Source organism: Epinephelus moara, chromosome 22 (genome assembly GCF_006386435.1).
Source record: "Epinephelus moara isolate mb chromosome 22, YSFRI_EMoa_1.0, whole genome shotgun sequence".
NCBI classification, from domain to species: Eukaryota; Metazoa; Chordata; class Actinopteri; order Perciformes; family Serranidae; genus Epinephelus; species Epinephelus moara.
In genome coordinates, this window is record NC_065527.1 from 42,500,320 (window position 1) to 42,602,647 (window position 102,328).

The window sequence follows — 102,328 nt, forward strand, 5'->3', positions numbered from 1 at the left end:
AAACTTCACCTGAGCCTCCATCGGCATGAGGGTGAGTAGATAATGGCTGAATTTTCATTTTTGGGTGCACTATCCCTTTAAGTTTTCTGCTCTATTTGAAGACCTTGGTTGTTTTGTTAGCACTCAAACACTACACCTCCCACAATGCCTTGTGAGCTTGATAATGGCTGAGACCGCCTTTGTTGAATGCTGACAATATATATATATTTTTTCATGTTTGAAACTCAACTCATCACAGAGAAATTAAGTAAGAGACACAAGCAGTGTTTTCAGTAATCAAATCTTACTTTATTACTCTTTAAATTTTATTACATTTCTAAGAACAAACACCTTTATGTGAAGGTTTCACTAAACTTTGTGAGGTCTAACATAGATTTATTTTTCTAAGTGATGTCCAGGCACTCACGTGTCTTTCTGTGCATAAACAGTATTGTGTGGCACAGGGTTTGTGCACACTTGCAGGTCAAGACACAGAAATAAGGATTCTAAAATACTTTTAAACAGAACTTTATGGTCTTGTTCCGCAGACAAAAGCGAGCTCTAACTCACAGGGCAGATCGTTCCAGAGGAGGTCCTCTGACAAGGAGACAAAAGAGAAAAGTTACATTTACAATCTGGATTTCACAACAATATGTGGTTTATGTAACACACTGTCAGGAGTAAAAATGACCTTACTGTACCTGAGCGGTTCATCTCAAGGCACTTCTCTTGGCCACCAGCATTGTTGGGCTCTCCTATGCCCCAGTTCTGGAAATTAAATCCTGATCCATCACTCCAGAACCAGGTCCCGTCCTGAAAGACAGTTTCATCAAGTTATCTCAAAGACTGACACAACCTAAAATCATTTACTTTTACACTTACTTTGACTTAAACCCTCTGCTGTAGAATGATTTTGGTAATTTTAAGTTCCTCTTTACCTTAATTCCATCGGTGCCGCCGATCCAGGTTCGAGGGTAACGACCTGTTTTCCCTTTTATCATCTCCTGAATGAACCCATACTCTCCTGGGTTGTGGATGGAGGCCAGGTTGGCACCGTTACGCAAACAATATTTCTATAAAGAGGAGATATAGTTTTGTGTACTTGAATACAGACACCATATAGTATGTATATATATGCAGTATCAGGCTCTACCTCTGCATCTATCCAGGGCATCTCTCTGGGGATGAAGGTAAAACATCTGGATCCATATTTGGACCAACTGGCAGGACAGCTGTGCCTGCTCTGCTTGTCATCATCGGGCATCTTGCTCTCTTCCTGTTTCTCCACCTCCGGCACAGCCTCCACCTTCTCAAACGTTCCTGTTTTTAAAGCCAGAGAACAAAGATATCTATTTAATGGCACTTTAATTTCCCTAAATATATCACACATAGAAAACATCAGCCAGTGTTCTTGGGAAAACAGGATTCTGATAAAATGAATTTTAACCCGTTAAAGGAATATTACACCTTTTTTTTTTTACTCCAATTCATCAAGGATTTTCTGTTTTTTGGATTCTTTGTTCACAACGGAAGCATGCAAGAAAAACACAGTTGTCTTCACAAATTAAATGTGACAGGAGATAAGTAATTGACAGACTCTCACCCTGCTGGATGTTCTGCTGGATGTCCATCATCTCCTCTACTGGACCTGTTAAAGAAGAAGATAATTATCCTTAGGAACTTCTGCAATGTACTTTGCAAGTTGGTTATATATCAGATTTTTTAAGCTTCATCAAAAGTGCACCAGTAATGTAGATGTGGTTTATTTGTTTGTTTTTGAGTAAAGACAGTTCATGTCCATGAGGTCAGTTCACACCTTTGAGTGATATGTGCATATATTTTACATTTCACTATAGTTTTCCATCAGGACCAATCAGTGTAACCTTTTAAAAGATGAAAACGATTTGAAGTTTCATCCTCTCTCTACACCTCACCTGCAGCACTCAGAGCGAAGGCAGCACAGAGAAGAAAAACAAGCCTCATTGTTTACAGCGATGAACTGGACTGCTGCAAGAGATGATTAAAAAGTCACATGTAAAACAAACAAAGCAATGACTTTGTCTTATGAAAGCAGTGGATATACAGATATCTATATAAATTGCATGTAACTTAGCATCTCACCTGCTTGAACAGAATCAAATGTGTCAGTGTCTGCAGGACGTGGCGTGAAGAGAGCTTATATACACCAACAACAGGGAAATAAATATTAATTTGAAATAATGATCCAAAAGTTATCACACTTCCAAAGTTCACTTTATTTATTGACTGCAGCTATCAGTGCAGTTTGATCAAATTATACTGCATCTTCCGGGCAGACGGATCGACTCTTCAGATCAGTTCCCAACTGAGCGTGAGATTTTATGGCGGTATTATGTTCTAACTAACCTGGAAAAAAACTGATTGGTATTGGTATTACTGGGTTAAGTCAAAGATAACTCACAGCTCACACCATTTTTAAAAAAAATCACTCCAAAGTTCAGAATTAAAGTTCCAAAGATATCAGGTTGACAAAGGGTTACAGTGGGAATTTATCATTGGGATGATTATACATTAAGAAAGTGTTAGTAGGTTTAAGAGCTGTTCAGATGAACCATTATTGACAAAGCATTACCAGTAAAGGGGTCACACAAGGACAGATTTATAGGATAGGAAGGGACCTGTTCACAACTTGGAGGTCACAGCTGATGAAAAAAATCTAAATTACCTTCACAAACAAAGGAAGTAATGCATCAATAATACTCTTACATGACAGGTCCTCTATATAAAATGTTGAAAAAGTAAACAAGTATTGGTAGTAAAAGTTTATATTGTGAAGAGTGGATGTTATCAGTGACAACCAAGCAGCAACCTCTGGGGCTGAAAACTGAAGCCAAATGCAGAAGTGCCAAAACCTGCAGTTCCTCTAATGGCCCATAGACCCCCATGTTAAAATGCCCAAATTTACAGCAGAAATAAACATGTTTACAGCCTGATACAAAAAAATGTTTTGGTTTCTACAGCTAATTTACCTCCCCATGACAACTGTTGGGGCAGACTGTGAATCGTTGCTACAGTATATAAGTCATGCCCACCCTATTGTCCAAATATGGTCACCTCTGACTCCAAAAACAAGAGCATGAAGTTAAAAAAACTTGATCTGTGCAGTTTGAATTTAACCGTATTGAGCTGGTTTAGCACTCTGCTCACTTGTATGGGGATAAAACTATTTAATCATGTCACTTTTCTAGACTTAAGAAATGTTATAGGACTGAACGGATCAAATTCAGATTAAATGAATCATTTTGCAGGGGTTGTGACTTTAAGAAAATGTTATCCGCTGATACACAGACATCACTCTCATAATGTAAGTCTATAGGAAAAAGTGTATTTAGGCCCAGTGGCATAACGTGATGGACCTGGATGGTGTAATTCCACATTTGGCCACTATGTAAAATTGGCTTGCTGTTCCAGGGGGCGTGGAGTCCACACACCAATGGATGACGTCATGGTGGCTATGGTGACAGCTCTGCATCTTGTTATGTAGTTTAAACTGTACGCATCTGTTGAATTTGTGGTCAGTGTTTTTTTTCTTACTTTCATTGCTTTAAAGTTTAAGTATATAAGATTATTGGGATTTTAGTGGTGAGGACTGCAGACTGAAACTTCTCCTGGTTAGAATTCTTCGTTCATTATTCAGGAGGTTTTTACCAGGAGTCGAATTATCTGCAGAGGTCTCCTTCTCTCCAAAACAAATGAACCAGGTGATTTAAACTGGTAAAAACACTGAATAAAGCTAGTTCACATTAAGAGAAAATCAGTAAACTACAGTGGCTGACACTAAAATATGAACACGCAAAACTGCGAATGGTCCTGTGTGGAGCCAGTGTTTGGTTTGTCTGCTCTGGCTACTGTAGAAACATGGCAGGACAACATGGCGATCTCTGTAGACCAGGATCCACTCCCTATGTAGATGTAAACAGCTCATTCCAAGATAAAAAAACCCCCCCACAATGATTCTTCTTTTCAGATGATTACAAACTAAAGAAGACATACTTATAATATTATATTGAATTTCTGCCAATATATCCTTGTAAATCTTAGACACTGTACCTTTAAATATTTTCTTTAAGTATATTTTTCGTCGTGAAGCCCATTATATTGTTATATAAATAATTTTGTGTTTATAAAGCGTCATGTTTGATGAGCTTTTTTCTTGTTTTCAAAGTGGAGTATTTCCATTTGATGAGCCTTTACACTTAACTACACATTGTATTTTTTACTTCACTACATGTGTCTGATAACTTAAGCTACTTTTCAGATTCCAGTTTTATATATGGCATAAAATTCTGCCACTACTTAAGCTAAATAAACTCTTTAGAAACCCTCTTGGATCAGCTGGAAAATGCATCGTCGCAAAGCTGAAAACAGGGCAGGGAGAAGTTGACTTTTTAGAAGTATGTGGTTCTCACAGGACAGCCATGCTACAAACATATAATGATCTTATAAAGTATGATGCATTGCTGTAAAATTAAACTACCCAACAGTATATGAACTAGCTCAAATGAGCACAACCTGAAACATCGACAGCGGTAACATGCAACATACACATGAATGCAACAGTAACCCAATAACATCAGTGAGAAGGGTAAAACATTGACAGGGAACATTTTACTGCATGATAAGCTCTTTTACTTTTGATAAGTACATTTTGCTGTTTATAGATGGAACGTGACAGATGTTCAGACAATCATCATAACTAACATCCAGTCCCACAGAAACGGCTGTTATTTTTATAAATACAGCATGTTTGAATGTTATACTTGGTTTTAAGATGGTTTCATGTGATTTCTCATACAGACTGGAACAGACTGCACACACTTGGCTCTAAAATACACAATGATGTTTTTCCTGATTAAGAGCATTGTGGTATATTTAAAACAGTCCACCTGGTCTCGTTCCACACACAAAGGGAAGCATATCTTCACAATACCACTTATTCAGGAGGTCTAAGAAGAAAACAAGACAATAAAGTCACTATTTTTATTGATTTAGAAACAGGTTTACCACATTTCCTGCCCAGAGTCAGCTGATTTAGGAACTGTACCTGACCGACGTATTGCAAGACATTTTTTGCGTCTATCCCAGGTGCTTGCGGCCCAGCTCTCCACATCAGACACTGAACCATCACTCCATAAGCTGTCCATGGGCTGTGAAAAAAAACACAAGACAAAAAGCATGTAAATAACGGCCGTTAAACATTTTAAAGGGAATTCACCTCTAAATCAAAAATACCTAATTGTTCTTCTTACCCGTAGTGCTGTTTATCAGTCTAGACTGTTTTGGTGCAAGTTACTGAGTGTTGGAGATATTTGCTGTAGAGATGGCAGCTTGCTCTCGGATATAATCGAACCACATGGCACTCAGCTTGTGGTGTTCAAAGGACCAAAAAACCCCAAAGCAAAACAAAAACAAACATTTGACTCAACTCAACAGCAATGTTCCTTTCCAGAAATCACGACCCGGTTACTCTGAGCTGTAGTATTAGCTAGCTCAGTGGTGCCATAAATGTATAATAACCAGATACTGGACTCCAAGATAACGGTTATTCTTTCAAAGGTAATTACTTGGCTGGTGCGTACACCAAAACATTTTTAGCTTCTAGGTTTACTTGCTGGGTATGCGGGCCACTGACTATGTGCAGTAGTGTTTTTCTTGCCGGCCCCGCCCACAAGTTCTTGCTCACCTCATAGAATTTACATTGTGATGATGTCAGTGATTTTAAAACCGCTTTTGTTGGCTTGAGGAAAGATTTACAAATATAAAGCCTCCATGGATCAAAAAAAATCATGATAGAAACAGTCAGAATGGACCTTGTTTGCAGTTCAAGGCGTCCTGTCAACAATTTTACAGACATTTGGTTTATAATGGTGGCCTATGGGGAAAATGTTTTTTTGGGCCAAAGGGGATTTTTCTGCGGCAATAGTGGCCCAGTGGCCACTGGGAAAAATTGGAAGCAACACTGAGCGGCATTCCTGGAGGCCTGGGTAGTGATAGGTGAGCTAGCAGTAAATGCACGCTTCCTTGTGCACAGTGATACAGTTGGTGGATGTAGTTCAGTAAAAAGAAAATAGTTCCATGACCTACTCACAACAAGGTCTGTGGATTATCTTGAGTAACCGGGTTGTGATTTTTCTGGCTCTTTGATCACCACAAGCTGAGTGCCACCTAGTTCCATTATACTGGAGAGAAGGCACACATCTGTCCCTTTAAAGGTCCAGCGAAACAATCTAAAATCAGTCAAATTAACTTTAAGACATCTGAATTTACAAAGAGCATTAAAATACAAAAAACAGGGATACATCTCTGTGAACTGATGTTTGCATATTACCCTGACTGCATCAGTGCCACCGATCCAGGCTTGGCCATCGTATCCTTGGTCTATTACAGAGTCCTGGATGAAACTGTACTCCCATTGGTCATGGATGGATGCAAGGTTGGCACCGTAGGGCCAACAATGTTTCTGTAAAGAGAGATTACGAGATCTTACTGTACACAAACATAGTATGGCCTCAGGGCCGTAGCACTGACTTGGAGGTTGAGATAAAAAGTGTATATAATCAGTCTGAGAGTAATGCGCACATTTTCACACATTTTACCTCATTTTTAATTTTTGTGGGAGCAGAGTCAGACATAGCAGGGGAAAGACAAATCATTTGAGTTGTGCTTTTAAACCTAATGTGTTTTAAAGTTACTTTAAGTATCACTTGAAACAAAATATGACATTTGGGAATAATTTGGGGAACACCTGTATGTGAGATGGTGGAACATCAGGCTACCTCAGCATCTACCCAAGCCATTGGGCTGTTGATGAAGACAAAACATCGGGACCCATATCTTTGCCAGCTGGTTGGACAGTCATCCTCCCCACTGTAATAGTCTGGAAACCGGTTAATTCCTCCATACTGCCATTTGGCCATCCTTCCTGCTCCCCGAGGCAGCGGCTCCCCTCGTTTCTCCTCTGGAGGAAAAAGTCATCAACTTCATTCACAAGAAATGATTCTATAGCTTTTTGCAGATAATTCCACATTAGCCCACTGGCCAGAAGAAAATGTTGTTATTGTACGTTCCTGCAAACCACAAATATGTTACATTTACACATTTTATACATATCATATCAACTTTCCAAAGTAAGATAGTGTATGAGCTGACTTTTTTGTCGTGAGGTGGAGGGGATGGTGGATGGTGTGTGTGATGTGATGTGATGTGATGTGTGTGCTGTTAACCACAGCGTTAACATGATCCAGATTCAGTTTTCACAACTAACACTGGTTTTAAATGCTGATAAAACTGAGGTTATGCATTTCTCAAATGCTCGGGGAAAGAGGTAGTCACTTGTTCCCAATATCTCAGTATTTGGCTTGATGACTCCCTGTCTTTTATACCTCAGGCTGGTAATCTTCTGAGACTGAAGTTTTGGTTTTATTTCAGGTCCTGTTTCTCCTGTGAGGCCAGGGAAAGACTGGTTCCTGCTATGTTTCTACTGGTTCTGGATTATGGTGATCTGTTGTACATGAATGCATCTGCACATTGTTTGCCCATGTTAGATACTGCATATAGTGCACTGAGATAAAACCCTCACTCATCACTGTACCTTTTATTCCAGGGCTGGTTGGCCATCTTTGACCTTTCGTAGGCTCAGTCACTGGTATGTGTTCATTTATAAAACCTCACTGGGTAAACTCTCTTTGTACATGTGTACTTTAATTGACCAGAGATCTGACAGTAGCTACAGTCTGAGATCCAAAGACTTAATTTTGTTGTCTGTTTCTCGTGTTCAGACTGAGCTACGTATCGTGAAAGCTCCCATAAGTACAAGGATGAATGAGTCGGTTGGTTCCTGTCATTGTGCATAGGCGTTCTAATATTTTTACATGTCACTGTGTATCTTTCATGTATTAACTGTGTGGTTGTTTGGCTGAAATTTATTGTGTGCTGCTGTCTTGGCCAAGTCTACCTTGTAAAAGAGATGGCTGATCTAAGCGGGACTTTCCTGGTTAAATATGGGTTAAATAAATAAAATGAAACGGCATTGTTGAAATGTGAAGTTTCAACATCACCATTATATTATTACATGCAATTGTAACATATCCGTGATTTGCAGAAAGGTATAATGCCATTATTTTTTCAAGTGATTGGGGTCTAAGTGTTATATCTTATAGATTTTGAGCATGATTTATGGAGAGTTTCGGTCTTAATTTTCACCTCTTCAGCTACATTTCAATTTGTTATTCAAAATCTCTAGCTGAGTCCAAACAACTGCAGACAGGACAAAAAGTTTGAGGCTTCTATGTGTAGGCCAAAATATTCGTTCTCACCTCCAGTCTTATTTTGCTGAACAGGGACAGGTTCCTCCACCGGCTCTGCAGAGGAATAAGATAACAGCAAAATATTATAGAATATAACTGCTTTTTTTTTTTTTTTTAATCTATTTTTGTTCTACTGTCACATTTGTGCAGGTTCAGCAGAACAGGACTCACAGTTTCATCCTGTGTCAAACACATGGCTGTAACAGCTGGACATACCAGCTTAATTACAATAATCCTTTTGTAAAGCTTTTAAAAACAGCTGAAACAGTTAAATGCCACCATTTATACACTATTTTCTCCAGTCTCCATTTTCTTAAATGTAAAGTAAAGCTACAAAACACACAAATAGTTTCAACTATTGCCTTCATTTAGTCTCTGAGCTTACTGTAAACATGAGTAAATAGATCACAGACAAACGTTAAAACATCTGTACTCACCCTGTGCCTCATAAAGGGTGCAGGATGGAATCATTTACTGAGCAGCATCTTTCCCAAAATGTTTTTCAGTACCAAAATCCAAAATACTGCATCATCATGTTTTGTCCAATCACTGTAATTAACTGTAACTATAGCTGGAGGAATAACCTGACTTTAAACTGTGACTATAAACAGTGACAAGATGCATCACCACGTCTTTCCAGTCTTGTTGTCTCCCCTATTATTATTGTTAAATATCTGAAATTACTGTTGGGTATTTCCTTCCATTTTATTTTTAGATAATTTAAATTCATTTTATTTGCCTCATTGCATCCTGGTTTGAGCACTTTGTAACGTAGTTTTGAAAAGTGCTGCATAAATTGAGTTGTTGTTGAGTCTCACCTGGCTTCATCTCCTTCACTGGATCTGCTGTGGACGAAGATTCAAATCACAATTAACCATCTTTGGAAACTAGTTTTAATGACATGCATTTAGTTAGTTGGTAAAAAGATGCACTGCCTCCCTAAAGTTCAAACAAAACTGGAGCTGTGATGTTGTTGATCACGACTTTTCAGTTTTTCCCACTTTTTTTTTTTTTTTTTTAAAGTTGCATCACACTTCATGTTTGGTGTTCAGTGTTCTCACCTGTTGAAATGCTCAAAGTGAAGGTGGCACAGAGAAGAAAAATGACCCTCATTATTTGTGCTGAATAATGGACAGCTGCAGGACAAATCTAATATTCTGAAAATTACAAAAAAATATTCATATTAAAACAGGGTATTGGATATAAATACATCCATGAACTGTAACAGAAAACTCCAGATTAACATACAGTATAATCAATAAATCTAACCTGCGTCAGTAGAGTCAAATCCGTCAGCCAAGTGTCTGCAGCTTCTGATTCACTGCCACTAAAAACACTTAAATACCAAAAAAACAAGGAAATACTCTTTGGATTTGTAACTGATCAACTTTCAGACATTTTTTGAGGTAACGGATTTCTTCTTGTAAGATGAATCACTAACTAACAACTAACTTTTAAAGAATCAAAGACAGGTTTTGGCAAGCACACAAACATCATCAGCATGGTTAGTAATTAACACCAGCTGCTGAGTAAATAAAAGTTTCTGGCCTGTGGTAAACTCTCGACCTGCTGGCCACCGTGACTGGTAAAAGTGTCCTCCATGTGCCACACTATAGCCGATATAGAAATATAGAGAACCAAAGCAAACATTATGTCCTAAGGATTACATAAAATACGTACATATACATGTTGTGGTGCTTGTAAGACAGACTCTCCTCCCTGACCTGCTGCCTCACACTCATGACTTCCACAGACACAGTAAAGATAAAGAAGCAACAAAAATATCAATCAAATGCAATGCTTCTTTTACTCACTCATTCACAGCAGCTGCTCTCAAGTAAACACGTCAGTAAAATCTGCACAATAGTTTTCAAGATTTAAATTCTGTAAAATTGTTCTGGACATTTTGTCATTGTGAGCTGCCAACTCCAATCTGAGTATCAAGGAAGTAGGACACTGATTTTCCTAAATACACTTGCAAATATTGTACCAACATAACTGGTCAGCCTTTAATTGAGGAGACGTGGCGTACAGAGGGAGAGGTCACGACTTTACAGTGATTTATTAAGTCAGACTCTGCCAAAATACATCATGGCACACAGGTTTAGGTCAAATGACCATGATGTTGTTGGATCTGTTCACGGAAATGAACCAACGTGTCTGTGTGAAGAGGAGTCTGTTTGTCTTTTTTTGCATATTCAACCACACAGAAATGCAGTTTCTGCCTCTCAGCCAAAACCGACTTCGTAAAAAGAAGAAGTGCACACAATCTAAACACAGTTTCATCACTTTATTACAGTAAATGAGTCCATATCATACATACACAGAACAGAGACGGACAGGTTTGTGTTTCTTTCTCTCTCTTTCTCAGTCTATCTCTCCATCACACCAACACATCAGCTTGTAGAGATGCAGTAACCTCCCTCAGTCACGAGGAAGGTAATGTTAACACAACTGAGGTTTAGGAGAATTTAAAACCACAAAGTACAATTTCTCAGATTCAGTTTGAAACAGTCTGTCAACATTTCTGCGTATTAACTGGCAACAAACAAACACGCACACACGCACACGAGGTTGATAGGTGGCTCTGTCTGCAGTCACAACACAAATGTCTACTTCTGCCATCTTATAATCATAAGCAGCGATTCTGAATGCCGTGCGGCACATAATGCAAAATGCCCGTGTTGAGTACAACATGAGAACACATCATGATGCGATTTCAACTAAACACTGTTGAGATCAAGTCAGACATGACGCGGCACTTTCTCTAAAAGTGCCAGTGACCTGTAGGCAAAACATTTTGTCTCAATACTGCACAGTAATAATATATTGCAATCTGTCACAACACACAAAGTTCTGTTCCAAGATGAGAAAAGTCAACAATGTGGGAGTAAAACTGAAAAAAAAAAAGTGATTTTAAGTGTCAAAGCTTTTTTTGTGCCTCCAGAGGAGCTGCGTGAAATCTGATAAAACTGCCTTGATGTCAGATGGGATTGAAAACTTTCAATTTGAGAATGAAAAAGACGTCTGCAACCTGCTCCCCATCTCTGCTGTGGGCTTTTCATTTTTATAGCTGCTGTTTTTAAATTAAAATTTATAATTCAAATTTGCAAAAATGGAACACATTTTCAGCAACGAGGTTCACATTGCTCTTAGTGTGTCCTATTTGCTGGACAGGAGGAGGTATTTTTATTGTTCAATAAAAGGGTAGGAGGCCTGAAGAAAAAGTAAGAGCTGTATCTTGAGTATGTTTCACTATAATTAGCATGTGCGGAACATCTCCCTCTTGTGGAGAATCTGCAGTCTATTAAATGTGATTCTGAGTCACTTACAAGCCTCTTCAATTAAAGGGATAGTTCAGACCCTTTGAAGTGTGTGAGGTACTTCTCCTTACTGAAAGTATTACCCACAGTAAATGGCAGTCAGTGCACCCCCAGTTTGCAGATAACAGGCTGGAGTAGTGACACAGAGGATAAGCAATGTACTGCTGTGGACAGGGGCAGCAGCAAAATGTAGACAGCAATTTGTGGAGGGGAGATGACACTGTGATATTGCTTTATATAAAGGCTGACTTTTCCGGTTTATTTGTGTTATTGTGTGTCTTTGGTGTTTTAGAGTGTTGGCTCAGATTCACCAAAGTCACAGGGTTTTTGTATTTTTAATAATCATGCATACTTAAGAGGCCTCTTTGACAAATTCTGCATTTTCTTCTCCTTGACACTTGGTCATTGTTCTGTCCTCAGGATGAGGCAATTTAGCAGAGTAAAGGCTCTGCCACTATAGCAAGTGTTCAGCTCTTTACCTTGTCCTTATCCTGTGAAATGTATTTTAAGTTTACATCTTAAATAATATTATAAACTTTAAGACGAACAATTTTTTACTATTTACCATTTTTTTACAGAAATAAATGAAATACAGAGATGTAGGCCTACACCTCTTAGAATAAAGAAGGACTAACAGCCCCACGCAAAGCTTGGGCGACCCCTAGTGGGGGTTGGGACCTCGTGGTTGGGAGCCACTGCGGTAGACCAGCAGCTCTCGAGTGCAATGAGCCAAAATGAGTCTGGTGGCTTTGATGAGAGCAGAGATGGGGAAACTGAGGTGTTAATGGCTTCCCTCTCAGAAGGAAAGGCAGAGAGGTGATAATATTCTAAATATAGCGCACACTTAAAATGATATTGATTTTTTAGGTGGCTTAAATGCATTTTGCTGCTGAGCCCTCCACAGCAGTACACAGCTTAGCTAGCCTGCTTCTCCAAACTGGAGGCATACTGACTGACATCTACTGTAGGTCAAACAACCTCACTTGAAAAGATCTTATCTCTTTAAGGTGCTTTACAATAATAATAAAAAAATTTTTTTAAAAAAAGTAAAACAAACATAATTTCAAACGTTTTGCATTTATTATACTGTGTGGATCAACAGTAGGTATAGTTGAGAAGGTTGAAGAGAGTGCTGTCATGCATCCTCGGACAGATTCAAACCCAAGATGCTGCTAACATGACCTGATGCCTCCAGCCGTTAGATTTTAGAGAGATCACATACGGAGCATTTTGGAACAGAACCTTTGAAATATTCAGTCAACAGTAACTTTGCTCCACAGAGGACTGAACAGGGAGGACAGCTGATGATGTTAACAGCTACTTTTACAATTTCCACTGGACTACGAGAAAGAGAACGAGAGAGAAAGATCATCAACAAACATGAGGAGTAGGCTGATTTTTTTTCCTTTGCAGTATTTACATTTTGACTTGTGAAAAAAAGAAACTTATTTACAAAAATGCACAAAATAAGACTGCTTCATCAACAGGATGGGAGGGGTGGGGGATAAGATATAAACAACTCTGTAATAAAAAGTAAAAAGAGGAAAAATAAAAATCAGTGATATTTACACGTGCGATAAGAGAAGGAGAGTGAAGGAGGGGGAACAAAATGGCTTCTGAGATTATAGGAAGAGAAGAATCAGCCATGTCTGATTCCTCTTGGCTGGGGTCACACCTTTTCATAGCCGCAGAGAGTCTGACAGCTCTGAGTGTGATGCACCCTGCGGAGTAAATCAAACATGCTGGTTGGACTCTTTGCAGCAAAGAAAGCAGAATGAGAAATGCTCTCCACTCTCCTCGTATAAAATCAATGTAAATGTGCCGAATGTGGTGGATTAAGAAAAAAAAAAAAAAAAAAGCATCTTCACTGATATTTCCAAAAAAAAGAAAACATGGCTGCAGTTTAAAACCAGCAGGTGGAAGCATGGAACGACAGTATCAAATATACTATACTACAAACTTTCAAGTGGTCTGTACTGCTTACAAAGATTCTGTATTGTTGACTGATCTAATCCCTAAAACACTGGCTGTTCAGACTGCAGGTTGGAACATGGTCAGACACACGTTTGCACTTCTACACTTGAGAGGACTACGATAATACATTCTCTAACCCGTGACCCTGAATCCAGCCTCAACCTCAAACGTCTCTTATCTCACGCTTGCATGGGTAAAACTCAAATTGGTCCTCACAAAGATAGAAGCACAAGGGGCACACAAACACACAGTCACCTAACAGGAACTCCCCTGCCTGAAATTCAAATTGAACAACTATTCACATTAAGCCTTTCATTCATCTTCCTTTATGCTTCGCTTCTGTGAACTTTTCACTAGTGATGGCCAAATGAAGCCTCATGAAGCATTTTCTTTATTTTCTGAGCCCACTAGATGGTACTCTTGGTTTAAACAGAGAGGCTCAAAGGATGGCAATTCAGTGTGTTATCAACTTTTTGTTGAACAAAAAGCGCCATTTAGTGGGCTCAGAAAATAAAGAAAATCCTTCATGAGGCTTCATTTGGCCATCACTACTTTTCACTCATTTCCACTTATGAAGTTTCCTAAAGAAGCTTCAACAATTTCAAAGCCCTCTTAAAGTAACGGACATCCAACTCTCATCACAAAAACAAATAAATAAATAAATTTACATGACGTATCCCCCCCCTCCCCCACCACCAAGTTTAATAAAGCATTACATTTTCCTGTCCGCTGCATTTAATCAACAGCAGGACCAACATTCACTCTGCTCTTGGAGTAAAAAAGCATTTTCTTCTACACTAACAACAGGACAAGGAAGATCTTTGAGCTGAAGGGGAACCCCACCCAAAGTGACTTTTTGACTGGACAGCATTTGTGTTGAGTCTGCCAATATTTTTCAGGGGATTTTACAGGTTTTTCTTTTAGAGACATCTGTAAATTATTGTGACATTAAAACAGAGTTTAAGACCACTAAAACCAGCCTACTGTTTCCTGTATGAATACATGTCAACAGACAGTTTGGGGGGATTGTAAAGGGAAGCCATCAAGTAACTATATTTACCACATTTAAATACTTTTCAAAGCTTTAAAATGCATCATTTATCTTAAAACAATTTCAGGCTTTTTTAAAAGCAACAGCATTTGCTCTAATACAAAAGTTTTCACTTCTTATCATTAACCACGTCATGATCGCAATGTAAGGGGTTTTTTTTTCATTTTGAAAGCTCGAAATGAAAAACAGAAGAATAATCTTTTTTATTCATTCATTTTATAAGGGTCAGTTCACCCCAAAGAAAAAAACAAAATATTTTTCCTCTTACCTGTGGTGCTGTTTATCAATCTAGATTGTTTTGGTGTGAGTTGCTGAGTGTTGGGGATATCGGCCATAGAGATGTCTGCCTTCTCTCCAATACAATGGAACTAGTTAGCTGTTAGCTTTGTTAGCTGGCTCAGTGGTGCTAGGTGAGCTACCATTAAATGCTCACTTCTGCACGGTGATATCATTGCCAGGTGTAGTTTGGTAGAAAATATATATTACACTGGAGAGAAGGCAGATATCTCTACACCTGATATCTCCAACACTTTGTAACATGCCAAGCAATCAAGACGTATAAATAGCACTACAGGTAAGAGGAAAGAAAGGTATTATTGATTTTAGGGTAAATTGTCCCTTTAAGTCATTTCTGAATCAGCCGTTTCCACCACTCACTAACACTATTTAGGACAAGTGAAACCTGTGATGGCTTTCAGGTTTCTTTTTCTTTGGGTGTTTGAATAGGGGCGTAAATTTGGTTATTTCGTTCAGGAAAGAAATTATGGTGACAACTTCTTTAAGCGGAATTGATGTCGTCATCTCTAGTTTATTAGAAGAGCTCCAATATCTGTTTTCTATTGTTGCAATGATCTAGGACAGAGGTGTCCAGACCACTGCTGGTTTTCATCTGATCATTAAGTGAATACAATACCTAGTTGGCAGGACAGAGAACAAGCAGCGCAAGGTGCAGCTTCCAGTAACAAACTACTATTTGCACTACTATGGTTCTAATTTGTTTGCTTGATTTCAAAAGGCTCATTTTCTATATCTGCTTTTGCTGAGCAGCACATTCACACTTTCTTTACAACTGGACATTTACAGGTCTACACTAATTTTCCAGGTGACGAACAAGAGCAGGAGTTGAGGATTTTTCTCCTCTGGAAATAACGTCTTTCCAATAAATTAACAGCTCTGCCCTCCTGAATGTGGAAAAGATAAAAAAAATAACCTAAATGCATGAAGGGTTTACCCATATTTATACTACAACAGTGGGCATGTAGGGGAACTGTTTCTTTGAGGATTTTTTCCCTCTTTTTCCAGACAAAACTCTCTAAAACAGGAAACAAATGGATACGAGACGCGGTGACCGGTGGAGTGTGGTTATTTCCAGTCCAGTCTGTATAAATGCAGCAACTGAACAATTCACATAAGGGGCAATCCAGTACACCTCCAACCAAACACTGATAACTGCTACCTGGTGCTGATGAGGTTTTCTACTCTACCCGCCATATAAGCAGGTAAATATCAAGATGAGGAAGTTTAATTTAAACCTAAACATCAGGCTGGATTGGTGAAACAATGTGGCTGGAGGATTTAGGAATTTATCAGTCCCTGCATCCGCTCTCCCGCCCTGAGTTGAATAAAACATCCTTTACCCTGATGGACCAGTTTGAGGCCAGTTCTGATCTTCTGGTCAGGCAGTGTACAGTTCACCCCTCACTAACAGGGATGCAGAAACACTGAAGAATATAAAAAAATAATCTGAAGTGGAAAAAAATCAAAGGACTAAATGTTTTTGTGACCATACAATGCTTTCAATTAGTCAAATAAATAAACACAAATATAAAGAAGAAGAAAAAAAATGTTGATTTAATAAAAAGGTTATATTACAGAGGACCAGCCCCGACTATTGAACCTTCACTGACCACCCGAGCAGCAGCGAGACGACTCTGTGTGTGTGTGTTCAACAATCACCTGCCGTAGTTTCAACCCTGGCAGCTAAAGAACTAATGTTTAGTTTGTTCAACGCATTTGCTGTACAAAAACAGATCATCTAAGAGGAGAGCAAGCAGCATGGAGGAAAGCGGTAGTGTGTGTGTGTGCGTGTGTGTGTGTGTGTGTGTGTCTGAGATAAAGGTGAGGCTGGCAGGCAGGCAGGTGAGAGGCTGCTTCAGATGCTGTTAAGAGATCCTGGTACTGAACTGTGTTGAGATGAATCTGAACCGGTACCATCTGAAGGACACAACAGGAAACAGAAAACAGTCAGTCGTAAATTCAAAGTCCAGCACTTAAAGGTAAAATTATATTAAGTATTACACATTATGAGCCTTAAAGCTGCAGTAGGTAACTTTCATAAGAAATAATCTTCTGTCATATTTGATTAAACTGTTGCTCTATCCTGACAGTGGTACATGAATTGGAGAAAACGCTTCAAATATGAGAACCAACTTATCTTGGGACTAACAGACACTAGAGGTGTTGTCCATCTTTCCAAAAAATAGTTGTTGGAAAAGGGGTCATAATCATAATCAAGGTGTCCTTATTTTCAAGCCAATACAGTTCATATTAAGTACGTTTTTATATTGGACAATGTGGGCACTCTGAAATCTGTCATGTCTGCATAAGAGACTAATATTTCATATCTAATACTGCCATCTTGTGTCAAAATACACCCATTACTCTGGTTACAACAAAAATATGTAGTTACAGTTAAAAATCACTTTAAAATTAAATATGTAAAACCACTCTTTTATGTCAAATAACTTGCTGCATATCTTTGGTCATTTGCTGTGTAATTAGTGGAAGGATGTGTAGGGATCAAATCAGAATTATATATTCAATCCATGAAATTCACAGAAAAGTTTCACACTGCTAAAAAAGGCATTTAAAATTATTTTTCGATACACATGTTCCAAGCCAGAATAATCCTGGAAGTCTGTCAGAACCAAAACTAAAATAAATACAATAGAAATAAAAATAAAATGATGCCATTCACTAGCTAATTAAAAATGAGTACATAATAAAATCTAAATAACTGTGTAAAAACAATTGTTACTCGTGATGTCTTGGATTTTTTTTAGGTACTGATTTTGCACATTACTTAAACACATTTTTTCAGACATCACAAAACCATGGGATTAAAATTTACAATCTATAAAAATGACAATAACATTAACATAAGAGTTTCCTACCGTGGGCGGAAGCAGCTGTATGTGAGCGAGCGTGAGGAGGAATGAGGGTTGAGTTCAGCTGGGGCTGGATGGACAGCTCTGCAGAAAATAAAGAGGAGTTTTTTTCTGAAGATGAGTCATATATCAAGAGGACAGCATCACACAACAATAGGATAGTGTACGCTGAATTAATTGCACCTCCTCTGAGGTTGCAGCGTTGGCCCAAAACAAACCAAGAAACACCACCTGATTGTATTTAGCTGAACAGATGGTGCTGATTTGAACAAACACAACAGATCAATTTGGTGCTGAAATTAACTCAAAACCTTTAAGATAAGTGTGCTTGAACATGTGTGTACCTGTGGTGCTGAAGTTGAAGAGCATCGGCAGTTCTCGGCCGCTGGGCAGTCGTGTGTTCGGCTGTCGAAGCTCGTCGAAGAAGGCGTGCGAACAGGCCTCTAGTGGGGAGAACCGTGAGGCCGGCGTGTACTCCAGCAGCCGGGAGCAAAGAGCAATGGCCTCGGGAGGAGTGCGAGGTTTAAACACCTGAGGAAAACATGATTTTGAGCCAATCTCTTCCACAATAGACAATTTCTACCATCAAAGTAAAGCACTCTGCAGGTTTTGTCAAATTCTACAAGACAAAAACACAAATTATACAACAGTTAGTTCCGGCCCTGCAATCTGATTGGTCGAGAGACAGTAAAACCGTGATGATACTGGAGTACAACATCACGGTTATTTCACTGTGTATGTATCACTCTGCCTCACAGCTGATTACAATCAACAATCAAATCAACACTGACGGTTAGTGTCAGTTAGGTCAGCAGTTGCGTTGTAGGCTAATTAATTCATCCACTGTCAAACAGCCAAAAATATGGATTTATTTCCCAAAATAAGTTTTGAATTGAACTATGAATGGTCATCAGAGGAAGATGAGAGAGAGGAGAAGCTGAATCCATCTGAGCACACATCCAGGTTTGTCAGTGTTTCATCAGCGGAGCTCAATGACTTGGAGAAAAGCAACATACTGTCAGATCAGAAGGCAGAGTCGGATGTGCCTGTGAAGCGACAGTCCACCATGCAGTCACCAGAGACTTATTTCACTGGCTGCACAATTAATGGAAACGTGCAGATAAATGTGTATAAAGAGTAAGTGCCTGGCGCACCATGTCTGCGTTACATAGCAACGGTGACGGCACGAGGCCGCAGAAAAGCGGCCTCGTGCCGATATCACAGTACAACATCACTCCCTCTCGTGTGATATTGCTTAAGTATCATTTATATGAAGGACATTGGCTCACTAAATTTACACTTAATACTGTTTGAGTATTTATTAGTATTTTATTCCAGTCCATGTGGTAAATGTAGGGCCTTAAAAAGAAAGACAACCCATACAGAGGAGTTCTGCATCTAAAAAAAGCCACTGCCCGCAGTTTTTGGAGTAGAAAGCTATCGGCTTTGTAGTAAATGTTAAAGGGCCACTTCTCTTGGTTTTACGTTGTTTCTGTGCTCTTAAGGTGTCACAGGGTTAATCGACTTGCAGAAGGAGGGCACTGAAGCACCTCGACTTGCAGATTTAAATAGACCGTGTGGGCAACGGCACATCCACAGGTATTCTCTTCTTTTCCTCTTGTAAGCTGGATTGGCCCAAACACCTTTGTATGTATATGGATGTCTCACACCATATGTAGAATGTCATAGAAATCAGAAGTAAAATAACAGTAATAAATGACATTTACCTCTCAGCATTTTCTCCATATTTACAGATTTTCTTTCCCAATTCCATTGAGCCTGCTTACACCATGCATCTTGGGTGATATACTCACAAGTGGGCTCGAAGCCTGTCTGTTCATATCTGGCATTACAATACATGTTCATGTGCCTCTCTAATGACAACTAGTGACAACTTTGTTCTATATGCAAATAACACGTACATAAGTACATTCTGCTGCGGGAGAGTGAGCTCAGCGCAGGAATCCGTTGGTGAGAGTCTGCCTGCACACACACACAAGTATTGACAGGGCTAACTGTTAGCATCACATGGTTATTCACAGCTTTAACGAAAGAGTCAAGCCGTTTCAGAGTCCATGTGAGTTCATTGGGACTGCTTCACAACTGCTGGTTTGTTAGCTCATAGAACTGACTTATTACCAGGAGGATAGTGGCTGTATATGGTCCTTCAGCGTGGGTCTAACTTGTGTAAAACCTTGTTTATACTACCACGAGAGATCGTAGCACAGGCCTGTGAAATGGACCGCAAACTGTCCACCTGTGATCTGATCACCTAAAATGCATGTTACAGCAGGTGTAAACAGGGCCAGAGACACATGGATTCATTCTACATGCCTTTCCAGATAGACCTGGTGAATACTGACTGCCCTGCTGGTGTTTACTCACCTTGGTCCATGGATGAGCTTTGATCTGAGGAAACTTGAATTCTGTGTAGTTTGGGTTCATCTCTCGGATTTGTTCCCTTGTTGGGGTTCCTAGCACCTGAGAACAGTTGTAGGAAGAGTATGAGCAGTATTCTGTAGACATGCAGGTCATGTAGGTGTGTGACTGACTGTGAATCTGAGTCTTTTATGATCCCAATACAAAATGATGAATGAGCATCCCCGCATGCACAAACCAAGTTAATGTCCTACAGAGATAACCTCCACTGAAAACAAGAATTACAAGTGGTCCTACCATCAGTGCAGTAGCACACACATGCCTATTAAACACACTCACCTTGATAATCTCTACGAGCTGGTCCACCCCACTGTCGCCAGGGAATATGGGCTGTCCGAGCAGCAGCTCAGCCAGTACGCAGCCTGCTGACCAGATGTCAATGTTTGCCGTGTAGTCTGTGGCACCAAAAATGAGCTCAGGGGCACGATAGTACCGTGAGCAGATATACGACACGTTGGGTTCACCACGGACCAGCTGCTTGGCACTGGGGAAACACAAGAAGTTGAATTTATGTTATAACGATTACTGCAAAGAATGACTCAGCTGAAAGAGGATAAAGAGTGTTAACTGTTGTGGAGGAAATAATTATTAAGAACTGGGGAGTATGGAGTTCCTCAGGGTTCTGTCCTTGGGCCAGTCCTTCGGTCACTAGTTATAATATTAATATAACCTCTTCATTGTACAAGTGTAATTTCCATTTTTTCGCAGATGACACTGTCCTTTATTCCTGCTCAGACTCTATTCATGACGCCACTCTAAATCTACAGCTATCATTTCACCACCTTCAAAAGCACCTCCACAATCTGAAACTGGTCCTAAACTATGCAAAAACAAAATGGATTTTATTTTTGAATGCAAGAAATACTGACCAAGGTAGTTCCGAAATTTGTTCTGCTAGAAATACCATAACAGAAAGAGTGCATCATTGAAAATATCTTGGCATTTGGGTTGATGAAAAACTTACTTTTAAGTCTATACCGACGTGCTGCAGTCAAAGTTGAGAGCAATCATGTTGAAGCGATCTTATCTCTGTATTGGACTATGGGGGTGTTATTTATGGGCGGGCGGGCATCCAGTTCCACTCTCCAACCTTTACATTCAGTACAGGGTTTCTCACAAATTTATTAATTTGTGGCGGCCCGCCCAGTCAAAACATCTGCTGCCACTAATAGATTTCCTATTTTTTTTTAGGATGGACTATTCATTAGGATCGTTGTTGAAATACATGTACTGCTTGGTTATTTATAGCACCGCACTGTCTCAATGCAGAGTGCACTCTTGGCATAGATGGAGCAGCAGAACATCAGGTGCACTGACAGTGAAACTAAATTGTTCATTCTGCTGGGTTCTAACTGGCCTCTGCAGCAGCTGCTCCTCTCCATTGATCTGATCAGATCAGCTCTGAATGGCTCGAAAGATCAGTTATCCATCCCACAAATCATTAAGTGCTGCTGAGGGAAAAAAAAAAACCTCATAGGAGAGTTCTGCCTGCACTGCGTTCACGGACGCAAATTGTCTGTGGGAAATGCTGCAGTATATTACACAGCCTTAAGATTCATCACTGAAGATATTTATGGGACACACCATTGCCCAGTTTAAAAAAACTGGCTTGCCTGCTCCTTCAGTGAGGAGGGATCAGTATTTATTTTCATTATTTATAAAGCTCTTCTACGAAACCTTCACCCCCTATCTCTTAGCCATGCTTTCTTGGAATGCTAGTAGCCACTGTACCCACTTACAGACATGGCTCACCCTGCAGATGATTTCATCTGACTTCACTAACACTGCAGAGATAATTTCAAGGTTTAATTGGTAACCTTATTGACTGTATCTGTTGTTGTTTTTAGTTTTTGTTTGTTTATTTGGTTTTACATTGGAAAAAAAAAAAGTAAGTATATTTCTTGTATTACTATTGGATTTAAGTTGTGTATGTTGTATGTACCTCGGCATCACAGAAAATGAGGGTTCTCCCTCAATGTGTTTTCCGTGGCTTTTAATCAAAATAAATGACAATGGTGAGATTACAGAAAATTTTGTCTGCCAGTGTTAAATGTCCCACCAAACGTGGTCAGGATTAAGAGGTAGGTCTACCACATTGTATACAGTCCCATAATGCCACTGGGCTGCTTATAATTGTTAAATCCAGCCTAAACAGTTACATGTTATCTGGAATGTCACACACTAAATACCCCATGGGAGTTTAGATACAGATCTGTTTAATTCTGTTCTTTCTGCACATAAAAACTTGCTGCATCTCTAAATTTTGCTGATGTTAAAATCCTTCTTCCATCTGTTCACGCAGCTCACCTGCCAAAGTCACACAGCTTGAGGATGGCAGTTTCTGGGTCGACGAGCAGGTTTTGAGGCTTGATGTCTCTGTGACACACGCCCTGGGAATGGATGTAAGCCAGACTGCGAAACAACTGGTACATGTACACCTGAGGAGGGCACAACATTAGAACAGCACACTGTTTAAATGGAGGCAACCAAAAAGATAGTGCGCTTTGAATCATTGTGTAAATAAAGATGCCTTTTTGTGAAATTTCCAAAAACCTTTACGAACATTACAGTAACTAAACAACACAGAAATGTCTCGTGGGAAAAGGATAAAATTACCTTCACATATATAATAGGAATGATGCTCTTGGCCTTGTTAAAATGCCTGGCAACCCTGTAGACCGTCTCAGGGACAAAGTCCAGCACCAGGTTGAGATACACTTCATCTTTCTATACAGCACAGGAAAAAAGAGAGTTCACTTAAGTTTAAAATTTTTATGTTTTGAGTTTGAAACCCCTGCCCAATGTTATAAGTACCAATGTTATAGGAATACATAAATGACAAACTGCCAGCCTAGGCTGTTGATTCACAAGTCAAATATTTTTCTATTATTGTTTAAAAATAAAAGGACCACATAAACAGAATTTACTTCTCAAAAGTGTTCCTATATTTATCAGTCCAAGAAATGGATTGTTTCCCTTTTTAAAGGCTGGGGTATTTCTTTTTAAACAACATCTGAGTAATTTTATGTTTAATGTGCATTTTAAGTGAAACTGTGATGCCGTGAGAGAAGAGTGTGTGACCATGGTGACGTGCCAAATGTTTATGTGACCAGAAAACAGAATTAGATTTTTCTGCAAGAACAAATGAAAAAAGAACATGAGCTGTACCTTCTCTCCACTGGAGTAGAAGAAGTAACGTAGTCTGACAATGTTGCAGTGATCCAGCTTCCTCATAATCTGTAGTTCCCGATTCTGCAAAGACAAGAAAACATGAGTGAAGGTAGGAAAGCTAGAAAACAAACCAGGCATGAGAACTTGAATGTTTTAAATGTATTGTCTGACAAACAAGCAAAACAAAATGCTTGGAAGACAAAGTCTGAAAGGAAATGGAAAGAGAAAAAGAATATGTAGAGAGTTAGTATATTATAGCCCTACCTTGAACCTCTTATCCTGCAGAACTTTCTTAATGGCCACCATCTCCTGGCTGTCGATGAGGCGAGCTTGGTACACCACACCAAACGACCCATTGCCGATCACCTGCGAGGTTTTCACAGAGGAAGAAACAGTGAGATGCTGGACTGAAGAAATCAATGACAGTTCATCAGGTGAGGTGCAAATACAGATATGATTTATGAGGCTGTTGTTTCTGACTGCTGATATAACTAACTGATCTGAGTCAGTCCAGCTACAACTTCCCACTTTATGTTATTTTCAGTGTCTAACGTGGTGCAACCTGTTTAAAACAATGACTATATACAGATGGGCAGGATGACAGCTCCCCATAACACCTTGATCGCTCCCTAGTGGCTGGCGGCACTATAGGTCATTAACACCGCCCCCTTCATGTGAACAGATGGGACATGGGCCAGAATAAAACATCAAAATACACGTCAAATAAATTATTCCCAATGATGGTTTTCATTTTTTTATTTAGTTCTATCACACTGATGTATGTTTTAAGTGTTAATCTTTCTGATAAATTTGGTTTTAATTAGTCATTTGATAATATAACACAGGAGTTTGATGTTATGACATACAACTAGTATGCTCATGATCAGTGGCGCTGCTCGCAATTGGTTGGACAATAGTATGTGTGAGAACTACTACCATGGAGGTCACTATTGTGCAGACTCCGGTTCCAAATGATGTCACCAGCGCAGGATGGCAGTTCTTGTATCCAGGATATTTTGGCTTCACTTTATAAATCCTGAGGAAGTAAAGCTGCATCGTCCATCTTTATATATAGTCTATGGTGTAAAGTAGGTCAGGAACAAATTGTAATATTGGTTTTGGGGGAAGAGTCTGTCCTTCCTGGGTTTTCCTAAGAGCCGTGTTCATCAATGCAAAGCAAAGACAGGTTTATGCTTAATCCTCCTTATTCAGTGAATGCACCAAGAAACCAGATTTACTTTACTTTACAAAAACACACAGCAAACAGGATAAATATCTTAATTTTAAATGTTTATTTTTCACTTATTTGTGGTTTTACTAACACTAGACTTGCATCAAAAAATAATGGGTCCGACCAACAGCAACAGTTACTTTTTTTATTAGCTTGGTTAAACTTTAGAGACCAATAGATCTCATTCAAATCGTATCTAAACATCTGTATATTATAAGTCGTTGTAACTGATAAGTCCTAGGGCTGGGCGATAAATCGATTTTATCGATTAATTCGAATTTGCAGTTTAGGCCAATTTGTTTTAATGAAAATCGAGTTTCTATTTAAAATCCACCACCGCCGCTCCACGCTGGGCTCCGGTAGTTCAGAGTGGGCTCTCCCCTCCCCCCGCGCGCTTGATACACAAACAACATGGCAGCGAGCTGGGAAGAACTCCTTCTCAAGAAAGGGAACGAGTTCTTCAGCGCTTTTGTGTGCACACCTGTGTCTGTAGAGGAGGATTTTAGATGCGCACCGTGTAGGGACATAAATGACATGCCGTTGTGTAAATAAGATGAATAAGTGTTACCAACGCCAAGCTGGCAGACCCCTGAACCGTAGTAAAGGGACCTCAGAAGACCATTAGCTCCTTTAGCTTGTGTTAGCTCGTTGTGGCAACAACACATAAACAACGGGACTTCGTCTGCGTTAAAGAACGGCACTTTATTTTCAGCACTGCAGGGATGATGCACAGCCTCTCTCATCAGTGTCTGACTTTTACATAGAGGGAAATAACTCAAAAACAGCATGCAGAACTGCGTAGGCTTCTTCACTGTGGCTGCTCGATGTAAACAACATAGCACATGCCTCACTTTCTTCCTGGGGCGCATCCGTCTGACGTCACACACCACACCCGGCGCACTAACGTCTCATACCTCCTACATCAACTACACACATACACAGCTCCACACACACACACACACACACACACAAAAGCCACACACATCAGGCTCAGCCTGTAACATAAGGCTATTTAGTTTGTTTAATAAAAGGACAAGGTATAGACCTGTCCTATAGGAAAGGTAACCTTAAATGACTTCTGTTGTGAGCCAATATAATGGTAGGGGAAACACTGCCGTATGATAAGAAAGGGGTCCGGTGGAAAGCGATCACAGATGCAGTCGCATTGTATATTGCAAGAGATGTCCATATATAGGCTACCGTGGAAAAGCTGGGGTTTATTCACATGCTGAAAGCTTTGGACCCCAGGTATGTGCTGCCAGGCCACAAATATATATATATTTTTTAACTAGGAGGGGAAAAAATCGATTTAAATCGTGAATTGGATTTTTTGTGAAAAAATCTGAGATTTTTTTTTAGGCCATATTGCCCAGCCCTAATAAGTCCTAAATGAATTTCAGCTGTAAAATTATAACTAAAATGGCAATTAATGCACAATGATAGATGATCATAATCACAGTTTTATCCTCATAGTTATTAAAACAAATCTTACAGTACAACTGAAATATTTCAGCACAGTTTTATATGACACCTTGATAACCTTTAACTGCTGCGGCAGACATTGAAAAAGTGAAATATTTCTCATAAGCCGGTATAATTAGACCATTAAATTTGAGATATAAAGTGTGACAAATGTACGTTAACACACTATTAAAGAGACATAAAGCAATCTTAGAGGTGATCAAAGGAAACTACCACAAGGACTTGCAAAGGTGCAAACAAAGCTTAACACCAGTCTCATCCCGTGTAATGTCATTAGCCTCAAACCGAAACAATTATGTCACATTTCCAGATCAAAAGACAAGATAGCAGAGGAAAACAGATTACAGAAAGAAGGCTATAAAGTCAGCACTGAGTGCCATAAATATCAGCAACTGGCAAAGTAATTGTGTAGCCACTGGTATTGATCAACTACCTTATCGAGTTCAGCCAGATATACTGCTGTCATTGTGTGTAATGAGGTGATAAAAGTCTTAGTTCCAGTAGTAGAAGGTGATAAAGTTGTACTTTTACATATGAAAGGACGGAGCTTCGTCCGATGTCACTGTGAGGTTTTGGTTTTAGTTGCTTGCTCACCTTTATGTCAGTGTAAGAGACTTCCTGTGGGCGGTCCGGTCCCTGACCTGGTGTGGCCACAACTGTAGTCACCTTCCCGCTGTCTCCTAGGAAACAAGCAGAAACAGGGTAAACATGAGGCCAAGGGGATATGAGAATATAGTGTTATGATTCAGAAGACATAAGAGCAGGTAATCTGTTAATTTGCGTTATTGTGCTAAAACTTTAGGTATGAAAAGGATTAAAATGTGGTCCCTCTGGCTCCTTACTACAAGAGGTAACGATATGAAACCACTTCACAACATAACCACAACAATAGCCCTGACATTCAACCCAGGACACTCGCTGCGGCTTGCCTTCACATCTGGGCCGTCTCTCGGCTGGCCGTCTGAATATTTAGGTTAATGACAGCCTAGTGAATGGATGTCAACTTTACAAAGCCTCCAAGGAAGTAAAAAGGAATGGCAGAGTTCATATTCAAGACACTGTGACTAATTAAACTGGGAATGAACCCAAAAATAGACCGACCACTCTCTCTGTCCTGATAAACTGTTTTAGGTGATAACAGCCTTTTATGTGGGGATTATTTTGTTATACCCAGAGCGTCTCCAGGTTTAAACAAGTTAAATTTAATACTGTTTAAGACCTTTTCACTTTCACTTTAAATGAAATTGAAAGGCCAAACCTGTCATGAAAATACCCACCAAAAGTAAAATATAGTCTTTGTAAATAAACACATTGATGTTTACTGTTCAAAATGAACAGTAAGATACAATGACACTGATAATACTCTCTGTTCTTACTGCTCTAAGCACAGAAAAAATAAACCGACAAGCTGGCAGCCTAACAATGCATTAGTTTAAAAATGCAAACTTATTGCATTACCTAAATGCACAGAGGGGGCAAAAATAGGGGTGCTGCATAGTGCATACACAGAGTTGTTATGTCAAAGTCTGTTCCCTTGTCAAAAAGTGTTTCTCTCCTATAGGATGTTTCCCGCCAACACTGGAATATCTCACCATGATGTGACTTCACGACATTTAAGGCCCATCCAATCTGCATTTAAAACAATTTCATACTTTAAGGCCTTTTATCAGTAAATGCATATTTTAGACATTTTACAAGGTTTCCACACATTTTCATGGACACAATTTCAAAACTTTTCCATGATTTTTCAAGGACCCATGATAACTTTTTTTCCTTGCCCCACTTGCTTGGTGTTTTTCAAACATATCAGATTAGATCATATTAGAGCTATGTTGTATCATTAGCTACAGAGAATAAATATGCTGTTATGGTTTATTACATGGAAGGTTGCACAGAATAATTTCATTACACACAACAAAATTCCATGACTTACTTTTTACTAGTTCCATAATCTCTCAAGACAGATTCTGCAATTTACATTGTAGAAAGGAAGGAAAACAAAGAAAAGTTTTTTTTTGTTTTGTTTTTTTAACCAATGGATTTCCAGATTGCTAGTTCCGTGACTTTTCCAGGTTTCCCATGGTTGTGGGAACCCTGATTTTAAGACTTTTTAACAACCTGGGGCGTCGGTGGCTTAGTGGTAGAGCAGGCGTCCCATATACAAGGCTGTTACCGCAGCGGCCCGGGTTCGAATCCAGCCCGTGGCCCTTTGCTGCATGTCATCCCCCCTCTCTCTTCCCCTTTCACGCTTACCTGTCCTGTCCAATAAAGGCAAAATGCCCTAAAAAAAAAAAAAAGACTTTTTAACAACCTGCAGCCATGCTGATATCATAAACACACAATCAGGTATAAAACCTTTTATTGTGTACCTTTGCAGCATTTTACTCATTTATTTTTACCTCAGAGGATGAGTGAAGAAAAAATGCCACTGAAGCTTTCACAAGTTGACAAATCCTGCCTCAAAGGAGCATAAAACACTTTGTAATGCCTTGGCATTTGATTAAGTCCTTAAAACCAACTTTATGGTTCATATGTTGTCATCTCAAGTGTGGTCAAAACATCTGTGTTACAATAATATCATTGCAATAGAGGAGACTGTCCCAGCGTCTGATTCAAAAGTAGTCCGAGGAGCCGATAGACACAAGTTGCTTAAACTGGCTGACTGACAAAATACGAGTCAACTTCTTCGCGACTGATGACTCAACTCGTCCAGTTTTATGGGGCAGTCGTTGTGTGTTCATCGTCTCATCAATGTTCACTGGAAAAGCCCAAAGCTATAGTGGTATTCTTTTTCTGCATGCCATCGATCAATAAATATGCCTCAGTGCAATATATAAATATACACTATTGTACTGATAAAACACTTTGTACCTCTACTCCAAATCTTCAACAATCTTCTACTTCACTCTTAAAAAATGTCACAACATTTTCAGTCTAATAGCCACATTTAGGTTATTGTAGTTTTTTGTTGTTGTTTTTTTTTTTTTACAAAAAGCTTCATGGGCTGACTAACCAAACATCTTAATAAAAAGAAAAAGATAGTACAGGGTTCTCTGGTTTCCTATGAGTTTAAGGCACAGATTATGAAAAGCAATATCCCCCAGTTGAAGTCTAGCCTTGGATTTAAGTTGCATGTCAGTCCCCGTTGCCATTTCTGGTGGTTCAATACATGACAATTAAACCAGAATGTAGGCCACTGGTCCATCTGTAGCAGGTTTAGAAATTTACAAAGTTCAAATGGTACAATTCTCACTTGAAAAGGCTAAATATTCTGGAATAAAATTCCATACACTTGTCAACACTCAAATTTTGTTGTTTAAGGAACAGTGTGTAAGATTTAGGGGGATTTGGTGGTATGAAGCAGTGAGGCTTGCAGACTGCAACTAGCTGAAAGTTCTCCTGGTTAGAATTCCTTTAGTGTTAATTGTTCTGGAGGTTTTCATCTGGAATCGAACTATCTGCAGAGGTGTCTTCCTCTCCAAAACAAATGGATGATTATGGATGATTTAAACTGGTAAAAACACTGAATAAAGTGCTTTCACGTTAAAAAGATTTGTGTTTTTCTGACACACTCTTTGCGGATGGCCTGTGAGGTATGATGGCTGATGCCAAAACAGCTCTTTCTAGAGCCAGTGTTTGTTTTGTCCATTCTGGGCTGCTGTAGAAACATGGCAGTGCAAGATGGTGATCTCTGTAGAAGAGGACCTGCTCCCTAGATAATAATGGCTCATTCTAAGGTAACAAAAACATAATGATTCTTATTTTCAGGTGATTATACGCTAAAGAAAATACACTTATTACATTATATTCCATTTCTGCAATACATCCCCCTAAATCCTACACACTGGACCTTAAAATATTTAAAACACTGAAACAGTTAAAGCTGAAGTAAAAGTGGCAGTCCAAATACAATTGCCGAGAGGAGTTGAACAAGCAGTTAAACTGGTGATGCTGAAAGAAATTAAGAGAAAATTGCATTGAACAGTGGAAGTTCTGGGAATCAGAGGAGCTTGGAGGTCGACATTTTTGTTGTTGCTGTTGTTTTTAAGTGAAGACCTGAAAGAGTTTGAAGCGTCAGAGTGCAACAATAGATATTTCAGTTGCAGAGAAAGAGATGAATGAAGTTGAAATGTTTGTTTGACTTCAGATGAAAGCATAAACAATCTGGCTAATTAAGCTGTATAGCACAATATAACTTTTCCCATGTGACAAGAGTGCCGGAGAACTACAGGGGCCAAGCCGAAAATGCTAATGACCTTATTCAGAGCCAGTGTTTTGTTTGTCCCTTCTCGGCTACTGTAGTAACAACATAGTGGACTCAGTGGTAGAGGACCTGCTCCCCATGTAAATATAAATGGCTCATTCTAAGGTAAGATAAACACAACTTTTATTTTCAGATGATTATAAACTAATGAAAACATAGTTATGAACATTATACTCTATTTTTGCAAATAGACGGCCCTAAATTCCACACACTGGACCTTTAAATAATGAAGCAGCCTTTTGCCATCTAGCTGTCGTTGTGCTGTATCACTGTAACCCTGACCATGTCCACATACTTAATGCTTTGTTTACCAAACAAGACAATGCACTTATTGATATAGTCTTCTTACAACCAGAGCTGCATGTCCTGGTGCTCTTGTACGTCCATAACTACACACGCACAGTAAACTGTCCTCAGCCACAAAACTGTGGTGGTCATCCAATAGGCAAGCTGGTGATATCTGTTACAGCTGAAAGTGTGAGGCCTGCAGAGTGACCGGGTCACTGGGTTCTCTTAACTCAATGACTGGGTTCTTGAATACACACTCCCATGGGGCTCCAGGTTAAAAGTAGGACAGATGGTTAAAGGATACTTTATGCCAACTGTCCACATTGCTCCTCCTCTTACATTTTTCTTGCTGATGCATCAGTACAGTACACCTCAAGATATCAGAGCTCTCATTATAGTGCCATTCATTTCTTTACAGTATGGAAAAAAACGACTTTCACAGGATTGAAACTTCCCTGGGGTCAATAATCTATCTTAATAAAGACGATGCCTCAGTCTGGCTTCCTCAGTGTGTCTGTTTTATCATTGTTTCATTGTGTCGGAGTTCACTGTTTGTGTCACACTCTGCTTCCTGTCATTCACAGAAGGAAACTCAAGTCCCTAGGAGGAAACAGTCCCTTAAAGACATGCCGTTTTTTTTTTTTAACTTTGTCACATCCATGCCTATATATTTTGTACTCTTAAACCCAGATAAGTCTTGGAGAGATGTTACAACAAGAAGCACATGAATACACACTGTCCACCAAATTCACAAATGAAATATTCAAACGATTCTGATTTATGCATTAAATGGCAGATTTTCTATGTTAATGTCTTCATACACAAAAAACACACTGTACTTACATGAACTCCATATATTAAAGCAAAGTGTCTTCAAAAGAATTAAATTTACCTTATTAATATGCAGTTTAATGCAGCAAGATCTTCCAAAAATCAAACCAGGTCATCTGCTCTATAGGGAGAACCTCTGGTGTAAGTGTGAGGTTTCTATCAATTATCTATTGTTCTGGAGTTACTGTGCTCATGTGACAGTCTGCCACAAAAACAGAGTCAACACAATGACCACTTCCCAGTGGATCATGATCATGCCTCTCAGTAAACAGTAGGTAAAATTTACATAAAGCAATTGTTATTATTGTGCCATTAAAGGGAAAATCCGACCTCACTAACGCCCCCCCCCCCCCCCCACACACACAATATTTTATAGCTTCATTTAATTTGTGAATTTGAACATTTCTCATTAAGCCAGACAGCGGAGAGACAGAATGTGGTGATGATGTCATCCAGAGACAAATCCTGGAGCTGCTCCATGGACAGTGAATAATGGAACAACTGCTTGGACACTGTCAAAGCAGCCGTGGTAATTACACTGAGATGTGGCGAAGTTCTCTGATTTACTGCCTTGAGTCTTATTTTCAAATCCCCTTGGGTGTAATACATTTACAATATACCAAAAACTCTGTGAACACAATGATTCACTGTTAGTGGACCAACACCAGAAGTGTCACCTAAAGGAATTATCAATTGATGACATGACGTTTAGTAAGTGGAATAAAACCAGTGTCTAATTAACTATATCAGGAAAAATGCCATCACATTTCAATAGTTCATTAAGTGTCATTCTGGTACTACACTGCCACCCCTTTATTGGCTCTTTCACTGACACTTCATGTCTGGGCTTGTCAGTTTCTCCTTGTGACATCTGCACCAGCTGCTATATTGTGTCAGACACCGTGTATCTACTGGGTCTGCGCATTACAACCTAATACCTCAACAAATGGGTGGGTAACAAACATATAACCACTCCAGCCCATAAAGTGGCTGATCAGCAGTTAAATATTTTTGTTTAGGTTTACACTGTGTTACCAAAAAAAGAAGTTAACTTCCAGACTATAAGTACCAAGATACCACACTTTAGAGTTACAGCATGAGGAGAATTTATATGTATATGTATATATATATAATACATACATATATATATATATATATATATATATATATATACATATACATATAAAAACAGGACCATTAACATTTCATCATCAAACATCCTCCACTGTTTTTCATAATGACAGACCACTGGTTGGTATGGCAACACAACATCCTTAATGTTCCATGTCCAAGTTTAATTTTACCAGTAATTCAAAGTGTCAAATCACATCATTTTCTCTTACAAGTAACTGGCTAACTGGGTTAATCCTGCCTCTTGAAATAGCCTCCAGGTCTCACAAACCTGACCACAAATCCATCAATCATCCACAAAGAGTATCTTTACCAGCAACATTTGTGGCTTTGACAGCTTCAGACAGTGCTGCAAAAGGAAAAACCAGAAAACAAGGGTCACACCGCTTTGAACTGCAGATGACCCCCTATTTGGGCTCTAATATCAAAGTCACACACCACTGCCTGCTAATGGATGATAAGGTTTGGATTAACACACACAGATCTCAGCTTACGCCTGTCACTATGGTGATAAAGAGGCATACTATAACTCCATCTCAGACAGATGAAACCTACTCCTTGGCATCCCAGCAGACAACCCAGCTCTTGAGCTGGATATGCATCACTTGCATCCTCCAGGCGTCGGCCACCTGCTGCTAAGCCTTTGCCCCACAGGTGACCTTGGTGAAAACGCAACTTTCCGCCCTGACCCCTCTCCAGGCGAGCCAGACTGATAGCTGATGCCACACTCTCAACGACACCCGCAAAAAGATCCTTAAATGCAGCACTCAAGCTTAGGTATTAGGGTCTGGCTTGGCCACAAAGAACAACAGAGCCCCGTTTTACTGCTCGCTCATATTGACCACAGTGAAATCAATCAGATCCTCATCTTGTATTTTAATATCAGTAAATCAAATTACTCGTTAAAAAGCCTAACGTTACACTGGGTTATAGTGATGACCAGGCAGATGCTTAGTTTGATATCAGTAAGGCTAAATACATCTATCGGCCGGACGGGGAACTAGTAACATACAAAACAAGTGGCTAACGTTAGCAGGCTAGCTAGTTAGCATGCTAGCAAGTTGGTTACCGCTACACAGGAGCAATAACGACTTTCCTCCGGGTTGTGATACATAACACTGGTAGACATTTTTGAGGTAAAAGCACAGGATACTATTTATGATATAGACAGACCTCAGCAAAAAGCTGGTGGCTAATTAGAACTTACTGGCAAGCTTGAGGTTCGAGCATCCCGACGAGCTGCTGCCGGAGGCCTGCGGGACCCCGGACTTTCCTGTGCTGCTCCCCACGGCAGCGGCTGATCCGGTGGACGCAGCGGCGGTTCCTGGAACACCTGGCGGCTCAGCAAACGAGCTGGTCCTGGGCCGCCCGCTGCCGCTCATATCTCTGTGCAGGGGTCAGGGTTGTTTTTTCCACTATTTTCAGCCAAGCGACTATTAATTATGAATACCCGGCAGCGAATAATCGTGGAAAGACACACCGAGAAATACCGCTCCCGTTGCCGCCGGCTGTCTGGGCTGATAGCTGTTGCTAGACACCTAGAAACAGACCGCTCGCAATGCCACCTGGGAGATGAAGTTCGGAGTAGCTGTTGCTCAGGTTTGCTGCACAGGCGTTCACAAATCAAAACAACTACAAATTTAAAATGACTTAACAGTGGATGTAGGCCAGAGAAAGAGCAGTATATACTGCAATAAAAATGAAATGCTCAACATTTTCTTAAGATAAAATTCCTAAATAAATCACTGACTTTAACTTGTTAACTGCAGTTTGCACAGAGATCATTTCTATAATACAGATGAGACAGATATTTGAAACCTGCTAATTAGCACTGTTAATTGTAAAATTACAATGGAAAGGAAATACTTGCCTGACACTTGGGAGGTTCATTGTTGTGATATTGTTTAAAACTTCAACAAGATTTGCTTAAAACTAAAGGCTTTTATGTAATCTTTTGAAAAAATAACTAATGAAAAGGGTGATATGTCTTGTTTGGGCAAAAGTATCCACAGATAAATTCATAGGGCTTGTTTGGTTTGAATTGGGCAGGTTGTCATAACTTAAGGCTTCCCACAGAGTGTTTTTGCAGATAAGGAAGGCTCTCTGACAAGGTCCCCTCACCTCAACCCACCTCTCACCCAATATGACCTGAATCTGAAAGGCTACTCTAATCCAATAAGCACTCTTAACACTGAGATGCTTGATAGAGGGCAGCTGGAGAAGTGCATGCTGTGTGTTCAAGGGATTTGGGGAACTTGCCCAGTGGCTGCATCTGTGGATCCTGTTCATTTGTCTACAGCCAAATTTGTTCAAGTGAGGATTAATTTGCGTCAACTTTGCACCCTTTGCTTGTGGACTGATAAAAACTTTACAAACGTGAAAGTGTGTGAAATAAATTCAAGGACATACAACATTGTGTTAGATCTTTAATATTTTCAATATTTAGTTTTTTTTGTTGTTGTTTAGAAATATTGCACATGGTCAACATGCCTGCTTATGAGATAACACTCACCTCGCTCATCCTAAAATTCCTTCTCCAAAGTAAGGACAGTTTATTTTTAAGCACAATCATACAGTGTACACGCATACATGTGTGTGTATGCACATTTGTCTGTGTGGGTGTGTGCACGCCCGCATGTGATTGCACATGCATGCAGATGGACACTTTACAGCCCTAACCCCATAGAGATGTGAATTGACAGTCCTCTATTACCTGTGTGTGTTTATATATATATTTATATATTGTATATCCTGAATATATATTTCATATATATCCTGAATCAACTGGGTTTGATAACAGTCAAGATGGCGGACAAAATAGTCATGGTGACTATAAAAATACTGTCTCTAGAGTAAATATAGAATGTAGAATACAATGAAAAATATACTATTGATAATGTTGCTGTGTGGAGAAAGAACAAGAGGTTAGTTGTGTTAACACACTACCTGCATGTGCCAAAACATACACACACACCCAAACACAGACCTAAATGCACATATATGGAAATACCGGTATATATATTTTTTTTCACACATCCAACTGTATACAGAGAAATAAAAGAGATACCCATACTAATAACTACCCCCACTCTTCACCAAGGAAGCAAAGAGCCAAAAAGTGCTATTCAAAAATTGTCTTTGACTTTTAGTAAGTTATACTCTCTATCTCTTCAACAATAACAATAATTGTGTGATTCTTTTTTGTTTTGTTTTATACCATAGTTAAAGACAGTATCACAACAGCTCATTCCTCTCACTGACTGACTGCACTGGATTTAATATCTATGGCACAGAGCCTTCCCCCCAAAAACAAAATAACCCACCCATTTCCAAAAAAAAATAAATGTCCTATTGCACCATTTGACGGGAAAGGATAAAGTGTCGAGAAGAGAGGGAAGAGGGGAGGGCTCCAGAGACTGCCCTCCAGGGCTGGTCTAGGATCTGCTTTCCCTGAACTAACCCTAACCAAAACCATCCTGAGCTACATAGCGCTTGACCCGGGACCAGTGCTTAAGGGCACTTTCTAACAACACTTGAGGGAGGTCGAGGGGGGTAATGAGGGGAGGACTGAGGAGAGATGGATTGAAAGGAGAGGAAAAGCAGGGAGAGCAAGGGGAGGAATAAGGTGGTTGATAACATACGGAACAAGGTTATTATTTTTTCTACTAAAACAATCTCTAAAAACAATACTTTCCTGATTTAACTTGCGGCGAGAAGGGCCGCACAAATTGTGCAAACACCTGATTTCAACGTTTTTACAAAACGACAAACGCCCCTGCTCCCCCACTTCTGTGTCTGGTGAGAAAACGAAGAGGAGGGAAGGGGGGTGATGGGGTGCGGGAGAGATCCGCCCCAGGTACAATTAAAAGTGGGGGGGCACAGACTGATTTTGTCCCCTTCTTTGTCCAGAGTTTTTTGTTTTTTTTTTGTTGTGATTTTTTTTTTTATGCTGGAGAAGAAACACAATAGAGCCACAAGAGAAAAACAGGCCACGGTAAAACTGGTTATTTCCACGGCAACGATAACGAGAGAAAGCAACATTATATCCACTGGGAGATTCAGAGAAGTTTGGTTAAAATTCTACTTTTTCTCTCTGTTGGTAAGCTTGTCATGTTGTTGTTGTCCTTATTCATTATTATTATCTGTCTTCCTATAGTTGGAATATGAATCTTCCATCCAATGATCATCGTCCAGGTTCTTCTTCTGCCTTTTCTCTGTGCTCTGTCAGGAGCCGGTCAGTGTCGAACTTAACGTTGATTCTTCAAAGCCTCACAACCAATAGTCTCTTTACATAATCTCTTTACGGTGCCTGTTCACACAGGCTTCGGGGCGGGGACCCCAACAGACATACAGACATATATAATCAGCTCCCGCCAATGAGGACTCAGTCTTTCATAATGGCAATAACTGAAGGTGCAAAGATTGGTCACACTACATCCCAACTCCTGCCTTCTTTTTGTTTTCCAGGAGCGAATAGATGTCATGCTTTCAGTTTCTCTTCTCACAACAATCACTAAAAACTGTGCAGGCCAATGGCTTGGTCAGACCAGGGTTGACTATGTTTGTGTACGAGTGCTCACACTGCACAGACATGTCCATGCACTGCGTATGTGTGTGTGTGTGCGTGTACTGTATATATGTGTGTGTGTGCTGTCTGTCTTGCAGCATCGAGGGGCTGTGGAATATCAGTGGAGGTCGTTGGGGTTGTGTTTGTGTCCCGACCACTGTGCTGAGGAGTGGAAGGGCGAGAAGGAGGTCAAGTCAATGGCATCTGAGGGCTGGCTGGCTGGCTGGCTGGCTGGCAACAGCAAACTGCATCTGCACAATAAGTGACAAAGTGCCTTTGTGTGTCATGGTCCTTGGTGGCCGCTCCAGGGGACTGCCAACCAAGAGTAACAGTCTGATTTGGTAAGGGTGTGTGTGTGTGTGTGTGTGTGTGCGTATGTGTGTTTATGTGGGATCATGTGCATGCTGGAGATTACATATGCACCAGGGTTTGTGTGTGTGTGCGCCAGAGAGATAGAGAGTGTGTACCACAGAGTTTGTGTGTCAACCTACAAACTACTGTACAAATGTGCTGAGAGCAGACCTGGGCGAAGTGTTAACTGAAAATATTCTGAATACTTGGAAATAAAAAGGGAAAACAATACTCCAAGACACACTTGACTCATCAGGACTTGCATGGATGCATCCACTCTTGAGTTTTTTTTTTTTTTTTTTTTATTAAGTCTGATTAGATGAATCAAGCGCACCTTGAGTAGTTTGACTATATTCAAATGTATTTCTGCCCAGGTCTGGTGGAAATTAGTGCCAGTAGAACGGATCCTGCTGGAGCCCATCATAGTACTGGTTCAACACATACAAGAACATTCTGCGGGGATGACACACTCCTCTCTCTCTTCTTTTCCTTGATTTTTCCTCTTTGTCATCCTCTCCAGCTTATGATCCTTCGCTTTTCGGCTCCTCAGGGCTCCGGCCTTTGTCTCCTTGATGCTCCGCCCCTCCGTCCTCCCGGGCTGATTGATTGAAAGAGGAGCTGTGTGACGGAGCGGAGCTGGCTTCAGGCTCAAGGGTTCCGGGCGTGGCTGTCTGCATGATCTTCTGGCGGACCTCGCGGATCTTCAGCTGCAGACACACCTTGGTGGGGAAGGTGTCCGAGTAGCGTGCCTGGAAGGCAGCAGTTGCCTGAGCTGGAGAGGATGAGACAAACAGGAGGGAGGAGTGAAAACAGGGATAAAGGAAACAGAGCAGTTATAAACTAATTAAGGCTGCAACTGCTACTGATTGCATGTGTAGGTTTTGTCTTTATTATTTCCACCTAAATGATGTTAAAAAAAAACAACAACAAAAAAAAACAAAACACCCCACTGTGAATCATTATAATGAGAGGCTTTCTCAAGATAATGACTTAGTATGTCAAAACAATGAGAATTTTTCTTAAAAATAGTGGGTTAGTATTTTAAAAATTAGTTAGTATCTCTTACATTAAGGACTCATCTTGAAATAATTACAAAGTATCTTAAAAAATGAGAAAGTTTCTCGAAAAAATAATGAGTTGCTTTCTTGAATTAATCCCTTAGTTTTTCAAAATAATAATAAGCTTTCTCCTAATAATGACTCAGTGTTTCAAAACAATAAAAAAAACTTGCTCTCTAAATAATGACTTATCTCTAACTAATTACTTTGTATTTCAAAAACAATAAGAAGCTTTTTCAAAATAAGGACTTAGTATCTTAAAAAAATGACTTATCTCAAAACATGAAAAAAAAAAGTTTTCTCAAAATAGTGACTTAGTATCTCAAAATAATAATAAGCTTTTTCAAAATAATGGCTCAGTATTTCAAAAATAATAAGAAACTTTCTCTCAATATTAGGACTTCTCTCAATATAAGGACTTAGTATCTCAAAACAATGAGAAATATTCTTAAAAATAGTGAGTGAGTATTTCAAAAATGAGTTGGCATCTCAAAAATAATGAGCGTTTTCTTAAAATAAGGACTTATCTCAAAATAATTACAAACTATCTAAAAATAATGAGTAACTTTCTTGAATTAATTCCTTAGTATTTCAAAATAAGAACAAGCTTTTCCAAAATAAAGACTTAGTATCTTGGAATAATGACTTAACTCAAAACAATAAAAAAATGTTCTCTCAAAATAAGGACTTTGCATCTCAAAATAATGATTCACTCTCAAAAATAATAATAAGCTTTTTCAAAGTAATGAGCCAACATCTCAACATAATGACTTAGTTTCTTAAAAAATAATGAGACACTTTGGCAATATTATAACAGCATCTCAAAATAATGAGTTTGTATCTCAAGATGACAAGTTCCTATTGTTTCTCATTATTTTGAGATACCAATTCAGTCTTATTATAATGACTTAGACAATCTTTTTTTTTATTTTTCACATTGTCAGAAACAGGCCTTTATAACATAGACATAATGATGATTGATTCAGTTTAATGACAAAGTAAACTGAGGGAAAAAAAGAGAATAGATAATGTCACTCTGACAACTCACACAAATCTGTAATTTTTTTACTCATATTTGTGTGATACTGTGCTCTGATTTCAACCTGCAAAGTTCTCAGTTGGAGAGAGTTTGTTTCAAAAGATTAAGGTCTTTTTACATAACGGGAAAATAAATAACAAAAATAACTTGAAATGACAGAAAAATGATTCACATTGTTATGCTGTCCGCTTCCATATCCTCAATAAAGGCTAAAAAGAGGCTGCCAGATAGTATGACATTTCCCAGCAGACACCCTGACAGTAGATCTAATCTCCAAATTAAGATGGTACATGCCTTCTGATCTAAAAACTACATTGTGTGCTATCTTCTGGTGGTTTACCTGAGGGAAAGAATCCATGTTCCTGAAACAGCTGCATGACCAGGGCACGGCGCTGATCCAGAGTTCTACGCAGAGACGAGTAGGGGACCCGGTCCAAATCTCCAAGAAGATCCTCTCCTTCCATACCTGCTTGAATGAGGTTAACACTGTGTCACTTTCAATACACCTTTTGGTGCGATTCTTCCAGCTGCTGCACCTGATGTACCTGTAGTACCTGCTCTGTCGAAGGTGAAGATTTCTCCCTCACACTTGGCGGCGCTCTTGGGGGTGTTGGGCTCCGAGCTGCAGCTGGAGAGACGGCGGGTCTTTCTCCTCGGGGAGCTGGGGTCTTCTGCTGTCACCTCCAGCTCTGGACACATGACATGAAGGATACGGAAGGTGAGTATGGAGGAAAAGGGGGAACATGAAGAACAAGAAGGGCACGTAGGAAGAGAGAACAGGGTAGAGGAGTGGAGGATGGGGTTATGAGGATGGAGAAGAAAGAGAAAAGAAAGAGGAATCGGAATAGGGTAGGGTGCTAAAAACTGGGGTAGGCAGTTTGATTTTGGCTTCATTTGGCAAAAATCCCATAATAAAGTTTGAGCATATTGTAATACAAGTGTACTCAAGTGTATTCAAGAGAAAACTGGACTTCTTTCTGCACCTCCTCTTGGCTGTGTTTTTAGGCTTTAGAAAATATAGTCCATGGTGGGAGAGTCTGGCAAGTCACAGGTCATTCAGAGAGAGGACGTTCCTATTGGCTGTTCTATAAATGCAGATGAGCATGCAAGTCACTTCGGTGAAAGCTTGATTCAATGGTGGAGAATCCTGCAGAGAAAATTGCTACTCCAGCATTGGAAACAACTGCCTATACTGCAAAGCAATCAAAAAAGGAAGACGACCATATCAAAAAAAAGAGTCTGAAAGAGAGTCTGACAATAAACAAATGAAAGGGAAAGGGTTCTGCTAACTTGAGCTAAAGGCTCACAGCTGCAGTTTCAAGGTGACATTTTTGTAGCTAACGATAGCGAGAGCTACGATAGCTTTTTTTTAAAAAACTTATTATTTTATGTAATTTTTCTAGTATTGTCCAGTAACTGTCCAGATTGCCCGTGTTTTCACCTGTGTGAAGGAGGTAAGCAACATTCGGTCGTAAATTCTGTTACAGAGGACAGCAAAAAGTTCAAAAATTTTGACTTTGGACTGTAGTACCGTTATTAGTATGCTCTGCCAGCCTCATCTAATTTTACCGTCCTGCTCTCATGCACTAAAATGATATCTTGTTTGCTGTCTACTGTCTCTCTGATTCTATGTAAATGCAGCATAAATAAATGTATGGAAAACACATGTTTACTGTATAAAGCATGCGCATATTCCCGTGGTCGTCTGGAGGGAAAGGCAGAGAGAGGAGAGCTGCAGGAGGAGGGTGTTTTGCTTTGCCTTTTCCAGATTTCTGCCTACCCCAGCTCAAAGTTACTTATTTGCTTCAAAGACAGTATCTCTCTCTCTCTCTCTGCATCTCACCAGTGGAGTTGCGTCTCTTCCTGCGGTAGCTCCCCAGGATGGCTCTTGGCGAGGTGGCCAGACTCTGCAGAGTGGGCGAAGGGAGGACCTCCTCTGGGTTAAACTCTGGAAGCTCAGCGAAGCGCTCCTCAAAGTACGTCTCCGACAAGACTCTGCACACAGAGAACACAGTGGTCGAGTCACTCCTCAGTCCAGTAATGCAGGTGGTTAGAATATCAAGGGACGGATGCACATTTCTCATGCCTTAGGGCTGAGTTCTGCCAGGGCTTTCTCTTCTCTGTGGCTTCCCCCACCACTCTCCTACTGTCTAAATAAAGAATAGAAATGGTGAGCACTCTGCCCACTCACATTCGGTAAACAAAGAGTTTCCACCATCATTTTATGAAGTTGGAGATTTTGGTCACAAACTAAAAACAGAACTTGATGCCACAATGTGTGAAAATCAGTGTTAAATGAAGTCGACAATTGGAGTCCTGTCCAGGGCGCTGCATCTCATCTTCAAGCTGCTTCACGCTATAATTACAGAAGATAAGCTACTGTTACATGAGCTCTCTCAGCTTGAGGACATGTAAACTGTTAAAATAGAAGGAACATTGTCTTACAGCCACCAGAGAGCCAGAAGGACCAGACAGACTTGTTTTATTTTGCTTTGGCACTGATTCTACCAAAGCCATAACTTAAGTCTGATCAGCAGGAACGGCTCTGGACTTTAATAAAAGCTTGTCTTGTCTTCCATTCAGATGTGTTTGAATAAAGACCCCCTCCAGTGAAAATCAAGTTTTTAGCCTTAACATGTCTTTATGGTGTTTTTATTTGCTACAAGACATTATGACCAAAATTACCAGTCAGTGCCATGACTGAGCATTTTCGCCTTGAAACTGCAGTGTACCAATGACAGTCTCAAAAACATGGATTCTCACTTCCAGGGTTAGCTACGTAACAAAACCTGAGGAACTAATCATGTCAATTTGCTGCGTTAAGCTTTCCATATCATAAGCATAACGAAAATGAGGAGAGCCATGCTTACTTTCGGTATTTTGTAAGTTAAGTTTCATTTTCACTTGAGCTTATCAGAGCTGGCGATTGGGAACATTCCTTCATTCATTCATTTTCCGTAACCACTTATCCTGTTGGGTCCAGGTCACCAGACTATCACAGGGCGACTGGTAACAACTGTTTGATATTAGTCGAGCTGAATGGCATTTTCCTAATAGGTACGATTGATTTTGTACCCTTCCACTCAGCTTTCACATTGATAATATTGTTCCCTAGTACCCGAGTACACTTGTGTCACCATCTACATGCCATTTTTTGTTGTGCTACAATGTAGAAAAAGGTGCTGCAGACAGACACTGGTGCCCCTGGGACTGCTGCACCTCGTCAGAGCAGTGAGGTGAAGCTCTGCTCCTGGAGGAGACACAGAACTCTCTGCTTGCCATTGGAGCTCCAACTGCCCCAACTGAGGCATCAGTATTAAATTTCATAACTTGTTAAAAACTCCTTGTAGTCGTGTTAAATTAACAGCAGTCCAAAATGATGTTTTGGCCCAGTTGGTGTTTACACCTGATGTGTACTGTACCTGAGTACACATGAACTCATGACGACCTTTTCAAGTGCACTCGTGCAGATTGTTCACACTTAACCAAATGAACAGGACTTTGGAGTCACATGTACTCGGTGATGTGAAAGCCCCCTCGGGTTCATGTAATCTAATAGCGTTTACGAGTTTGTGTGTTTGTTGAGCAGAGTCAAAGGTGAGCAGCCTAAGGAGTGAGGCTTATTTGCCTTATTCATCCATCTGCGCATAGCACATGGCGCAAAAGTTGTAGAGTTGCATCTAAGCCATTTTTTCATAGAAAAAAGCTTCTTAATATGTAATTTTGATCAAGAGAGATTTTAGGCATTCAATCAACAGCTTGAGAGGAACTAAAAATACAAGGTGGAAGAACTAATGTGAAGTTTCCCTCAGCTAATGATTCATGCCCCTCTAGTGCCAATACTGTCCCACTTACTTTTCAAGAGAATCAGGGGTCTTTTTGAGCGGTGGGGGTCTGAACTTGGTCTTCTTTGAGGAAGTGGGGGGCTCTCTTTCTGCAGGAGGAGGGGGAGGGGGGTCCAAACCTGAGGATGGAGGAGGAGGGGTGCGAGGTCCGGCCTGGGAAGAGAGCGCGAGAGATCAAAGATAGAGAGTGGTGAAACAGGGGTCGCACAACTTTCCTTAATGTTTCTGCAGTCAATGTCAGAGTCAAACGGCCCTATTCAAATGGTCTATTTAGTAGTATTTAAGGTTTGTTCAACTTTTGCTTATTGTGCGACACATAATCCGGGTGCAAACTAAGAGGCAAGGGGGTTACATTTAGTCCCTTAATTACACATAGGTGTGTTTTGGGCTTAACATGAATTAAACCAATTAGAGCGTCATCGCCCACTCCCTTTAAAAGCCACCTGCACCTGGCGTACTGCTATTTATATGGCAAATTGGAAAAGCGAGCGTTTTTCTGCTGACAATAATGCAGTAAGAGCAGTAATGTCACCGCAGCAAATATCGTGGGACATTTAAGTGACAGAGGAAACAGAACTGAACTTTTAGCATCTGAAATAATCAGTGAAGTTACAGTGCTCCTTGTGCGAAAATGTTCATAGCGTCTCTCTTAATGTGGAGCCAGACAGCAGCTCTGCGGCTGTGCTCTCCTATGTTCACATTTTCTAAAACGTGATTCATATTTTACTCATTAATGATGTATTATTTCACCCACCTGCAACCCATCTGCAAGTCTCTGTGTGTTCGAAGCAAAGTGTACATGAGTTGTGTACCGACTATGTAGGAGCATTTTACCATCTGAATAATGTGTCCTTTAAATAGCAGAACGACACTGTGCCATTCTTACCAGGTTTTTCTTGGTTAATGGTGCACTTGCTTTCTGCTGCCTTGAAATAACAACATGCCAACAATGCGCCTGACAACACCTCATTTTAAGACATACACGCCCATGGGTGCACAGATGGCTGCAAGTGCATCTGCTACTTACACAATGTAGCCGTGGAAATGATAACTGTGTCAGTCTGAAACTAGCAATGACAGCTGCGGCGCTGCGCTGTGTGCTGCTTTGCGCTGGTGTAAGATAGGGCCCAAAGTTTCTCGCATGGATTTTTTGATTCAATTATTTCGACATTTTTTCCTACAAGATACTTTCGTTTTTTTAGGGTGTGGAGAGGTGTTTGTTTTGTCACCTTTAATATTGTTTCCAGCTCAGAAAAGTTCTAAAGGACTGAACAGTCTACTTTTCTGTAGAGAAAAACTGCTGATGTCAGTAATAAAATGCATTGTGGTGTACTCCTGTAAAACTTTCAGATATTCTCTGACTTTCCCAGAGAAGTTTTTAGAGAAGAGGATGAAAAAAAGATCTTTAACCGAAGCTTTAGGAAATGTGTGATCTGATGCAACAAATGACTGAATGAATGGAGCTGATATCGATATATCTTCTCACCTCTTTGCTGCTGTCACCCATGCTGTGGTCCTCTCTGTCTGTCTCTCTGCCTCCTTTTTTGTCACTGGTCTCCTTCATTCCTCTGCCCTGCTCTCTGTCCATGTCGCTGCGTCTCTCTCTGCTGTGTCCATCTCTGAGGTTCTCTTCCTTGATGTACACACCGATGTCCTCCTCTTTTTTGACTGCAACAGATTAAGATCATTTCGAACTTTCATGTTACAACACTGTATCTAAACCTCTTTTATCTCATTTGTTTAAAAGATTCACACTGCAACTGTGGTGACTTCAAAAAATCACCAAAACCCGACTTCTAGCAAGACATAACTTGTTCAATAATTTGGCTGTGTGCTTTCTTAATTAGTGTTCGGAAAAGTGTTCTGCTCCCTCTCACACCTCACCAGGTGTGCCTTTCACAGGTGTCATTAATCGTAGAAAAACTCCCACACACTGTCTAACTTACAGGATTAAAATCGTTATTTTTGCTAGTAAGACAGTGTACGGGAGTTTTTCTTCAAGCTGTTTTCTGCTTGTCTCTCTCCTTATGCAACTGTTTGGAAATAAATGTGCTAAGAATTCTTTTGTAACAAGTGTCATTATTCCCATGATTAAATGTTTGCACTCATCTTACAGCATCAATCTTAATCCTGCAGGATCAGTTTCACTACAAGATTTTAATATGGAAACATTCACTGAAAAACAGACTAATTATACAACAACATGGCCTATTTTTATGAATTAGATAGAAAGAGAAAAGAAAATATCTGATAATTGGGCAACACCAAGTTTTCAATCTAACAATTCAAAAAGACCAATCATATTCAAGAAAGTCTGACCGTAGGGTTCATGTTGATGTCATTATTTGATTTTAGATGTTGAGACAAAAAGGCATTTTAAGGCTTCACACTAGACTAAATGATAACGAAGATAAAATTGACAGCAACACCTAAAATTTAAAACCAAACCAGACAAAACCAGTAGAGAGTTACCTGCTGTGACATTAATCGGACAGGTGGCCAAGGAGGAGCTGGAGGCAGAGCTCGACAACCCCTGTCCTCCGTCCTCAGTCGGACCATCTGGAAAGCTCTCCCTCTTCACCTCCACCTTCAGCTCCACCTCCTCTGCCACATTAGGCTGGGGGGTCATCCCCGCTGAACCCTGCACCCCTGTCGCCAACGGAGAGGAAGGGCTCATCACATCCTGGGCCGGGGCAGCCACTGCGGGTGGCATGGTTGCAACAGAGACCACACCAGTGGGCAGAGCAACAGTTGGTGCAGGGTAGATGGCAGTTAGTACCTGATAGAGGAGATAACAACGCAGACACGTCAGTAAAGAAGAGACTTTGTGTGTTATTTTCAGTCGAAAAGCTGATCTGGCTTTCTTAGTTTGACCAGTGGTGGAAAAAGTTATCAGACATTTAGCAAAAGAACAACAGTAAAGAGAAGAGTAAAATACTCTGTCACAAGTTAAAGTCATGCATTCAAAACTTTACTTAAAATAAAAGTACTAATAATGCAGCATGATCCACTTAAGTTCAATACTTGAGTAAATTTACTTAGTTACATTCCACCACAGGGTGTCTTCTATGTTTGGTTGTAAGAGCAAGAAGAAGAAGAAGAAGAAGGAGGATAGGAGGTGAAACAGCTGTTGAAAATAGTGAACATGTGATGAGAAGGTGAGCTGAAGCAGTGCGAAAAGTATGAGTGAAATTTAGTTTATTTTTCACACCCAGAGAAAATATTGGTTCACTTTTGTTACAAAAAGTCAACTAATATTTGCACTGTAAGTCAACCCAGCTGTTTTCCAAACTAATTCTCTTAATGACCACACACCTTTACACTGCAGTATTAATACTATACAGTTCACTGTTCCTCTTTACCTGACGACCAGCGGCTCCCGACGCCTGACCTGGAGGCGTCTGTGACTGACAGCTCAGGGGCGGAGCTGGAGCCAACAGTGGCGGTTGACCGACGATCGGCTGAACCAGGGTTTGCCCGGCTGGGGCGATGGCGGTGAAGCCCAGGGTTGCCAGGGATGATGGGAGATATGCAGGGCCTGGAGCAGGCGTGGCCTGTTGGGGTGTTGCTGTGGTAACACCTGGGCCGGACTGAACATAGGTGATCCTGACAGGGGAAAAGAGAGTTATTATAGTTTTAAATTTTTCATCAGTTTTTCATTTTTGTTTTCAGTTTAGTTTAGTTTCAGTTGGTTTCCAGAGTGAGTTTAATCGTTTCAATTGCGTTTTAATGTTTAACAATGTTTAGTTTTAGTTTAGATGTTATTAGTTTAATTATTAGTTTGAGTATTTTTTATATTATATGGGAGGTGTTTGTTGGGGGCAAGATTTAAGAAGCTCAGAATAAGTATTACAAACAAACAGGCAGTTGACTCAGAGACATGTACACATCCCAGTCTCAATAAACATATGCTCCAGCGCCTCCCAATGCTTATGTTGACAAATTTGACCAAATTGACTAACACTTATACAAAAGACATTTTCTATATATTTTTATTTTAATTTAGTCCATTTTTTATGCTTGACTACCAGTTATTCTTTATGATTGATCATTCTGCCAATTATGTCCCTGAAAAGTATCAGAAAATAAAGTAATATATCTATCACAATTTTCCAAAGCACTAGCTGGCTTCAGGTTGCCTGTTTTGTTCAACCAACAATCCAAACCTAAAAATATTCAATTTATTGTCACAGAAAACAAACAAACAAACAAAGCAAATACAGCAAAGATGGAACCATTACATTTTGGACATTTTTGTTTAAAAACAACTTAAACAATTATAGAAACCGCTGCTGATTAATTTTCTGCCAATGTATAATTTCAGCTTGAATGAAAACCACCTAAATTTCACTTTTTTTTAAAAGATATTTTTTAGGGCATTTTTTGCCTTTAATTGATAGGATAGTGAAGTGTGAAGGGGGAGAGAGAGAGAGGGAGAGACATGCAGCAAAGGGCCACAGGCTACAGTGGCAACAGCCTTGTACATGGGGCGCCTGCTCTACCACTAAGCCACCGACGCCCCCTAAATTTCACTTTTAACTTTGCAGCCAAATGTAGCTATATTTTCTTTTACCAACGTCTAAACTTTACAGTTTTTACAGCTAGTACCATAGTTCACATCGCCCCATTTACTGCACAAAAAGTATAATTAACTTTATGACCCGTCTAAAATCGAAATCTGACAGTATCTTTATATCTGACAAGTTGAAGCAGTAACTGAGGAAGATAAAAGCGGGTATATGTTGCTGTCTTTCAAGAGTTAGCGACCTGGTGGGTGGAGAGGTCAGAAGAACCGTCTGTGGGGGCGCGGCACCGGGAGCCATCACTGTTGCCACGGAAACAGGAAAGGGGCTCCCAGGATGCACTGCTGCTGCGCCGCTAGGGTGAACGTTGGTCTGGACCACAGGCATGGGAGCGATCTGGATGATCTTTGGGAGGAGAGGAAAACATAAACAAAAGGATTTTCTCATCAACTAATCTAAACATAAACTCTTTTCAGTGAACGCACATCTGATATTTAATCTGTTATTTGTTATCCAGTGAGACAAACTTATAAACGTCAAATGTGGTTTTATAGTCCTCTGAACAATTCTTGCTCTTTGTTAAAGTAAGTGGCACCTTCTGAATGAAATGCTGCACAGCAGCAGGGCTACAGTTACAATTACTTTCAATTGCAATCTCATTTCATTTCACTGGTTTGGTCAATTGAATAATCATTAAGGAGCTGAATGCAACAGCAAATCTTTGACTCAGAGTCTGAGCTGGGACTGCCTGCACTCAGCTCTCAACATGAAAGTCGCTGAGCCTGCGGCTAGCAAAAAGTGCTGACAGTCAACAGTGTTAACCTGAGGGTGCACCAAAAGTGAGCGCTACGTTTCCACGATTATGCTGTTCTGCCATCACTGTCTGTCGGGACAGACTAGCTAGCCAGTGGCATACACACATACAGACTAACACACACTAACATACAGGCATGGCTGAACTGTCTGCTAAAACAAAGAACAGAGAAGCTCAGATAACAACACATGCAGAGGGAACGTGACTTCATCTTCTGCACAAGATGCCATTACTCATCTATAGCTTTACATAGCAAATAGTGTTTTGCTGCTTTATTAATCACCCCCTCCAGGATGTTGCAATTGCAATTAACACAAATTCAGGCAATTCCTGGTAATTCTGCGTGACAGTGCAATTTTGTTCAATCCCCAAAATTTTTTCGCAAATTTCACCAATCTTTGTAGTTTCCCATAAGTTTGCAGTCCCCTGCACAATGTTCCCACACTTACTTTCTTGTTTCTGGTTGTGAAGATACAGACATATGTGACACAAATGTCTTACACTGATCAACAAAAAATTACACTAAAGAACGTGCAAGGCTATGCCTTGGTGTTGCGCACGCAAGTGGGGGTTGAGGGTTTTGCACCACATGCAGGGTTGTGGTGGAACACAAACAACACTGACTGACAAACACTTTTTGCTGCGAAACACACCCAAATGACTGAAACGCGAGGACAACAGATGAGACAAATCACCATGACAGAGGCTGTTACATCCGAATCTATTGCACGTATTGAAAGAATCAAAGTTAGTGGTAGTGTAGTATAAATCACTTAAAACAGTGCCACTGTAGTTTATTGTCACTAAAATAAGTTCTCTTGAATTTTAACTAAATTACACACAAACAAATTGCAACTATTTTTGCAAATTTCACTTACTCCTGCAATTTTGTTGCAAAAAAACATTTAAAACATCCCAACATGCATTGCAATATTTTTACAGCTGCTCTGAAATCAAGCATTTTAGGCCACAACAGAAAAGCTGCAAAATCCTGCTCTGAATGTCACATACAGCAACTTTAAGTTAATGAGGGAAAAACAGTCAAACTAGAAAAACCAATTGAACTGAAAAAGTTCCTCAAGCTCAAGAGATCTTTATTAAATTTTTTTTTATTTTTTTTTTTATCTGACTAATAGTTCAAAACCCCAAAATATTTGATTTAGGATTATATCAAAAAGAGAGAAGCAACAAATCATCATATCTGAAAAGCTGGAATGCAAATATTTTGTATTTTCCTTAATAAATGACTTAAATGATTACTCTACAATGAATGTATTTTCTGCCTCATCACTTAACTTTCAGCACTGCACAGCAGTTTTCATCAAAGTGTGTGAAGGTACTTTTCTGGACTCAAAGAGAGAATTCTTTAAAAATGTTTTAGTTGAAATCAGAACAATCAAAAATGGATATAGACTGCAGCACAGAGCAGAAAAACACGAGCAGAAAGCAGAGTGACTGGCTGTAATCCACTTTGTTCCCATCTGGAACACGTGTTGCATCATGTGTCATGTGTTGTCTCGTCTAGTTTTAATGCTGCTGATGTTGTTGTGGATTTAACCACTTGTCACTTGTCAGCAGACAGGGTGGCGTCTATTTGTCTTTGATGCTGTTGACACTTGTTTTAGTTACTGTTGTTAACATTGTTACCTTGTTTCCTGACGCGGGGCCGTTCTGCACAGGAAGAGGTGGAGCGACCAAGGAAATGGAAGGATGAGGAGGAGTAGACCCTGTTCTCACTGTTGCCATGGGAACCAACATCTTGCTCTGCAAGACCGGTGACTGGGTTTGGACTAATGAGTGAGAAGGAGAGAGAGAGAGAGAAAATTAAAACACTCAGCGTGAGAAACAGATGAATCGAGCCAAAAGAGTGGAGGTGAGGACAGCACAGGAGCGACGGGTGGGTGGAGACACTCTGGGACAGAGAGGACATTTCAGCTACTGATAATAGTGAATTTCCTCTCTGATAACAAGGTGGAACAATGTTCTGTTGCTTCAGACTCTTATGAATAGAGAGTGATTAAGGCATGGGTGGGCGTCGGGCGCTCATACTCATGTCAACAGTGTTTCTCCTGTCAATCATTTATCTCTCCTTTATGTAAGCCAATCAAATCTATTTTCAGAGCTTCCTGTGGAGATGATTAATACGAAATAAGGGAACTATAGCAAAAAGAGAAAAGTAAGAAAGACTTTTTTTTCAGTTTTCAGTGGACCAGTGAAAACACTAGGAGGTATAACTCTGATTTGTTTTTGTTTGTCGGCCAATCGTTGCTCTCTGTCTCACCTCTGGTCCCGGGGCTGACTGATGAAACTCTGATTCCTGCCCCTGAGTGCATGCCATTGGCCAGGGCGGCATTGGCGGGCAGGGACACAATTTGCTGGTGGGTGAGCTGAGGGGAGGAGGGGCTCTCGGTGGGCAGGATGTACTGGACCTGTGCTAGTGGCTTGGGGCCGGCGGGAGGTGTAAGACTGGAGGTGGCAGCAGTGGGGTGGAGCTGGGGCTGGAGGACAGGTAGGGGGGTTTGTGCATGCGGCGGCGGAGTGAGGAGCTGCACTGGTTGGGCGGCAGGCAAGGACCCTCCCAGAACTAGGCTAGTGACCAGGCCGCTGCCCCCCACTGGAGTGACACTGACTGGACCGGGGGAGGAGGATGAGGACAGGTACCCACCCCCTGCGGCGATTGGCAGCTGCTGAGGTCCGCCTCCTCCAATCAGGATAGTGGCTTTCTTGTCCTGAGGCAGGGAGCTGAGGGTGACGGCTCCTTCGACCGGCTTGCTGGCGATGGGGATGGGTGTGCTGGCGATGGGTCGCACCACATTGGTCACCATAGTGGGAGCCATGCGGACGGCGCTGAGGACCTGGGTCAAACCCTGCTGGGCCAATGTGAGGGAAGCCTGGGTGCTGGATGTTGAGCCTGCGATGGACAGAGAGGAGACAACACCTCCTCCACTCCCTTCTCCTCCACCTGCTGCTGTTTCTTCTCTCTTGGATCTTACCTCGCTCCCCTCCTCTCCTCCATCTGTGCCTCTCTTTCTCTTCCTCTCAGACCCCTCTTCACCACCACCACCACCACCACCACCTCCTCCTCCTCCGTTGCCTTTAGCTGAGGTGGAGTCAGAGTGAGGGATGGAGGGAGAGGAAGAAGGGAGAGAGGAGCGAGCCACTGGCTGGAAGCCATGCTGGAGGGAAGAGAGAGATGGAGAGAAGGAGACATCAAAGCTGTTAAGTTCTTCTTCTCGTCATCAACTCAGAAAGTTTCTCAGCTTACAGTAACTCTGGAAAAATCTGTTGGTTTTTAATGCATGGTGGGTCAGGGATACCACATGTACCAGTACCTAACTTATCTGCTGATGAAGACCCAGATTCAGTTTCTAATAAAATAGTTTTTAGCTGTGCAGCTTTTTACTAAATCACGTACCCTATACTCTACCATTCCTTGATGCAGAGACTATAGCCTCCTTTCCACCAGTGTGATTTGTTTTTTTGTTTTTTTCAGCTCAGTACATTACACATTAGAACGGTTATTTTTCAGTCCCTCCAGGATGCTGCAATGTTGCGATCGCATTAATCAATACAAATTCATGCCAGAATTCATAAATTCAATTCAAGTCTGTGACTTCAACAAGAACTTGCAATGTTGTCCAATCAACATAACTTTTCTGCAGATTTGACCAATTGTCACCATTTACCAAACTCAGTCCCTTGTTTCTGATGGTGTAGATACAGTGATGTGCGACATGAACGTCTCAGATTTACCAACATAACCTTGAGACTGTGCAAGGCAATTCCCTGATGTTCTGCATGAAAGTGGGGGAAACTGTTTTGCACTGTGTACAATAATGTAGTGGAACACAAACAATATCAATTGAGAAACACTTTTCCACTACAAAACACACCTGGAGAACAACTGAAACATGTGGACAACAGACAAGACAAATCACCATGACAGAGGCTGTCACATCCAGATCTATTGCACGTGCTGGAAGAATCAAGGCGAGTTCGACTATTAGTATAATATAAATCACAGTGCAGTTTTCTCTTACTGCTGCCTTCGATTTATAATGAGTTATACACACAAAAAAACACAACTAATTTTGCAATTTTCACTTGCTCCTGCAATTTTATTGCAAAAAAACACCTAAAAACATTTTTTAAGTACATTTAAGGCTGCGACAATGCCCAAAAAAGCCAGTGAAATCCTCGAGGGAATGATTTTTGCATTTCCATTGTCAAAACGCGCCATTTCGTTCTGTTTTTTTGTTACCCCTCTGTTGAGTTACCTTGCGCAGATCCAACACTAAAAGGTGGACAGAGAAGCACTGCAGTCCATTGACTGGTCAAGAGAGTATCATCAGTCTCGCTTCACAAAGACTCAAAGTGCAAACCCGCTATTCTTAAATATTCTATTGATTGCTACAGAGACTGTTAACACTCCAGCCTGTTCTTTTTTGTTTTGAAAATATTGGAGCGCTACCTGCTTTCGTGGACTATTAACGAATTGCAGATGTCACGCTACTTACTTGGTTGACATGACCATTGCCATCCGGTAACAACCCCACTTACATCAAGAGTTTAGGTACATGTCCTCATGGGTTACATACAGGTTTCATGGGTACTACTCCTACAGTATTTGGTGGAAATACAGCTAATATATAAATCAAAAACAGGTACTGAGTAGCAAATAAATAAACCTATAAAAATCAGTCAGCACATCCTTTATGTTGGATGCATCCAGTACAAAATGAAGGAAGGGAGACAGATGGCTGCCCAGTAAAATCTAGCTCAAAGTAAAGTCCACTGTGGATAATACGTAAAGATATTTGATGATCACTGCAGCTACCTGTCCGTCTGGTTCGTCCTCATCGCTGTCCGTCACTCTCTCTTTACACTTGAGGTCAATGGAGCCTTCAGGACAAGAATCCTCTGAGGATGAGACATGGATATCAGAAACTAGTGCTTTAACACATTTCAGCAAAGGGTTCTTACATTCTTTTAATTGCTCCCTGTGAGGAGTTTCATTTGCAATCAGTGCCTTCAAACCACCAGTATCACCATCAAACAGTCAATTACGTGCTATTGTTATATTCTAACACTAGCAATTAGCAGTTCAGGGCTGAAACTCACTGGATGACACAGCATCTTTTTCTAGCTTTTAGGCGTTTTGCTGAAATCGTCATTCTGACTAAGAAGGCTGAAGTTCACAGTCTTTTTTAAAGATGCACCAATCGCTGTGGGAACTGAAACTATGACTCTGTGGTTGTGCAACTGTCTTTCTAACCACGACTTGACCACAGTACTCATCATCTAACTCACCCATGACATCATCGTCCCCCTCTTCCTCACAGATGACCATGCGCTCCTCGTCGCTGGTCACGTCCTCGCTGACGCCGCCCTGGTACAGGGACTGAGGCGGGGACCGGTGGCGGAACAAACTCGCCCCGTCCTCCTGACAGAGATGAAAAGAGAAATTTTAGTTTTACAACATTTAAAGGGGACCTATTGTGCTCATTTTCATTTCATACTTGTAATTTAGGTTCCTGCTATGTTTTAATGGTCAAAAACATTTTATTTTCCTCAAACTGTCTGTGCTGGAACACCTGTGTTCACTCTCTGTCTGAAACGCTCCATTTAGAGTTTGTTTCTTTAAGCCTCTCCCGAAAAAGCCCAGTTTGCTCTGATTGGTCGTTTCCTGGTCTTTCATTTCTCAGGGTTTTTTCGCCATCGTTGCAGCCGTGGAATGACTATAACCCCATTTCGACAGTCATGGGCTGGCTTGGTTTGGCTTGGCTTGGTTTGGTTTGGCCTGTCAGCCCAGCGCGGCAGGGGTTTGCATCTCCATTACAACAGGGCTACCCACTTGAAGGGATGTCTTTGACTGATGATGGCTTGTCTTGAGTGATGACGTTTAAAAGCACCAGGCTGATCCATGGCTTAAGTGCTCCGTTATTTTTGCTGCAAGTGTTTTTCCTTCTTCTGGAGGGGAGCTGTTTGCAGAGGTGCAGTAAGAGCCTGCTGCTGGAGGCGGCTTTTTGTTATTGTTTTTTATGAAGATGAAGCTTTTTGCTCACAGTTTTGTGTTGCAACGCGCCTCGTGTTTCTGCGCTCTAGGCGCCTGCCATTTTTGTCAAAGTGTTCTTAACTCCTCGAGTTGAAAAAACTTCAGCTCAAAGTGGAAAAGCACCCCACGTCATCTCTTTTCCCATTGTCCAATTAGATAATTTGAGAGGGAGGCCTTCTGTGGTGGTCATAACAACAAGTTTACAGTTGGTAAACAATGGATAAGAGACTGGTGGTAGCGGTTACTGGATACCCAGAGAGCGGCCTGACGATAGACAGAACGTCGTCAAATGCCTGGCAGTGGCCATCATTGAGGCAAAGCTGGACCAATTGATGGAACTCCCCGCGATCCACCCTCTTTTTTAGGGTCTCACGTACCCACACAGATCTCTGTTTCCCTGTGCCCAACAAACTATTTGCCCACAGCCTCATACCCACACTTGTTTTTAGTGAAGAAAAGCTGCTAACAATGTTGTGCTTATTTAAATACAGGTGTTACATAACAAAATAACGGGGGACTTTTATTGTGAAGCAGCAAAATAAGGAAAAGTTGGGTTTTCAGCTGTAACTTAACAAGACTCATACGGCTGAAAGTAAAGATGAAACAGTAAAATAAAGCAGATTTCTTAAGTAAAAGGAGAGACGAGACACTTAACTTCAACCCACAGAGATTCAGTTAGAAGCTACAAAAGCACTGAGAGCTGAACACACAGAGACTTTATAGAAAGTCTGCACAGACAAAGGTGAGGAGTCTTGCAACACGCTTGTTTCAAAAAGAGAAGGGGGGTCATTGGGGGTTGGCTGCAGTCGGCGAGATGTCAGTGCTTCCCGCTTGTGGGCGGCTTGCCGGCTTTTTGACCCTCTTCGGAGAAGGTCCATCTCTGGCGCGACTTGGCGTGGCACGGCGCCTCTTAACTGATAATTGAAAAGGCCCATAAAATGGAGTATAGCAGCACTCTCCACTATGAAAAATCACCAATAAAGTAAAAAACTAAAGTAAAATCTTCACAACCTGACATGCTCCAGCACGAATATGATTCAAAAGAGAGATATTAACAACACCTGCAAGATGACATGTTTCCAAGATGTTAGCATTTACTAAGCCTGGGAATGACTAAAAGGGGGAGGGGGGGGNTAAGAGGGGGGGGGGGGGGGGGGGGGGTTGTGGCACTTTCTCAAAATAAAAATCCACCAATAAAAGCTTCTAAACATAACTGGACATGCTCCAGAAGGGATATGACCCATAATCAGGGGACAAATTTACAACATAGGCAACTAAGATTGCATGTGTCCTTGATGTTAGCATAAAGCTACATGTAGCAGCTAGAAAATTACTGTATATAGAAATGTCTTTCTCGAAAAATCACCAATAAGAACTTCTAAACACAACATGTTCCAGCAGCAATATGATCCTACATCAGGGACAAATTTTCAACATCAGCAACCAAGATCACATGTTTTCCTGAAATTAACATCCAGCTACATTTACCAGTGTAAGCTACGTAATGTAAACTCTTGCAGTTAGGTGCCTGGAGCAGATGACCATATAAAGAAATGCTCCATGAGCTGATGTTAACTTGTACACGAAGCAGAAAAAAACAAGAAAAAGAGTATTCAAAACAGTCTATAGCCTGAGGTTGTTGCTCATAAGGATTACTTTTACATATGTTTGCCTCATTAGTTGAAATTTCGGCCATGTTGAAAATAAAAATCCGATATTCTGACAGTAGAAAATAAGGAAAAGCATCATAGGTTCCCTTAAAAGAAAATATTTGAGTAGTTCCTGAGTGACACTGCTTCTTAACATTAAAAACTATACAGAAAAACCTTAAGGACTTCAGAACAACACTTCAGACAAGAGTAATATCGCTATTATCAAAGCATGCATACGTACACAGCTTTGCCACCAGCATTAAATAAGTGCCTTCAAAACAAAAGAGCTCACATGCAGGCCTATCCCTCTGTGATTAGGAGAGACGCAACAAACACCACAATGCCTTCAAAGGCACTAAAAAAGTAGAAAGTGAAACCTTTGAAGTTGGAGGCTGAGCTCCCCCAGAGCTTTCAGTCGGGCTTTCAGCAGCAGCAACTCAAGCCCTCACACAAAGAACTGAGAGAGTCCATTTGAACTGCTTTTGAACAGCGTACTTTCAGTTGTAGGGTTCATCCAAAATGCTCTGCAGTGTGAAGGACACACGTCTGCTGTCTATTAATATACACACGTGTTGGTGTGTGGGCGATTTACTTCAGTCTGGTGCTTTTATTTTCTGCATTTTCATTTATTTTCTTATTTGTTCTTTTGAAAGCAACAAATTAGTTTAGAGTGCAAAACTCAACTGAGAGCACATGATTTTAATTTAATCTAGCTTTAAGATTTAAATTAGCTGGTGATCTCGAAACATTTGCTTCACATTCTTAAATCTCCAGAGTCTCTTTGCTGCCTTTGAGCTACAGATTAACAACCACCTACCTTCTCTAGGTCTCTCTCTCTCTCCCTCTGCTCCAGGGTGTGCACCGCACTCTGGGAAAAGGCTCGGGGACGGGGGTGCTGCCCTGAAAACAGCCCCCCTCGACGCTCCGATCCCCCTGGCCAGCCCGAAACCCCTCCTTTCCCCTCTAGCACCTGAGACTCCGGATGGGGATCTGGAGAGGAGAGGAGAAAGACTGATCAAAGATCAAACATCACAGCGTATTATCATGGAACAGATCAATAAAACTGAGAAACAATTCCATAAAATCCACCAACGCTCTGTCTAAGAGCATCAGCAAAAAGGCTGCGATGGGCAACAAAAATCAGTATGTTTCTATAACTATACTGATTTTTTTTAGACAATCATTAAATATGCCTGAATGTTTTTTTTAATTGACTGAAGGATCTAAAACAGAAAAAAGATTCAAAGCAGCTGATGATTCACTGATCTAAGACGTTTTCCCTTCTTAAAGGCATGCTAATCAACACACATACATATACACACACCTATGCTCTCTGACATGCTCCTCTCCCGTGGCTCCTTTGGCGTCCCACGGCCCTCAGACAGTGACTTCCTGCGGTCCTTGTTGCACCACTTCCAGTCTGGGTGGGCTCTGAAATGGGCCTCTTTCACCTGGAGGAGGAGGAGGACAAGGAGGAGGAGAGAGCCTTTAATTTCCTGTTGAGTAGGGCTGTAAAATTGGCCGATAATTATGTTAGATTGTTTGATTATATGTAAGTTCGAACCATTCAAATATCTATTTTCATCAATTATTGTGTGGCTGATTGGCTGGCGTTTCAGACATTAAAGGGAAATTTCGGTTTATTTCAACCCGTCTCCTATCGTCCTAAATTTGTTTCAAGTGACTAGTGACATAGAAATAATAGTTAGCATGTTAGCCGTTAGCCTAGATAGCATAGTAGCGTCAGACCTGTTAAAACTTAAGTGAACGGACGTCCCTTCAAGTGCAAAGTTAGTCCACTAAACAAGCTTTTTTTTTCACAAAGACCGCCTCATATTGTTAGGATAAATGTCAGAGAACATATAGAAAACGACATGTAAACGTGTTGTCTTACCTTACCGGTGTGCTGCCATGTTTGTTTACCATTTAGCTCTGCTTTCCAAAGTGCGGCCGAAATATCGCGAGAACAAGCAGCGATCTCATAGCGTGCCTGAACAAGCAGCAACAGCTGGAGGCAGAACCGGACAGTAGCCTGAAAAGTTCATTCATTTATTTTATTAAAGATTTATAGAATAATGGCTGAGTTTTTGCCAGACTTCAACTTTGTGGAGGAGGAATTTGATTTTGCAGAGTTTGATGGCCGCCCTTATTTATTTGAGCCAGAATACACTGAAGAAGAGCTTTGTGAAATTGAAGAACAGAGGAGGAGAGAGAGAGAGGCGAAACAGGTAGAGGACGAGAGAGGAGGAATGGCTGCTGCAAGGCTGCATAGCTCTGGAGATTGGTGGTGTACCTGTGAAGGCTGTGCCCCAATGCCCACAGAAGAGGAATGCCTCTGTTGCAAGGAATGGGACCGGTTGCAGCCTTATTTTCAAGGTCTGGATGTGACCGAGGACGAGACACCTCCACCTGGAGTAGTATCCAGCTGGGCTTTATCTAGAGCTCGCGAGATTTATTTCGGCTGCGCTTTGGAAAGCAGAGCTAGATGGTAAACAAACATGGCAGCACACCGGTAAGGTAAGACAACACGTTTACATGTCGTTTTCTATATGTTCTCTGACATTTATCCTAACGATATGAGGCGGTCTTTGTGGAAAAAAAGCTTGTTTAGTGGACTAACTTTGCACTTGAAGGTTGCCCGTTCACTTACGTTTTAACAGGTCTGACGCTACTATGCGCCCCGGCTGTATCTAGGCTAACGGCTAACATACTAACTATTATTTCTATGTCACTAGTCACTTGAAACAAATTTAGGACGATAGGAGATAGGCTGAAATAAACCGAAATTTCCCTTTAAGCCATGCTCTTGTGGATCCATATTTTCATGACGTGTCCTCAGGTTGCTCGAGGTGAAATGCAGGGAAAAAATAGATTTTTAAGCACTGGCCCCACAGGCCACCAAGCCCAGGAATTTGGTGGTCAGAGTTCACTGTAGGTGGCCCAAATGTGAACTTCTCTATAAGTAACATAGAAAAGGCAATATGATGCAACTTAACAAAGCTGACACTTAGTACATTTTTCGCACTCTCTCTCACTTGCACCCAGCGTTGTGCCTGGGTCAGTCATATCTGCAATAAAAACATCATGAAAAGAAGTAGAAAACCTAATATACCTTAAACTTCTGCTTCCATTCACTTCTAAATTTTTGTTGCCGTTTTGTTTTTTCATAGTCTTGCTTTTGTGTTTCTGGATCTTCTGTTAGAGATCGCATTAGCAGTTTAAGTGAGCTTAATAAACCCATACTTCAGTAGCCCCGACATATGGGTAGCTAGCCGGTGACGAGTACTGTTCGCTGTTTTCATAGCATATTGAACTAAAAGGTGCAAAGGAATACGGATGTTTGTGGAACTGTAACGAGCCTTGTCGAAGGCTCGCAGTATGCGCATACTTTTAATTTAACCTTAATTTAGAGGTTATCTCATAGAGACACACAGTCTCTTTCTTAAGAGAAACCAGGGGCCACCTTCAGGGGATATTCAGTGGCCACAGAGTAACTTTTTGTGGCCATTGGCAATGGTTAATGTTGAACACTGGACTGGAGGGCTAACAGTAGCTTACAAGCTTGCATACAATTTTGTTTCTAGGTTCCACAATTTTGTTGTGTACTAACCAAAATACAAAGTATTTCCTTTCAGATTGCTGGTAGTGCAAATGGCTCTCTCTGTAGCTGAGCTATCTGCCACTATCACCACACGTCTGTTGATGAATTTTCCGCTCTTTTAGCTTAGTCTACATTTTATTTTCAATCAGTGAAAGCTACGTTGTGTGACTCCTGTCATGCAGCACATTCAGTGCAGCAGTCCAGGTCCATGCCAGCCATGGTAGTGCTGCCTTTTTTTTTTTTTTAAACAATCAAATATCAATTTTCACAGTCAAATGTCCTTTTAAAAAAAAATACAATTCAAGTATACACTCAAATTTAAAATATTTGATGACAGCCCTACTGTTGATGCAGTTTCAGTTTCTGTAGTTCAGCAATGATACTATTCACTGCTCATGGAAACTACCCAGTATTTCATCATCTAATTCTGAACAAGTTGCTTCTGCTGTTGATGAATCTGGAGGTCTGGAGCACAAAATTAAAAGCTTTAATATATTGGCTAAAGATTCACTACTGTTTTATGGCAGAGTGTTTACCTGGAAGGCTAGATCGTGGTACTGCTGCTTTTCGTTGGGCCCCAGAGCGTACCACCACTCCCCCAGGATCTTGCTGACTGTCCGGTTGTCCTGGTTGGGATGTCGCTGGTGCACCAGGGCCCGGTGGCGTTTACTGAAGATCATGAATGCATTCATGGGTCGGCGGATGTGGTCCTTCTCCCTCTGATTGGGGTTTGGAAGAGGACAGAAAGTTAAGTTTTATGGTAAGCATCTGTCTCTGTTTGTATTTTTCTGCCTTCTGTACTCATTGACTGTCCGCACAGCGAACTAACCTTTCTGTCTCCATCCTTGGGCAGAGCGCTGAGGGACTGTGTTCGTCTCTTCATGGGGCCAGTGGAGGGCGCCGGATCATTGGCCACACCCGGGGAGAACCTGCATTCACACACACAGAAAAAGTGAAACTGCTGAGTCCACAAGAGATGGGAAATCAAGGGAAATTCCTCACTTTGACTGACTTTCACAAAAGTGACAAGAATAAAGGGCTGTGAAGGATTTAGGGAGGAATTCAAGACATACTGGTCCTAATTTATTAAGATACTGTGTAAAAAGCCTAGGCTTTGATCTGTGTATGTATTTTGCATCTTTTTGGTCTGAAGACAAGATTCCATGAAGTTTTATTTAATGTACGTATGTTTAATGTGTCTTCTTTTGACCAGAAATGTGGACTTTTCTTGTGGGTATGCATCTCTACTACGGCCTTACAAACTGTTGGCCAGATGGTTTGAGTACAACGTATCCATGACAACACACAGAATAGGCTGTAAATGGACATGAGACCGTGTAACACAAACTACGGTGAAAACCCCAGTTGAGAGACACATATTCTGAACGTGCTGTGTGCATGTTAAAAGAATGCTATTAAAAGCAGAATAATATCTGTATATCCCACGTGTTAATCGGAAAATGCTACATTTGAAAAAAGTACTAAAATTCGGACTAAATATATGCTATTCAAATGACCCACGCCAAATTCAGAATCTAGTCATATTAGAAAAAAAATGGAATATTAATGTGCATCATTTTCCCTTTGTCTTCCTGACTTTCTTTTCCCTTTATTGACATTAATGTTAATATCTACGCACTTTTTTTCATCTGCTCAGCCTCGGATATTACCACTATGCATGCTAACTACTCAGTTAAGTCTACCGAAACTGCTATTTCTACTTCTACTGAATTGCATTCTTTCTGTGAGCCACTGGATTTTTTCAAGGAAAAAGCAACCAGACACAGTTAATATGAAAAGAACAAATAAATCCAGTTTGTGACAGCAAACTGGGATAAGTTTAAATTATCATTATTGTGTTGCAGCAGCTGGAGAAACAGAGCAGTAAAACAGACATTCATTTGTATACAAATTCTTATTGTCATCACAATAATGGTGGTTTATATTAGAGATGACACTTGTAGAGAGCCAAAAAGAAAGCACGAATAATAAAACATAAATCAAGACAGATGCAGAAAAAGGAACCCACCAGAAGGCTTCCCAACTATTAGCGACAAAGCAAAACTGTAGACTGATAAACCAGGGGTGAATAAACTCGGAATAACTTTTTCACGGCTCAACAGGCAAGAAAACAGTTTAAATTGTGAGCATAGCTGTTATGACCATTAAAACAGTCTTTTGAAACTGTCTTCAGAGAGAAAGTCTGAACCTTTCAGCTGTTCGAAGGTGAACTCTGCGTCGAGTCGTGACTTGGCATGAATGAGGCACTTTTTTGCCTTTTTGTCTCGTTTAACTTAAGTTATTTTGTTATATACAGCAAACACATAATGCAGCAAAGACTTAGAATGAGAAAAAAGGGCAAAAGAGTAACATGCACAGTGTCCATGAAGGGAGAAATTAAGCCAGAGCCAGCCAAGTTGTCAGGGGGATGTGAGGTTGGTTGGTAAAATACAAAAGAAACACAAAAAAGGAATCAAGAAGGGGTAACAGACAAAGACTGGACAGATGAGAAGCAGTAAATTAAAAAAAAAATACAATAAAACAATATAACTATATATTCTGTTTACACAGTCCTTATATAAAAAGGGTGGACTTTATTTTTTTGTCCCATGATTTTGTGTTAAAGTGACTAATGGGCTGCAGCTGGAAGCCACCAAACAGCCTGCAAAGAAACAATTCAGGGCATGTTCGCACCATTAATATATGTCCACTAAAAGTGCTTGATTTTGGCGCTGACAGGTTCAGATTGTTATTCTAAATGTCTGACAACTTATGGAAAGGATCCCTACAGAGATGAACCTTACTCTTTTTGTTTAAGAGTAAGATTATTTCTGTTTAACTAGGAAAAGTCCTGAAATTGATATCACCCCACCAGACTCCATTTAAATAAACAATAATTTTATTATTGTAAACACACTTTATTCAAAGCTGACGGAAACAAAACCAAACTCAGTAAATACATCTTGGTTCATCTTTCCACTGTACCAACAATCACCAACTCTGGCTTGGTTGAAGTAAACTCTTAATGCACCCAGTTAGATGTGAAAATATGCTGCCTCTATACACGCTAAAATTACTGTTTATTTAAATGGAGTCTGGTGGGTTTGGTTTTAACAATTTCGGGGCTGTTTTTGGTAAATAAAATTATCTTTCTCTTTGACAAAAAAGTCTTTCTCTGTAGGGATCCATTCCATAATGTTGTCAGAAACTTAAAATAATAATCTGAGCCAGTTAGTGGCAAACACAAGCACTTTTAGTGGATGTAAATTGATGGTTCATATTGCCCAGAGTGGTTACATTGCAGCCTGTGTTGCGGCTGTGTGGCTTTCCTTTTACATATATGTACAAAGATAAACTGTATCTTCCCATTTATACTTCCACAAAATATTTATGTGAGCGTATCCTTTCGAGTGTATCATGTGCTCTGTGCATCATATGTTACAGATCTAAATCAGATGTTTAGTAATTGTGGCCACTGTGTATTGTTTTAGTTGTATTTGTGTTTATGTGATGAAAAGCACGATAAAAATATTGTGAAAAAAGGAGAATGTACACATGCTTACATATGTATGCATCTGTAAGCATGTGTACAGTGGTGGTGTATTCAAGCAGGGTAAAACAGCTAATAAATGGAGCTGAAATCTTGTTAAATGAGTCGACTTTGTTTTTATTAATGCCATTAGTCTCTCCATTGAGCTGCAGCCAGATAACAGGTGTAACCACTGCAACATTGAGAGATTGCTGAAGCACTTCTTTCGGCGATGGCGGCCTTTGTGAGCACAGTGACCCTGAAAACATTCAAAACCACACTACCAGCCAGACAGCCACGCAGCCCGTCTGAGTCACTCTGAAAGAGCAATAACCCAGCCAGACGCAGAGACGCAGCCTGAGACTGAGTGGAATGAACAAGCACAGACTGTACAACTCTCTGCCAGACACACACACACACACACACACACACACACACACACACACACACACACACACACTGATGCAGCTGGTGGAAAAGTTGTTTGTTGTTGTTTGTTTCTTTCAATTTTTTGCTGTCAGAGGTGGATTTCAGTGCACCTGTTCTGAGAGTAGCGTCCTTGAGAGTTTTAAAGGCGATGATTCAAACTACGCCGACAAACTGTGTCTAATATAATCTACAGTTACTATCTGTTTTCTGGTGAGTCATACCAAGAGTCTCAGAAAGGAAACACAATGTATAAAGTGTTTGCTCAAAATGAGTTTACAACATTTAAATGTAACACCTAAACTTTTTTAGAGGACAGAGGGTTAGCTCAAGACACTACTGCTTTTTGTTTTTCCCTCTCCGTATTTTAAGTGTATGGAACAATGAAATGTAGCTACAGACTTTTTTTTTCCAAAATGAATACATATAATTTCGGAAGGAAACATTAACGGTCCATTGTGTAGGATTTAGGGGGATATACTGGCAGAAATGGAACATAATATAATAAGTATGTTTTCTTTTGTGTATAATCACCTGAAAATAAGAATTGTGTTTCATTACCTTAAAATGAGCTGTTTATATCTACATAGGGATCAGGTCCCTGTGCACAGGGATCACCATGTTGCACCGCCATGTTTCTACAGTAGCCCAGAATGGACAAACCAAACACTGGCTCAAGAGAGAGCAATACATGTGTTGGGGTCACCCACCCTAACAACCCCTCCTTGTCAAGCTGAACAGCATCAGAAAACGTGATGGTGAAACTGATTTTTTCAGTGTTTTTAGTGGTTTAAATCCCTGGGTCTGTTTGTTTTGGAGAGGAAGAGACCTCTGCGGATGAACAATGAACACTGAAGGAATTCTAACCAGGAGAAAATTCAGCTGGTCGCAATCCTCACCGCTAGATGCCACTAAATCCTACACACTGCTCCTGTAACACTTTACAAAAAACAAAACAAAAATCACAGTAGTAGTTAAATCAGGAATAAACTAAATTCCAAATTAAACAAATTCCTCCATACTATCTAAATAAACCAGTATCTATTCTAGAAAATAAATTGACAAGAGTTACGTCCCACTTCATTGAGTCTTTATGGGAATAACAGACAGGTTTAAATTATTGCACTTGCACGTAAACATGACCTAAATTAGATCAATGGTCGTCTGGCAGTTTCCTGTGTCTGACTGGCAGACTGGCCTCATTTCACAATGTGGTCACTGTGCCACAGCGCTACTCTACACCTGAATTTAAATTCAATCTTTTGTTTCTTCTTCTCTTGATTCTATTTGCCATCTGTAGTCACCACTAGACTTTGATGACCAACACAAAATACACTGCTGAGCACTTAACTGTTGCAGCCTGCAATGATAAATATTTTTTTTAATCATATGTGCCAAAAAGGCATTTGCAGAAAATGTCAAAATAATCAAGCACCATGATAATATCAGGGAGGAGGGTAAAATCAGCCTTTATGTACTTACGGGTCGTCTGTATCACTCTCTGTCTCGCTGTCAGCCCCACCCCTGTCTGCAGGAGGATTGTCATTGGTAGGGGGAGGGCATGACGGCGATCCCCTCTCTAGGTCTGGAGGGCCGGTCCGTCCGTCGCTTACCAGGGCCACACCACAACGAGGCTCTGAAAAATAAAAAGGCGTTTAAAAGCCAGTTAATACAATTTTTTTATGTAAGAAGTGTCATATGTGTGAACGTAGGGCTTCCCTAAATGCAGCTTGTTGATGGGCAGCTTTATTTGGGCTGTGGGAGGTGTGACAAACTCTGACTACATCTGTGTTATGATCTGTGGCAGTAGTAAGAAGAACAACATATAAAGGGAAATGTTCCGTAAGAGGTTTAGTGACGACATCCAAACATTACACAAGTATTTTGTCATTAAATATAGTAATTACAAAACTGAGTTGACACATTTTTTTATCTGCAGGTGTCTTTTTAACAAAGTTTTCTGTATGTATTAATGAGCTTGCTTCCTCTTCTATGTTTATACAGACAGAGATTAGCCACTACAACCCTAATAGTGTTTTGGTCTCTTCAAACAAATTCTTTTATGCTCATAGACCCTAAAATAGCAAACTGTCTACTGTTTTTAGAGATCAATAATGTGACACAGCTTTGAATGGGATGCCTTCCTTTCCTAAAAAGCAAACTGGTTTATTTAACAGTCTAGAGCTGAAATGATTAATCAGTTGACAGAAAATGACCCAGCAATCAGTGGTGTGCTGGAGGGCATACGCAGATCTACGACGTATACCCACCTCTTCTTCTGGCCGTTTATACCCACCTATCAGCCAAAAGGCTACCAGCATGTGTTGGAGAGTATATCCACTCCCTCCTCGGTAAACTACCCATCTGCCTAGTAGTACACCCACATCATCGACTACTACTACACCACTGTTGGTAACTTTTGTGATTCAAAAACAATTTGCTGCTTTTTTTACTATAACAGAAACCATCACAAAACGTTTCTGCTAAAGAGCTCAATGGCTACAGAAAAAGTATCATACCTTTTGTAATAAGTTTGTTTTGTTCTTACTACCTCTTGACTTTAGCTGTTTGTTTACTTTCCTCACTTCCATTTTTCTTCTGGAGTGCTGAGCTGAACTCCCAATCAGAATGATTTAATTCAAAGACGGGGCAGCGGCGAGGGAGACATTGCACTGACTAGGGCGACAGATGCTTTATGATGATGATTTATCAACTATTCACTGAAATGAATAATCAATAGCTGAGCCCTTATAAAGTCCTAAGCTAAGCCATGCTAAGCTAAGCTAAGCTATGATAAGATGTGATGAGATAATAAACTTTATTGATCCCACAAAAGGGAATTCACGTGTTACAAAACCTTGAGAGTCAAAAGGACCAAGGAAAGAAAGTGACTGAGTGACAAATTAAAAAAACAACAACCATGAAACAAAAAACACAACAAAAATACAAATAAGATAAAATATAAAAGGAAAGCATAAAATCTATATACACCACATAAATAAGGTCTGATGAGGCTCTGTGGAAGATTACTGACAGTCTCCACCAGTCAAAATGAGTCTCTGAATAGATTTTAGCACTCCAGTCAGTAAATAGTGTCATCAACAATATTACTGGAACTATATTGGTGTGAACACCAACTGTGCTGATTTGCAACTCAGTCGAAACTGTTTTGGGAAACACTGACTTGGCTGCTGGTACGGCCGACCAACATTTGTACTTGAGTGTTTTGGCAGAAACAGAAACCCTGCATATTACTTCCTGTTATGATTATTATATCGAGGGAAATACTTGTTTATACGGTGTAGTTTTCTATATTTTGGGCACAGGCAGTGGAATTCAGAGAAAAGGAATGGGGTCATTCGCTACCTTTGCTCTGATTGACAAGCTGTTGGCCATCAGCAGGCTGGGCAGCCGCTCCTGATTGGCTGGGCTCCAGGAAAGGGACAAGCGAATGCCAAGGGAACACTGGCACCGACCGAGGCTCCACGTTGGTCCAAACTGTGGGAACACGAAGGGAGAGAGGAGAGAGGAGAGAGAGAGAGAGAGAAAGTGAAATGTCATCATGTTTATTCGTCTCAGTATCATGGACTGTAGACAGAAGGTAACACTCTGCCCTCTGGCAGCATGTGAAGCCCTATGTGATCGTCAGCCAGCGATGAGCTAAAGCGCTACTAAAAACTACACTTTCATAGAAGCTGAGGACCATGAATGGAGTTGTGTATTCAGTCACCTACTCTGCCCCCATCTCCAACACACACACACACACACACACACACACACACACACACACACACACACACACGGACCATCCCTCAGGATAATGAGAGTTGAGGGGTCATGTGGTGTGATGTGATGAGGGAACCTGTTATTTTGTCCACAGAGATTCCAGACTCCAGACTACTCGCTGTCTAGACTGGTGCTGAGCTTCACACTCTGAACTCTCTGCAGTGGGAACCATTTCAAGACAAGACAGAATGCAGAGCAGAGTTACTACAGTTTTTAAATTTTCATTACATTTCATTTTCATTTAGACTTTCATGTTGTTTTGATTTGAGTTTAGTCTCAGGAGTGCACAAGTACTTTTAGGTTTATTTTGAGGAATTTACTTGTTTTTAGTGAAGTTTTCATTTAGTTTTAATGTCTAGTGTTTTTGGAGTATGATGAAGAAAGCCTTTTTATTATGAAAGCTACCAAAAGTAGTATAAGAGAATGTCTGACATTAAATAGAAAAATGGGTTTTTACACCAGTCTATAACCATTATGTTGAATTGTTGTCCCCATCTGAAGCTAGTTACTGTGTCATCAACAAGTCAAACACAACAGGACAAAGTGGTATACACAGGAAACAAACCGAATTTTACCTGCAATTCTGCATCGTTTAGTTTGTCTTTTTAATTGTAGTTATCACCAACAGCGACAACATTGTGAAAGTTGGTTTTGTTTTCACCTTGTGAGTCTCAGAGTGTGTATGTGTCATCACGGCAAAAGCGGAAACTATCACAGAAGCTGTTTTGAGTACTTTGAGGTGTTTCTACTGTCTGTCTGTGGATAGATTTTATCACTGCAAAAGCATCACAGCCATACAAAATACAGTCAGTAAATTTGAAAGGGGTGTAGTTGAGATCAAAATGAGGACTAGTTCGAAGATGTGTGTGGTCCGAGTAAGGGGTGCAGTATGTTTTCAGTAATGTATAATCACCTGGAACTAAGAATCACTATGTTTTTGTGACCCTAGAATGAGCTGTATATATTAACATATGGACTGAGTCTTTTCCCGCGGAGTCCGCCATGTCATTTCTACAGTAGCCCATAATGGACAAACCCAACACTGACTCTAGATAGGGCCATTCACATTCTTGTGTTGGCTACCGTAATTCTCCTACACATTTAGACACACAGGGGAAGTTTCACTTGGTTTCAATCTGCAACCTCACTGCTAGATGCCACTAAATCCTGGACACTAGACCTTAAATAAGACACAATCTCTACACTTAGTTGCTGTCTAACAAAAACCCTGTATCACAAAATTTTATCATTTTGCTCCCTACATGATAATGTTAATGTTGGTCTGTAGGTTCACCACTTTGATCCAAAGTGAAGTATCTCAACAACTATTTGATGGATCCCTCTGAAGTTTTGTGTAGACATTCATGCTCCCCAGAGTATGAATCCTAATGACTTCAGTGATCCCTTAAATACACTACCATCAGCCTCAGCTGTACTTTGTGTTTAGTGCTAATCAGCAAATGTTAGCATGCTAAACATAGTTGGTGAACATGGTAAACAATACACCTGCTAAACAGAAGTTTGTGCATGTGAGCACGCTAACTTTGGTATTTAGCCATCAGCATGGCTGTAGACTCTTTAGCCTTAATCCTACTTCTGAAGGCACATAAATCATTTAAAAACCTGTTGGGTTACCTGACAAAAGAATTGCTACAAAGCAGGAGACATTTTGGAGATACATAGGATTTCACAGGACGGCAACAATGTGTAAAACAAATCCTTCAATAGCTCATTTTGTTAGTTTCTAATTAATATTTCCTCAGAATCATCAACAGATGACACAACATGTTTATATCATAAAGATAAAATACCACAGAAAGCCCTGCTACAGCTAATACTACCACTACTATGACTGTATTATCACCATTACTACTACTGCCAATACTAGTACTACAACCACCATCCATACTACTACATCTTCAACAGCTACGAGTGCTACAACTACAAGATGACGTCATCAAATGTCTTGTTTTGTCCACAACCTGAAGATGTTTAGTTTATTGTCACAGAGGAGTAAAGAAACTGTAAAATATTCACATTTAAGAAGCTGGAGTCAGAGAATTTTGACTTTCATCTTTAAAAAAGTATTAAACTGATTAATCAATCATCAAATCAGTTGAATTAATTTATTAGTTGACAACTAATTGATTAATCTCTTTATCGCTGCAGCTCTAAACCACAAATATTACTGCAAATTTCATCACTGCTGTAGTTGTGAGCAATTCTACTTTGGGAATCAGTGCAATAGTTCATGGTTTTATCAGCAGCAGTTCATTCTAAGTGTCTGTACATTCATATATACAATACATACATTTTAAAACATTATATAATAACGATTTCAGCCTCAGCTTCACCCTCCACTCCTCCCCTGACTGCAGTATTCCTCATACAGGTCTAGCCTGGTGGACATAAACTGGCTATGAACTCTGCTGCAGCACTGCAATGTCCAGTTTCCATTAATAATTTTATAATAAAGTATTAAAATGATCTATTTTTAGCTAACCATCCGGCGGCTGTGGTTCATCTAAAATGGAGATCCAGATACTGCTGAGCTATACAACAAAGAAAGTGTAAACATATCCTGGATGTACGGTTCACGCTTCGCAAGAAGTTCATTTTTTTTTTTTTTTAAAGATATTTTTTTGGCCATTTTGCCTTTATTGGACAGGAAAGGTAAGCGTGAAGGGGGAGAGAGAGAGAGGGGGGATGACATGCAGCAAAGGGCCACAGGCCGGACTCAAACCCGGGCCGCTGCGGCAGCAGCCTTGTACATGGGGCGCCTGCTCTGCCACTAAGCCACCAGCGCCCCAACAAGAAGTTCATTTTTGAATGCAGATTTAGGCGTCACATGACTGTTCTCACTGTGCTCTCATGTTTGCACTTCTTACTACTTACTGGCAGTTTGCTGTTTGCATGAGGAACTTCAGCTGAGGAAGTGAGGCTTATTCAAATGTTTTACACGCCAGAAGTTGCTTTCTTAAGGGACCAGAAGTAGTACTGATGATGTACTTTGTTGTAAAGAATATATATCTTTTTGCGTTTCTACTTATTTGACCATCCACAGGCAGTTCAGAGGTTTGATATAGAACGCATCAGCAGTATAGCCCAAACAATACAGTTTTTAAGGGCAATAATGATATTAATATTTGGGAGTTAAACATTTTTACAATATATCAAGACAGCTGGTCACCGACGATTAGCTGTTGCTGCCATTCAAAGCAAAGCTGAACCATTAAACAGTCACAAAACTCTCACACTGATAACGAAGAGGCTCAACTCTGTCTTTAAAACCGTTAATAAACATTGGGTGACATTAGTGGTGTGATGCTAACAGTGACGGGCTGAGCAAATAAATACGCTGCATGCAGGTCAAATTCACAGTAAAGCTGCGTTAACTGGACAAAATATTGAATTCACAGCCATTGGCTGGATTAGTTATAACTGTTGTGGTAGCAACATCCTGACAGGACTGATACTAGGAGGGTATGTCAGAATATTCTGTGAGGCCACAAAGCAGTCAATACCAGGTTATTGGCATGTTTTAAACTTTTAAATTGATAAGATAGAACTTTATTAATCTGTTTTGCAGCAGTTGCAGTGCAAAGCAGGGAAGACAGTAAACATAAAGATATAAACACTAGAGATTATCAATCATGTTAATGACAACTTCCTTGTTCAAAATCCATTTTACTGCTATCTTGAGCTGGATTTAAGACCAAACTAACAATGACAATAAGGAGCGTATGCTGGCAGAAACAAACTGTTTCCATCTGAATGTAGCAAACGACATTTCTGGGACTAATCTAAATGACAACAGGAAATATTTACAGGGTCAAGAGTGTATTAAACCTGCCTTGTGTTAATACAACAGCGAAAATGCATTTGAGTCAGAATGTCACCCGGTGGAAGTGCAAAATCAACACTCTTCACTGCTTCCACCCACAGCTGTGGTCAAACACATAATTACAATTCAATCTGTCTTACTTTCCAACTCAACCAACTATCACTGTGTGCGGACTGAAATTAAAACATCATCAGTGAGAATAAACCTGTAGCAGGTGACATTTCAGCACTATTTAAAAGTATATTTTTCTCATTGTCATGAAACAGACCAAAACTAACAATTAACTGATCACAGACAGGTGTTATCTGTTTTTACCAAAGCCTAACAAACCATACTCTTCTGTGCCATAGAGCTCCACTGTTTCCATAAAGTATAGGAAACCCTTCAGTGAGCAACAGTGTTGGACTGCGTGACATTTGAAATTCTTGCAATAAACATGGGCACTGTAATTTAGGTCAAGTTTATCTGTCAAACACCACACTACTCCTGTAATTACCCACAAGAACACCAAATGTGTATTCATCCACCGTTAAAAATAGTCCCCAACAAATGCAAAATTTTCTCCTGTTTGAGTAACATTTGGTAAAACTACAGTGCCCTGTTGTTTCCGGAAATTGCTGAGCCTTTTTGAAAAATGAAACTATGTACAGTGGTGGAAAAAATAATACTGCAATACTACAATACTGTCCTCTGAAATGTTGTAGAGTATAATGTAGCCTAAAATGGAAATACTTAAGTAAAGTACAAGTATTTCAAAATTTAAGTGTACTCAGTTACACTCCATCACTGACTACAGCCACTTTTATGTTGCCTGTTCAAGGCGGGAATGTTGTGCCATTATTTTGGCTCACCGTTCTGTATTAAAAGTACAGTTGCTAAATGGAAGGACAAAGTTGTCTCGCCTTTAAGTTGGCAGTGGAGGTAGTAAGATGTCTGTGTGAAAGGGACAGCTGGCCGGACAGGAGGGGTTTTGGCGGCATAGAATGTGCGCAACCCACCACCAGGAGACGTAAAAAGCAACCATTTGATGTTAGCAGCTAACTCAAAGAAGAAGAACAACAGCTGAAAATGTAACGTAAATTGGAGAGACAATGAGGTCTGGGAGCATCTCATCCTCCAAACAGAGGACAAGATCAGCCACCATTTTACAGGGATGGTAAATGTTTGCTATTGTCATGGTACACTATTGTTATTGTTTAATAAACACTAACCAATGCTTATGTCATATATCACACTAGAGGGCAATGCTAGTGTGTCACACATCACGCCCATTATGTCTCTTTTACTTCTGGAATGCTGTCATGCTATGTAAAATTACACTCAAGGGTGGCATTATGTTGCCGTTGTTTGAATCTGAATTTTAAAAAAAACAAAGCGGACGTAATTAAGGGACTTTGTCACCGTCCTATCACGGGATCTCTGTGTGAAATGGGCTTATGTACTGAAGACAATGTGTTTTTTAAAGTACATTTCAGAAGGGCTTGAGGTTGAGTATCAGACTGGGAAAGTGAAAAGAGACACAGACATTGTTGGCTCTTAATTTTTCACGAGATCTGATGACAGTGAAAAAAAAATAACATATTAGCTTTATCCTTTAAGGTGCTAAACAAATCTTCAAACTTTTAAAGGACCTGCTGACACCCTGAAGAGGTGAGGTATGAATATTCCAGGAAAACACTGACAGTCGTGAGTTGTGAAAAATATCAGCGACAGGAACACTGTGCAGATAACCATCTGTCTCTATTGGTTTACTTGAAGCGCTGACAGTGACGACTAGCGAGAGGCAGCGGTGAGAGAGCGATACACCTGACAGGTTGAGCAGCTGTTTTCAGGCTTTAAGGTGGAGAAATTATGCGTCTCATCTGCAGATATCCACCTGTCCTTTGACTACACATTACCACCACTTGGAGAATTTTTCAAATAATTTCTCCTGTGGGTCCAAAAGCAGTAATACAGTTCCTGAGCTGTGTAACAAGATGGGACTTCAGCTACTCTTATCTCTCCTTCACTGAAGGCTGCAGACGTACTCAAAGCGAGCAGTAATGAAACTTGTGATGCTAATGCAGCTGCACTCGAGCTGGGCTATATTTAGGAGAGAGATCTCAGCCGTGGGGGCCTCCACTGCCTTCTGCCTGTGTTTGTTTCTGCGCTCGCTGTGGCTCTAGGTGTTTTTAAAAATGTATGGCGGAGGAAACGTAACGCTACAGAGGCAGGTGGCTGTTAGAAGCAGTGCGAGGGATGTGAGAGAGGGAGAGAGAGGAATAAAAGTGCACTCCGGTAATCAGCTCAGGCCTCAACGCTTTACTGCGCTAATTCTACTGGTGGAAACCGTGTATCCATGACAACACGCCGGCAATATGATTACTCCTTTTTCTGCTGAGAGTGATGAAACACATTCACATCACACTGGACCTGCCCTTGATGCCCTGTCTGAGGTTGTTGATTGTCTGGAACAGCGAGATGAGTGTGTGTGTGTCTCTTTATGTGTGTGTGTGTGTGTGTGTGTGTGTGTTTGTGTCTCTTTGTGTGTGTGTGTGTGTGTGTGTGTGTGTGTAGTGCAGGAGGAGGTGTGAATGTCCTTGCTGCTCTCTGCACTCTGCTCTCAGTCTTGCATGTCTAGACATGTCAATATTCTTGCCCTTTTAAAGTTTCAGTGAAACACCGACACACACCCACACACACAGATATGAAAAAGGTGACACCCCCTGCACACGCACACTCAATAACTCTGACACTACACACATTACTGAGTCACAAATTACACACAGTGAGCAGCAGGTCTGGGTGGCTGCCTGTGCTAATGATATATCAAACCTTTTCTGATCCTGACACCTCAGAGGAAAAAGGTTTCACTCTGAAGTCGTCTGAATAAAGTCAAGAAATTATCATTTAATCAGAAAAGGGTGAGGAAACACTGAATATTCAAATTTAGAAGTCAGAGATCCTCATGCTATTACTACTTTTCACACAGGTCCTCTCTAGCTGCAACCACGCTACATTTCCTGAACGAACATCTGCACTGTACTGACTTAAAATACAACCTTTTGTTTTATCAAATACCAGCGTGAACACTGAAACTGAAAGACCTATAAATTGCCAATATCCCTGTGCACTAAATGCCTGCACATTTATGCCACTTTCGATTTTCAGATTTAGAAAAGTGTTGTGCTAAAATGACACCGTGCATTTCAAAATGGAAACTATCTTCCTCATTCCTATATTCAAAGTAACATTTCTGAGTTTGGGCTGTAATATCGCAAGGTTGGCATGGAAACAAGCACACAGTATATGATTAACCCAAACACCTCTATTTCTCAGTGGCCAATTTTCTTACATCCAACAGAGAGCACACAGAGCGGACTGATTTTTGCCCAAATGCATACTTTGAAAGAGGGTGCACAAAATGCTAAAAAGGGTGATTCAGCCTTTTTCATCCTCCCTCAAACAACACGGTGATATTTCTGGCATTTAGAGAACAACTGGTGTGTTAGAGAGTTAGCTGATGGTATGATTTAAGAACATAATGAGGAAATTAAACATACTCTAAAACTGTAGAACACCAAAATCTACATGCAGAACTGAAGCCAGAGATGTTTCCGAAAGGAGACGGCGCACTAAAGAGTCATTTCCTGTATCCATGTCACGTAGGTTTTGCCACTGACCCACCCCTTTAAGAAACTAACAGCAAGTCCTGATTGAGTCACCATTTTGGAGATAAAGCTACAGTTAAGCAGAACATGACAAAGCTAAGTTGTATCCAACCCATGACATCATCAGACTAAAGGAACAAAAGCAAACTGAGAGAATTCAATACTAAGACAAACTCAACGAGGACACCAGGGACTGTTATTTGACTAGACTGTTTTCTTCTAACACTGATCCACACGACCTAAAAGCAAAAAGTTTGAAAAAGAAACAGATGGCTTCTGTGATCTAACTTAGACTAGATCACTCGAGACCATTGAACAGAGCCAACTTTTTTGTCTTGTCTTTACTCGTCACTGCATAATGAACAGAAATTTCACCATTTTTTGTGGTTAATATTTTGTCATTTACATTGTTGTTGCAATTTAGTCGTGAAATAAAAAATCACCAAATGTTCAAAAAGGAGCAGAAAGAAATCTAATAATGAAGTTATTTAACGCTATATGCTTTAAACATAAAAGCAAATGCAAAGAAAATGCAGAATACCTGAAAAATGGCTATTAAAACCATAATGAACGGTTAGAGCAAGTTTTACGTCATCTGTCAAAGACCAACGAGTGAAGTGAACGTGAACACAGAATATGACTGATTCTTCCGCACTATAGCCACCCAAGTAAATACTGGACCCATTTTCCACAAGACACAGGTCTTTCGAACATTCTGAATTCCAAAATGGCATTTTTCAGATGGACAAATGAGGAGAAAATTAACTTTGTTTGAGACCTGTCTCTGTCTCAACAACACACTCTTGCGTGATCTTGGACCAACTCACGTGATCTTGTACTGGGTTGATATCAGAATATCAGATTTCACGCTGGCAGATATAAAATGAGTAGCAAAATAAGAAGCAAACATTAAGTTTGTATTGTTATGGTGTTGTATTTTTTTGGAGTCTGCTTTTATCCATCTACACAACGTTTACTTCAAAACCAAGTGTGGGGATGCGGGGGAAAAACAACCATGCCCACTTAGGAAGTGTTTCATATCTGTGCCGCAGCTTATAATGCATCATCTTTTGTTACAGAGCATCTTTACTTAAACTCCAAAATTAAAGTTCATAAAATGCCAACAACTTAAAATCTATTTACTTGTGATTTATCTTTTTTTATCACCAGTAAAATGTGCATAAATGCATTTAGTTTCCCTGTGTCTGCTGTCACTGATTTGAAGGGAGCCATTGACAGTTAACTGTAGTTAACTGTATGCTACCAGCAATAAAAGAGCATTTCTTAGAGAGCAACAGCAGTCTAAAGCAGCATTTCTGATACTCTTGCTTTGTTGAATTTGTCCATCATGGTAAATTATAATTTAAAATAAAACAAACTATTGTGAAAATTGGGTATTTGCCACATACATGCCTAATAAATATGACTTTATAACCCAGTAAAAATGCTCCCAGAAAAGGTCAACTGCACTAAAAGGCAAATCAAGGGGGCAAAAAAAAACCATCCTGTGAATGTGGTTACTTTCTTACACTGCAAGCAAACAATAGTAAAGTGTATATGAGTCATAGCCATAGCACTCTGATGACACTCCTGTAACTCTAGAGAGATAATGAAAGCGAGAATAGCTGGGCTGGAGTATACAAGCTACAGCCTGCACATCCCTTCCTACTTTACAGTATTGCAGTATTGCAGAAGTGTAGCTCAGCAGACTTGGTGTCTGACATGAACAAAGGTCAAAGCCACAGAGCTGTGATGATCTCTCATTCCATTTCCAAGTCTTTACTCACCAGTCCCCGGCCTTCCCATGATGATTTGCTTGCGTGGAGCAGGGTGTGGAGACTCAGCTGGCAGTATGAGCGGCAGCAGGGCGGTCGGTGTTGGGTGACAGGCTACTGGCTGTGGCAGCCCCCCTCCAGAGGCGTCCTGGTGTCCTTCAGGTTTCCTCTCCCGCTCCCTGCCTCCAGAACCAGAGGAGGACAGGAGGGAGCCTGATGAAGTGGACATTGACCCGGGGGTGGAGGGGCTGGACAGGGCAGCGTGGCCCACTGTGGCTGGAGTCAGGGACTGGGAGGAGACATAAAAAAATATTTTTTTTTAGTAATTGTAGAGAACTGACTCATAATGTAGGAGTATCAGTAGTAGTATCAAAGACGTAGAACTAGTAAAAAGACTTTGAACTGTTCGCTGTAGCCATTTGACCGGAAAATGGCAATTGTTGTTTGTTGTTATGTGACAACACACGTCAGTCGGGCTGTAAAGTTTGTCTGATCACTAGTTTGAGACCTCCATTTTAGCCAACTGTAATTTAGTAACATTTTTAAATAAGCAGTCTCTTATTTTTAAAACAGGCAGAGAGAGACCCCGGGGATTAACAGTGTGGGGATCAGCACATTTTCATATCTAACTCGGTGAATTAAGGGTTTATTTTAACCAAACCAGAGTTGGTGATTGTTGGATCAGTGGACTAACTATCTAGATGACCAAAAAGACTAACCAAAATGGTTCTGGCAAGTTTTATTTTGTTTCTGTTGAGTTTGAATGAAGTGTGTTTAACGATGGGTTAAAAAGACAATTAAGCTAAAGACAGTCTTAGCTCTGTGAAAGAGAGAAACTTGGATTGTTGTATTTTTCTGTTTAATAAGGAAAACAGGTATAAGACTAGTTCCTTTCCTTTTGTGAGTTTATTTTTTTTAATTAGACACATATGATGGTAGTGAAGTCCCTCCTTGAACACATCTCCTGGCTGAAACTACAGGGGGTAACACAAAAGTACCCTAGCAACTTACTTTTTATCAGATGATGACACTCTATCATAAATCCAGCAATCCTCAATTCTTTCAAAATAATACTCAATTAAAAATATATCTTCTGAGAAATAAATACTTAAAGACAGCAGCTCCTGCAGCATATTCCACTTCTTCACTGTAAATTTATTTGTTCCAGACACTCGAAAGTCTTCACAACATAGCAAATGACACCACTTCCATGTCATTCTATTGCATTCAGTGCCTTCAGTTTGAAGACTCTTAATCCACATTGGACTCTGCTAAGAAGCCGAGCTGCCTAGGACCAAGCTACAAACTTTTGAGGGCCATCTTTAAGGTTTATTGCAGTTCAGCTGATACTAAAAATATGGTTTTCAGAGAAGTATTCTTTTGATTCAAGGTGGAGTTTCTCAGTCACTGACAAAATTAAAGATATTATATAACTCCCAGGTTACTATGTCAAAATGGCGTTCTGAATCAGTGTAGACAAATACTTTTGCAAGATCAACTTTTGACCAACAGAAACAAAAAACATTTGATGAACTTTCTTCCCAAATTATCATCACTTAATATATGTATATACTATTTAATCTTTTTTAGGGCCTGTGGCTTAAGAAAGCACTTAATACAAACAGTACTTGTTATGGGTGATATGACAATATACACCATGAGCTGATAAAGACACTATACTGCTGTACCATTGCTATAACAAGGTAGCTATGATATAATATTGCTATCGCATAATGAGATTACACATATTGTGATGAGACTGTGTCCACATGGCCCAGCTCTATAGTGTACATGATCATATTGCACACAAACAAAACAAAAACATAGTGACTTTCTTACCGAGCTGGAGGTGACCAGGACAAGTGTGGATGTGGGGTTGCGCAGGAGAACTGCACCGTTGGTGGTTGCCCCGTTGATGGGGACGGGGACCTGCAGGCCTGGGGGACCTGTGTGTTGGGGCTGGCTGTGCTCTCTGGACCTGCTCCTCTCTCTCCTCCCTAACGGGCCGTCAGAGAACTTGGCCAGGGGAACATCTGGGTTGCGAACAATGACTGGGGAATCACGGAGGGGCACAATGCGGCGTGGAGAGGGTTCCTGCGGCAGTGGGGAGGGAGGAGTGGGAGACACAAGCATGGGTGGAGGCGTGGAGGCAGTGGAGGATGGTGGCCTGCTGGTGGCGCTACGAGGCCGGGGGAAGGAGAGTGAGGAGGGGGTTGTGGGCTGACTCTGGGGGGAGAGGACTCTGAAGGCGGCGGGGCTATGGCCAAGGGCCGGGTCTCCCACCACCCCTCCACCCATACCCACCAGTTGCTGTTGCTCAGGTTTGTTCTGGTAGTCCTGGATCGCGGGCAGAGGAGGGGGTGGGTGGGAGTCGAGCTTCCTCTTGCTGGGGCTCATGGGGACTGTGAAAGTGAGATTGGTCTGAAAAGTGGGTACAATCCCAGACAGGTGGCGCTCCCGTTCAACACCTGGCGTACCCATCTTAGTGCCGCTAAGTTGGCGATGGCGGCGTGGAGTAAGTGAGGCAGGAGCAGTGATGGGGCTGAAATTGGCAGGACGAAAGCCGAAGAGCGGAGAGGGTGAGGGTGATGGGGTAGGGGAGAAGGGCGACTGGTTGGAGATAGGGGAGTACGAGGGCGTGCCTGAGCGGGAGCCACCCAGGGAGACCAGCATGGTCGCTGCCTCACACTCATCAAAGTCGAAACGAGAGAGGTCCTGGGGGAGCAGAGAGGGAAGGACCAGACGGGGGCGGGAGTCTCCTCCACGGCTGCTGGCCTCGCTGCTTTCACGTGACGTCTCATCCCAGTCAAACTCTGAGCTAGCTCTACCTCCGCTCAGTCGGAGGTCAGATGGCGTCAGGGTCCCTGTGCTGCTAGCTCCCCCTCGTTCCCGACTGCCTCCACTGGCTTCCATCTCCTTGGTCCTCATTGAGAGGTGTCTGGAGCAGTATCCTCGGCGCTGGGACTCTTTAGAGCAGCCCTCCCTGGAGCACAGCCTCCTCCACTGCTTCCCATTGAACTTCTTACGGATGCCTGTTGGCGTACACACCACATCTCCCTTCTTGTACTTTTGCTGGGCAGCTGTCAGTGGGGTGCGGGAACGCGAGGAGGAAGAGGAGGTTGAACCTGATCCGGATCCACCGCCACCACCTGCTCCTCCACTGGAAGAACCTCCTCCTGAGACCTTCTCTACTCTAGAGGAGGATGCAGTGGAAGAGGAGATGGGAGGAAGGGGAGGGAGCTGAGGGGTGGTAATGACAGCACCAGCTGCTGCAACTGCTGGGTCAAGGCCTAATAAGACAGGTGAAGGAGGGGGGTGGGGGTTCAAGGCCAGGTGGGCAGGGGGAATCCCGATGCCCCGCACCACAGACAGGTGGGGATTGAGGTAGCCAGGCGGGGGCTTAGAGACAATGTGGCGGTGTTGGGGGATTGCCATTGGTTTGGCCCCAGGTATGATCGCCCCCATTGGGAGCATGTTAAAGTGGGATACCTCCATGTCTTCTTCGGGGGTGAGTGGCATGTATGGGTGGTGTTGCTGCTGTTGTTGGTGCTGTTGCTTTGCACTGTTCTCCCTTTCTCGCTCTCTTTCCCTATCTCTTTCCTGTATTCTCTGGAGGTCCCTCTCCCTCTCTAAGTCTTTCTCAATTTCCCACTCTCGGCCTGGAGCCAGGCTGAGGACTGACGCTGGGGTTACTGGGGAGGTAATGTTGTGGCCCGATGTGGAGGAAACAGGCACCATGCCTGGGTAGGGGATTCCTCTCCCCATCACTGACCCCACGCCGGGTGTCATCCCCCGGCTCAAACGACACACCTCCTGCTCCACATCTATTTCCTCCCTGTCCTCCCGCTCCCTTTCCTTCTCTCTGCCCCCCTCTTCTCCATCTCGCCCTCCTCCAGACGGTAGATCCAGGTCCCAAGGTGGCACCAGAAGCCGGAGTGTTTGTCGTGAGACCCACACTGCCTGGGTACCACCAGCTGTCCCTCTGCCATCCTCTTCCTCGTCCACAGAGTGAGGTCTTTCCTCAGACAGCAGGACACGGTAGCGGTTGGCCACTGCAGGGTGTGTGTCCACTTGAGTCACCACACCTTCTCTGTACCACTGCCACTGACCTTCACCTCCCTCTTCATTGCCAAATGGCACGCAGGCACGAGTGCCAACAGGTATTGGATGGACACCAGGCGGCGGGGCATCTAGAATAATGTCCACCACCCCTGGGGGGCTGTCATGTCGATACGGATAACGGCACAGTGTCTTCTCACCGTTCAATTGCACCTCCAGGCTTCCATATTCCCCGCTGACCTTACGGACCACCCCAGCCCGGAACACCAAGTCAGAACACCCCCCTTCTTCCCTCCTTTCACCTCCGCCTTCCTCGTCACTTCTTCTCCTGCGCTGGCGGGCAAGGACACGCTGATTCTTCAGCCCTTTGGCGAGGGCGTCAGACAGCGCATCAGGGAGACTGGGTGGTGCGTGTGTAGACATCTGTGTGAGGGCGTGTGAGTCGCCGACTACCTCCAGGTCAGCTGAGTGCTCACTAGCGGTGTCTGTTGAGGAGCAGCGGGGCAGGGGGCTAGGTAAAACTCGGTCTTGATCTCTCACCTCTTCACCTCCTCCAGGCCTTTCCCTGTCTCCTCCTAGAGACAGGGTAGGGGGTCCTGGGGAGCCGTCCTGAGGCCCCTCCCTGCCAGTGGTCCTGCTGTGGAAGTCATCCATCAGGCTCCTGCTCTGATTGTTGCTATCTGAGTGCAAGACACTGATGTCGCTTCCCGAACCTGCTGACCCGTGGTTAATGACCCCACCACTAAGAGGAAGAGGAGGGGGTGTGCTGGATGAGGGGTTGCTATGGTTACCAGTAGCAGACAAGCAGTGTTCAGAGGTGTACTTCTTCTTGGGAACACGGGCTTTGAAGGTGGCTGTTTTTCGGCTTGAGGCAGGGTTTGGGCTGTTGTTGGCGCTTGGTGTACTGCTGTTACTGCAACTGCTACCACCACTGTCACTGTGACTGCTGCCGCTCACAGCTGCCCTCCCTGATCTATCATCCGAAGATGTCAGAAATTTTCCAGAATCCATCACAAGTGTCGTCTCTGACAGTCCTTCTCTGTGAAGTCCCTCCCCCTCTGAAGTGTCCCGTGCTCTGATTGGATCTGTCTGCGAGGACTCTGAGTGTGAATTAGAAGAAAATGAAGAGGAGGGTGTTCGGTTTTGTGGGGATCTGCTTCTGTCTCTGTTTTCATCTGAGTCTCTCTTCTCCCCTCCTTCAGGGGCATCCCCTGCTCCGCGACGCTTCCCCCCTTTGGCCCGGGTGGAGGGAGGAGAGCGCCGGCTCTGCTTTTTAATCGGCTTCATCTTTTCATCTAGCTTGCCTTTTCTCCAAACAAGTCTTTTTATTTATTTATCCCAGAGATACTCTTTGGCGTTCCAATCTTGCTCTGCCTTGTTTCTCCCTCCTTCCTATTCTCTTTAGTTTCCTCCTCTGCCAGGGCCTCTCTCTCTCATCCTGTCTTGTCTTTGTAGCGCGACTTCGGCACTTGCCCACCTTATTCCAGAGACTCTGGAAAAAAAAGGGAAGAGGGAGTGTGGGTTACTCATGTGGCAAACACATTCAGACATGCACAAAGCCCATTCACCAATGAAAGATAGCTACTGACTTCATGGCCGTGAGAGGAAAATTGACCGTTCAAATAAAAATCAAACACCTATGAAAACACTGAACTGACATCAAAGTAATTTAAAATTAATCAAAAATTTTAAAATAATTTAAAAACAGAAAAGCCGCACTTTGCGACCCTAAAAAGTAAGAGTAATGAACAGTGAAACGTTAATTCTAAAAAACAAATTCCCCGCTAAATGATGCACCATCATACGGGAGTAGTAATGAAAATGACTCATCTACAAATTCATTGCACATGAATTCATTACATAACAGGTTCTACTCACATTACACAAGGCCTGCATCCATACCAGGTACATATTGAAAACAGGAGGCCATATTGTAGGGTAAACACAATGTAGGCTCACAACACAGTATGGAAATAGTGAGGAGCACTTTGCAATTTGCCCAGACAAGCCTTTCTGCATGCACACACTCTCTCTCACACACACTACTTCTTGGCCGGGGCAGTAGAGGCGGGGGAATTCCTTCTTTGCTCGCATACTGAAACCCTCCCTTTCTCTCTCTCTCTCTCTCTCTCTCTCTCTGTGGCGACCTTTATCTATGTATTTCAAAGCAGAGTCAATCCGCCCCTACAAACTCCATTTCCTGTGGAAGACCATTACCTAACTTCCCATTACTTTATTCCTCCCTCTCTCTCTCTCACTCTTTGCTACTATTACGCTTTCATTCTTATCCCCTGCCTGCCTGCCTTCTCTCCTCTCTCTGATATTGATTTCTACCTCTCATCTCTCCTTTTCTCTCCTCTTCTTCCACTTAGTCTCTATCCTCATTTTGTGCTGCAGCCATCCAGAAAAGCAGAGTTGTTCCGAATAATTGTTATTCCACACCAGAGTCATTCAGTATCGCTCTTAGCCATGCCAGAGTCATTCAGAATATCTCCTGTTCCACACCGGACTCATTCACAGTTCTGCCTCCGTTCGGAAAGTAAAACAGATTGATTTTGCTGACTTGTTGAACGGGGAGACTGTTGTCATTTAACTGGTTTGTTTGCTGTGTGGCTGATACGCGCGGGACTTGCCTCGGGTCCTCGCTGCTGTGTGCTCTGCCTCATTTCTTCCAATACAAAAGTCTCCACAGAGCTACGAGTGCCAGAAAGACGTTAACAACAAGTGTATAAGAGGAAAGAATAAAAACAGCCCCTATATGCTCTGTCGTCTTTCAGAAATCCCTCACTCCAACTGTGAAATTCACTGTCAAAATGTTCTGGATTGATGTCTATCATCCGCCACTAGGCATGTCTACTTGTCAGTGACTGTTTGACTGTCTGTTAACTTCCATGTCTGCCTGTCTGTCCCTGTTTTACATCCATCCTCCCACCAGTCTCTTTCTCTCTGTCTGCCTGTCTCTTTTCCCTTCTGCTGCCTTCCTGTTTGTCTGTGAAGGCCTGCATTCATTCAGGTCCTTTTAATATCTGCCACATCATATGGGCTACAGAGAAATCCATTTTCAGAGATGAGTGCTGCCTGTCTCAAGGCCACACACACACAGCAAACATCTATGTGATGATAGTTGATAGTTGATAGAGCTAGAGCGCTAATAGCCACCACTGTGCTCTATGTAAATCCCTATTTAGGACAGACAGCCGTAGAGCAGCCACCATAAAATTATTTGGCAGCCGGCCTTACTTGGTCACGATAGAGGTATGCTACGTGTGTTTACTCAGTAGTGCACTGTGTACAACAGCTGGTGTCAGAGTCATGGGCCTAATGATAACAGCTTAAAGACAAACTGACGCAACTGACACTCCCCTCAGTGAAATATGGAGCAAGGAAGTCCATATGGAAGCTATAGTAGGCCTCCTATATTTCATGCTCACTGATCAAAGCTGAGCACTGTATGCTCATCAGGTATACACCATGTGCTGGTATTAAGTTCTGTCTTATTTTACTTGCAGAAAAGCTTTCATACATTCCCACAAATACATGGTAAACATGACTGTAAACAGCGGCATCAAGCTGATGTAAGTCACACAAGGTGACAATAATATAACTGCTGCTTTTCTGGTTGCAAAATTTAGTTTAGCTAAGCAATTGTCCAGGTAAAGGTCACGATTTAATCACTTTTTCAACCAGGTGGTTATATGTTTAGATATATATTATAAAACTGCATATGCCCTCCACAATGTTGGCAAACCTTGGCATAAACCCGCTATAATTCACTGTCACACATACAGAGTCTAGCAGTGACCTTTTCACACCTTTCAGTCCCTTCAAATCATTGTTAATGAGATATTTTTGACCCTCACCAAACTGCATTATATTTAAAAGTTTTGTCATCTGCACACACCCCTTTCTAAAAGTGTACAACAGGATTACTACAGTGCTTTACTCACAACAGGCCGGGGTGTATAAATATATTGACATAATCATAATCCAGAGCAGATAACAGCTGTTAATTTATCTAGACAAGGCCCAAAGCACAAAATGCAAACTACAGAAGGTGATGTCGTCACCTCTGGTTTAGCTGGATAGTACCGTGTATGTGTCAAGCCCTCGTAGTACCGCGATTACTACCAGTTTTACTCCACAACACAGCAGGCCGTGGCGTGCAGCGACCAGGCCTCAACTACACACAAGGCCGCTTGGAAATCCTCAACTCCCTGTCACCGGGAAATAACCGGTTTAACGGGCATATTAACCCTTAATACCATGTAATACGACCCATATTCCCTGTGCTGCATGACACTGTGAAATGTCCCAAACAGATGAACGCGTTAACTTTGTCAATCCACTCCACAGTCACACACAACACAGCGACAAACAGCAGACAAAGTCGGTTTGTTTGGCCCATCCGAAAGTGACAGTCGTCAGAAAACGTAGCTAAAGCTGCCCCGATAACTTTGTATTCACCCTCGTCGTCGTTTGCAGTATTGCAACCGAGGTACAAGAAGGAGAAAGTGTCAATATGTGGCCACAAACTAGTCCAAGCACAAGGCCCCTCGAGCCCCTCGGAAATACATTAATTCAAACAGCCACGTTGATTCAAGAAAGAGGAAGAAAATATGTTGAGAGAGAGGAGGAGGGAATGACAAGCGAGTTTTCGAGGGTTTGATACAACGCAGGAAAAAATAACAGTTGTTCTAGGAAGTCCAACGGCAGTTATGGCGTTGAATTTATTTCTAGTGGAAAAGTTTCAAGCTCACTATGTCTATCCGCACCGCTCCCTTTTTTTCGCAGAAGACACCCAATCCGCCCTCTACTCCTCTCCGTAGGCCACCCAGATATCGGAAAATATGCTGATCAGCTCAACTGCTAATACTGTTTATGGCCACAGTAAACATGAACAACGTTAGCAGCTCGGCAAAAGCACAACAAGCCCCACTGCAGTGCTGCAGGAGAAAGATTTGTGGGCAGCTTATACTCACCAGAGCTATTATAGTACCCCTGTGTGAATCTCTGTTGAGTCCGCCGGGTAAAATAGGGCAGGGTGGCCGGTCGTCCGCAGCTGCCAATTAGCGGCCGTTCATGTTTCTCCGGCAAAGCAACTTAAAAGGAGGAAAAACTACTGCCCTGTACATTCTACACTACAGTCGCAAAATGGTGAATGAAGCCCCAAAGCCTTGACAACCAGCCCGTGCGACCAATCGCGGAGCACGAACGCGTACAGTAGCCAATAGGATGCCGCGGAAGGGGAGCGGGGGCGGGGCCACGCGTCAAAGTAAAATTGAGCGACGGCGCGCCGCAGCCAATCACAGTGTGGGAAAACACAGAACAGCTGTTGGGAGAGCGAGGCTGCGGCGGCCAATGGGGCTCCTCTGTGGGCATGTCTGTGACTTCCACAGGCACGCAGGACGGGATTGAGATCTTTCTCTCTTCTTCTTCTTCTTCTTCTCATCCCCTCTTCATTTGTCTACAAACATGAATAGACAGACGGTGGACTGTCTGTCTTATTCAAACAGGCTGGACTTATGTCAGCCGACAAAAAAACACTGACATGACACTGTCAAATTTAATATAGCTCATCTCTCAGGCTGCCTCGTGCATTATAACTTCAACTTACACTCATATAACAGCTTTAACAAATTTTACAAATTATAACTATTTACCAATGTATCTGTATGCATGCAGTGTCTCCATTATGATCCATGTGAGCCACAGGTTGAGTGTAGTTTCAGACAAACCACACAGAACACCAACTCCCAAATTCTCATGCCTTCTCTCCATCCCCTCTCACAAACTCACTCTCTCTCACTCCCTCCCAGCTAATCAGAGGTGCTCTAAACAGCACAGCATCCCTATGTCCCGCCCCTCCACCAATCAGAACAGCCGCTGCAGCCTATACGTCACCAGAGCAGCGTGCGATTGGCCGAGAGGCCCGGGGTCTGCAGGCCAATGACCGAATGCTGCGGTGAGGTCATTATGCTTGTTGCCATCAGCTTGGCCAAACAGGAAGAGTGAAACCCCAGTGAGAAAGTTGGTCCAAACGTAGGATTATGGTTCCTAAGAGAGTGACCCATATACACCGTGGGCCTCCCTGCACATACACACAAACAAACACACACACACACACACACACACACACACACAAACACAATGTGAGCGAGCAGGGAGTTGTGCATGTGTATGAGTAGGTACAGGCTGTAATACACTAATGAATACAGGACAACATGCAAACAGGCTGGAAAAAAATACAGTTAAACACGCATGAGTGCGCACACAAACACACACACACTTACGTGTATGCGCAGCACACACACAAGCAACACAGTGGCGTCCCGCTGTGATTTCATAAGACACTAATGGTGTGTGGATTGCTGTGTAGCAGTGTGACTCGCTGTTTCTATAGCTTACAGGCACAGATGGCGAGTTTGGTCAATGATGATACAGAGCTGGCTGGTTGCGGCATTGCAGTCTGCCTGCACACACACACACACACACACACACACACACACACACACATGCACACAGGCGAGCGGGTACACTTGCCACATTTACACACAACTGGGCGCACGCATACAAGCAAGCACCTACACACACACAGCAGGCGCAGTGGAGTTATAACATGCCTAGGCGTTACATAAGACGTACGTGTACTGGAGCGCACACACACACTGCGCCTAGCCCTGTGCAATCACACACACACACACACACACACACACACACACTTCTTTGTATATTGTGCAGACTAGCCTCGTTGGAACATACAGACATGCACTGTTGCACATACAACAAACTACAGTACGGGTTTATTATTATTAGAATTTAGTTTGCATATTCATGCACAGGCAACCCCTCTACCCACACACATACACACACAGCATTCATGTAATTACTGTACATACATCATGGCTGTTACATATACAACTTGTGACTCATAAATCTGTGAAAAATGCACCAAACACACACACAGACACACACAGACACATGTGAGTGCAGAGTGAGTGGGATCTCCAGACATCTCCCACACCCCTGATAGTGAAGCACTGCAGTCTCTGTCTCCCTCTAACTGACTGCTCATTCACCATAGACGAGTGTGTGTTCAGAAATGTAGGGCGAGTACAGCTAGCGCGCAACTTTGAGGGGCGGCTGGTTTCGTAAGGCGCCATCGAGAGACATTAAAGAGACCCGAGACTGAAGACTCAGAAGAGCTTTAGCATGAGACTGGAGATGAGAGTGTGAAAGGAGACTTGAGTGGTAAAAGGTAGACATTAGACAGACGGCGAAGAGAATTATGAAAGACAAAGGGAGAGGCATGAATCAAGCTGGTGACAGGAAGAGACAGATAGAAGTGGCCACAGAGGTAGACTAAGAGACTGAGAGTGACTCTTTGCTGCAGAAGTCGAGCGGTTTGTGAATGAGTGCCATAAATCCGGCTGGTATTAGCACCTCTGAGCACTTTCTAAGAATGAGGCGGAGAGCTGTGGCTAAGCCCCCCAATCCCAGTCACTTTACACTAAATGCATTATGGCCACTTAACTGCTAAACAGCTCCAGGGACCCTGCACTGTACCTGACCCAACACTCTAACACTCTCTAATTCAAGAGTGTGTGTGTTTTAAAAAAAGAACAAATGGAGAGTGAGTGATCATGGACCAGATGAGTCCAACCCTACTCGTCTCCATCCCTACCAACATTTTGAGGTTGAGTAGATGTACAGTAGATTTAACAGCCTGCACCTGCAGTGAATAATGAAACTGAGATGAGTGTGCAGTCACTCATAGCCACTGTCTGTATAATTCTCTGAGTAGTTTTGCAAAAATGGTAATATTTTTCTGGTGTTGGATGAGTAAACTACATCCCTAATTAATTTATTTACGAATACTATAGATTATTTACTCTGTATTAATATTTACAGTAAACAGCAAGGTATTACTTTAAAATTCCACCATTTCGGAGGTTGACATGGTCAAAGGCTACAGAAAAAGCGACTAAGTGGACCTTGAGGGGGGATCGTGCTGTCAGCTGCTGTTTCCAAGGTAAAGAACAAACTGTCAAGGTAAACTTTTAAGTCAAGGTCCTGAAGGTGCTCATAAATCAGGGAACATTTCATGGCAACTGAGCAAACTCAGTTTACTGCTGAGGACCAAATGATACAGTCGGGAGCTCATTCAAAGGTACTGATGTATCATCAGGAGTGTACTTGAACTTTTTTTTTTTTTTGCCACTTGGAGGCAATGGATCAATGCCTGGCACAACACAACATTGACATGTCATTACCTTCACCTACAAATGACCAGTTGTATACCATTTACTCTGTGTTACCTTAAATTTGTGAAGAAAACGTTGTTTTTCTTGCATGCCTCCACAGTGAATTAAGAATCCTTGATGAACTGGAGTCATAGGTGACCGAATTTAACAGCGACAAAACTACATCAAACCATCCGTTTACGAACTCTTACACAAGGTGTGCGGTATAATCCAAGTCTCATTTATCCAGTCATATGCTCAGTACCTCCCAAACCCACAGCCCTTTCTACGGGAAACTACCTACCTCACTGAACAAGGGTGCTGCTGGTCTACTGCTGCCTCCATCAGTTAGGTAGTTTGTGTTATTGTGTGACTTTGGTGCTTTAAAGGGTTAGTTCAGATTCACCAAAGTCCAACATTCCCTCTCTTGTTAGCCCTGATTTTGGTTTCTTCTGTGTCAGTCTGCTGTTTGGTGTTGAGCAGGTAGCTTACAGTGTATAAAACAGCTGCCTGCTGCAGCTGCATGAGAGTGGTGAGAGTGAACCTAAGCAAAGTTGTAGCCGGACAGCTAAATAATAAGCTGTAACACTTTGTAAAGGTTCATAACACTGAGAGGAGCTGTAGATTCGGGTGATAATTCTCTGTGGGTTCATCACTATGAGTGACCCCTGTCACACTGTTTTCACATTGTCATTTGAAACATTGTTGTTATAAAAATATTACCTACAGCTGCTCAGAAGTGTCAAAAGAAAAAGTATTTATTATGTAGAACAGCCCCCTTTTGGAGGATTATTATTTTATAAAATTAGCTATTGTGTTATTATGATTTAAGTGATTTAAGAGCTAATTTAAAGTTAAATTGGTTATTACATTTTATTTAAATCTTTAACAATTTTAGGGTTCCCCTGTAGCTCACCAGGTTTAGTGCGAACCATTAAGGCTGAGTCCGTACCCCACTGCTGCATGTCATCCTCTCTCTGTCCTGCCTGTCCTGTCTTCTCTGTGACTGTCAAATAAAGCAAAAAAGCAGAAAAGAAAAATCTTTTAAAAAATCTGTAATGATGTGTCATATTTTAAACACTGATTAGAAGTTGTTAAATCTTAATCTGCAAAGTAACCACAATGACTCAAAGTGCTCACTTTCAGTTGCATGTTGCATTGAGGATCAAAACATGTCCACCACAGACAGAAATTTTAGTATGGGTGCTGGTGTTGATTTATAGATACAGAACGACATACACACAAAACTATCTAAGATATAATATTTGGTTGTCTATGTAATGTTTGTATGTTGGCCTCTCTTCCATCATGTTGATCCCTCATCTTCTTTCTTTCTGTCTTCTCTTTGCTGGACCGTCAGCAAGGGCAGGTACACTGACTTGCATCCAAAAGCAGAATAACTACATTCTGACTTCACCTGTACCTCCTCAACAAGATTGAGAGTGCACATACACACTTTTATGGCCATGCAGCTGTGGACTGGTCTGCAGGCCCATGTTATTTGATGGGCCCTTACACAGAGCTTCTAATGCTGTCGTTTTGCACTTTTGGATTTCTTTCCACAAAGTTGAAGGGCCCATATTGCTGAATTCTCCGCCCCTCTGACACTCTATAGATAAACTGAGCTGATAAAATCCCACTTAAAATGTATCATGATGGTTTCTGTCTTGCGACATCTTCAAAGTGAATGCTTTGGCTATTCCTTTAGTTTTTGATGAGGACATTTGGGGTGCTGTTACTGACATGAATGACTAAACCCTTTGACTATGAAACAAGAAATGCAGAGTTAATAACAGCAACCTCACGCAGAGACTCTGGCTTAGGGGCCTCCTGAACCGCTGGGCCTCGGCCTGATAGGCCTGCTCAGTGATCCACCTGTACTCATTCCTCATGTTGGATCTGGATCTTCATCCTCTGTGAGGAAGCGTGGGTCTGAGGACAGGTGCTGTCATATGCTTGAGGCAAGTTTGTGATTTTGTGTCATTGGGCTATATAAATAAAACTGACTTGACCTGAATCATTGATACCCCCAACTATTTGGTAACTACTTAAAAAAAAAGCCCTCTTCCTCTGCAGCGCAACAGTACTTCCTCACTGTTTCTATCATATGCAAACATTGTTTTTCAGACATGATTGTCCTCTTCCAACATGACTGAAAAATAAGCAGTTAAAGCCCCCAAGGCAACGTTTATGCAAATTTCATGTTCATTCTTATTCAAATGAATGTTGAACTTTTCCACCTGTTGCACGTCATCAGATGGCTGCAGGGAAACAGCGTCACGCTCTTCTTTACTTTCCTGCTCTTGACCTGTTGTTATTGCCTTTTATCTACTTTTTATTATAATTTACTTATTATTTCACTTTTATTTATTTGTATCTTTAGTCTCAAACTGTTTTACTGATTATGTTTGCACTTTTTTGTCTCCTTGCCAGTCTCCAGAAAAGCGCTAACCTGATCCAAAATACTTAAAAATAAAGGCGCTAAAGCTGATAAATTAGTTAGACATGGTGGGATCTTTTTGTTTTTTTAAGAGTGGGGACCCCTTTTCATTCAGTCTGGTCTGTTGTTCAGATTTATTCATTCAAAAATATCTGCAGCAGTCTCTGTTGCTCAGTAGATGGCACTATATCCTAAAACTAAAATGCCCTGACCTGCATGAGCCAGTGAACTTGGATGATCCTGATTTTTGTTAGTTGTATGACACTGTCATCATGACTACAGCTATTAGAAATAGTTAAACTGATATACTTGATACATGTCAACTACACAGAGAAATAAGCAGAGAGCTTGAAACTAGAACTTTGTTAATTTTCTGCTGATATTTTACATTTGCAGCCAGTTTGCACAGTGGAGGTAACTTCAAAGAGGTTTTATAATAAAGATATTTAATAATTTGAAATATATAGTCAATAATGATATATTTGAAGGAGAGTTTCTCTAGAATCCCTTAAATCATAATGTCTGATATTTGAGACCATTTCAGGATGTTATTTTCTTGTTTAGTTTGGTTTTGAGATTGATCGGTGACCGGTCCAGTCTATTACAGGTAGGCTCACTGCTCATGACTAAGTGTTATTGAGCTAAACTTCGATCCCTTCAGGTATTCTGCGGAGCTCTCAGGGTTGAGAACAGTCAGGTGAGAACATACTGATGAGGCAACAGATCCAGCAGCAGCTAGTGGACGCTCTTTCTGCTCGTGACTCCCACAGATAATGAATCCTTATTACTGAGGAGGCTGCTCTGCCGGCTCGCTGAGCCGCAAGGACAATCTGCCTCCAGAAATACACTCACACGCCTGCTGCTGCACAAGTACTCAACTGACAGCCTGTAATCCTCCACGCATACTGACTGACTGACTGACTGCCTGACTGCCTGACTGACTACCTGCTAAGGCACTGAGTCAGCCTGTCTTCAGTGAGTTCTGTGTTTCAGGAAACTTTTATTCCGGTGTTAAAAAGTCAACTTTCTCCCTTTCTATATGTTATTATCAACATTAATTGCATCCTTACCAGGTTCATAACCTCCGAGTCAACAGCTGTGGGCGTAATAGTGTCGACTCCAATCATTCAGTGAAAGTTGCTGTAATTGAACAGAAAATGGAAAGAAAAAGGAAAAGATAATATAAAATAAAAGGTGAGTTCTTCACAAAGTGAATCCCCTTCACATTAATTAATATATCAGGGGGAAAAAGGAGAGATGTATAACTTATTTAACCTAACAAGTGAGCTTTAAGTGAAACTTCTGAAGTGGGATTGTATGAAGTACTTATCCATAGTCAGTGTTTTACCTACTGTAGATATTGGTTGGCATGACCCTAGTTTGAAGAAGCAGGCCAGAGTCTGACAAAAAATGTATTGCTGTGACAGGGGCAGCATTTAAATATATTTTAGCCACCTAAAATAATCAATATCAGTTCAAGTGTATGCTATATTTAGGCTATTTTCAAAGCTTTACCTCGCCTTCTGACAGTGACTTATGAAGGGGAACCAAGGCCGTTATATTGCTCTTTTCAAAGCCAGACTCCGGGTCTTGGACTACCGCTGCCTCGATCAGTTAAGTTTGTGTTTTTGTCTGACTTAGTCGTCTAAAAGGGTTAGTTCGAATTCACCGAAGTCGCACAGTAACACAAACAAGCTAACTGTTCGAGGCAGTAGTAGACCGGCAGCTCCCGTGTTTAGCAAGCCAAAATTACTGTCGTTGTCAATGGAGTCTGGCGACTTTGACGAAAGCACAGATGGCGAACTGAGGCCATTAACAACCTCCCCACTTGAACAGGCTGACTTATGGAAAGGTTATGTGATGAAAATACTCTCAATATAGCATACACTTAAACTGTTATTGATCTTTAAAGGTGATTCCTTTTTTTAGGTGGCTAAAATATGTTTTGCTGCTGTCCCCGTCCATAGCGGTACATTGCTTAGCTTTCATGTCAGTACTCCTGACGCTTCTTCAAACTTGGGACCAGCCAACGGACATCTACTGTAGGTAATACACTGACTGTGGATAAGTACTTCATACAACCCCACTTTAAAAGATCCAAACTATCCCAAAAATAAACAATTATGTATCTAATTTATTTGATATAATTTAGTCTGAAAATTATCAGAAGTATAGCAGTGCAAAAATCTGCATTCATTTGTTAATTTTTAAATAATTTATTATGTATTATTATGTAAATTTCTTTAGTAATTTCTTATTAAAATAGATTTTTATTTAATACATATTCGATATATTATACAATATACATTTCTTTAAAATAGTTTACTGTTTGCAATCTGATTAGATCTTTATAAAATAATTTGTCAGTTACTTTATAATTGGAGAGACTGTCTTTGCTTTTAAAGAAACTACATGTAGTCTAAGCTATTTATTGCGCCGCCCCTTCACACTCATACACACAAACACATATTCAGCACATAACTTATGTAATAAGAAATGTTATAATACTCATGTATCTCACCATGTGTTGTAAATGTTGGAGGTCCAGAGTTTTCACTGTGACCTGCTGGTGAAAGTGCAGGCGGAGTCCCAGCAGGAGCCCGGCAACAATGCATGATAATTAGCCTTCTGTTGTGATCTGGTTTCTGTCTCAGGCTCTCTGGACTGTGACCTCTGATCTTGTCCCCACAGCCAGACAACAATCCCTCTCTGCTGGAGGCCAAACAGCCCGTCAATCAGCCTCCTATTAATACAGCCCATCCCCTGTTGAGATCAGCAGCCGATGAATGCTTCAAATCAGATTGCAGGGGGGCAGGGGGGAAGAAGAGAGGCGGATGGGAGGATGAGAGCTAGTGGTTGAGAGATGAAACAAATACTGGAATAAAATTAAAAATTATTTAAAAAATGTGAACACAGGGAGAGGTGGTGCTGCAGTCAGTCATGGGTCAAATAGCTGATAAATGAATAACATTTAGCCAGCGGTGTGATGTATCTAAATACATTTACACAAATACTGTAGTTAAGTACAATTCTGACTGACTTTACTTGAGTATTTCCACTTAATGCTACTTTATACTTTTACTCCACTAAATTTTGGAAGCGAACACTGTACTTTTTACTCCACTACATTTACTTGACAGTTGAAGTTACATTGCGAATTTATATTATTAATGCAAAATAAAAATCAACTAATGACTTATAATATATTATTTTAGCTCATCAAGAAAATGAGCTCCACCTTTACCAGCTGCAACATAATAGTGATGGTCACATTCATGCATTATAATAAACCCACAAATACAACATATACGATTCTGAAATGGGCTATTTCACATAATAAAGCTCTTGGTACTTTAGGTATATTTTGATGGTAGTAGCTACTTTTAGTTTATTTAAGTAAGAGTTTGAATGCAGCACTTTTACATTTTTTACAGTGTTACTAGGCTATTTTAAAAGATCTGTGTACTTTTACATGGACATGAATAACCATTTATGATCAGGAGTATCCTGTCCATGTGTTTGAGTATGCTTATCTTAGCTTAGTTTTGCTTCGCTTAGGTTAGCATAAAGACTGGAGATGGTAGGAAACAGCTACCCTGGCTCTGTCCAGGTAACAACATGAGACTGGCACTTGCAAAATTCACTCATTCATAAAGTATATCTGGTTTGAGTATTAAAACCAGAGTGTAAAAGTTATATCTCACCTTTTTACGGAGGTTAGCTAAATCCCGCTCATATCTTGGATAACATTGAAAGCAGAAGGGGAGTCTCCACTGGTTGCCTTGCAACCGCTGATCAACCCGTGATGTCTGGGCTTTGTAGTTTTTTAGTTGGTGGAGGAAGCACTCAGATCCTTTAAAAAGTAGACCTAATAATACTTTTTTTTTTTTTTTTTTTTAAATAATAATAAAAAATAAGTTAGATTAAAAAAATAGTAGTATTCAAGTATTACAAGTACTCCTATACTATCTAGCATACTAGTCACTAATATATATAATTAGACCATTATAACTCGTGCATTATGTAAAAGCATGATTTTACTGCCCTGCAACTGATCATTATTTTCATCATGGATTCATCTGCTGATTATCTTCTCCATTATCAAAATAATGTGTCAATTAATTTTCTGCCAATCGATTAATTGACTAATCTATCACTGTGCTCACACACTTTCATGTTTTTTGTGTTCAAAAATATTTAAATGTTAAAGTAACTGTAATTGCAGTGGAGTTATAAATCTTGCCCTCTGAAATGCAGTGTAACAGAGCAGTGGCATAAGGAATAAAATATTGCCGTAAGTACAGGTAGGCCTACCTCAAACTGCACTGAAGTATTTGAGTAGATATAGCTTCTTAGTTACATTACACCACTGCTTTAGTTTTACGGATAAAGACCAAGGCCATACTGTTTCCCTGTTTCCGAACTACAGTAACCACCTGCTTCAGTGTTGAGAGTGTAAAAAATGAAATAAAATAAATAACTTAAGTAATTAATTGTTTAATTAAAAAAAAAGAAGTTCAAATCGCAATGTTATTTCATTCTTCTATATCCTGCCAAAATCACGATATTAAAATTGATGATTTAACAGCCTAAGTTCACACAACATGAATATTTTCATCCTAATACCTGACATAATGAAGACCGTACTGTGAGAGCAAGTTTCCAAGCAGGACACATCAGTCTAGACATAAATGTGTGTTTGCATTTTTATGTAAACAAACTTCAGGCAAACACTCTAATTACAGAGCCATTATGGTTTCATATGCCATCCCAAGATTTACCGACAAGTCTCGCGAGAGTTTGCAGAGCGGCTGCAGTGAAAGGTGCACTAGAACATGTACTACTGTGAACGTACAGCAGGGGGAGCCAGAGATTCAGAATGAAGTCACCAGGAGAGAAACCAGCTGCTCCAGCAGTCGCTACACATATACTGTACACTGGGTTTTCAGCTTAAAAGTAGGGTTTAGTTACGCTTTAACACTTAAAAGATTGTCTCGTGATTGTTATACATATAGACAGGAACCCTAAGGACACCTTGTTTAACTTCTACAGTTACACAAGGGCCAAAATCTGTCCATGTGATTTCAAAGGCATGCACAGTGGTAGAAAGTAATACATTTACCCAATAGTGTACTGTAGTAGCCTACAATTTTCAGGCACTTGTACTTTACTTAAGTATTTCCATTTTCTGCTACTTTAGACTTCTGCTTCACTGAAATTCAGGTGGAAAAACTGTACTTTTGACTCCCTTTATTTGATGAATTTAGTTACTTTGCAGACTCAGATTGAAGTACAAAATATAATCAACAAATATTTGATGATGTATTATTATGGATAAGACTGTACTGACCCTTGATGAAATTCACAAGCTCAACACTGACTAGCTGCAACATTAAAGCAATGTACACATTAGTGCCTCAATAATTACATTCCAAAAATATATATTATTCTGAAATGGGCTGTTCTGCATAGTGATTACTTTTACTTTTCTGTACTTTAAGTATATTTCTACAAAGATCTGACTACTTCTTCCATCATGAAGTATGAATGAGATTTGGGTTAACCTTTTTGTATGTCATTATTTAGTCTCACATATTAACCTGCAGCTAACACTCCTGAGAATTTGTGGTCAAATACAAGGAATATATATATGTAATATATGTTTACTATTGTTATATATGTAAACCTGTGTTGTTTGGCTGGAGCTGGCAGCTACTATCACAACAGATTATCATTTAAATCATTTTAAAGCTAGAATTCACTGGGCCCAGCCTCTCAAATGTAGGGTTTGCTGTTTTTCTTCTTCTTGTGTTGCTGTAAGGGACTGTTCATCATTCGGAGGGTGGGGGATGCATTTTGTATTAATTACTTTATTTTATTTTAATTTTTTTATCAATACCCTCTGAACCCCAAATCCCGCTGGCAGATACGAAAGACCAGCCCGTTCCCATTCCAAAGTCGTTAAATACTGCCACCTTGTCAATGACTTTGCCAAAAGCCACCTTTCGCGGTATAATGATACACTGCCGGTCAGGCGGACAGCACCTGATGTAGCAGTATGATACATGGATGGGCGGTGTCAGTTCATACACAGCTGGATGGCACCTGTTGTGGCAGTATGATACACAACAGGACGGCATCAGTTTGAAACCCTGCCAGTAACGACATCATATGAGGAGCTGGGGAGTTCCTGTAGGGTGGGCGGAGCCAAACCATGATGTTTTTTTCTAAACCTCACCAAATGCTTTTGTTGACGTCCTGGCGTTGGTTGCGGTGTCCCTGAACGTGAGCAGCAGATGCAGGAGCACACCTAGCATGTAATATGTAGATGTGAAGGTCCACTGACAAAGAAACAAGTGGGTCCAGTGGGTTCATGAACACAACATGTGCGACCAAGGCTTCAGTCATCAAACACACTTCATTCTACATGTCTCATTTAATATTTTGCCAACAGTGTGCACTAACCAGATTGTGTAAAAGAAAATGTGCATGTGTGTGTGAGATGTGTAGGCTCATTAAATTTTGTTGGTGTAGTGTGGTAGGACCAATGACGGGTCATGCACATACACTCCTGTAATGATGAGATTTGTAAGGAGGATTTGCATTTTGCTTAAGATTCATTGTTTGTTTTGGCTCCAGTATCTATATTTGGTGTGAATATTTAAAATAAGAGTGAATATTTATGAAGTAGGGAGGGTCATGCATTTTTTCCCACTCACTCAAAGAGGCTCGAGGAAAAATGGGTGTGGCTTCAGAAGTTAAAAAAAAGAAAGAAAAGAAAGATAAAAAGCCACACCCCAGCCAAATCCTCCTTTGATAAATGAAGTACAGTCCCTAAACTGAATGTCTTTTGAGGGTTTCACTGTAAGTTAGCCAAAACAATTTCAAGACATATTTTGTTTTCTGGGATTTCTTCCAGTACTTTCTACCATTTCATTGACCAAATGATTAGTTCATTTTTGTCAACGACAAAAAGCTTTAATTGCAATCCCTATACAATTTTAAAGAAACAAAAAAAACCCATCATCACCATTATCAGCACATCTAAATACCAGCCTTAAAAATCAAACCCTAGAGCACAAATTCTGCCCTTCTAATCAAACAGACACCAGGACCACAGGGCAACCAGCACCCACAGAGGGGGCACAATCATGAGTCTGATTCAAATCATGAGCTGAAGCAGAAGATAAACCCACGTCGTGTATGGAAGAGATTTGCCAGTCTGGTGAGTAATTAAAACTTCCATTTCGGCAGAAGTAAAAACATGAGGTGGGTGGACCGCCGAGGTGTCATCTGGGACATAATTAGCATCATAATTATTTAAGTTCTCGGGGATTTTGTCGGGGCAATCAGAACTAATACTGACAGTTTAAGAGCTGAAGCATATTTACTCTGCTTCTGTACTCACCAACATCTGGAAAATGCTATAAATCTGGTGACAAAACATTAATGAAAAATAGAGTAATTTTACATGTTATATTGTATGTGTTATACACGATAAAAACTCTGTATTTTAAAACAAAGACCACCAATCTCCCCCAAATACTTTCCTGCACCTGAATTAAAAGTAACAAGGTCTTCCTCACACAAACATCTGTCCTTCCTCCTGAATCATTCCTATTGTCATAACCAAATCCCTCCCGTCAAGGTCTTTTTGTTGCAGCTGTCTCCCAGGCGGGGACAAAAAAGTAAAAGAGAAAAAATCCATCACGGGCCTATTGTGAGCTTAGTGAGAAAGCTTATCCCTGGATGGCTTTTCTTTCATAAAATGTGCCAGGACTTTGACAAGTACAAAGTACTTGACTCGTTGTTGACATGACTTGAGTCATGAAGCGTTCAGAGAGAGACAGAGAGGCGGGCTGGCACGACGAGGATGCAGGTTGTTGAATACAAAACCACCAGCATAAAGGAAGGAGATCTGACTCAGTAATACAAGATGGCCAATGTGTGTGTGTGTGTGTGTGTGTGTGTGTGAACTTTTTTTTTTTTTCCCAACAGAACAACTGACAACAAAGCCCAAATTCTCCTCTGGGTGACTAATTAGGGCTTAGACTAACAATTAATGTCACTGTTTAGTAATAATAATAATTGTTTGGCCTATAAAGTGTCAGGAAAAGATAAAACAAAAACCCTGAGGCCCAATGTGACATCTTGAAATAGCTTGTTAGCCTGACTAACAGACCAAAACCCCCAAATACTCAGTTCATCATGATCTAAGACAAAGAAAAGCAGCAAATCTTTACAAAAGACAGGCCAGTACAGGAAAGTATTTGGCATTTTTGCTTGAAAAAGTAACAAACTTTAACGATTAATTTATTATCAAATTAGTTGAAAATTAGATTTACAATTTTATAAGCTAGGAAAGGTGAGGTTTGCTGTACGAAGACCTATGGATTATTTTAGCAGTGTATGGCAACCTTTCATTACATCTGCTTGAACAGCTGTGAGGCCATCGAATTTTACTCCAAACCACAGGCGAGTGCTCTCACGTGATGTCAAGCTCAGCTCACATCCCAGATACATCAACTGATCTCAAACAGCCCAATCAACTAATGGAGCAGCTATTGATGGAAGGGAGTCAGCTGATATATCACATGATTCCTTTCTATACAACCGATTAGCGAATCTCGTTCAGGGCGCCTTATTTTAACTGCTCTGGCCTGCCTCCACCCCAGCTCCTCCTTTTCATGTTGTATCTGACTTATCAGCATCATTTCTGTTTGTCATTGATGCTCTGTTCTGTTCCTGGGGGGGTCCGAGGAAAGGCAGAGTGGCCCCAGAACAGAGCCATACCGCCAAATAAAATACTGCAAATGAGGAAATGAGGTTTTCTTTGACAAAAGTGTTCCTGACTGAACTAAAAAACAAAGTGGGGTTGTTACAGTTAACAATTTAATGTCATCATGAGTCAGTATAATGCACCTTAAAAGTGAAAGTAACATCCGCTAGTGGGTTGCAAACCATGAATAAGACTATGAGTTATTTTTTCCAATTTTTTTCTCAGATGAAGCTTGTAGGAAGAAATGATGAGCGCAGAGGTGGAAGAGGTATTCAGAACTTTTAGTTAAGCAGCAATACTATGGTGCAAGTAAGAATCTTTTTTAAAGAATTCACTGATGGAAAGATGGTCTTTTGATAAAACTGGGCTGTCTATGCAGTGAAGCGACACGAATACTTTTGAAATAGGTGCTACATGACCAGAGAAAACAGAGGAAAAGTAACAGTATGCACAGTGAAATCTGGTCTGCGCTTACTGAAAGGCTCAATAGCTGGTGTAGTATCATAGAACATGGGGACACCTGATTAATTTCACATCCATATGTGCTGTCACAAGAAGGTTTGCTGTGTCTCCCAGCACAGTCCCAAGAGCATGGAGGAGAAACCAGGAGACCGGCCATTACAAAAGGAGAATTGGATAGGGCCATAGAAGGGCATCAACCCAGCAGCAGGACCAGTATCTGCTTCTTTGTGTGAGGAGGAACAGGAGGAGCACTGCCAGAGCCCTATAAGATGACCTCCAGCAGGCTACTGGTGTGCATGTTTCTGACAAAACTGTCAGACATCCTGACATGCCGACATCCTCTAGTGGGACCTGTGCTCATAGCTCATTATCATGCAGCTTGATTGACGTTCACCAGAGAACATCAGAATTGGCAGGTCCGCCACTGGTGTCCCTTTCTCTTCACAGATGAGAGCAGGTCCACACTGAGCATGTGACAGGTGTGAAAGAGTCTGGAGATGCTGTAGTGAATGTTATGCAGCCTGTAACATCATCCAGCATGACCAGTTTGGCAGTGGGTTGGTGATTGTCTGGGAAGGCATATCCTTGGAGGGTCTCACAGACCTCCATGTCATAGCTAACGGTACCCTGACTGCTGTTAGGTGGTGGGATGAAAACCTCATAGCGATTGTCAGACCTTACTCTGGTGTAGTGGGCCCTGGGTTCCTCCTGATGCAGGACAATGCCCAGCCTCATGTGGCCAGAGTGTAGGCAGTTCCTGGATTGACTGGCCCTCTCGTTCCCCTGACCTAAATCCAATTGAGCACCTATGGGATGTTATGTATTGGTGCACCTGACACCGCTAGGAACTGCCAGAGACTGTCCAGGAGCTCACTGACGCCCTGATCCAGGTCTGGGAGGAGATTCTCCAGGACACCATCTGCTGACTCAACAGGAACATGTCCACACATTGTCCAGAATGGATACAGGCACATGGGGGCCATGTACACTACTGAATCACATCATGAAATGCCATGATAAAATTCACACAAGTCTGATCAGCCTGTGATTCAATTTTTCACTTGGATTTTCTGTGTGATTTTGAATCCAGCCCTCATTGGGTTGATAAATTTAATTTCCACTGACCGTTGTTATGTCATTTTGTTTTAAACAAATTA

At 41.2% G+C, this 102,328-nt stretch overlaps 4 protein-coding genes across 9 annotated transcripts; all 4 read right to left on the bottom strand.

Annotated features, from left to right (window-relative positions):
- Positions 1-342: 342 nt before the first annotated feature.
- On the bottom strand, positions 343-2,592 carry LOC126383933 (ladderlectin-like). Its single transcript, XM_050034683.1, has 7 exons — positions 2,101-2,592; positions 1,914-1,986; positions 1,583-1,627; positions 1,133-1,299; positions 918-1,052; positions 681-792; positions 343-576 (listed from the first exon to the last, which is right to left on the bottom strand). Exons 2-7 carry the CDS (start codon positions 1,960-1,962, stop codon positions 509-511), a joined length of 576 nt encoding a protein of 191 aa, XP_049890640.1. The 5' UTR covers positions 1,963-1,986; positions 2,101-2,592; the 3' UTR covers positions 343-508.
- A 2,032-nt stretch (positions 2,593-4,624) lies between these two features.
- Positions 4,625-9,675, bottom strand: LOC126383855 (snaclec bothroinsularin subunit alpha-like). The gene is made up of 8 exons (XM_050034578.1): positions 9,594-9,675; positions 9,386-9,481; positions 9,143-9,169; positions 8,334-8,378; positions 6,795-6,976; positions 6,347-6,478; positions 5,063-5,165; positions 4,625-4,964 (listed from the first exon to the last, which is right to left on the bottom strand). Exons 2-8 carry the CDS (start codon positions 9,435-9,437, stop codon positions 4,891-4,893), a joined length of 615 nt encoding a protein of 204 aa, XP_049890535.1. The 5' UTR covers positions 9,438-9,481; positions 9,594-9,675; the 3' UTR covers positions 4,625-4,890.
- A 924-nt stretch (positions 9,676-10,599) lies between these two features.
- LOC126383728 (glycogen synthase kinase-3 beta-like) lies at positions 10,600-34,221 on the bottom strand. Its single transcript, XM_050034364.1, has 11 exons — positions 33,884-34,221; positions 26,757-26,842; positions 23,714-23,815; positions 23,447-23,530; positions 22,895-23,005; positions 22,586-22,716; positions 20,558-20,762; positions 20,225-20,320; positions 18,184-18,370; positions 17,846-17,923; positions 10,600-16,886 (listed from the first exon to the last, which is right to left on the bottom strand). Exons 1-11 carry the CDS (start codon positions 34,056-34,058, stop codon positions 16,825-16,827), a joined length of 1,317 nt encoding a protein of 438 aa, XP_049890321.1. The 5' UTR covers positions 34,059-34,221; the 3' UTR covers positions 10,600-16,824.
- Positions 34,222-35,091: 870 nt separating this feature from the next.
- On the bottom strand, positions 35,092-87,012 carry cica (capicua transcriptional repressor a). Of its 6 annotated transcripts, none has more exons than XM_050033844.1 (22): positions 86,911-87,012; positions 79,031-82,742; positions 77,204-77,480; positions 67,503-67,634; positions 65,619-65,772; positions 61,011-61,110; positions 60,718-60,900; positions 57,905-58,031; positions 57,398-57,570; positions 54,184-54,316; positions 53,711-53,793; positions 51,155-52,049; positions 50,521-50,663; positions 48,304-48,464; positions 46,899-47,142; positions 46,009-46,315; positions 45,023-45,204; positions 43,547-43,689; positions 41,535-41,686; positions 40,237-40,380; positions 40,032-40,157; positions 35,092-38,366 (listed from the first exon to the last, which is right to left on the bottom strand). In XM_050033844.1, the coding sequence occupies exons 2-22, from the start codon at positions 82,535-82,537 to the stop codon at positions 38,116-38,118; spliced, it is 7,617 nt and encodes a 2,538-aa protein (XP_049889801.1). In that variant the 5' UTR covers positions 82,538-82,742; positions 86,911-87,012; the 3' UTR covers positions 35,092-38,115. The 6 variants fall into 6 exon arrangements, with proteins under 6 accessions (XP_049889801.1, XP_049889804.1, XP_049889803.1 ...); XM_050033847.1 differs by lacking the exon at positions 86,911-87,012 and adding an exon at positions 86,230-86,391 and having other exon boundaries at positions 51,539-52,049; XM_050033846.1 differs by lacking the exon at positions 86,911-87,012 and adding an exon at positions 86,230-86,391 and having other exon boundaries at positions 40,246-40,380.
- Positions 87,013-102,328: the final 15,316 nt, after the last annotated feature.

Bases quoted from the DNA above. Each gene is read 5' to 3' on its own strand.
- LOC126383933 (XM_050034683.1), bottom strand. From the start codon at position 1,962: ATGAGGCTTGTTTTTCTTCTCTGTGCTGCCTTCGCTCTGAGTGCTGCA. The intron at 1,628-1,913 runs GTGAGGTGTAGA...CTTCTTTAACAG, and splicing joins CTTCGCTCTGAGTGCTGCAG to GTCCAGTAGAGGAGATGATG. The intron at 577-680 runs GTACAGTAAGGT...TCTCCTTGTCAG, and splicing joins CCTTGAGATGAACCGCTCAG to AGGACCTCCTCTGGAACGAT.
- LOC126383855 (XM_050034578.1), bottom strand. From the start codon at position 9,437: ATGAGGGTCATTTTTCTTCTCTGTGCCACCTTCACTTTGAGCATTTCA. The intron at 8,379-9,142 runs GTGAGACTCAAC...ATTCCTCTGCAG, and splicing joins AGTGAAGGAGATGAAGCCAG to AGCCGGTGGAGGAACCTGTC. The intron at 5,166-6,346 runs GTAATATGCAAA...TTTTTTTCACAG, and splicing joins GTGGCACTGATGCAGTCAGG to CCCATGGACAGCTTATGGAG.
- LOC126383728 (XM_050034364.1), bottom strand. From the start codon at position 34,058: ATGAGCGGCAGCGGGCGGCCCAGGACCAGCTCGTTTGCTGAGCCGCCA. The intron at 20,763-22,585 runs GTGAGCTGCGTG...GTGTTTCCCCAG, and splicing joins AAGCTGTGTGACTTTGGCAG to TGCCAAGCAGCTGGTCCGTG. The intron at 17,924-18,183 runs GTACACACATGT...TATTTTCTGCAG, and splicing joins CTTCAACTTCAGCACCACAG to AGCTGTCCATCCAGCCCCAG.
- cica (XM_050033844.1), bottom strand. From the start codon at position 82,537: ATGAAGCCGATTAAAAAGCAGAGCCGGCGCTCTCCTCCCTCCACCCGG. The intron at 60,901-61,010 runs GTTAGTTCGCTG...AACCCCAATCAG, and splicing joins CCAAGGATGGAGACAGAAAG to AGGGAGAAGGACCACATCCG. The intron at 41,687-43,546 runs GTAAGTGGGACA...CTCTGTGTGCAG, and splicing joins ACCCCTGATTCTCTTGAAAA to AGTCTTGTCGGAGACGTACT.